The sequence below is a fragment of the Cydia strobilella genome, chromosome 2 (assembly GCF_947568885.1).
Source record: "Cydia strobilella chromosome 2, ilCydStro3.1, whole genome shotgun sequence".
Classification (NCBI taxonomy): domain Eukaryota; kingdom Metazoa; phylum Arthropoda; class Insecta; order Lepidoptera; family Tortricidae; genus Cydia; species Cydia strobilella.
The window spans coordinates 13,055,684-13,178,515 of record NC_086042.1 but is presented as its reverse complement, the minus strand read 5'-3'; the positions used below and the strand labels follow the sequence as shown (position 1 = coordinate 13,178,515).

At 36.3% G+C, this 122,832-nt stretch overlaps 5 protein-coding genes across 5 annotated transcripts; 2 read left to right on the top strand and 3 right to left on the bottom strand.

Moving 5' to 3' along the window:
- Positions 1-7,311: 7,311 nt before the first annotated feature.
- Positions 7,312-8,470, bottom strand: LOC134755445 (uncharacterized). The gene is made up of 3 exons (XM_063692000.1): positions 8,286-8,470; positions 8,013-8,183; positions 7,312-7,606 (listed from the first exon to the last, which is right to left on the bottom strand). The coding sequence occupies exons 1-3, from the start codon at positions 8,385-8,387 to the stop codon at positions 7,373-7,375; spliced, it is 507 nt and encodes a 168-aa protein (XP_063548070.1). The 5' UTR covers positions 8,388-8,470; the 3' UTR covers positions 7,312-7,372.
- A 2,719-nt stretch (positions 8,471-11,189) lies between these two features.
- Positions 11,190-12,370, top strand: LOC134755444 (uncharacterized). The gene is made up of 4 exons (XM_063691999.1): positions 11,190-11,219; positions 11,485-11,642; positions 11,792-11,876; positions 12,055-12,370. The coding sequence occupies exons 2-4, from the start codon at positions 11,485-11,487 to the stop codon at positions 12,301-12,303; spliced, it is 492 nt and encodes a 163-aa protein (XP_063548069.1). The 5' UTR covers positions 11,190-11,219; the 3' UTR covers positions 12,304-12,370.
- A 775-nt stretch (positions 12,371-13,145) lies between these two features.
- LOC134752597 (uncharacterized) lies at positions 13,146-19,324 on the bottom strand. Its single transcript, XM_063688269.1, has 5 exons — positions 19,169-19,324; positions 14,741-15,040; positions 14,010-14,122; positions 13,623-13,713; positions 13,146-13,515 (listed from the first exon to the last, which is right to left on the bottom strand). Exons 2-5 carry the CDS (start codon positions 15,038-15,040, stop codon positions 13,228-13,230), a joined length of 792 nt encoding a protein of 263 aa, XP_063544339.1. The 5' UTR covers positions 19,169-19,324; the 3' UTR covers positions 13,146-13,227.
- A 6,855-nt stretch (positions 19,325-26,179) lies between these two features.
- LOC134752488 (saccharopine dehydrogenase-like oxidoreductase) lies at positions 26,180-45,967 on the top strand. Its single transcript, XM_063688183.1, has 9 exons — positions 26,180-26,410; positions 27,595-27,763; positions 31,514-31,701; positions 39,520-39,649; positions 40,501-40,615; positions 41,646-41,732; positions 42,344-42,731; positions 43,711-43,805; positions 45,389-45,967. Exons 2-9 carry the CDS (start codon positions 27,595-27,597, stop codon positions 45,483-45,485), a joined length of 1,269 nt encoding a protein of 422 aa, XP_063544253.1. The 5' UTR covers positions 26,180-26,410; the 3' UTR covers positions 45,486-45,967.
- Positions 45,968-48,684: 2,717 nt separating this feature from the next.
- LOC134752538 (homeobox protein Hox-B4-like) lies at positions 48,685-107,012 on the bottom strand. Its single transcript, XM_063688230.1, has 2 exons — positions 105,670-107,012; positions 48,685-53,026 (listed from the first exon to the last, which is right to left on the bottom strand). Exons 1-2 carry the CDS (start codon positions 106,262-106,264, stop codon positions 52,638-52,640), a joined length of 984 nt encoding a protein of 327 aa, XP_063544300.1. The 5' UTR covers positions 106,265-107,012; the 3' UTR covers positions 48,685-52,637.
- Between the last annotated feature and the right edge of the window lie 15,820 nt (positions 107,013-122,832).

The window sequence follows — 122,832 nt, the reverse complement described above, 5'->3', positions numbered from 1 at the left end:
ATACATAAATACTTAAATAGTATTCAGCCGGAATAATCTCTGTGTCCCCGTTCCATGACTATCACATCATCCTCATTGGCCGCAGCATTTTTGTAAATGATATAGTCTTTTTCAAACGCGAAGAGTAGGGTGATTTGATTTTTAGGGTTCCGTACCCAAAGGGTAAAAACGGGACCCTATTACTAAGACTCCGCTGTCCATCTGTCCGTCTGTCTGTCTGTCCGTCTGTCTGTCACCAACTCACCAGGCTGTATCTCATGAACTGTGATCTGTGATAGCTAGATAGTTAAAATTTTCACATACGATGTATTTCTGTTACCGCTATAACAAATACTAAAAATAGAATAAAATAAATATTTAAGTGGGGGCATACAACAAACGTGATTTTTTGCCGTTCTTTGCGTAATGGTACGGAACCCTTCGTGCCATTCGTGCGCGAGTCCGACTCGCACTTGGCCGGTTTTTATTTTTTCATTCCATGCCATTGACAGACCAATCCTTTTTTAACAAAAATATAGTTTGTCAAAGGACTGTCTCATTTCAAAAACAGACAGAGATAATCATACTATCTTTGTCTGACACTAGTACTAGCACCCAAAAGAAAAGGATGAGTATAGTTTTTTTGGTTCTTATTTACTAACAATTTGGTTTATCTTAAATCCCTACAGGACTTAAACACAATATATCTCCTTAGCTTACCTTAGAGTATCTCATTATAATAGACACAAATCACCAAAATATATTTTACTAGCTGTTGCCCGCGACTTCGTACGCGTGGATTTGTATGTTGGTGGGTATATTTTTTACATGAGCATAGAACATTATGCAGCAAAAGATATTAGTAGGGACGTTAATCATTTGTTAATAATTATACAACGCATGAAATTTGTCTTTCACAAACTACGAAGTTTCGAGCCTCTAACTGAAAAAAATTGTTCTCGATATAATCTCTCTAAACACTGATTTTCAAGTCCACTATTTAAAAATTATCGCTCCCGATGCTAACTTTATTAATAAAAACTTTTCAAACACGGTGCAATCAGTTTTCGTCAATTTTAATATAATGCCCTTTTACCAAGTTTCATGTCTCTAGCTTAAACGAAAACTTGTAATACATATAAACTTATATCCCCTTTTTAACCCCCTTAGGGGTTGAATTATTAAGAACGTTGAAATAACTTTTTTTTGTAATATTATACAATGCCTTTCTAAGAAGTTTCAAAGTCCAATTTTTAACCCTTTTAGGGGATGAATTTTTAAAAAACGCTGAAATTACTTTTCCTGTATTCTAATAATATGCCCATATACAAAGTTTTAGGTCCCGCATTTGATACAATTTTTGATCTCCATACAAACTTTCAACCCCTTTTTCACCACCTTAGGGGATGAATTTTTAAAAACGCTGAAATTAGTTTACTTGTTTTTTAATAATATATCTTTTACCCAGGGTTCGAATTCATAGCTTAAAATAAAACTTGAACCCCATACAAACTTTAGACCCTCATTTCATCCCCTTAGGGGATGAATTTTGAAAAACCCCTTGTTAGTGGATACTAACGTTATAAAAACTACCTATTGTGAAAAATTCAGCTCTCTAGGTCCAACGGTTTGGGCTGGGCGTTGATTTAAGTGAGTCAGTCAGTCAGTCAGTCAGTCAGAACTTTTACGTTTATATTATAGAAGATGTTACAAAAATAAAAAGATTTTTTTATATCGTTGAGTTTCATTATGTGAAACGGAACTCAACGTCCAATAAAGTTGTGTAGGTATGTTAACTTACCTAAGCCTTAGCTTGCGAAGGTATGTTTAATTGTGAACGTGTGTTGTTATTGGTGATGTGGTATCATCACCAATAGAATCGATCATATTGCATTTTCAGATTTAATCGAGAATCGTAAAACATCGTTTCTAATTTGCATTGTCACCACTCTATAATTCACTTTTGCTCTTTGACATGTGCCTTTGACATGACAAATGACACCCTTCAAGTTTTGGGCAAAAATTTCATTTTTGGTACAAGCTTTTATCGCTGACTGTACTTTTCTTTCCACAGGCAACTAATGCTAATCGAGACAATTCTAAAAACCCCAAATACAATTAGGTTGCGTTGTTTTATCACAGAGTTCCTATTACCACCTCCTGTCCTGTCTTCATCATCAGATCATCTCGATGGTACTATAATATTGCATTGTCACCAGACTTACATATATATGCAAATTTTCAGCTGTATCGGAAACCGGGAAGTGGGTCAAACTTAACTTGCAAGATTTGACCCTTACAAACATGTTACATACAGTACCGGCCAATAATATATCACCTCCATGTTTTCACGGTATAACTATTTTTTATATTTGTGAGTGACTTCTCACTGCTTTAGGTTGTCTAAGGAAACAAAACCAATATGAGCAACTATAGACCCATAGCGTTATTACCTAGCTTTTCTAAAATTTTTGAAAAGGTGATACACAGTAGATTAACAAAGTTTCTTAACCAAAATAAAATTGTAAACTCATGCCAATTTGGCTTTCAAAAGGGGAAATCCACTACAACAGCCATATTCGAAACGTTAAAGCTTGTATGGGAGAGCGTAAATAGAAAAAACCTTTGTGCCTCCCTCTTGATCGATATGTCAAAGGCTTTTGACTGCGTAAGCTTTGACATTCTTCTAAAATAGCTCGAAAATATAGGAGTAAGAGGAAATGCTCTTCAACTATTTTACACTTATTTGTACAATAGGGAGCAAGTTGTAGAAATTGTTAGTTATAATGCTCAGACAAAAACAGTTGCACAGGTACAGTCATCATTTGAAAAGGTTCAATTTGGAGTTCCCCAAGGTAGTATTCTCGGGCCACTTCTATTTTTAATCTACCTAAATGAACTTCCAAATATAGTTGATGTACCGTGTATTTTATATGCAGATGATGTTACTCTTTTGTTCTCAAATGAAAGTACATATCAAAGCATGCAAGACCATATAAACAGTGTCCTAACAACAGTTTTAAAATGGCTAAACAGCCTTAACCTTCATGTCAACTTAGAAAAAACTAAACTTATACAATTTAGAAATTATAAAACTGTGTCTGAATCTGTTGTAGTGTCAAATGCGAATACCTCAATAGTTCCCATGTTAGTTTTCTCGGCGTTGAAATAGATACGCATTTAAATTGGAAGGCACAAATAAACGAGATAAATAAAAAGATTTCTAGTAGGTGTTATGCTTTATCGATATTGTCAGAAACTTGTTCCGAAAAAATAGTTATCAGTGCATATTATGGAACAGTCTACCCACTACTTACGTACGGAGTAATTTTTTGGGGCAATTCTGTTGATGTTGATAAAACATTCATATTACAGAAAAGATGTTTAAGAACTGTTTTTAGAATGTACACAGATGAATCGCTACGTGACGTGTTTAGGGAAAAGCGCTTTTTGACACTTACCGGCATTTATATATTAGAATTAAGTCTATTTGTAAAAAATCAACCTGAACATTTCACAAAACGCTCATGCAAACATAATATTAGATCGCAATATAAATATAATATGGTACTTCCGAGAGCTTGCACTTTAATATATAAAAAAAGCACATTCATATCCGCTATTAATGTCTTTAATCATCTGCCTAATGAAATAAAAAGCCTCGAAGGAAATACCTTTAAAAGATGATTAAAAAACTTTTTAATAGACAGAGTCTTCTATAACCTAAAAGAATTTTATAACTCTGTAAACCTAAATGTATATTAAAATTTAGTTTAAGATTACTTAGTTTAAGATAAAATAAATTGTATGCCCGAAAAGGGTAAAACTGTTGATACCCATAAAAAAATGTACCTAGCTATACTTCTTGTACCTACACAGTTTGAACAATAAATGTTTCTGATTTCTGATTTCTAGTAGTATTCCTTTGTACGGGCGATGAGAAAAATTGGTCTCATGTAATGGTTTTTTCATAGAGGTTTTTTTTTATGTATTGTTATCTTTATTTTTTTACTAAAGGTTTTTTAGTAATATGCTGAGTATCCTATTGTAATCCACAGTATTTTATTGCAATATTCATCATATATTTGTATAAAATGACTAGTAAAATATGCTGCAATCTACAAACTAACCTATATTGTTTACTCTATACAAGCTCATACAAAAACACTCAAAGGTGATATATTATTGGCCGGTAATGTACATATTACATACATACTTACATAGGTACGAGTATATACATTGCAAGTTAAATAAAGGCTTGTAATAAAATATTATGGTCTATAGAAGGCAGAGGTAAGAAGAAAACTCTCTTATGGGAGAACATTTGCAAAGGTGTCCACCGCGAACACCGAAGTTCGCATATTGCGGACATCTTTCTCTTTTACTCCAATTAAGGTGTAATTAGAGTGATAGAGAAAGATGCCCGCAATTTGCGAACTTCAGTGGTCGCGGTAGGCCCTCTGCTGTCAGCTATAAATAACAGTTCCAAATCTCTCCGCTAGAGTAGCTAAGAACGTAGCCGTTATTGACGTAGTGAAGTGCGCTGTCTGTGCAAGAATGCACAACTTTTTTATATAAATTTACCTTTTTTTACATATTTTTGTTTATGGTTTTTTTATTACTATTTGTGACATTACATTTTGTTTTCTCCTAAAAAACCAGTGCCTATTATTCAGACGTATATAAAACTGTCAATGATTTGAATTTTTTTATCAAATATTCTAGGTATGGATGGTATAGAAAGGATCGCAATCTCGTATGGCAGAATTGTTGTAAAAGTGACCGCGTTAAGCTTTAAATAATAGTTCCTAATCTCTCCGGTGGCGCTAGTTAGGCTCTGGGACATGAGTATAACATGAACCATATAAGGCAACAAATAACCTGACCAAATTACGTAGGTTGTTTTTGGTAGTATTTCGGTGTATGGTGGCGCCGCCTAATTACTGTTTTTTGATGGACACTTTTCATACATAGAGATTTGGCTCCTTTATACAGTCTCCATGATTCTAGGTATTGTGGCGCCAGCTATTTAAGGTTTTTTGACGGACACTATTTTGACATGGATTGTTCTCGTTACCTCTACCCTCCATACTATTATAGTCATACTGCGTAATGACAATTCACCTCATCTTGAGTGGACATGGCGAGGATAACTAACTTGTTCCTGGGGAAGAACGGTAAAACACGCGCAGTTGAGGTACGGTTGTCAAACAGACGTATTCACAAATAATATGTGTCCTGCCTGTAGATATATAAACGCCTTATTTTTAGTTTGTGTCTCAAGTACCTGTTATAACGGTGTACTCGTACATAATTATGTATTTTTTTACACCACAGTGTAGAGCTTTTGTTTACATCTGTAAGATTTGTGTTGAATTTATATGCGCTCGGTCTTAGTGCAATTTTATTTAATTTTGTTCAATGTTAGTAATTAAAAATTAATAATTTAATTAATGTCACACACGAAATTTTAATGCCAATAATTACGTAATTTTATTAATGTCACGCATGAAAAACGGCGGGTCGTGAACAAAAGATTTCCTTTGCCAGAAATTAGTATCTTTGTATTCCTATAATAATGTTAATATTGCATTAAAATAATAACTAATTCTTTGTTTAAAATCTGTGATATTACTGATTCTATTTTTCTAGTAAATATTTTACATCTTTTAACTCTTCAGTCCACTGCTCTCCACCTGACCCATGGCTCCGCTGCCAATGGAATGGAGTCAATATTATATTATTAATTTATTGTGTGCTTAGGGTTATTTTTGCCAATATGAAGTAGGTAGGTAGGTAGGTAGTTAGAGAGGTTCGTCTTCGTGGTATCGTCAGTGCTAAATTATGGGCTATTACTGTGGGGAAATTCGGTAGATGTCGAAAGAGCATTTCTATTGCAGAAAAAATGTGTCCGTGCAATGATGAGAGCCTGGGTAACAGATAGCTGCCGACCACTATTTCAGAAATTAAAAAGATTACCGCTGCCATGCATGTATATTAAAAAAGCATGTTTACTTGTAAAAAACCGTCCAGATTTGTTTAAAATGAGATCTGAATTCTTCTCAAGCCAGAGAACTCAATACCAAAATCTACTTTATCAACCCCGGTGCAACTTGGATGTATATATAAGAGGAATGCGTACAATATGTGCATAGTTCTATACAACAATTTGCCCAACAGTATAAAACAACTAAACGCTATGGAATACAAGAAAAAACTAACTAGTTTTCTGTTAGAGCACTGTTTCTATAGCGTTAAGGAATATTTGGAATGTAATTTGCAGTAGTACCTAAGAATTAATGGTTGAAAAATGTATTTATTTAAGTTAAGTGTTCTTATTATTAATTAATCAATCAATTACTTATTATGAATTTTAATATTGGAATTTTAATCTATTAATTATACTATTAGATAAGATTTTTTTTTTTGAAAATTTGCATGTCGTTATGCGACTGAATACTGTACACCATATTTTAACAAAACAACATCTGTATTTTAGAATTAAGTATTCTTGCAAATAAAGAATCTTTATCTTTATCTTTACAATGCAATTGTTTCAGAATTATTTATCCCCCCCCCCCCCCCCCCCTTTCTTGTAAAATGAGCGATCAATAATCGCTCAATCAACCAGTAAGCGATATTTCGGACACGCTGCCTGATGTCCGCGACAGACCAACGCCGTAATGCCGGTCGTAAGGTCGTAACGTGCGGTTCCTGAACACATCATAGAGAGCTTATTTATAATATGTGTGTAGTTAAAATTCTAGTGAGATCCTTTTACGAAACTTACTTCGTTCATTACATAAACCCAAACTCGTATTTTAAAGCATTATGTTGCAGTCTCTCTTTGTAGGTTGTCTGTGAACACATCCATAAGTTGAAAAAATAAATAAAGAAAGTGTTAAACTGACTGAAAGATGCTGGTGAATCCAAAATTATTTAAGTGATCTCGAATACTTTCATATTTATTTGTATAAAATTAAGTAATGATTGATTTGTTTTTTCCTATATTAAAGTAATGTTGGTGGTGTTGAAATATTTATTAGTTTACATATACGTTTTAGACTGTTACTGCAGCTGTCCATTAAACATCATCCTTTTATAAATTGTTTTACATTACTTTTGGAGTCAGAATATTGATTTCCTAAAGTAAAGGGTTGTTTATTTCTGGAATATTTATATAAATATTATGATCATTAATTATACAACATAGTAGACAACATAATGATAAATGTTCTGGATAGATCAAGACAGTATTGTCGATAGTTTTTATTATTATTTGGCGTTTCACAACCGCCGTTCAGGAGGACATGGCAACGAAACAAAAAAATGATATTAATAATTTAATAATGTTAAAAATAACAATAAATTAGCCTTATTTATTACATTTTGTTTACTGCATAGCATTATATTTTCGGAACGCGTCTTCCACGATTTCGGTTGCTCTCGCGATCCTCTGAGGAGTGGCCAGTGAACGGATTTCTCTTTGGAACTCGAGAAGCGTTTGTCCCTTGTCGCAGAGTGGAGTGAGCTTGCAGATGCCGAGGGCTACGGCGGATCCCAAGACAAGACCAGACCAGTTTTTAATGGTGAAGAATATGGCTTTCTTTACGCAGGCCACGGCAAACTGGAAATAAAGAGTTTTGAATAGATACAGATCTTTTAACATAACATTCTTGCTTGAATTCTCTTATTGGTTTTAAGGTAGAACTGGTAGCTCAGTGTTACAGATTAAGAAAACAGCTACAGGTTCTTCTACTGAAGGAAATGGTACATTATGCTGCAAAAGGGCATACCCACTTTATGGGTGGAATTCATAAAGTACCTACCTAGGTATGCGCTTTTGCATACAAGTAATGAGTAAATAATATTTATATTAATGTGTGCATTGGTGTTACAATTTTCATAAGAACTCTTATCGTCTTTAGTTTATATTTTAATACTAAGAATGATACCAACTTGTAGGTATGTACAACCGGTAGAACTAGGTAACCATAAACCGGTAGAACTAGGTAGAATAATTTTAAACTCACGGAAACAACTGTAGCCACAAGCCCCAATTTAGTGGCGACGATTGCAGATTTTGGCTCCTCGGGTTCAATCACTGCGGCATACGCTGGGCTCGGCTCGAGGTTCGCTACTCTATTGCCTACACCCCTCGTCATATACCCCTCGTGATACGGAAATGGCACTGCCGAAATCATCTGCAAATATATATGTAATTAAAGAAATAATGAGTCAAACATAAAAATTAAACATTAGCATTAAACATGGAAATGTTAATTTGAAAGACTGAATCAACTTACGTTCGGTGAAACGTCATATTCAATTCCATTGTCCAAATAATCAAGATGTACTGCTGCTGAAACTGCCAAAACTCCAAATACTACTGATAGCAGCTTAAACATTTTGCTTTTCTTGAATTTACTAAATGTGATTTAAATAAGACAGTGTTGTTGAACACTTAATGGTGAAGTGGTTGCGTCTTATTCCCAATCCTGTTTAAATACATATCGTACTTGGGTTAGAGTAATTAACAAATTGAAATCTTCACTAAACTTCATTAATGATGGGTATATTTAGTGAGTCACGTCATGGATTATGATTAATATTGCAGTTCGTTTTACTAACTAAAGGTTTTATTTTAAAAACATTATAAAAATTACAAAACAATGACACTTTATTTACAAGTAGGTACATAGGTATCTACTTGCCATTATTTGTCATTAATCTTTAAAGAAGAAATGTATGAATAATTTCTTTAGTTACATTATTGTCCATAATGGCGTGGACAAAACTGCTACAAAATAGTTTTAAGAGAGATTCAAGAGACGCACCTAGCAACGAGAGACAAGAAAAAGTTTCGCTCATTAGTTTATTTTAACGTTGAACTAGTCGTAATTATTTTCTTGCATACCTACTTAATATTTACAATTACAACAGAATTTTAAGGACAGTAGACCTTATTTACCTTAAATACAGTAGGGCTTCTGTCAAATTCTAATAAAATCAGTTAAAATACATAAGGATATGTACAGTCAAGGGCATAATTATATATACACACAGTTTCAAAAATATTTGTACGCTCTTACACCTTCCTTAGACAATAAAGTCGTGTTCACATACTTTTGAGCCAATCGTGTGGATCGATAATTTTGCCTTCGACTGTACGTTAGTAAAATTGAAGTTTAACTCTAGTAGTTAGAGTTCATAGTCTTTTGTCATTATTCTTTATGTTAATCTAGAATATTAAAGAACATTCGCTACTTAGATTCTACTGTGAATAGTAAATATTGTAAATAATGTGTAGTATTGTTTGATGTCACACAAAAGTAAATGTCGTAAACAGAGATATTATTAAGCTCTCTATTAATTTTAAAATGTAACCAAATAAAATGGAGCAAGCATTAAACACGAGAATGATTCAAATATGGAAATTAGCATCCCAATATTAAAACACCTGGAGGCTTAAAATGTTTGTAGTGCTTAAGGCAATTTTAATTTTGTTCACGACAACCATGTCATGTCCGATGACATTCTACAACAAGTAACTGTCAAATATATTTTTTGTGACACTTTTATTGCTGACTAGTGACTGTACTTCTTCTCATTTGCATGTCTATCGAGTACTTCTTGAGACCTCTCTAATGAGCCTAAACTTGATGTGTTTGTGTTTTTCCATCGAGGAGTTCCTTTGGCTACCTAGAGGCTGCATCATCAGAACACCTCCATGTTAGCATATTATTGCATTGTTATCGGAATAACGACAGTATTCCAAATTTCAACTCAATCAGATACCGGGAAGTGGTTCAAATTTTAGTCACAAGATTTGAAGCACTATACATATATACAAAGGTATATATGCAGTGAAGCTAAATAAATAATAAAAGTGTGTAATTATAAAATAAAAAAAAAATGTGCGACTTGATTCCGCTAAAGACACGTGGGACGAACTAGAGCGCATCTATGGAGGTACCTGCTTATACAAGAGATAAGACCTATACCTGAAATTCTTCAGCTACAAGATGGACTCTAATCATGACATTTACTCATGAGTTAATTTTAAAGAATTTCTGGAGCAAACTGTGTACGGAGCTACCGGGCGTAGCGTGGCGATATTACCCGAAATTCTCCTAATGTGATAGGTACCAGACATAATTATTGCAAAGAAAATGGATACAGTCAGAAGCTGCAAGCGGTCGATTCAACCTACTTGGTACTTACACCTGCTCTTATTATCGTTGTATACCAAATTGAAAGCAATATAAATACTTACTTTACTATTATGTTTTTGTTATTTTCATTCTACTCCTTAAAACCTTTTCCACATAATATTTAGTAAAATATAAAAAAAAACGGTTAAATGCTTACAATCCGAAAAAAAGTTGCACTAGCATCGTGGTTTCCTAAAACCACACAATTTTTTTTTGTGTGACTTTGTTCATTTATTTATGAATCTATCTTTTTATCTATACACATAAATTAAATATAATAATATGAACAAAAATATTAGGTATAAAGTATAATTTTATTATTTTAAGTAAAATGGGTATTAGAGTTTTGAATGATTCACGGTTAGTTTCACTAGACTTATATTGACCGGGATGTAGACCGTGATTACCTTTTGTATTATTAAATATCGGGACCTCATAAATAATACAAAAGGTAATCACGGTCTATATCCCGGTCAATATAAGTCTAGTGAAAATGGATATTCACCATTTGATAAATATTTGCTGTTTATTTGGTTTGTCCTGATTTTCTGTAACTAATAATAATCGCCGACTACAAATGTGGCCGGATAGTCGGCTTTCCCGGCTAGTCGGCGACTAGACGGTGCATCCCTAATGATCAGTAAAAGCTTTCGGGTTCCTCATGAGAGTCGTGAGCACCGGTACGTACCTTCTCACAATTAAATGGATTTACAGTGTAGGTACATTGTTTTTTATTAACATGAGAAAAATAAACAAAATTGAAATTAAAATATTAATCAACTACATATAACTTTCTTTTAGATAATTACGAATATGATCTATAATCACTTTAATTAGGTAAATGAAACGTGCAAGGTAAATTTATACTTTCTTTTTAATCACCTAATTAAGGAATACATTTTCCTAATTGTTATTGCACAAATTGAGTATATAATCCACTAAAAATGAAGATAGGGTATCACTTCCACGACGAACTTACAGCTATTCATCAGCAACCTTCACAATCTTAATAAATATCTATTCAAGGTGAGTTAAAAATATTTATATGTTTTACAAAGGGGCAAAGTTGTTGTTTAACCTCTCGTGCTAATATTGATACCCGAGCAAGCGAAATATAACAAAATCCAACCAACACAACTATAATATTAATTTCAATACGCTGTAAACTCAACTATAAAAGAATTTGACCAAACACGTTCCGCCGCGCTCCCATAGAAAAGACATAAACGCGCGACTATTTTTGTTGTATAAAATACTTAGGTACCTATAATATACGTGTTTGTGATTTTAGATGGCGCATTCATTACTTTTGGTTGTGTTGGCATGCTTTGGTAGTTTGGCTGCCGCCCAAACCTACCAGGCATATCCTACCCATCTGTACCCTGTGGAACACCGAGCCTACAGGGGAATCAGACCTATAGCAGAACTACCCTCATCGAGCGCTTATGAGTAAGTTAATTTCTTAGCTTTATTCGACCACAGCGACTGCATTTTTTTACCTTCAGATAAAAACATCGCTAGTTAAGCCCATTAACAAATTCTTGAATAACATGAACAAGTATAAACCAGCTGCCGTAATAAAATCTTTTGTATTGCAGATTCCAAGTTGTACCTGCCAGTGCCGTAGCAGAATACGATATCAGCAGGGATTTGTCCATCTGGGATTACATCCCAAACCCAATAGTGAGTACCTATTGTAATCCATTCATAAAGATATTACCTGTTATTGCATTCATTCATTCACAAATCTTTATCTGTACCTAGCAGCATCTGTTACAAATTTTACTCGCCGTAATTACTAGAGAGAATATTAGCCTACATTCCTTGATGTTAAATAACAGTATGTTTGTTTGTTTTCCAGTCTGCCCTGTCATGCGTAGCTTCAAATGCCCTGTCCGTGGCCAAATGGACCTTAGCTAAGGCTCCGTTGATTATTCTGGGAATGGCGCTTGTCATCGGATTCTGTGCGTTCACCCCCTTCTGCACCCTCGTCGTCGACAAGCCTTTCACCAGAGAAATAAGGGCCCTCAACATCCCCTTCCTTGATGAAGTTGAATACTACCTAAAGGAGGCCTACCACAAGTACCAAGCGATGCAGGACGATCATTAGTTTAGGTGTTAGCTTTAATAATTTATTGTACTTATTTATTTTAAATAAACACTGAGCAATATAACAATAGCTTTATCTACCAGTCCCTACAGATTGATTCACGATTCAATATTTCATTAATCACAAGATGATACTAATTGCGATTAATAATTTTATTACGTATAAATAGAATCGAATAAACGATCTAGCAAGTAGAGCATGATCCAACTCCGAGTTTTGCAACGTTGTACTAAAAAAAACTTATAGGATAAACACGTAATGATCTAAGAATTTCAGCCGGAGTTTTAGTATTGAACCACTAAACCGTTTTTTAAGAGAAAATGAAGACATTTCGCCTTATCTTATATATTTAAATATCATCATCATAAGACAGTCTTACACAAATCGACCTAGTCCCACAGTAAACTCAATGAGGCTTATGTTAAGGGTACTAGACGACGATATATATGTACATATAATATGCGATACCTATATTGGCGCGATCGGGCGAATAATAGATAACAAAATGATATCACTTTGACATCGAAAAGTAGGTTTGAATTGGCCTCCATTTTAATTTTCTGTCACTAAATTATCTACATAATATATATGTTGATATAAGGTTAGATAAGTTAAAAAAAGTATTAAATGAGAAAGAAACTTCAATGATTTATTTTATTAGGAACCTACAATAGCTTGGAATATTATCTAGGACCTACATATGAAACCTGAAACACTTCAGCAGATACTTTAGTACTCAATACTAAGTCTGAGTTAGATTCAGGTGATATCTCAAAGGGAATGGGTGTGGTGTGATGGGTGGAACACACATAATCATGTAAACATGAAACAAAAAAATACAAATGATAGGAACTTTTATTATCTTTAAAATAAAATCTTTTAGGTACAATACAAATCCAATAAATCTATAAGAAAAACATTTGTTCAGTTATGAACATTAGCGCGTCTTCGCCTCACGGCGTCGACATTCTGTATCTTCTGGTACTTATCGATGGCGGACTTGACTAAAGTGGCGGCGGTACTAATGTTCTCCAGGCGCTCGGGCGTGATGAGCGAGCGCATCTCCTCGTGGATGGGCCCTACTCCGTGGAACGCGATCGTGCACAAGTTCGTGTACGTGCAGACGCCGATGGTCATTAAAGAGCCGATGAGTAGTACGAAGATACTGCTGAAGAGCCAGGAGATTGCTCTGCCTGCGTAGTTGACGATCGTCTGCAAAACATAGGTAGTTATAATATTAGGGCTTGATATCTTTAATTTTAATTATAAGATTTCATCAGGTCAGTTCTCATCACAGCATCGTATAAATTAATCCTTACCCTCGAGTCCGGAACTTGGCTCCATAACAAACTGAACGAAGATGTGTCGGGTTCGTAATAATTTCCGACGCTGTTACCATACACGTCGTATCTGGATACAAAATAATATTTTATGAATACCAAAGATATTATGATAAACAAAAATACTATTAAAAACACTACTGATCTCATATTATTAACGATTAATATAACTTGAAGGACGACATAGCGAGTCTAGAGGTACAGCGAGACAGAGTACTTGAAATTGTATTTAAAAGATTTTAGACACAGAAAGGTAGTTCCGGCAAAAAAGGTTTAGAGCTTGTGTTACCACTATTCAATTATGGACACTCATCAAATGTAACAAGTAAACCAATGTTTTGACTAATGCTAGTAATGCTTACTTACCCATTGGACTGAGGGTAGCCATCGTAGCCGTATCCTGGGGCATATGGAATGTCCGGATACGCCACCTCAGGTTGAGTTGGCACGAAGGCGTAGTTGGGTATTTGTTGAATGTCCTGAAAAAAAAAATGTAATCAATATGTATACAGAAATCTTAAAAAACCGGCCAAGTGCGTGTCCGACTCGCGCACCGAGGGTTCCGTACTTTTTAGTATTTGTTGTTATAGCGGCAACAGAAATACATCATCTATGACAATTTCAACTGTCTAGCTATCACGGTTCATGAGATACAGCCTGGTGACAGACAGACAGACGGACAGCGGAGTCTTAGTAATAGGGTCCCGTTTTTACCCTTTGGGTACGGAACCCTAAAAACAAACGAATTATGCCAGAGCTTTATTAAGCCCTGACATAATTATGTATGCCAATACCTACTTTTCAGAGTACCTAATATAATATTGCCGTTTAGTAACGATATTATATAACTCACGATTGCTTGTTTAGGTAAAATCCAATAAATTAACTGAGTAGCACACAATTTTTAAAAGTGCGGCATACGTCAAATAATACAATTTCGAAATTTCCAATCATTATCATCATCATCATCTCAACCGAATGACGTCCACTGCTGGACAAAGGTCGCCCCCAAGGATCTTCACAACGAACGGTCATTCGCTGCCCTCAACCAACAGTTGCACATAACTAAATCGATAATATGATTATTAGGTGCTTACAACTCTGTTCACTTCAGAAGCTGCTCCGTTCGGCTGGTCCGCCAACATCTGATCGTACTTCACGACTGGACCCGTGGGCTTGACGGGCTGCACCCTCGCCCGCCCAGTCTCTTTGTCTTCAGCTCTATAAATCGGGCGAGGGTCCAACTCGGGCTCCGACGCCTTCTTAGACACAGGATGCGTGGACACTGGCTCAGCATTAGGATCGGGGTTAAAGGCAGTCTCCTGCAAGTTGTGTCGTGGTAACTCTGCTGAGAGTACAGCGCTCACTATGTAGAGGATTGATAGTAACTTGAACATCTGAAATACATACAATACATGTGATTACATGAATAAACACAAGGGGTTTTAATAGGCTACCAACTATAGGTAGTAACCTAAATGGTTTTACAGCAATTATGACATTAAACTACTTGATATCATTTGAAAATACCTGCCCATAAAATTAACTTAGAGCCAGAAGTGCTTACACTAAAACTTATTAAGTATAATTTCTTATGCAAAAAATAGGTTGAAGAAGATCAGAACAACAACTGATACAATATAAAATTAAAATAAACTTAAAAAGTTTGAGTCACTTACCTTAGCAATATCGTAGCACGTAGTGATCACGACAGAATCTCACCAATAACTATTTGCTTAAAGTTCATCCCTCGCCCTATTTATAGGGAGTCTCCCGAAGAGTTACCGTGGAAGCTTTTAGTTATCGCTAGAGCATTGTTCTAAGTAAAACAAAGCCGATAAGGATTCGTCAAAAAAATGAAATGTGCAAAAACATTTGGTGCATTTTTCGTTGCTCTTTTTTGTTGTAATGACTGTTATGTTGTTTGAATATAACGTGAACCCTATACTGGGGGGCTGTCTTATGGCCTTTAGGGGCTTTAGGTACTTACCTATCATGTTACAACGGAAGTATCTCTCCCAAAAATAAGATTGTTAAAAATAGTAAATGGTTAACCATACGAAGAAAGGCACCCATTACTGACGAGATATTTTCAATAGTTTGAGTCAGAAATGGATGCTTTCACCCGAGGTTAAACACTGTTCTTTTCATTTCAAATACGATATTTATTTATTTCTCATTTCTCATGCTCTGAAAGTGGGTAGTCGTTGTTCTAAGAAGTGTGCAGAAAATGATGCGTTTCTGCACTAGATCATTTTACTTTCCAAGTACGTTTTTTTCTTATTTTTTACAATAAACAATTAAAATTTGGTTTTTATTGGATTTGTGTGTGTGGAATTTCCATTCTGATTATTAACTCCCCATTCCATAAATACTGCCTAAATTGTTAATTGAAAGTCAAGAAATACTATTGAAGTTTATACTTAGTCGTGGTTTTAGGGTTCCGTACCCAAAGGGTAAAAACGGGACCCTATTACTAAGACGTGGAGTCCGTCCGTCTGTCTGTCCGTCTGTCAGCTATAACTCATGAACCGTGATAGTTAGACAGTTGAAATTTTTGCAGATGATGTATTTCTGTTGCCGAATACTAAAAAAGTACGGAACCACTTGTCTGGTTTTTTTAAATGCACATGTAATTCAATTTCCCTGTATTCGAAATGAAAAGTAGTGTTTAATTCGGGTAAAAGCATCCATTTCAGTCTCGGAATATTGGGTAAACTAACTCGACAGAAATGGGTGCCTTTCATTATCCTTTCGTTAACAATCTACTATTATAAAACATGACGAAGTATACCTAAACTTATTGTATTTCGAACCGGGCTAGCACACGATTGGCGCGAGAATATCTCGCCGCGACATAGACTACCCGTCCCCCTTTAATTCATACAGTTAGTAAACGACGGTTAGTCTATCTCGCGGCGAGATACTGTCGCGATAATCATGTGCTCGGACTACTGATGTAAGAGGATCGTTATATTTATGAAACGGAGACTTTCGCTCCGCTCGATCAATAAGGTACAAAATGTTCTATATTCAATTACGGATTTAGGTTTAATTCTTAGCCGACGATATGTATAATGTAGTCCGTCTTATTCTTATCATATTGAAAGGAATCTGAGAATTATTATTTTTAACATCTGGCGTTCAGGCCGTGCCGATTACTTATTCTGTGGCCGTGCCTAACAGGCAAGGCGTCCATTCTTTTAGGATAATGGTTTTTAATCCATTTAGATACCTGCGTTATTGCTGCATTGACACGTGTATTTAAATGACGGTCTGTGCAAACAATAAATAATATACAAATTTTACAACTACCAGTATAGTGTACCTACCTGTAATGGAAGTTGTAAAAGTTGTGTATTATTAGTATTGCTTTATGGTTTCTTTAAAACCATTTGTAAAAGGTTATGAGAAATAAAAAGAAATATAACAGTAAGTATAGTGCGACATAAAATACTAGAAATTAAATAAAATTAAACTAGAAAAAACCGGCCAAGTTCGAGTCGGACTCGCGCACCGAGGGTTCCGTACTTTTTAGTATTTGTTGTTATAGCGGCAACAGAATAAATACATCATCTGTGAAAATTTCAACTGTCTAGCTATCACGATTCATGAGATACAGCCTGGTGACAGACAGACGGACAGCGAAGTCTTAGTAATATGGTCCCGTTTTTAACCTTTGGGTACGGAACCCTTTAAAAACACTAAATTGTTGCCATGTTTAAGCATTTTACGTCAAAAATGTGACAGTTACTAAGGAAGTGGCGCCCTCAATAATTTTCTACAATTTCTCGTCGGACTATAAGGCCCGCGCAACGACCTACATATTTCTGAATCAGTAATTCCCGATCGATGGAAGTGAATAAATTAGAGACCCACTTACTAAGCTCTTACCCTACGTCGCGTCGATCGATAAACCATTAGGAACCTCTTTATAAGGTGCAATAGTAAAAATTGTAGTACAAAACCGGCCAAGTGCGAGTCGGACTTGCGCACTAAGGGTTTCGTACCATTACGCAAAAAACGGTAAAAAATCACGTTTGTTGTATGGGAGCCCCACTTCAATATTTATTTTATTCTGTTTTTAGTATTTGTCGTTATAGCGGTAACAGAAATACAACTGTCTAGCTATCAAGGTTCATAAGATACAGCTACAGCCTGGTGACAGACAGACAGACAGCGGAGTCTTAATAATAGGGTCCCGTTTTTACTCTTTGGGTACGGAACCCTAAAAAATAAGATGGTATGATGGGGACAATCTTAACCCTTTATAAGGCAGTCTTTATAAGGGTGTCAGAAATTATGTAAAATTTAACCCTATCACTTTAAAATAAGGCTTAATTTTATTCATTACAAGGATTTGGTGATGTGCTATGGTCTAGAATTCTGGGGCACCGCAGCGGAATGGCAGCTTGTATTCATTTTACAAAAACGTGCAGTACGCATTATATCATATTATTATGCCCCACACGGAACCCCCGCTAGACAACTCTTCATAGATAGTAACATAATGACACTCACATCACAATACCTATTTTACATAATTAAATATATTATAATGAACATACACCTATTTCCAATAAAGACATTTAAAAGTTCACGTATCACACAAAAACACAAAAATAAGTTGGACTCGACATGTTGCCGACTTGCCGATTATTTTTATATTGCTTTATTTTACTTTAATTTAATTAATGATTATTTGAATGAATTTAATATATTATGTAAATCCAATTATGACGTGTAATATGAAATATTTAAAAATAAATGAGTATGAGTATGATTAATTATACTCTATATGAAAATGACTCAGCTAAATATCCCAATGTTCCTGATGGGCAACACTGATTTGGAAAATGGTGAGCAAAAGACAAGCTATTTATGTATAATTATAAATATCAACAAAAAGGTTTCTTTATTATTGAAAATAAAATACAAAAGCTGAACATTGAAATTAATTTGGTATCGTATTTTAAGTTTCAAGAACTAACCTAATTAAGTAATTACTGACTTGCAATATAGTTTTAATTTGTTGATTATGCTAAAGCCAACTGCAGTAGGTATATTTCATTAAACACGTCGGAAACATAAAAGACGATTAGGAAATTCAAGTTTTAACGCGTAAAGTGGTAGAAATTTTCAGGAATCAGCGAGATATCAAAAATACTCCAATTGTGTCGCTTAACTTCAAACTGGGATAAATCCATTCGACCCTCTTAGGAAATATCTACCCTATTACCTTTACTTAATACCAAAATCGCAAAATCTGACAGTTAGATTTACCCGTTTTAAGTTAAGCGACTCAATTTTCATTTCAATGTTTTTGATTGTTTACCCTTTTTCTAATGCCGAAAAAAAAACACGAAGTTTATAGTGTTTAGAAACTGATACGTGCCGTATTTTATTCACGCGACACGTGCCGTAGTTTGGTTTCCCGCCTAAATGGAGAATGCGGGTCGTCCACAAACAAATTTCTGGTTTGACATAATATACATAGATAGGTATATACCTATATTTATACTTACCGTTTGACGTATTCCCAAAATAACTCGACTTCTTCCAGATATTCTCCCATATTCTATGCACTGACCCGTTTAGCATAAAATGACGCGATCATTCTATAAATTATTAAAACAAACAGAAAAACACACAAAAACATCCAGTGCCACTTTTGTCACTATATTTTTATAGTTTGTCTGTTAAAGAACACACACGATCAAACTTACGAAGTTTCGTGTAGTTACTGTTACTACCCTAGTAGACGCGGCACTTCAGCCCTGGCGATACATTTTTAAATAGGCACGGTTCAGGGTTATAGTAATCGATTGCCATTCCATTCATCGGCCAGTCTAGCCACGATCTACATTCAACAAACCGCTTAATAGAAAAAAAAACTGATTCATTAATGTCAATGTGTTAATGTAAAAAGAGACTGTATTCAGTGACTCTAAATGTAATTCTAATTCAATCTGATTTCTGCTGTTTGTTGTTTTGTTCATACCTATTAAAGAATGTACACGATCCATATGGCCATGCATGATCTGGTAGGTAAGTATATATGTTCTGAAAGAGGGTCATTGTTGTTCTAAAAGGTGTGCAAAAAATTATACGTGTCTGCACTAGAGCATTTTACGTTCGAAGTACGATTTTTTTAATTTTTTTACGATAAGCAATTGAAATTTTGAGTTTAAATGGATTTGTTATACAATTTCCATTCTGATATTTGACTCTCCATTCCATAAATAACGATACTTTTGTCTGAATTGTTAATTGAAAGTACCCTCAAGAAATGCTATAGAAATGTATACTTAGTCATGTTTAAAAAAAAAAACATGTATTCGAAATGAAAAGTAGAGTTTTTAACTCGGGTGAAAGGCATCATTTCTACCTCGGACTATTGGCGCTCTCACTGCGTTCGAGCGTCATAATACCTCGGCAGAAATGAGTTCATTTCATCCCTTGGTTAACCAATCTACTATTACCATGCGGTAATTGTTGGACATATTCAAGCAGTTATTTTATTTTAATAATCCGTATATATATATATTTAGTACTATATAATAAAATACAATCATATTACAATGTATGGGCGTGTGTGTGTTTTCGCCCAATATATATTCCATCATATCTTACTTTTTTTTGTCTAGGTTTTTTTGATAATCTTCACTCACTTTCTGCTACAAAGCCACAATTGTGTTTATATTTTTTCCCCTCACTAGCTCGGAAAGCCGTCTTTTATCCTTTAAAACAAGCGGGGAAAAACGCATTTTATCCACTAGTGGGGAAAGTAATTTGACCTTGGATGGAGCGTGTTTAAGTAGCTTGACAGATAACAAAACGTAAAACGCTCATAATAAAGGTTCGTTCGATATTAATTATCATTAGATAAATGATTTGAAAATCTAATAAAAAATACCAGATTTAGCTTTATTTAATGATCTTAAGTCATAAACCTTAAAATTCCATAATAAACGTTTGTTTTTTAATAATTATGTTAAATATAATTCTGAACGCACAAGTTAAGTCGATGCAATTTAAAAACGCATCGTTGACATTTCATACGTCAGAAATGTCAACATAGACAACAAAAACTTTGCTTTAAAACTTCTCACGTAAAAGTACAGAATTTCGAGAGTTTTTTGTTATAATATCGTAAAAAAATGAGTGATTCCAGTTGATGAAGATGATCTAACGCCTGTGGATGTTGCACTTTCCTCGCTAAAGTGAGGGGAAAAGTTTTGTGTTACACACGGGTGCAAATGTATTTTCCCCTCACTAGCTCGGAAAGCCGTCTTTTATCCTTTAAAACAAGCGGGGAAAAACGCATTTTATCCACTAGCGGGGAAAGTAATTTGACCTTGAATGGAGCATGTTTAAGTAGCTTGACAGATAACAAAACTTAATACGCTCATAATAATGGTTCGTTCGATATTAATTATCATTAATTAAATGGTTTGAGAATTTAATAAAAAATACCAATTTTAGCTTTATTTAATGATTTTAAGTCATAAACCACAATATTTCCATAAGAAACATTAGTTTTTTTAAATGATGTTGAATGTAATTCTGAACGCACAAGTTGAGTCGATGCAATTTCAAAATTCATCATTAGAAATGTCAATGTCAACAATGTCAACAAAAAATTTCTCACCGACTCCGACACGTAAAAATACACAACTTCCAGAGTTTTCTGTTATAATATCGTATTATCGTAAAAAAAAATGAGTGATGCCAGTGATGAAGATGATCTAACGCCGGTGAATGTTGCACTTTCCTCGCTATAGTGAGGGGAAAAGTTTAGTGTTACACACGGGTGCAAATGTATTTTACTTCTAGTGTGTTAAAACACTCGCTACGCTCAGGATTCTATTTTAGAACCACTCGCTTTGCTCGTGGTTCAACTATAGAATCCTTTCGCTTGCTCGTGTTTCAATTCCACACTCGCGGGTAAAATACAACTTTGCACCCTTGTATAACAAATAACTATTTACTTCTCGTGTGTTAAAACACTCGCGGGTAAAATACAACTTTGCACCCTTGTATAACAAATAACTATTACAAGTTGTTTTATGCACATTAGGATGTCATCTTACCAAAAAAGTACTTCTTGAAACTGAAACTCTTTTCCACTTGAGGTAGTCAGGAAGCCTTGCTACTCCAAGCACTGAAAGTCGTTTTTGTATGGGAGGCAGTTTTTTGTCAAAAAGTCGAATTCACTCTAAATACAATAAGAAAAATGCTAGCTATTGTGAAAAGACAATTTAATGAGGTGTAATTTGGCTTATGTAATTAAAAATAATAAAATGTTTTAATACGGGAATTTGGTAAACCGTGGACAAAAAAAAACCGGGCAAGTGCGAGTCGGACTCGCGCACCGAGGGTTCCGTACGTTACATAATTTTAACAATGTATTTTTTATGTGAAACGTGAGTGAAAGGTAAATTGCGGTTTACGATTTATGACGTATTATAAAAAACTTATTTACTAGATCTCGTTCAAACCAATTTTCGGTGGAAGTTTGCATGGTAATGTATATCATATACTTTTTTCAGTTTTATCATTCTCTTATTTTAGAAGTTACAGGGGGGGACGCACATTTTACCACTTTGGAAGTGTCTCTCGCGCAAACTTATTCAGTTTACAAAAAAATGATATTAGAAACCTCAATATCATTTTTGCCGACCTATCCATAGATACCCCACAAGTATGGGTTTGATGAAAAAAAAATTAGAGTTTCAGTTCCAAGTATGGGGAACCCCCAAAATTTATAGTTTTTTTTTATTTTTGTGTGAAAATCTTAATGCGATTCACAGAATACATCTACTTACCAAGTTTCAACAGTATATAGTTCTTATAGTTTCAGAGAAAAGTGGCTGTGACATACGGACGGACAGACAGACAGACAGACATGACGAATCTACAAGGGTTCCGTTTTTTGCCATTTGGCTACGGAACCCTAATTAGGTACTGTGGAATGTGGAATATATAATGCTCAATGTCACAGACAATGTTACATTGTTTGTAATTATAAAAAAAGAGCTGCTTAAAAATGCAGATGCAGATCCATTTAATAATGATTTAATATCATTCAAATCGTTCTGTCCTGTTACAGAACAGGACAGAATGATTTGAAGAGGTTGCTACACTCACGGCTTTTATTTTATTTTCTTTGTTTTGCGTATATGACCATGAAGTTATACCCTAAACTGGAGCGAGCTGTCACTTTTTTTGCCATACTAAATTGAACCTTATCACCGAGCCAGAAAGGAGGTGTTCGTACCAGACTAGAGAAAACGGTCCATATGAGATAGCAAAAGGGGGTCGCGGTGTCCCATTCGCACATGTTGCCAATGTTAAAAAGATACCATTTTGGTAGTATTTATATCAATAACTACTAAAATTAAATACCTTCTTATATTATTTAAGTGCTATATTCAGAGTACGGTTCTGATATCTTTTACGTAATTTGTAAATAATTATGATGTCAATATTATTAACTGATTTAACCAAGCATGTGCACAACAAAAAATACATTAATTTTAATATGGTAGACATTGTAGTAACTTTGAATATTAATTGGTATCCCCAACTTGATGAAGAAATTTTCAAAATACGTGAATGGCGGCGCTCAGGATTAATTTGCGAAATATAGTATAAAATGGGTAAAAGATGTTGTGTGAAAGTTGTGCTGATTGTGGTATATCTTTTCACAGGTAAGCCTCAACTATTCAAGTTTACGATCATGGAGACTATATAAAGGAGCCAAATCTCTATGTATGCAAAGTGTCCATCAAAAAACAGTAATTAGGCGGCGCCACCATACACCGAAATACTACCAAAAACAACCTACGTAATTTGGTCGGGTTATTTGTTGCCTTATATGGTTCATGTTATACTCATGTCCCAGAGCCTAACTAGCGCTACCGGAGAGATTAGAAACTATTATTTAAAGCTGAAAGCGGTCACTTTTGCAACAATTCTGCCATAAGAGATTGGCATCCTTTCTATACCATCCATATTTACGATAAAAATACATGACAACAGTGTCAAACTCATTAGGGTGACTATGATGTCGGCACGATGTGAATCGGTCTTACAGAATTCTTATTACCTACGTACTTACTTAATGTAAAAATAAGTTTACCTAAATAAGTATATCTTTATTTCGGCATGTTAAATTATTTGGTTGACGTAATGAGAGCTATATCATTGCCAAAATGTAAATCCAAAGCCCTTAAATATTACAGACACATTAAATTTATACATAATATTTAATTACTGAAATGTTGTTTCAAACTATTTATATATATATAATCGATTCTTTATACGTATACACATTTCCGTCAGTACACAAAGGCGGCATATTTGAAAAAAATAATAATGTTGCAATCAACTACGATGACGCTTAAAGAATAGCTGAAGTGTGCGAAAGAGAAGCCATCACGTATATGAACATACTATGAGTGCGAAAGAGGCAGACTACAAATGAAAAAACGTGACCATTTTTGAGTTCGACATTTATTTAACGGCTGACATTTATTTATAATATAGTTGGTCAAGCAAATCTTGTCAGTAGAAAAAGGCGCGAAATTCAAATTTTCTATTGGACGATCTACATTTCGCGTCTACATTTTTAGGGTTCCGTACCCAAAGGGTGAAAATGAGACGCTTTTCCTTAATCATCCGCCATTGCTACCAAAAACAAATGAATACATATGAGAGTATATATGTATATAAGTGATAAGCAGATTTTTTACGATGCCTGTTTTTGAGAGATAGCATCTCGAACATATACGCAATACAATAGAAACGACATCAGCATTTGGCTTGCTTAGCGTCTAAAGGTAAATTTTTGCATCATAATTACACGATCACGTGATCTTGTGGCGGGGGGGGGGGGGGGGCATAATACAATCTTATATTTAACTTCTCACACCTACTTTATTATGACATTTCGTGATTTTTATTAACAAAAAAAAACTGTAATTTTAATTAATATAACTCCCTAGTGAGTTATAGCTTTTTAAGTAGATACTTGGTTCGTATAAATTAGCTCCTAGCAGGGAAGAAAAAGGCCCTTTCTGAATAGGTGAATTCCTTTCTGAATACATTCCAACTTATCCTAATATCCCACATACATATGACTTATGGTCACCCTAATTAGAAAGAGATGCAACCGCTCACTTTGACTTCTCATGTGGACACACTTTTTGGCCCGTGTACTCCATCCGGTTTATTAAATCTACATCCGTGGTATGTATATTCAAACAAGTATACACAGAGAGAGAGAGATAAGAGACACCGTGCTGGTCGAGCGAAAGTTAACTTTAGTATAAAATTAAATGATCTATGGTAGCGTTAAACGTTTAACGCAACTGTCAGTTGGAAGTCCCATAAGAAGTTTCACTTCAAAAACATTAAATGCGACAAAATTAAAAAAACGTTTTTACATTCCTGACAACCATGAATCTAGTAGGATACTAGTAGGTATAACTTGATCGGGCATCAGGGGTGGGGGGAAATGACCGAACGGGATAGTCTTATGTACTTATGTAGTATCTTTCAGTAGAAGTAGCAGAGAAAACGCTGTTATTGTTTGTCCTTGTCACAGTCTCACATTTTTTTTCCCCACCGTAAATTTAGTATGGTTTATAGTGGGCTACAAATCTACTCGACCAATCATATTGTCGCATTGCGTATGTTCTGTCCCTCACGGGCGCACGCGTATAGCTCATCTATGTAATGCTAGGTCTATGCTGACAACCTACGGAATTTGGTTGGGTTATTTGTTCCATCAGTATACACGGTGTTTCCTGTAACAGGAGCAATAAATTAAACTGGAGGCTGTACGCCGCAAACTGACCAACATTTGTTCAGCAACTTTTTAAAATTATGAAATTTTTAGATTATACCTTTTCCATACTAATTAAATATTATTTTCAATGTACGCTGCCATCTGTGTGTTTGACGTTGCTTGTCACCCTTTAAACATAACAAATTTTGCAATACATTGCGTCTTAGAATAAACTTTAAAGTGTAATAAAAATCAAAACAAAAGTAATTTTTAAGTTGCTAAACTAATGTTGGTCAGTATGAGGAGTACAGCCTACAGCTTAATTTAGTGCTCCTGTTACAGGAAATACCTGGTATATATGTTAATAACACGGAAGAAGGACTAAAGCGCCTGAACGTTCTTCTCTTAGTGATTATTAAGCTCGCTCCAGACTACGCGGCGCGAAGAGTCGATTTCGCTGATTAGCGATCTAGATAAGACTCCACACTCGCGTTCGCGGCTTCGCGTCGCGATTCGCGGAGTGAGGAGGGACCTTTATATTCTTTGCTACAGAGCAAACTGTATAAGGTACTTGGAATAAGATTAATCTAAACTTATTTACAAGAATAGTTTAATAAAATTAGTTTTTGAATACCCCGCGTATTGTTGAATACTGTTTAGTTTTACATCTGTAGAGCCCTTAAAAAAAACTACCTGTCAAGAGCTCAAGAGTGTCAACTGACTGTCAAGTAATCACAATCAGCCTTCAGCCGGCCGGCGCGGCGCAGTTTGGTAATTAGTGTCATACTTCACAGTCATATCTTTCAAGATTTTAATTCTTGTATCGAAGCGCTGCTTAGTTCTTCCTTTTGAGTCCTGTCCCAGTCCGAGATAATTTATTATCATTATCCTTCTTTAACTGGCAAAGAGTTAAAACTTACTACGCCTGCACCGAGTAATTCTTGTGGTTATTTTGATTCCATTAATTTTTAAGGTAAGAGATCACCATCTGTTTAATTTGATTAATTAGGTGAGCTAGTGCTTTCTAGTCTCTAAAATATTTTATTTACCCCGAAAAAAGTGTAATTGAAGGAAAATACTTTAAAGAATGTATTGTTTATAATTTTATCTTTTGTCTTCCCCAAAGATACCTACCTTCATTTTTAGGGTTCCGTACCCAAAGGGTAAAAACCGGACCCTATTACTAAGACTCCTCTGTCTGTCTGTCACCAGGCTGTATCTCATGAACCGTGATAGCTAGACAGTTGAAATTTTTACAGATGATGTATTGTTGTGTATAACAATACTAAAAAGTACGGAACCCTCGCTGGGCGAGTCCGACTCGCACTTGTCCGGTTATTTTATTTTATTTTATTTTATTTATTTGCTAAAATAACGCATTTAAAGGTAAAATTATGATAGGATAATAAGGAAGTCATGAAGTCCACTAATCTCAGCATTACCATAAAAAGAAAAGTATTTAACACATGTATCTTACCCTGCATTACATACGGATGTGAGACATGGGCACTCAACAAAGAGCACCGAGACAGGCTTAAGTATTGCCAGAGGTCAATGGAAAGAAGTATGACGGGAACATGCAGACTAGACAAAGTGAGAAATGAAGACCTGAGACAAAAAACAAAAGTGACCGACATACTCACTAAAATAGATCAGCAGAAGTGGAGATGGACTGGCCACATGTTGAGAGACAGGCGGGAAAAATGGAGCAAAATAGTAACAGATTGGTATCCAAGAGGTTGTACACGGGGCCAGAGGAGACCTCGAACAAGATGGGAGGATGAACTCAAACTCACAGCGGGCCCGAACTGGAGAAGAGTGGCCCACGACAGACCTCAATGGAAAGAGCTAGAGGAGGCCTTTGCCAAGCGGCACACTGAGCTTCGGGACATACTCTAGCTCAGAATAAAAGGGCTAGATAGATAGATAGAATATAGGATGTATCACTATAGCCATTTATAAAGTTATTCATTTAAGATATTCGACTTCATTATGAATTTTAATGATTTTTTTCAGAAAATATCACAGTTGTTTGGCTCCCTTGTAAAGTTAGCTACGTGTTGTTTATCCAATTTCTCCTTTCCAGCGTCGATATGTATTTACCAGGGAACAGCAGTTGTTTACCACATAAATAATAGGTAATTATGTTTTCAACAGATGTCACGTCTCGATATAGTGGTGTTTGGGGCCACAGGCTTCACCGGCAAGAAAGCGGTTGAAGAGTTAGTCCGTGTTGCCAAGAAGTACACAGGGCTGACATGGGGAGTGGCTGGCCGCTCACAGTCCAAGTTGGAGACCCTTATGGCTGATATTGGAAAATTGACTGGTAAGGGAGAATTTAAACACCAAATGGATGAATTAAAAAAACATATTGTGCTCAATTTAACTGATTTAAAGATCATATTCATATAAATGATTGAGCATTTTTTGTTACCCTAATAAAACAAATGCAAAAACCTTTGAAATCAACCCATATGTATTAATTTTATTTCAGCACAATAAGTACAAATAATAGCTCAGTCTAGCTATAGTACCATTACATCTTGTCCATATGACACTTTATGACTACCTTTGATGTACCTATTTAAAAAAAAAATTATATACCTGGGCCGTGTTGCATAATAAACTACAACTAAATTAATTTTTAACAAGCAGAAACGTCTGCGATCGATGCTATTAAGCTTAGAATAAATTTAAAAGTGGAAAAATTACTGCCTTGGGTGAGACTTGAACTCCAGAGGCCGTGAGTTCAAGTCTCACCCAAGGCAGTAATTTTTCCACTTTTAAATTTATTCTAAGCTTAAACTACAACTACTATTACAAGCAGAACACCTTTTCTAATAAGTGGAATTAGAAAAGGAATTTCGCTTGTAATATTAGTTGATTAATTATGCAACACGGGCCTGTTAAATATATTTGTTGGTAACATTTTCTTCACCACCTATAAATATTCACTGGTTAGTAGTACACAATCATGAATCAAGATTATACAGTGTGGAAAAAATTAATGGGCCCTGGAGGGAAAGTCCCTTAAAACCTTAAGTTAGCTAATTTTGCTTAAATGGAACATTCATTTATTTTTAATAAGAAACAAGACTGCAAGAACCAACTTAAAATTCAAATAATACGAAATATTCGATTTTATGGATATTTTTTACGATAGGCCAGTGTAAGACCGAATGTTTCTTTGAAATTTTAACATTAACATGAACTGTATTGACAAATGGAATAAAATAGCATTTCCTTTTTTTATTTTTAGTCGGTCCAATTCCCGGGTGTGACTAAGCGAATAAAAAAATTAACTTTCAATGCAGTTATGATTCTTTTTAAAAATAAAAGAATGTTTCCTTTTAGTAAAATGAGCTAACCATGAGCTAACTTAAGGTTTTAAGGCACTTTCCCTCCAGGGCCCATTAATTTTTTCCACACTGTATATACCTACGTCTATTACATTTTCATGGGCGGACGTTACAGATAAAAACAGGACAAGTGCGAGTTGGACTCGCCTACCGAGGGTTCCGTTTCGGTTCCGTACTTTTTAGTATTTGTTCTGATAGCGGCAACAGAAATACATCATCTGTGAAAATTTCAACTGTCTGGCTATCACGGTTCATGAGATACAGCCTGGTGACAGACAGACGGACAGTGGAGTCTTAGTAATAGGGTCCCGTTTTCACCCTTTGGGTACGGAACCCTAAAAACCATTACAAAAGAACTGAAACTTAACACTCCTTGGCATTGGTCATCTACTTTATAAAGCAGTAAGGTAACAAATATCATCTAGTATGAGGCAAATTGTGATGAGTATTTAAAAAACTCATTATTATGTATTAAAGTAGTATTGACAGCAGCTCAAACCTTTTTTCGCAGTAGGTACAACCAACTTATAAGGCATATTTATGCTAGCAATATAACCCAACATAACAAGGTGTAATATTCATCAACCATACTTTTTTTAGCTTGAAGTGTGATGCGTAAACAATACAGTGATTGACAATCTAAAATTATGTAAGGATTGTCATCACCAAGTCATCACTATGTATCCATACCACCACCATACATTACCATACATTATTATTCATTTAAATTACTAGGATTTGAAGGACTTTGACATTATTGAGTGTACATGTTTATTACGTGTGACAACCTTTAGGTATACCTATTACCTATCTACGGCATACTGACTGTGATAACCTTTGGTCGCAAGATTCGCATTATCGCAACGCACCCTATAACTATGTGGGCAACCTATAATTTAACTGATAAACACAAGTTTTATCGTCGTTTTTCCGATAATGATTAGAATGCATGATGAAGGCAAGGTACCTGTTAAAAGTATGTACTTAATCGGGTGCTCTTTGGCACATATATGAATGTATACTATACTGTACATTCAATTAACACAAGATTATATATACCTACTTGTATAGGTAATAATAAAGTTTAAATGAACAAACATTTATCTAATAAACTTTAATAACTTTGACATGATGGCTAAAGGCTCCAACCGTGTCAATGGCTAAATCATGGCCAGTTAAAGGAAATTAATAACGAGATCAAGGCTGCTCTACACCTTGTTTTTAAAATGATGTATAACGAAACTGTTTTTTAAACCTGTATAGATATAATGACTATGGAGATAACGATTATTTAGCATCTTGACGTTTGAGATGGCATAACACTCTAAAGTTGACTTTGACGAGTCCATTAGTTATGCTGTTGTTATTGCTACATATCAGAGGATTAAATACAGGGAAGTTTTCCATTGCGCGGGAGTTTATTTTTAAACCGAACTGGAAAAGCAATACGCTTAAAATAAATCTTTAACTACCGACAATGACTAGTTTATCGGCCTTGTGTTTACATGTAGTATGATTACGACTTTAGCAGATACTGACCTCTACAAGGGCAAAATAATACTTTTTAGGGTTCCGTACCCAACGGGTAAAAACGGGACCCTATTACTAAGACTCCGTTGTCTGTCTGTCTGTCTGTCTGTCCGTCTGTCACCAGGCTGTATCTCATGAACCGTGATAGCTAGACAGTTGAAAATTTCACCGATTATGTATTTCTGTTGCTGCTATACAACAAATACGAGTACTAAAAACAGAATAAAATAAATATTTAAGTGGGGCTCCCATACAACAAACTTGATTTTTTTGCCGTTTTCTGCGTAATGGTACGGAACTCTTCGTGCGCGAGTCCGACTCGCACTTGGCCGGTTTTTTACGGTACACAATTATGGTGCTACTTTACCGCACTAGTGCGATAATTAGCGCATTACGTCACTATGTCTAACATTTAAAGAGCCATATGTACTGTAAAACGTACGATACATGTGCGAATAGCTAAGCCGCAACTCGTGGCGATAAATTAAAACACGACCGAAGGGAGTGTTTTAAATCGACTTGATCAAATCGTTGTATCGTAATGTACTATTACTAACTGTTTTAACAATTAAAATTTGATTAATATAGTATGAAATACCGTCCTTCCCCGGGACTCAAACTATCTCTATAGTATACCAAATTTCAACTAAATCGGTTCAGCGGTTTAAGCGTGTAGAGGTAACAGACAGACAGACAGACACACTTTTGTATTTATAATAATACTAGCTTTTGCCCGCGATTTCGTCTGCGTAGAATTAGTATTTTAGGTAGCTTCTTTTTTTATCCAATCTGCTTTTTATTGATTCCCTATACCAACTTCCTTATATCCTTATTTGAGAGACAATTCTAACTTTTAACACCTTGATAAAATGTAAAGGCAATGATTCAATTTGAGCATAATAGTTACATAATTATCAGGCGATGCATCAATTATCTCACTTTCGGGGTGGAAGTGAGATAATTTTCACCCTCTTAAGGGATGATTTCCGGGAAAAAAATATCCTATGTCCTTCCCCAGGACTCAAATTATCTATGTCAAATTTCAACTGAATCGGTTCTGTGGTTTAAGCGTGAAGAGGTAACACACAGACAGACAGACAGGCTTCCGCATTTATAATATTAGTATAAATTTTGATTTCGGATAGATGCAGATGAAACGAAATAAAACCCTTGTAAATTATTCACAGGTGTAAACCTCTCCAGCACCAAGATCATAGTAGCCGACGTGTCCGACGAAGAGTCCATCAAGCACATGTGCGAGCAGGCGCGAGTGGTCGCCAACTGCTGCGGCCCGTACAAGTTGTATGGCGAGCCAGTGGTCAAAGCAGCGGTCGCTACTAAGACGCATGTGGTCGACGTCAGTGGGGAGCCGTTTGTAAGTACTTACCTACCACTCTTTATAACTGTACAATAATTGTTAACTGCTGCGGCCCATACAAGCTGTAAAGCGCACGCGTTACTAAGACGCATGTGATGGGGAGCCGTTACGCAGCGTACTACGTACGTAAGTACGCGAACAACACCTGAACGCGAAGCGAAGCGATGCGGCGCGGGGTGAATCAATCATTTGATACCTATAGAAGTGTCCTACGTGGGCGATCTCGTTGCGAACGCGAACGCCGTGGGCCCGCCGCGCCGCTTCGCGTTCGCGAGTTGTTCGCTTACGTAAGACGCAGCGTTAGTATGCTTTACATACACTACAGTGATTGTCTGCTTTGCTACATGCTGTCGAAGGTTGATTGAAATGAAATAGGCTTTGTCTAATAAAATGAACAATTGAACATGCAACTATTCGCTTAATTTATTCTGTTTTTGGTCCCTTCGTTTATTACAAATGATAAAATGAATTGCAAACACACATTAGACATAAACGCCTTAATAAATAACATTTATTTAAAATCCTCACCAAAAGAATATTGAGTGTTTGAATTTTGCAAAATAAATATTACAAATAAATTTATCATCAAGCTTGACCTCTCAACATAATGTCCCGGTCTAGACATCCTTTAAATTATTATTGTCGTTATAGGTACAGTGTACAGTCTACATTTCTACAAATTCTACATTCACATTTTTTACTTAGTCCATTGAGATAATGTTGAAAAAAGATGCTTATAATTGTGTCGTAGACCGTACAGTGACCTTCACAATATTTACCACTTATTACTGTGGAACAATAGGTGACCTAAATGACCTGTCTCGCGGTAGAAAGACTAGCAAGTTGGTTTAAGAGGCCGTAGTCGATTTTGGAGCAAAAATTTTAAATTGATAGATTTAGTCGTTGAAATTATACACGTTTTGTTACGTAATATCTAAATAACAAGTATTGGTTTCTATTAGCACGTCTTCTCATCTTGCCTTTTAATAATGAGGTCGCAAGCGTGCGTCTCCGGTAATATATGAAAAGAAGGGGCAGTTTTTAAAAATTCATCAAAAATTTATGGTGGTAAATTATACAAATTGATGTATAAGAATAGTTTCAACAAATGTTGTAGATTGTTTAAGTATCAAAATTACGTTGAAATTAAGTCGATTTTCAGAGAAATTGTCACTTGTTTTGAAGTAATTTCTGGAGAAAATTGATTTCTTCTAACTTTCATTTAAACTACTTCAAAGTCATAATAATAAAAATGTAGTCTGATAAACGTCAAGAACAGGATATGTGTAATACAAAATAACCATGTTTAGCCGTCCAAACTTTACGAAATTTACAAATAAGAGCGACAAAATCAGTGCTTTACGCGCGTTTACCTAAACGTCCATCAGAAAAGCAAACATTACTAATTTAGTGAGTCTGTTTTCAACAAATTGATCTGATAAAAGGTAAGATAAGAAGATGCGCTAATAGAAACCAGTACTTGTTATTTCAATTAGGTAACAAAAGGTATACAATTTCACCGACTAAATCTATCAATTTTACATTTTTGCGACTAAAATCGACACCGGCCTCTTAAGGGAACGTTTAACTATAAATTATAGGTAGTTTGCAGCTGAAAAGTTAGTTCAGTACCGTCAACACTCACCAACAATAATATATTGTACGAATGAGCGCTCAAAATTATATTGACGCTCTCTTATGGCTCTACAAATATAATATCATATATTATCATAGATGTGTTTACCCGTTTAGCTGCGTGATCGTACTTATTAAGAGCGTTCTTACAAGAAAAGTCGAAATAATGTAAAATTGATGATATTCCCGACAAGATTTAAGATTTTACGCTCATTATTAGAAATAAAGAGTACTTGTTCCAGTAAGAGCGTCTTCTTATCTTTAGGAATATCGTTGTACATTTTAGAAAAAGGACTAATTAAATTAGTAATGATTTTTTTTCTGATGGTCGTTTACGAAAAACCGCGTAAAGCACTGAATTGTGAGCTCTTATTTGTAAATTTTGAGAAGTTTACTCTGCTAAAGTTGGATATTTTGTATTACTAATATCCTGTACTTTAGGAATATCGAACGATATTCTTCCTACATGCTTTTAAGAAAGAGAAAATCAATGTTAAACGAATTGAATTTTCTCTTCGAAACAAGTGTAAATTCCTACGAAAATCTACTTAGTATCGAAGTCATTTTTATACACGAGCAATCTACAACGTATGCTTATACTGTTGGTATACATTTCTGTTTATCAAATTCTACTTTAATTTTTTGGCAATTTTTTGAAAACTACTCTATATTGCCGATGACGCGCGCTGGCGATTTCATTACCGCGGCAGAGCTTGAAGAGGTCGGACCTGTGTCGGTCGGCTCCGCACGTTTTCGACGGCGACAACGAGGTTTTTTATCGTTGTGTGCGGCAGGCGCCGTGTAAAACGCTATACTGTGTGCGTGTAAACTGCGACTGAGAAACTTTGATCCGAGTACTGTATTTGTTGTTATAGTATTATAATATAGTATAGTAACATAACAAACTTCCGAACAACAATAAAAATATTTGAAATTACCTGACATTTTATAGGTAGTAAATAAAATAAAAAACAGCCAAGTGCGAGTCGGACTCGCGCACAAAGGGTTCCGTACTACGCACAAAACGGTAAATAAATCACGTTCGTTGTATGGGAGCACCACTTAAATATCTATTTTATTATGTTTTTAGGGTTCCGTACCCAAAGGGTAAAAACGGGACCCTATTACTAGGACTCCGCTGTCTGTCTGTCTGTCTGTCCGTCTGTCACCAGGCTGTATCTCATGAACCGTGATAGCTAGACAGTTGAAAGTTTCACAGATGTATTTCTGTTGCCGCTATAACAACAAATACTAAAAACAGAATAAAATGTGGTATTTCCTACAAAAGGGGACCTTATTGTCGATGGCGTTTACGCCATTATAAACGATGCTCCGATATAACTAAGACTGAACTTGTATAAGTTTTGAGTATGTATTACTCATCCTCCTTATGAACCCTGGCAGTACCTACTGGAACTTAGGTTTGGTGCAACATAGGCGCACACTGTTTTGATCATTCGACTCGTCTTGATGAGCAACTTGGGAGAGCAGTACTCATGATAGAGCTGATGCTGAACCGTGGCAGTACCTAGTGGAACTTAGGATTGGTGCAACATAGGCACACGCTGTTTTAGTCATCCGACTCGTCTTGATGAGCACTTAGGAGAGCAGTACCCATGATAGAGCTGATGCTGAACCCTGGCAGTACCTAGTGGAACTAAGGTTTGGTTGACATATCAGTCAAATTTGACAGATTGACAGTTTTTGTCATTTTCACGGAAAATTGTCTTTTTGGGATAGAATTTAGCACCAAGTAACATTGTTAAGTGTAGATTTATACTATCTGTCAAAATTGACATTTTTGAGAGTTTTGGATCCCAGATCGAAACGGCTTGTCCAATTTTGATAGGACCTTCAACATTAGTCATGGGATGGAATATGTAGTTTGACACATCTGTCAAAACTGTCAAAATTGACAGTTTGGCAGTTTTTGTAATTTTTTGTGAAAATTAACGTTTTGTTAGTTTGGTACTAAGTGACATAGTTTAGTGTTGTTTGACATATCAGTCAAGTTTGACAGATTGACAGTTTTTGTCATTTTCAGTGAAAATTATCTTTTTGGGATATAATTTAGCAAACAAACCATGTTCATTTTCACTAAAAAAGACAAAAACTGTCAATCTGTCAAATTTGACTGATATGTCAAACAACACTAAACAAAACTTTAACTTCAATGGCCATTAGCGTCTCAAAAATTTAATTCGAATTAACTTTAATGCAATTGGTTAATGGCGTAACTAATGGTTAATGCAAGTGATCAATGGTTAATTAAAATTAACAATTACGGCCAACACTGCTACATATAGCTAAAATAGTTTCGCTACCCATGCGGTACGGTTACCCTATACCTGTACCAAATGTAATGACGAAACATGTAAACAAGCGAGTATAATTTCTTTCTAGTATAAAATAATTCTTTTATAATACAAAAGTAAGTACATTTGCATTGGATTTAGTATTTTCGTACCAAATAACAATAATTAGGATTTTAAAATTCAAGTACAGTTAGTGTCGTTATAATTGTTTTCAGTATGCTTCACGAAGGATCAAGATTATTTAATCCATCATTGTAGTGCGAGCGAGAGGGAAAACGTGGTAGAAGGGATCGGCATACTGAGCTCGCACAGCCCGCCGCAGCGCGTAAAATACCTAAACTCGCTCAACGCCGAAATGTAATAGCGCTCTTAAGGATGGAACGTTCACACTCCGGCAGATATCACATCTCTAACAGTTCACAGGCGGTCGGTTTCTTTATAGGTAGTGTAGTGATGGTAATTACCTATGCCAATTGGGAATCTAGAACATTCTATAATATGGTGTTCTGATAGGGCTGAATTGTTGCTATTTATAATGCAACTGATATGGGAAACTGCAGTGGTACCATTGTGGTGGTGGTGCATTGTACCTACAACTCACAAACATTTACCAACTATATAATCGACGATAATTATTTCAATTCCGACTATGATTACCAGTGGAATGACAATTAACATGTGTTCAAGGAATAATGATGCTGCTTTTAGAATAATTGCAACTGGGATTATTCCGAGTGGTTCATGGCCATTTTTTCATTATCTTACATCGGATCTTCTGACATATTAGTTTTTGGGGAAACATGAGAATATCATAAAATTGGGTTACGCGCAAATCTCCAACGTCGCTTAGTCTCAGGTGCAATATTTTTTTTATTAGGTGTCTTACCTAGAAGAAGACTATTTCGTATCAACGACAGAAAATATGAAATAAAATCGGAATCCTGCACCTGTGTATAAAAGCCTAGCGACAAGTCATGCAAAAAGCTAGCTTCAAAATATTTCATACTTCGTCAACAATTTACCTACGTCAAGACAAAGACAAAGACAAAGCATTTATTGCCAACATATTACACCGTACATTATTACATAATATGGACCCTGAAAGGGCGCAGCAATCTTACAACTAAATAACAAAATAAAACTAGGTATACTGCAATGGTTTACATTAAATTATTTCTAAATTAAACTGTCTGTCTTCAAAAAACTCCTGTAGCGTGTAAAAGGACTTATCTATTATAGGTAGAAATACACTAGGTTCGTGGAAACCAGGTGTCAGGTATTTGATCACGCCTTTATTGTTCAGGTACTTACATGTTTTCAATATTCTTCTGTACAGTAAATGGTGATTGGACATAATTAATTAATAACATGCCTAAACTGTCTGCCAATCTACAACCCACTGTGCGTAAGTACTAAAATTACAGTTAGATTAGGTTGTAAATTAGTGAATCGAATCTATCTGGGATATAAAAAGCTTAGGCTTAGGCTTAGTTTAGTCAGCTTGCGTCCATAGCCAAGAATGGCATACAACAATTCGGAGTAGCATATATCCATAGCCACTGGGTCCGCTTACCATTAGGTAGCCTGTAAGCTTGTTTGCCACTACTGTAGGGTACAAAAATGTTGGTGCAACTAGTACATTGAAATAGCAAGTTTCATAGTACAGCCGTGTTCATAAATATGTATACATTTTTTCACCTTATTGCAATGGATTAAGGTGAAGAAATGTATACATATTTATGAACTCGACTGTACTTATACGATGTATTATTATTCTATAGGTACCTACCGTCCTATATCGGTGTGATTCGGTCATTCAGTCTGGTAGTGATCGAAGGTCAACTTCGATGTTTATGCGTCATGTAGTGGCTATGATTGGAATGATAATTTTGTTTACATTTGCTACATTTATTTAATATATTATTAGATGAATACTCAGGTAATGAAATAAAAACAACGCCATAATCAGATGATTGTGATAATCATCAAACTCATCGTATTGACCACGGGGGTGTCACTTGGCAGTTTAGGTACATTTGGCCGGCGCGCCTCCCGGGCAGGCGTATAGCAATGGGCTGCTGCCGCTCGACTCGCGCAAAATTGAAAATACATAATGCCTTCGAAACCTAAATCTATAGATATTGTTCTGTTTACGGATGTCTGAATAAACGGAAGAACAAGGAAGCAGAAATATCTTTTTTTTAAATTCCGTACTATATTGACCGACATATTTTCAAAGGAATAAGTACTTCTGTGGCATACCTACTTCCGTGAGAATCAGACATACTATCTCCGAATAAAAAAAATATGTTTATTTGTAAACAATCAACGTTTGTAATTCCTACATATTTATCTTAAAAATTATAAATCCGTAGGTAGGTATAGGTATAAAAACTTGTAAAGTGACAACTCCGGGCCGTGCCGACACTCGCAACTCGGTCATAAAACTGCGGCGCGCAAAGAAGATTCACGGTTCGTGCACAGTTATGTTTCAGTTTTGCTTGCAGGCGGCGAGTATAGGTATAATTTTACACCTAAATCTGACTTTTGTGAAGGAGTGAATTTTCTGTACGGTGGTACTATTCTCAAAACTGCAATAAATTAAATGGCACACCAAACTAAATTAAGATTTTTTTAAATCTCATTTTTCTAATTAAGTATGTACTTAGATAATTAAATGCCTTTACCCGAAGGCAACAAAAATCGAAACAGACGCTGTAGTGTAGGTTGTAGTAAAATTAATGCGAGCTATAAGATTAGTAAACTTACGTGATCAGTAGGTAACCTTGTTAGTATGACGCAATACACATCATATGAGGAGTGTCTTTTTGAAAGGTCTTATTTCTCTATGAAATCCATCCAAAAATAAACCCTTTAAGTAGGATAAAAGGGTTTATTTTTGTATGGATTTAATAGAGAAATAAGACCTTTTGAAAAGACTCCTCATATGTTACTCATATTTTGGGTATATTGCGTCGTGATTGCGTCATGTTATTTTGTTTTTACATAGACTGTATTTTTTTTATGTTTCATCAAAAATAAAAATAAACTATTATTATAATGCCGTTATCCGTAAATATTAGTTAATCTGTATATTGAGGAGAAATAACTGGTTGAATGCGTGATAATGATAACTCTTGATTAAATAGGCATATTTCTGTCTTTAATGGGCTTACTGATTTGATCATTGGGTCATGTTATTTTGTTAATAGATTGTATTTTTTATGTTTCCTCAAAAATAAAAATAAACTATTATTATATTGCCGTTATCTGTAAATATTAGTTAATCGGTATATTGAGGAGAAATAACTGGTTGAATGCGTGATAATGATAACCCTTGATTAAATAGGCATATTTCTGTCTTTAATGGGCTTACTGATTTGATCATTGGGTCATGTTATTTTGTTAATAGATTGTATTTTTTATGTTTCCTCAAAAATAAAAATAAACTATTATTATATTGCCGTTATCTGTAAATATTAGTTAATCGGTATATTGAGGAGAAATAACTGGTTGAATGCGTGATAATGATAACCCTTGATTAAATAGGCATATTTCTGTCTTTAATGGGCTTACTGATTTGATCAGTGATAAGTGGAGATTGATTGTGGAGTGTAGATTTTTTTCGAAAATGGCAAAGCCATAAGGGGTGGAGGGGGGTCAAAAAAGTCAAAAGGTATACATAGCCATAGGTAGTCATAGCCACATGTGAGCAGTAGATATAGGTACCTTTTGACTTTTTTGACCCCCCTCCACCCCTTATGGCTGCCATTTTCGAAAAAAATCTACATTTTTTATATAATTTTATTGATTCACTTCGCTCGGTCAAAATGAAAACTACAAAGACTCCGTATTATGTTTCCAGTTCATCGAATCAATGCAACTAAAATACGACCAGGCCGCCCGAGAGGCAGGCGTGTACATCGTGAGCGCGTGCGGCTTTGATAGCATCCCCAACGACATGGGACTCGTCTACATGCAGCAGAACTTCGAAGGTAAGCTTAAGAGGATAGTGGTCCGCTTCTCCATACAAACGTAGTCCTCATTTTGGATTGACATTATAATAATAAGAAAGACGAAAACAACCAAGCGAAGAGGCATAGCTGTGGTTAATAACGTTAAATAACGTACATTTGGATTTGATTTGTAATCTTTTACAGTAAGTATTTTACTAGCGTTGGTGTGGTGGTTAAAATTGTGTTTCACTTTGTAGCAAAGTTCAAATGTAAAGATCATAATTTGTATTTATTCTTTTTATTTAATTAATTATTTATTAGGTAGAAACCTGCTAGAGTACATTCTGTTTTTTTAAGTCAATACCTACTCTTTGGCTAATGTCAAACATTCCCGCACCGAAAACCCCGATATATGGCTCAGTAGTCAACAGGCGCCTATATCACCAATTTGACAATTGACTACTGAGCCATGAGTGGTATGGGTTTCCCTGTTTGCTGCAATATTTAGATTTTGAATGTTATGCTCTCATTATCAAATTACATTTCTTTAACTATCGGGAGAGCTTGACTGCCCGGCTTGCGGGCTGCTTTAACCCTAGACTTGCATCCAGTCCAGAATAAGAAGTAATTACTCAGTGTCAAATAAAACCTTCACCATCACAATGCGATATTTGGTTGGTAATCTAAGACTATTTAATATCATTCATCTCGGTAAAGACATTACAAGTCTGAATTAGCTATGAAGCGTTTGTCTTTATCTGTCATTCTGACATACGTGTTTGTAAGAAAGGGATAAAACATAATTTAACCAATTCAGGCTCGTAAAGTTTTATGAATAAGGGGGTAATTAGTTTACTGTTGTTCTGATATTGTTCTCATCTGTTTTTCAGGGACTCTGAATTCCGTGGAATCTTACCTAAACACGCAAGTGGCGCCGGAGTACAAAAGTGAGGCAGCCAAGAACGGCGCCATACACTACGGCACTTGGGAATCTCTTGTGAACGGGTAAGGCGAGAAAGCAAATTATTTTTCATCTCTCCTATTCGGAAAGTTCACCTTTCATAGGCTGATAGCTGGGTGGAAAATTGCATTTCCCACCTTAGGATGGAAAGTATTTTTATTATTTGTACTTCGAGCAACGGCTAACAGCCATATATGCTATATTATTCAGTTTAAAGCTCTCATATTAGCTTCCGCATTTTCAGACCAAGTATTATCGAAATCGAAAATTTTAGAACTAATATTATATTGCGGACCATTGAGGTTACATCAACTCAGCCGACCGATCAAATAACAATGTAATGAAACTATATAGCATGCGAGTTCTCGCACCTTCCAAATGAGCCGTTAATGTCAATTGCATTGCATTATTAAAAAAAATATACTTCTTGTATTTAATATGTAAAAAAAATTATGAAATAGACAAATATTCGTCAATAAATCAACATAAATGACGATGAATGTTAAACATATTATTATTACATTACATTCATTCAGTTACACTTTTTTTAAAGCGCGTATACATTAAGGCTGTTTCAGACACATCCCAATTTATGATCGCATTGTCTATGGTTTTAGAATATTTTTCCGATCAAAATGTAAATGACGTCAATTCCAGTCCCTAATTCTCTTAACCGTCAAAATATTGCCTTGTGTGACTTTCCTCATAGTCGAAATGTAAAGTAGAGTGTTTTAACTCGGGTAAAAGTAACCATCTGACCCTCGAACTATTGGCGTAAAGATTAGGTATGATTAATTATGATTCGGGAAAGTTTTGAAGGCTACACAAGCACAAAGATCTAAAATGTAACTTCTTTCTTTAGTCGTAAATACCAACTCTATATAGGTGGAATAACCCCAAAATATATTTCCATATTATATGATAAAGATAGTTCATTATTCAAGTAGGCATATATAGAAATTCCATAAGTATGCGTAATATGCAGTGCGTGCTTAGTTTCGTATTTTTATATTTCAAGATTTTAATATGTCATGGAAATGTGTAATATTTTATAGTGTATTTCTCTGGTTCCAGAATTTGCAGCCGCAATAAGCTACCTGCACTACGGAAACAGCTGTACCCGGACCGTTTGCCGAGCTTCAAGCCGAAGTTACATCCCCGGTAACTGCGTTAACATTCAGTGCCTAATTTGCTGTAAATAACAATGCGAATGTATGAGAATTGTAAGGGGGAAATTCAAAGGGCTAGTGGGGGTAACGGCACCACTTTTCAGCCCGGCAACATCGGGTTTCTAGGAGCGTATGAACCCCACTACAAGGATCAGAAGTCGATCTGCGGTGCGCTATTTTTGCAAACGGAACTTCACTGAGAGCCCGGTCTAGTATGACTTCTAACGTACAGTTTAGCTTTCACGTGTATTTTAGACGGAAGTTTTCGGTAATACAGAAGCTAATACACTGAAAATTGTTTACCTTAATTACTTTAAACTGAAATAGCTGTAAAAATATACTGCAAAATAAAAAGTGACCACGCCCTTCTAGTGGCCGAGGCCGGCATCGAACCGGCGGCTTCGGCTTAAATACGTGGCTAATGCCCTGACCACAACGCCCTGACTAGGCCACCTACCCATCCCAAATTCTTGAGTACATATATGCAATCTGCAGTAGGGCTCGCACCTCCTATACGAATCCCTTACGGGATTACGGTATATATAATTTAAAAAAAAATGTTTTGTTTCCTAGTTGTACCTTAATTACTGTTGTCCTTTCCAGGGGCATCGTCCACAAGCACGACGGCGCGTACTGCCTCCCGTTCCCCGGCTCGGACGCGTCCGTCGTGTACCGCACGCAGCGCCACGGGTACGAGGTGGACCACAAACGCCCGGTCCAGTTCAAGCCCTACGTCAAACTGCCCTCGCTCTTCGCCACCATCCTCACCTCCCTCGTGGCCACAGTCCTACTCGTCATGGCCAAGTTCTCGCTGACCAGGATGCTGCTCCTGAAGTACCCGCGGTTGTTCTCCGCGGGCACGGTGAGCCGCGAGGGCCCCACGGACAGCGTGATGAACAACACGTCCTTCATGTTCGAGTTGTACGGCGAGGGGTGGGAGAAGGGCGCCGACGTGGACGCGACCAAGCCCACTAAGAAAGCTGTAGTCAGGGTAATTTTTTTTTATTAGTAATAACGAAGTAGAATAAATAGTTATTTGTTTTGCAAGGGGGCAAAGTTGTTATTTAACCGCTCGTGCTAATATTGAAACCAGAGCAAGCGAAAGATTTCAAAGTTGAACCACGAGCGTATCGAGTGGTTCGAAAAGTGGAATGTTGAGCGTTGCGAGGGTTTCAAAGCACGAGTGTTAACACATTCATTGCCCCCAACGCACATGTGCGTTCACCGTCATACAAGTTTGTTCCTAGGCCACGCCCCCTGGCAGTGAATGCGTTATCAAATTTTGCACCCGAGTGAAATACAAAATTTTTCACCACACTGACCCGAAGAAAATATAAACTAAGATATCGAACAATATCCAACAAAATCAAATTCAAATGAACGTCATTAAAGTAGTCGTCGTTATGTAATATTTATCATTCAAAATCATCAATTAAAAATCCATTCTACCTGCTAACATAAGGAAACAACTCAAAATGTGCATCTGATTACTTTGCCCCACTTGTGGATAAAATGCAACATTCTCATCAGTTTTTGAATAATCAAGAGAGCCTTTACCAGCTGGTGTGCTGAAAACTATATTACGACACTAGCGTTAGAAATATAGTGTGATTCTCAAGCAACTCTTGCCAAACTATATATTCTGATATAAAGGCTTAACAGGAAAATACCCTATTGGTTATTTTCCTGACTAGTCAAATCAGTTTCTTTTTTCGAACATCCCTATTATGAAATTAGTTGCTGTTTTGTCACCAAGTCTTTTTATTTTATTTCTCGGGTTCCATTTAGTGGTATAGCGTAGTAGGCATACGGGTACCTATCGCTTCGTCAAAAGAGGCTACGCATGTAAAACTCGATGTTTCAGGCAAGAGATGTCATTTGTATTTAGAATAAGGTCCTTTCAGTATGTAATAATAACACTTCATTTATTGCAATTTTACTTATATTTACATTTGAGTGTTTCACGTCAGGTGAAAGGCGTGAACCCTGGCTACGGAGCAACAGTCACCGCACTGATCTTTTCGGCCATCACCTGCCTTAAAGAACATGCCAAGATGCCTGGCAAGTAAGTACACGGTAAACTGCATTTCAGAGGAATACTAAGACGCGACGCGACGTTGTACGTTCTGCGGTTGGATTCACAACCTAGGTATAGATTTCGGAAGGAGAGTTGAGGTGAATGATTACACACACAGCTACACAGAGTACTAAGTAACTGGGCGGACACGCTATACATCAAAAATCACTTGCGTTTCTATGTGTGAACGGCACGTCTGTACACGCGTCTTGCGTCATAGTTGAGGGAAGTTGCTTAAAAATAGTACTGAGCGGCCGGCAAATGGCCGTCAGTCTGCTGTCGCGGGCGTCGTAATTCGAGTCGGGGCGGGGCGGTGCGTGGCCGTTCTGTATGATAAATACTATTACTTGTTCTGTGGCTAAATGTAATCGTAAAACAGTATCGAATGCTGTATTATAAATTTATTTACATACAAGATATATACAGTGGTACTACGTAAACAAAATTAATAACTAGCTTAAATCTAAAATAGGCCCTTGAGGCATTGTACCAAGGATGCTGGCGGCATTTCCCCGCTGTATCGCAATGCTGATACGTTGTGCGAGAAAGCCGCCAGCTCTTCGGTCACCAGTTACGTCAACCAGACGCTTCGCGATTTCTGCAAACAACTTATGCGCGCTGGGACCCCATGGACCTAGAATTAAATAAATAAATAAATTTTATAGGACATTCTTACACAGATTGACTAAGTCCCATGGTAAGCCCAAGGAAGCTTGTGTTATGGGTACGAATAAGAACGAACGAACGAATTAACGAATAAGTGAATGTGACTTAGGATGGTATAACACCTGTCCAATGTGCATGCAAAATGTAAGTTTCAAATACACATTGCACCAAGATATTGGACTGATGCGGCTAAAAACCGGCCTAGTGCGAGTCGGACTGGCGCACGAAATTTTGTTTTCTGTGATTTTCACTTTCAAACTTTTGACTATCAACACTTGCAACGCACCTTTCGATAAACCCGAAGTAGACCAATAATCTTACGCATTGTACAGTCAAGGGCATAAATATATATACATTCCCAAAGTTTCAAAAATATGTGTACGCTCTAACACCTTAGACAATAAAGTCGTGTTCACATATTTTTGAGCCATTTGTTTGGATCGATATTTTTGCCTTCGACTGTACTACGTAGGCGAAAACACGCGAACGCAAAGCGAAGCGATGCGGCGCGGTGTGAATCAGTCCTTGGATACCTATAGAAGTGTCCTACTTGGGCGATCTCGTTGCGAATGCGAACGCCATCGCCGCTTCGCTTCGCGTTTGCGAGTTGTTCGCTTACGTAAGACGCAGCGTTAGCTATTGCATGACTTTCGCGCGCGTCGTGTGACAATGCGGCAGGTTGCTATCATCAATCTTCGTAAATCGATCGTGGTAGAGCCTTCATCTAGAGGAATTTTCTTTTGAAAACGCGCCTTATTACATATTTAATTTGTAGCTACCATGAAGATCTAATATGAATGTTACGGTAACACCATCGCTATTTCCTTCATCGAAATCACTTCAATATTACGTAAGCGTTAATCACACAACTAGACACTTAAATATTGTTTCTTCTTTATTTTTAGTGGCGGAGTATTGACTACGGGAATTGCATTCGCCAAAACCGATCTCATCAAGAACCTCAACGAAAATAACCTCACGTTTGAGTATGTTCAAAATTAATGTTACCGTTAATCTTTAAGTTACCTTTTAAATACCAGATTTATCACAGTAGTGGTCAATGATCAATATGATCATATTAGCCAGTGCGATTGTAATGGAACACTGCGTTTAAAAATTATAGTTATATATGCCTTTATTTTTGCTTGTATTTGCAGATTTTATAATGATGTTAACTTCATGTATTACGATAGAAAGTCAAACTATTGCAACTTTAACTAGTATAACTTTATTATACGATGAGTTTATTACTATTTTACTCGATAGTAGGTACAAACAAGCATTTACCAAGTTAATAGTTTATAGAGCTTATTCAGCTTATGTTACCGATAGTACAACCAAACATTTACCAAAATAAAGTTATCGTTTTTAATAGATATACAAGATAAATTATTTTATGCTTAAGTAACCATTGTTTGTGTCATAATTGTAACTAATCAAATGTGATATATCTACATGCATAAGATATGTAAAGGGCAACGAGGGCATTTAATAAACATTAAAAAATATAAGATATTTTTTTTATATATAATATAAGCTATAGACATTTGTGTATATCCAGCGGCGGTAGCATGGGAGCGTTTGGTTGGACTAAAGCAAAGGGGGCGCAGGACTTAAAATTTTTTTGATGGGGTTGGTGTTATTATGACACCTATTTTTTATGATGCTATTGTATAGAAGACGCTAAAATAAGCAAGTTTTGTAGAAAAAACTTTTTCTCTAAAATCAAAAATGGCCGAGATATTGGACCTGAAAGTTGAGCCGATTTTTAGGACATAGAAAAAGTTCGATGGGTGTTGTTGTCATTATGACCCCTATTTTTTATGATGCTATCGTATAGAAGACGCTAAAATAAGCATGTTTGGAACAGTAAATTTAAGTAACAGAGACAAGATAGGTGCGACGACGAGCGAAGCGAGGAGGAGTGTGTTAGGTTGACCGCGATGATCGCGATCAAACAGAGCGCCAGAACAGATGTTATTGTACCTACTAAAAAAATTCTAAGTCTTTTTTTGCACCCCCTTTGCTTTGCCAATTTTGAAGTCTATTATCTCGGTCATTTTTGATTTTAGAGAAAAAGTTTTTTCTATAAAACATGCTTATTTTAGCGTCTTCTATACGATAGCATCATAAAAAATAGGGGTCATAATGACAACAACACCCATCGAACTTTTTCTGTCCTAAAAATCGGCTCAACTTTCAGGTCCAATATCTCGGCCATTTTTGATTTTAGAGAAAAAGTTTTTTCTACAAAACATGCTTATTTTAGCGTTTCGAATGAAATTTTTCTAAGTGTTTTATGATTCCTGTATAATTTTCACTTTTGGTCAAAAAATTTCTAAGTCCTTATATTGCGCCCCCTTTGCTTTAGGCGGACCTGACAGGTGTTAAAAACGCGACCATCGCCGCAGGAGTTCAACAAACGGGTTGTCAACACTTTATTACAGTAGTTGTTAACACACTCAGTGCCAGCGCGAGCTACGTGCTACGAGCGTAGCCGATAAAACGGGAAAATACTGTATGTAGCGAAAAGCGCCTACGAACAGACAACCCGCCTAGCGGGTCGCTGGCAGTTAATGTGTTAACCGGCAATTTATAAACAGAACAACCCTTTGAAGACTTCACTCTTCATAAGTATCTTATCGTAGTATCTTCTTAGTGTGTATTCCCTGGCAAAATAACTGGAATCACCTCAGCACTGAAATGTCAAGAACCATTATAAGGGCTTGGTTCTGTTGAAGCCGTATGCTGCGTACAGCGTCCATAGCGTTTTGAAAGTGTTGCTGACTTGCTGTACATCAATCGTGACTCGTGGCCAGATCTTACAATTGATCATTACATGATGAGGCAATCTCAATGATCGGTTGGCCACATCATGAAAAAGTCAAACCTAACCACATAATGAAGTGATCAATTCTAAAACGGCATTTCATGGAATGATCAAAATCTATGATCTGACCATCCGCATACAATGAGCAGATGTTAATGGTAACAAAACAGGGCGCCTTAGCGCCATCTATCTCAGCTGTCGAACTCGGAGACAAGATTGTTTCTTAGACCTCAGCGCTTTTCATACATCAATGACTGTTATGGTGTACAGTTAGCATCTAATACACGTCTCGTTGTAAAACACGTCTTCATTATTACTTACCTATAGCCCAAGAGCCCATGATTGAAAGACTTACGTATTAAATCTGAAGTTTTTCTATAAATGGCCCCTTAATAGGTAAGAAAGATACCCGATTATGAAACCTGGGTCGTGATTGCTTTGGCAGCTATCAGGTAATAAATGTCTAAAATCAGTCACGTTAAAGTATAAAGCTGAATTTTATATAATACACCCTTAAACTATGATATAATTATGGCTCAGTCACGTCATAGTATAAAAGCTGAATTTTATATGTTATTGTGGGAACTATAAAATGTCCTACTATACTTGAGAGCTTACGAAACACGACTGCCGCATCTTATTCAGAAGGCGATAATGTGTAAGTAATTTTATAATACATAAAAGAATAATTATTATGTAAGTTTTACCGCCTGTTGCATTTTAATAGCAATCTCACTTTTTTTTTAAACCACGTCGGTGGCAATCAAGCATACGGCCCGCCTGATGGTAAGCAGTTACCGTAGCCTATGGACGCCTGCAACACCGGAGATATTACACGCGCGTTGCCAACCCTTTAAAAACCTGTACACTCCTTTTTTGAAGAACCCGAACTTTCATCAAATTTTCATCTATGCAGTCGCCAGCTATCAACCAATCAGGCGCTATAATTCCTATATTATTTAAAATATTGTGCACATTTGGCGCATTTTGCGTAGGTATACAACAACCTCGATCGTTCGTTTATTCATATACACTCCACTTAATACTCTCGTCGTATAAATAAGCAACACCTTGCATAGCATAGCGTCTTGGGAGTGTATAGACAGCCCGTTATACGAATTCATGATCATTTTGTGTTTTAACAAAATTAAGTTGTAAATAATTTAGTGATAAAATGAGTAATAATATGATATATTTTATACACATTACCTCACTATACATGAATTCTTAGTAGGGTTTGGAGAAGACCGACGTGTGAGAAGCGGCCCCTACCGGTACGGCCCTATCTACCTACTAAAAAATAAGATGCTTGGGATGCCTTTACTTCCGAGGGCGGTTTTTTAAAACCTTAAAAACATTAAAACTTCAATATGAAAATAGTTACAATTAATTTATTGATAAAGTATTAGGTACTATTAGCTTAACAAATGTACACACAAACCGACCTAACACGCAATTATTATATTAGTATACCAAGTTGACTGTACACTTTAATTACATAAGTAGAAGTTGTAAGTAATAAATTAATTATAACAAAGAATGAGCTTTGGTCTTAGGTATGTAGTTTAATAAAAAATAGATAAAAAAATATGACACATTTGATTTTTGATAAATAAATGATATTGTTCGTTTAACCACATAATTATATAATATATAGCACAATCGGAATAGGACAAACTGCGAAATCTCTTGGACAGTGACAAAATTTGGTATATATGTTAATTAAAGATCCCTTTTTCATGCCCACACCATTTGACATTTGGGGACCTCGAGGAACCGCAGCCATCTGGGAAAAGCCACATTTCTAGAAGACTTCGTTTTCGGGACATGGTGTTAATAAGCTTTCGTTTCGCCATCGCAATTAAAATTGGATTAATATGAAAGTTTCTTTTTTTTCCTCGCAAGTGTGTTGAAAAACGTCGTATGAAACGCGTGTGCATTGGTCATTGCACACATCGGCTTTATTATCACGCGCTCGCTTACAGCTCGCGCGCACAATATCGCCTCGTGTGTGATGACCAACGTAACACAGTTGTATCACAATCTACTATTTCCATAGAATACGTAAATTCAGAGTAAAATGCGAATTTTTCCAGAAAGGCACACATTTTCCAAGATTGCTGCAGTTCCTCGAGGTCCCCAAATTTAATGTCAAACGGTGTGGACATAAAAAAGGGACCTTTAATTAACACATATGCCAAATTTCATCACTGTCCAACAGATTTCGCAGTTTGTCTTATTCCTTCCGATTGTGCTAATATTGTAGACAGACACTCCATTATAATTCGTATTCTACAATCAACTAGACGGCACCGTACGCCACCATAAAACCATATCAAAATGACATTATAAATTAAATTGTAACGAACACTCGCTAGTTATTATCAATATGCCAATATCAATCAAGGGCAGATCCAGCTTTATAAAGTCAGGGGGCGGGGGGTCACGTAGTCAAATTCTTGTTAATTTTTGTCGCATGGTCAAAAAGTCCGGACCCCCTGAGCGGGCCCTGGGCGGGGCCCCCTGGATCAGCCCTTGCTATCAATATGCCATGGTTCCATTCAACGTTGGCCCAAGGTTTTATTCTGTCGAGGGTAGGTACAGGTACCTTACCTACACACTTGTTTATCGTATCTTCTCGGAAGTCTAAAAAATGTTCACCATCGCAAATGTACTAGTCACCAACAAATGTATTGTAGGGACTACCATACATGTAGTTGGAAATATCGAATACCTCTATTTCCTTATAATAGAGTACAGTGTAGTAAGTATTCCACACTTTGTTCCTTCAGGATTGCGTTTTATAACAGCTTGTAACATTTAATCACTCTTTGCCTGTCTTTCCAACTAAAATCTTTGCTACAAAGAGAAACAAATAGCAACTATGCATGTATATAGTTACCAGTAATTTGCAGAGCAACCTGTTAGATACAAACCCTTGATAAAACGCAACTCTGGTAGATATCAGCAGTACTCTAACCGAGGCGACCGTCCGTAATATGGACCATATATTAATCTACAGCTAGAGTATCCTTAGATCATCTTTGAGCAAATTTGCTCACTTATGTTTGATTACTTATGTTTGAGCGAATTTGCTGTTTAGAATAAAGACGCGGTTATCGCGTACGTATTTAAAGCGTAGATACATATCTTTTTATCGAGCGGAGATTAAATGGAAGTATTATATTTTCGCCGCGTTAATCATACCTACGTCCATACACTCCATACTCCATAAATTCAAATCAATCGCTGCGAGTCGTATGAAAGGTTATATAATTTTCGATTTTTACCTATAGGTATATTTTTTTAATGATCCGACATTCTGATAACGAATAAACTAAGCTCAAAAAGTTCACGTTTCGGTTATAATGGTTTAAATAAGACAACTGAGGCTTACTCGACAGTAACAAAACTAACATCACACAAAATCTTAAAAAATAATGTCTACATACCTACTCGTACAATATAGTATATAAAAAGTAAAACGAAAACGGGACTTCTGCGCAACAAATTAATTCATATTAGGTTACCTAGGTACATTATAGGTAGGTAATCTATTTCTAAGTGAGGGGTCACATTAAGAATGTTTCATTTACTAAGCGTTGCAGCTGTCTGTGACATCTCTAGCTGCGAAGGGTACGTAGCTAGCTGATATATAGTAAAGTACTTAAATCAAGTTTTCAGCTAAACAAGGCCCAATATGTAACTACATAATGTTGAAAGTGTACATTTTTAGAATTGTACTTAGGTATGATACAGTATTTTTGACAACAGAAACGTGATATATTTTTACATGATACTATAAATTTTATTTAGGCCAATTTTGTTTTGTCTCGAATACTGGCTGTTAGTAGTTACATAACATAAATGTGGTATTTTATATAAAAAGGGACCTTATTGTCGATGGCGCTTACGCCATTATAAACGATGCTCCGATATAAATACAATGCCGCGCGACGCTGTGCGGCGTAAGCGTCATCGACAATAAGGTCCCTTATCATAGAAAATGCCCCAAATAATCCTTTAATTCATTAGCGGCACTGTAGTCGACTTAGTCGTGGAATTTGGTCGCATTATCTTTTCTAAAATGTATATTATGGTTATAATAATTATTAAACTACCAACCTTTGTTTTGTACGCTGACAGTTAAGCATTGGTTTTACATTCATTATCGATATGAACTAACTTTAGCTGGCACAGGGTAAGGAAGGATATGATTATAGATTGATTGGTCTACCAATTATAAAACTTCAAATGGTCCATGCTGTTGTCGTCACTTGAGAAGTGTACGATCTTATTGGCCGTGCTGTTTTAGAGGTAATTTATAGTAGACTCAAACCAATCTGACGACAGGGGTCATATCTCTATCGTCTCTATCTCTCTTTACCCTACCTTCGACCACGCGAGCGTGAATGAGAAGTTTTACGACCCCCGGCGTCCGTTTGGATATATTAAATATAGCCAACATGGCAGGGCTAAAACCGCAAAAATCGAAGTTCGTAAATTTTGATCAACTATCTCTGTCATTCTATTTACGCCTTAATTAGACTAAAAGAGGAAGTTGCCCGAAATATGCGAACTTCGGTGTTCGCAGTAGGCCCTCAGATTTCAATAAAATACGTCCGAAATACAGTAAGTAGTAGGTATCATATATCAGATTTTATTGCTCTTGAGAAGCATTCCATGAAATTGTCTACCGTTGTCCCGTACAAACGCGAATTTTCTGAAGATTTGATTTGTTGAAGAGTTTGTGTTTCTGTGAAAAATGTTCAGATAAAATATGCACATAAAAATAACCGTGGGCTTTAAACGCCGATTAAAAAGTTGTAATACATTAAATAAAATGCGTTTGTACGGGACAGCCCATGGAATGCTCCTTGAGTGTATAAAGTAGGATATAATAAATTTAGCGAAACGATTGTAAGGCAGGAAATTCGCATGCAAACTGCTTTCGCATTTAACCCCTCAACTCCAAGCACCTAGAAAAGTCAAATACCTACCTCAAATTCTCATGAAGACATTTTTGATATAATATATATAAATTGTATGAAATCACGTATTAAGTATAGTGCGATATTGTGACGGCGAGAGGTAGAGGTAATTTTCTGTCGATATCTCGACGTTGGGAGTTGAAGGGTTAAAAATGACGCTGAATTATGGTTTAAAATATTTGTTTTTAAAATATTGATGAGCGTGGTAAAGAACATTTGTATTTTACACAACCTACAATTAAATACAAGGAAGCTCTGTACAAAGTCTTAAATAGATAAAATTTCTTCACTTCAACACTAACAAAACTAGTAATGGTCTCTCAAGTTCACGTTTTAACTTGACTCTCGACTGTTCTCACTGGAGCCAACAACATCAGACGAAACTGCTGCCTGGACCTCGGGGGCCACGATTAGCCCTTCCTTGATTCTCTTCTTCTGTTTCATGCGTCTATTCTGGAACCATATTTTGACTTGTGTCTCATTCAGTTGCAAAGCGGAGGCTATCTCTATCCTCCTCGCTCTTGTGAGGTACTTATTGAAGTGGAATTCTTTTTCTAGTTCTGTGAGTTGTTTGTTGGTGAAGTTGGTGCGGCCGGTGTTATTGAGGTTGAGCAGGGAGTTGGGTAGCATCTGACTGCCGGTGGGGGTGCGCATGCCTTCTTGCGGACTGCCCATGACGCCCTGGGCGACAAACTCCGCCGGAGGAATCATCAGCTTTGGCGCTGGAAATAAATAAATAAAGGTTAGAAAAATGCAAAAACTCTTTATTTACATACAAGATATATACAGTGGTACTACGTAAACGAAATTAATAACTAGCTTAAATCTAAAATACCTGTACCAAGGATGCTGGCGGCATTTCCTCGCTGTATCGCAATGCTGATACGTTGTGCGAGGAAGCCGCCAGCTCTTCGGTCACCAGAAAATTGGATATTAACCTGATTAGCATGATAGGTAATCGAATCGTGAATATCACAAATCAGCTTGGTTGGTTGCTATTTCGAGCAGTGTTCGATTAATCGAATGGGTGACTAGCGCTATAACACTAGGTATACGAGTAAGTTACCTACCCTAATTCAGATTCACCCGTTACGTTTATTTTTATTAGTATGTACTTAAAAATAATAGATTTTTATAATATTCGTACCTAATGCTCTAATGGACATTGTTAGTAACTACAGTTCTATCGTCTCTAAACTATGAGCTAGTAAAAATAATTCTTATTTTTTGTAATGGAATGAATGCAAATAGTAGTTTAAGTAAACCACAGGTAAGCCATTTCCGCTTAAACAGATCTGTTTACAAATCCTTGGTGATCCTCCTAAAGAGTACACTCGGGCGCATATTTGACAGGTGTCATCTTTTCAAATTTAAAAAGAGAAATTTCAATATCGGCACCCCGCGGTGCGGGAGTCGTGAGACTGACTTTTATTGTTGCCAGGATAATGGTATACTTAGGATTAATAAACATTACATGTTTTGGTCTGTTTAGTTCATTTGTTATGGTGCGCATAAGTATTTAAAGGTAAAAAAAGTTGCATAAAAACCTGACAAGTGCGAGACGGGCTCGCGCACGAAGAGTTCCGCACCATTACGCAAAAAAACGGCACTTAAATATTTATTTTATTCTGTTTCTAGTATTTGTTGTTATAGCGGCAACAGAAATACATCATCTGAAAATTTCAACTGTCTAGCTATTATCACGGTTCATGAGATACAGCCTGGTGACAGAAAGAAGGACAGACAGACACACAGACGGACAGTGAAGTCTTAGTAACAGGGTCCCTTTTTTACCCTTTGGGTACGGAACCCTAAAAACGACCGTATTTTTGCTATTGTTTAGAGCAGGTATCATACAAACATATGGTTTTGTGGGCTTTTGGATTTTATTAGTCATGATTATGAAATGGTTTCCAATAATATTTTGAATCTCTTGTCATATTTGAAAAAAAAAATTGCAAAATTATGGGGTTGTCTAGCTTAGCCTCGAAATGCCAAAATCGAATACAGACATAATAGCTGCCTACGCCTACTTTACTTATTACGATGTTGCTATTGTTACATGTTCTTTAATTAGGTTTGCAATGCTGACAGATACATCCCCTTAAACGGCATCAATTCAATTAATCGAAACACGTCCAATAAGTTACAACTGTTGTCCGTAGATGGACAGGGCCCGCGTCGATAAGTTATTAGAAGGGTAAACTTTTACGGAGTGACGATTGAAGCGGAGAAGAATTGGTAGGTATAACTATATCTCTATGCAGAATGTTAATTGCAAAAAACATTCAATTATTTCAACTTTATATTATAATTGTAATCGTGTTAGTATTTTGTAATTTCGTTAGTTTGATTTGGAACTTCACGATTGGTTATTATTATTAGGTAAGTACGCTCGCCTGATAAAAAATGGTATAAAAATGCATACTACAATTCGGCAACAGTTTTTTGATTGCTCACACTGCCTTACACAAGGTTCACTCGGTTTAATTAAACATAACTAGGTATTTAGTATTTAGGTACGTAAGTTAGTACTGTTAGTAGTATAAAATACGAAATGAGCTGTAGTCAAAATTTTACGAATTTAAAGCAGCTAAATTTTTCTAACTACTAAGTATAAGAATAAAATTAGGGCGGATTCTTTCACATTTTCTATCAAACTATCAATTTAACATGTACTTATCATTTTCTTACAGTGCTACCCCCTAGCTCTATCTAATTTGAAACACAATTTTACCTAACGATTAAAAAACTACACATGTTATAGATTGGGTACCAAAACAATCTCCGATTCTCTACAAGTATCTTTTCGTTTTATGCAGGAAGCGACCGTTGTCCAGCAGTAAAGATAATCTTATAATCCCTGACTGACCCTTTCCAATAATTTGCCATGACGGTGCTATACTTCAGTCATCTATTGGTTGAGGGCAGGAAGCTAATTCAACTCAATGGCAGTTCACGACTTTGAGACAGGGACCGGCCCGCTATCCCTTATCGGGGTTTTATAAGGGTATTGCATAAGGCTTAACTCACCATACCCTTTGCCAGACGAAACCCTTTGTTTTGGTTTTAAAAACCCTTATGTAAAGCTACCACATTTGAGTAATCGGTAGCCCAAATACCCTTACAAAACCCTTATCATCCGCTCACCAACACCTTGCATATTGCTTATAAGGGTTAGCCTTATAAAGGGCTTCCCTTTTAGCATATAAGCGTGCTAATTTAAGTCGTCTACCTTGTTCATAAAGCACACATTACTTCGAATCCGAGCGATCGTCGGCGGCGACGGCGGCGTTCTTTGACTAGGCACATATTTTCTTTCCTTTTCATACACTACCGTAGATATATACTAATCCTGTCTCTTCCACGCAAAGGGAAACCTTTATAAAAAGCGCTTAAAGATAAGGGTAACCCTTATTAAGAGCTAGCCTTATTTTTGGTTAGCTTTTCGGTAAGGGTTAGTCAAAGGTAAGGGTATGAATAGGCTTGCAGTTCAAAAGGGAAAGTCTTTCAATGTGTTAGCCGTGTTTAAGTGTCACCCATTGAAAGGGTTTTATCGCGGAAAGGGTTGTCCGGTCCCTGCTTTGAGAACATGATTGTGGCTTTTACTCAAAAGTGACGGTGTCACAGGCAAACTGTCGAACTGTCGGTTCTTTAAGTGAAAGAAAGTTGAAGTGGGTTAAACTGCGATGCGTCAGACAAGTCACAAGTTCACTGATATAGTTAGTTATAAAGTGACTTATTAATTTCTGTTTTCTATCTGAAATTTTTTAAAGTTCTATCCGTTATTAATATTGGTTCGTATAGTAAATATGTAGTACCTGATCTATTTCACATTAGTAATTTTATTTTATTAGGTTAATTCATAACAAAGATAGATATAACTCCGTAATAGATGGATACAGTCTAAGGTACACGACAGGTACAGGTACAGGTAATGGACACGGTCGCTCGACTGGTGATCTTCTAGTGTATCTCACACACCGCTGGGCTTCGGCCATTGAGAGTAAAGGTGAGGCATTGGCAGTTAGCCTAGATATAGCGAAGGCGTTCGATCGGGTCTGGCATCGGGGTCTCCTGTCGAAGTTACCATCTTATGGATTGCCGGAGGGACTATGCAAATGGATCGCTAGCTGTTTGTCCGGCAGACGCATACGAGCCGTAGTAGACGGAAGCTGCTCCGATAGCATGGACATTAACGCTGGCGTTCCGCAAGGTTCTGTGCTATCCCCAACGCTGTTTTTGCTGCACATCAATGACATGCTGTCTATCGACGACATTCATTGCTATGCAGACGACAGTACTGGGGATGCCTATTACACAGGCCGTGCCAACATCCCTCGTTCTGTGGTGCTAGAGAGTCGTGAAAAGCTTGTGTCGGATATTGAGAGCACTCTATCCAGAGTTTCGGTGTGGGGCCGAGACAATTTAGTGCGATTCAACCCCACCAAGACACAAGTTTGCGCGTTTACCGCTAAGAAAACCCCATTTACTGTGGTCCCTCAGTTCGAAGGCACAGCCCTTACCATGTCGGGGAGTATTGGGATCCTCGGTGTCGACATCTCCAGTGACGTCCAATTCCGTAGCCACCTGGAAGGGAAGGCTGCACTGGCATCCAAAAAAACTCAGTGTGCTCAATAAAGCGAGGCGATACTTTACTCCGGGGCAAAGACTGCTGCTATATTAATCGCAAGTCAGACCCCATATGGAGTACTGCTGTCACCTTTGGGCAGGAGCACCTGGATGCCAGCTTGGACCCTTCGACTCGGTCCAAAGGCGCGCTGTACGAATTGTCGACGATCCCAAACTCACAAGCGGTATTAAACCTTTAAGTCTAAGGAGAGACTTTGCCTCCTTGTGTGTGTTCTACCGCCTGTACAATGGGCTGTGCTCTGAAGAATTGTTTGACATGATGCCAACGGCCGCTTTCTATCACCGCACCGCTCGCCATCGGCAGGGCGTTCATCCTCATACCCTAGCACCTAAATGGTCGCGTACCTGTGCGGTTTAAGAGGAATTTCCTCCCGCGTACGCTTCGGCTGTGGAATGAGCTCCCTGCCGAGGTTTTCCCGAGGGGCTACAGTATGGGGTTGTTCAAAAAAGGAATGTACAGGTTTTTAAAGGGGCTACGGTGACTGCTTACCATCAGGCGGGCCGTATGCTTGTTTGCCACCGTCGTGGTATAAAAAAAAAGGAAAGGAAAAAAACGTGCCTCGAAAATCACGAAAATTTGACTTTCGATCAGATGGCGCCAGTACCTTTGGCCTACTCTCGTATAGAGGGCGTTGACGGTTTCGTTTGCTATTTAACAATTTTAACGCATATCAGTGAAAGAACATGGGTACAGTACCGCTCTATAATATTCTATCCTCTTTGATTCATAAGAACAGGCCCGAGATTTCTCCCGAGAACTGACAAAATTCTTTATATAAAATAAATAATATAAAATAGAAATTATTTATTTCAGACTTTTTTTTAATCCATATCTTGTTAGTATCGCTTAAAGTCGGAATCCTATAGACTAAATGTTATTAAAGCTTTAACAAAATTAATACTATAAATTATAACATATAACGTAAATTATCAAATAGTGTAAGCTTAACTTCCCTCGTAGCATGTTGCCTCTGACTGCTAGGGCCCTTCTCTCTTTTTCAATGTCAGGGTTATCCTCTAAATCTAAATCCTCCGTGACTATGTGCCCTAAGTACTTAAATTGTTTTACAATTTTAAGAGCTACACCTCCCAACATGAACGAAGGTACAATTTGCGGATTGTATATATATATATATATATATGTATATTTACATTTTAATTTTTAATTTATTTATTTATTTGGGAAACATACACAACTTTTGTGAATCAAATATATCGTCGGGTGACAACCAAAATTGTGCACCTTACTTCAAGTAGATATTTATCACGGCCATTCACGGCTACCGGTAGCGATATCTAGATACGATATCGTGGTTATTGTGCACTGGGATTAGCGGATCAGCGCCGTATTGCGACTGTGTTTGCTTTGCTTTCTAATTTCCTGCCGTTACCGAATTTTAATAAAAGTTATCTTTCATTATTTTTGTAAGCATTCATATAATGAAGCTTAAAGCAAAGCTAGTACGGGGAATACATACGGATAAATTATGTTACGCCTAAGATATTAAACTCAGTTTTCAAAATCTGGTATCCATTTTGTAATCGACTATATGTTAGGTATTGTAAGCTTGAATTTCATATTTGTATTGATGACAAAAATTGACAAACTGGCTGCTTAATATTATAAATCCGTAGTCAAAATTGGAACGCCATCTCCAAAAAACCGGACAAGTGCTAGTCGGACTCGCCCACCGAGGGTTTACGTAAGTACTTTTAGTATTTGTTGTTATAGCGGCAACAGAAATACATCATCTATACGGTTCATGAGATACAGCTTGGTGACAGACAGACGGACAGACAGACAAACGGACAGTGGAGTCTTAGGAATAGTGTCCCGTTTTTACCCTTTGGGTACGGAACCCTAAAAACGGTCGCCACATTGAACTTCTTTACTTTTGGAGTGATCATGTCGAAAATTCAAATCTTTAAGAATTCTATATTTAAGAATCTAAAAGGCCTCTTTTTACGAATCAGCCGGCCTAGGCAAGGTGACAATCGCTATCGCTTCGCCATCGAATCGCTTTGTGTCTCTCTATCACTCCTCCATATTAGTGTGACAGTGACAGTTGCGTTTCGTTCGCTACGTAGCGTTAGCGATTGTCATGTTGTCTACGCCTACGGGACCAGTAGTCAAAATTAAAGAACGGCCGCCATCTTGAATTTCTTCATTTCCGTACTAATGATAAAAATTGATATTTGAGGATCCGAAATGTCCCTTGATATGATGAACCCGTAGTCAAAATTCTAAAAAACCGGCCAAGCGCGAGTTCGACTCGCGCACGAAGGGTACCGTTCGTAGGGTATTTTTACGCAAAAACGACAAAAAAATATATTAAAATTACGTTTGTTGTATGGGAGCCCCACTTAAATATTTATTTTATTCTGTTTTTAGTATTTGTTGTTATAGCGGCAACAGAAATACAAGATCTGTGAAAATTTCAACTGTCTAGCTATCACGGTTCATGAGATACATCAGCCTGGTGACAGACGGACAGACAGACAGCGGAGTCTTAGTAATAGGTTTTTACCCTTTTTGTACGGAACCCTAAAAAGACGGCCACCATCTTGAATTTGTAATTCTTTCATTCAATCGTGTCGAAAATATAGATGTCATGAATCAACTTTAACTCTGTATGTATAGTTTTTGGCAAACGGCGAGTTCTCAGTTCGGGGCGAAGTACTAGTTTATAAGTATAATGCACCAGCAGCTGCTGCGACAATTGTAAATAAACATATATATTAGTTACCAGGGTACATTGTAAATTGTAACTCATAATTGAATTAATTATGAAAACTTATAATTTGTAATTCCAAAGCGTACGTACGTAAGTAAGGTTAAATGGGCAACCGATTCATCATTTTTGTCCACGCGATCGTATCTTGACATCGTACTATTCAGATATTTACATTTCTATGAACGTTTTAATCGCATGCATCTCCTGTCAGCCCGTGTAAATTATAATGTCAGCTGCAACTTTTATTTTAAGTATGTATCTAAAAGTTTCTGTAAAGAATTTAAGCAAATATTACGGCGTTACATAAAAAATGTTGGGCGCATCTGCTACATTGTCCAATTTTCAACCAATCGCACTCGTTCCCGCTCCCCTAGCTGTCAGTTGAGTGTCAAGTCTGAATTGTTCGAATTTGATATGTTTTTTTTTCCGACAGCGTAGGGCGTTGACGCGGCTGTACATGGCCGCTCGTGTTCTACAATTGAATTGATTGAATTATGGTTAATTTAGAACGTTATGGATGGCCACCCGTATTGTCGGATGGTAAATAAGGGTACCTACCAACCTTGCCTAATTCATTGAAGTTACTTAGTTTTGCGGAATATTTTGTATGAAATAAGTATTTAGTTATTAAAGCGCATTAAATAATAGTCTAGCCTATTCAAAGCACTAAAATTCTAAATTTCTATGGCTTATCAGCATGATCAACATTTATTCCTATATTCCCATTTTAATTTGCCGCATTTTTAGTGACAAAACTGACCAGGATAAAAAATAACATCCCAACCCTTTATACCTATGTCGTTTTAATATATGGGCTAAAATTAACTTAAATAACATACAAATTTACCAATAACATTTACTTTTTATGTACAAAAATAATATTTATTTGCAGATTTTCACGTCACAATAAATAAAACAGTAAATAGAAAGTCCATGCATAGATCGTGATCGGCAACGCAGGCTTCGTCAAGTGGACACAATAGCAAATCAGCAACAGGCTTCGTCATCTACTTACAAATGATGTAATCCGCAACAGGCTTTGTCAATCTTAACCACTAAATTAAACTATTTAGGCTATGGTGCCACCCCGGACCGTAGCCGGCCCAAACGTCCCCATGACACTGGCAGCGTTGCCCCGTTGAATTGCCAAGGAGATCTGTTGGACCAGGTACGATCCGGAGCGAGGATCGCAATCCCTATCTCTCAGTCGCCATACACAGATACAAATAAACTGATTTATTTAAATAATTCAGATTTCTGAATAAATCAAAATTAGCACTATAATAAAAGTAAACTTCCCTATAAATAATTATATAATTTATATATTTTGGATAGGTAGATAGTTTTAAAATGGCGGGTCGTGGGCTTGGAGGATGTCGTGAGGTCTACACTACAGCTCACAGAGCCACTTGTTTTACTTGTTTATGCCACTTTCATTTCCTTAAAATCGTCTAAGAGCATGTCGGGCCATGCTCAGTGACGAAACCCTTTTCGTAGTTACCATTTTGTCAAAATTACGTCTTTTTACTAAGAGAAGAAGATTTTTTGCATAAACTCAAAAACGACTGGACCGATCATGTTCGCTATAGTTTTCATTGAAAGTATTTATTAAGCTTTTGTTTCGCTAATTTTTTCATATTTTTTGGACCCATTGGTGGTAACTACTGGGTTTTTTTTTCACATTAGTACTACGACTAGTAGTAGGGGTAGTACTGTTTTTATTACTATTGAACTCTAACAAAATTTTAGTGGTAACTACTGGGAAAAGGTGGGAAAAAAATCCCAGTAGTTACCACTGGTAACGACTTGGTTGTAACTAGTGGTAATAACCCAAAAAAACGGAGTTTGCTTAAATAAACTATTATGTTGTTCCAAAAAACGGAGTTTGCTTAAATAAACTATTATATATGTTGTTCATATTTTTTGTGTGGTACCTAGTTATTGAATTATTACAAGTAAACACTGAATGTATTCTTTTACCAAATCTAAACAGAGGTCACGCTTTTCTTTTATTCTCGACAGTAAATATTTTGGTTTACTTTATGTCGAACTAAAATGCTGTTCTTAGTGTTCATGCCTTAAAAAATAAAGTAAAATCCCATTCACAGACAATGGTATCGTACCCACACAAAGCAATCCGGACGCATAGACAATCCCAAAGTTTTTAAAAGCCGCGTCGTTGCGCAAACATTTGCCGCCTTAATGGATTAGCGATGTAGTCGGGTAGCGTTACAGGCCGTTTGACTAGTTCGGCTTTGCTTGTTTGCCTGTTTGTTCTGGATGAACTTGCGAAAGTCTTGGATATACAATGCAACTGCTTGTTTGAGTTCAAATATTGCACAAGAGTTATTGTAACTAGGTACTTATAAAAACACCAAATTCATTTAAATGATTGGTATAAAATAAATATCCTGAAATATTTTAAATCTAAAAGTGACTTAAAAACGCTGTCCGGATTTACTTCCCTTTACTCACGTCGGCTCGGCTGCCAACTATGGTTTTGTTGTTAAAATTATTGTGTGACAATAGTAAAACTTAACATTTGCAGAACCTAATAGTACCTAATCAAACTGACTTAAAGAATATATGAGATTACTTTAAGTTACTAAGTTCCTCTAGCTACATTTATAGGACTCTACACTTGTGTTAAGGACGTTCAAATGGTGATTATAGGCACTTATAAAAAAAATGGTTAGGTAAGTAATAAAAAAATGCCATCAAGTCATCTGTCCGCTGGCCCAATATTTCCATAACCGTGACGGTTGCCGTTGTTCAAACGACTCGGTCTCGGTGCATCAGCGAAGCACAAACAAACACGCTTGCGCAGTTGATCGCTGCGTCGCGTCGGTCAATATTGGGGCTGCGTCCGCGCAGGTCCAAGGAACGGGTTTGCCTCTATTTAATGACATCGAGCCGTATAGTACGAAAAAATACTGTCAAAGAACGATCGTTATTTCTGGAACGATGTTCAGGTAATCAATAAGTGACAGTTGTATTTTTTTTTCCACGACATTTTCATTATTCATGTACCACAAAACACACGACACGATTAAACGTTGAAGTTATTTTACTATAAACTCATCAAACCCCGTAAATAATCTCTGAACATTTTAAACATGTATATTTAGGTACATTTCCCTGCCTTTTCCCTTGACTTAGTTCTTGTAGAACTTGCATATAGGTAATCTCCGCGACTCAGGAGTCGAATTTCGGGATGGAAATCTAATCTTAGCGGTCTAATTTAATTTTGGATTTAGTTATACTTATTATGCACAAACGTTCCAACCCACAATAAAATGTCATTATTTTAAGACATACTTATTACCTGTAACGTTTGTGCATAACTGCGTCCTTAAATCATTCTTTTTTTTGGTGAACCGCGTCGTATTGAAGAACGGAATGGATTTAGTTTGCCCACTAAATGTGGGTGAGCGGGTTTGCGCAAACACACCATCAAACAGACGGACAGCCGGCGCTATTTGATCTGCCAACAACGGGTTAGAGGCTGCAAGAATAAACAAAACGTTTTTGGTTTCGATTTACTTTTGTCTAGCTGCGGTCCATGGCTGGGCAGAAAGATGGATTATTTCGATCAAATTGTCGTTTTCGTGTATACAAGTAAACAAAAAGAAGTGCTTTTGGTAGGTCACTCAATCGTTTTGGTACGGTGATCAAAACGAACCTGAGCATTAAAAAAAAAAAGATCACCTTCGTTCTCAATTATCAGATCAGCTTGGTGGTAAATGGTACAATATCATTGCGATAATGCACGCAAGTTACGTAGACATACAAAATTTCAGCTCAATCGGAAACTCTTGTTGGTCTAACTTAAGTTACCTACTTACAAGATTTGATTACAAAGTGGCATCACCGGTACGGGTAAAAGTAAATAAAAACTTGTAATAAAAACAGGATGGTCTGGTCTATCGGTCTCGTCGGTCAAAATCTTCCTGCAGATGTCATTTTTACACAACGGCGTGAGATAGTATTTTATACAATCGTGATATAATGGAGAGCTTTTCAGCCACGAAGCTTGCTGAGTGGCCTTATTGGGTACGAGATTGAAAAGCTTGATTATATCACTATTGTATACAATACTTTTTCTACGAGTCAAAAAAAATAATACTTTAAACTAGTAGAATCATATAGGTAAACAAACGAAAAGTATACAGGTAAGATACGCGAGCAGGCACGACACTTTCATACTCGTACGCGCCCCGGCCGCCGGGGCCCGGCGGGTTGGTCAACGACACCTTCTCGTAACTCAGGAGGCACTTGCTCCTTGCTAAATTCAATTTTTAGACAGTTTTTTCTCAATTTTTCCCACCGTAGCCTATGAAGACTAACAAGCAACGCTAAGCGGTTTTTGTAGTCTATGGATGTTGCTATATTAAAGGTGTCACATGCGCGTTACTGACTTATGAAGCAATTGTTTCTACTATACAACCTACAATAAATAATTAATTTGAGCTATCGTTTTATTTCGTTTTCTTGACCGCGGCGAGCTGTGATTGGTCAATTTCATTATAGTTGACCAAACCGCTTCGAAATGAATATTATAGTTGAGTTGGGAACCTATCCATGACAAGTACCCAATTAAAGTCTGGTAAATACAGTCGACGAGTAGAAAAAACATTTTACGATTCGAATTAGACGAAAAAACTTTATATAATTTCTTTTTGATAAAATATAAGTAAAAGGTCAGATGTTTGAAAGTACAAGTGATCGTGTCTAGTTGTTCCAATGAATCCTCTGATAGGTGGGAAATGTAGATTAGACGTATATACATCATGCTAACGGCGTGAAACTGTAGCAGTACCTACGAATGGCACTTATTATTTCTTATTTCTAAGATGGAAAGTGAGCGTCATTATTCGTCCCACACACTGTTTATGTGTATTTTTGCCGGAGGGTAGCCGGTGATCCGTCATGCGGCGCGTCGGGGTAATGCGTGGGACTTGTATGAAATTATTAACAACGGGAGGGACGGGCTGCCTAAAATATTAGCCATTTTTTTCACCGATCGACGGCTGAACCGTTGCATCCCCATGATTTTTATTAAGCATATTGAAAAGTGCGAAAGCGCGAATTCCACGAGAGTTCTGACATCAGTTTTTATTTTAATCAGGCATTCAGCTGCTTTATGTCATGACTTCATTATCATGGTATGACAAATAAAGCGCACTTAGTGCAACTTTGTACGTAATTTAATGTATTTAACTCACTGTGTCGCATTATCACGCTAGCAAGCCAACAAAATTGAGCATTTTTCAATTGCAACTAGCAGGCCAATTCGAATGTACATACATTTGACATCAATATGATATCTGAATCTGAAAAAGGTCAGTTATTGAGTAATAGATACAACAAATTATATTTAAGCATAGGTACCTACTAACTTTCATTTTATTTAATATATATAGTGTTATAATTATAACGCATCTTAGTATTTATCACATATCACTAAACGTAGACCAATATTGTGTCTCATCTCATCCCTCAGCGATTGAGCAGTATTAGCAGTATTATGCTATCAACTTTCAAATCTTTTAAGCCCGCACTCTATACGCGCACCCCCGGGAGGTTATTTGCTCGGCAAATTTGCGTAGCGCCGCAATTTCAGACATCAACGCGCAGCGCGGGGTACCTTCCGCCTTGTTTGGCTTTTTTTATGAGCCATTTGACTTTTTTACTAAGTAAATGTTCACGCAATGTTAAATAAATCGACGATATTTTTAGCAACATTAACCGCAATTATTAGTAATAACTTTGCTTTTAGCACGTTTTTTCTAATTTACACAATATGATTATATCGCGATGTAATCCGTTTACATACTTTTATTTTATAGTATTATCAAAGACAGATATAACTCCGAAATAGACGGATAGTCTAAGGAAAAAACGTGCCTCGAAAATCAAGTGAATTTGATTTTCGATCAGATGGCGCCACTACATTTGGCCTACTCTCGGATAGATGGCGTTGACGGTTTCGTTTGTTATTTAACAATTTTAACGCATATCAGTGAAAGAACATGGGTCAAAATCATATAAAAATAATTAATGCAAATAAAAAAAATCATTTATCCATATATAAATACATTTTATCGTACTTTTATACATCTTAATTTTTAGTTTTAATCGTGTGTCGATAGATGGCAGTGAATTTAATGTGGCTACAAAATTTACTATGACTGTACCGCTCTATCCTTTTATATCCTCTTTGATATTATGTATAATGTTTACGTACGAACAAGATAAGCCAATAAGGAGTAGAGAAAGTGGTTAAAATTAGATTGGTAGACCCATAAATACTTGTACCGATGATTACAGTCATTTTCGTAGAGTAATTTGTGTAGGTCTACATATCCGAATTAATTTAAGTTTACTAATTTGAACTTCTACGAGGTACTTAAGTGAAATAAATACACGAAGATTTCCGGGTCTAAAAAAATAAGCATCCACACAATTCAATCGAGCTTATCGCCTCATCCTCTCAGCTAGGGGAATGAAGAAGGAAATAAAAATGCGGCACCCGGGGAGGCGATCCATCGTCCCTGGACAGAGGAAATAGCGGAATGTCGTTGTGTTAACAATGTACCAGCACACGTATACCTACCAACATATCATTCTGTTGATACCTATAACTTTAGCTGTATATATCATGGTTATCATTATGAAGATTTCATGGCATTTTCGATATAAATACTAGCATTAAATCATTTTACGGTTTAGACTCACTTGTTTACGCAATACACGGTCGTCGTGAACGCTGCTCGCACTATTAGTGCTTGAGAAAGGAGACCTAGGCTCTCCGAAACATGTCGCGCGAGTGACTAAAACAAGTGAGTCTAAACCGTAAAATGATTTAATGTTAGTATGTCTCACAACAGTTTAAATTCGAATACTAGCATTGTTTTATGGAAATAGAGAGCACTGTTCAAGATTATTAAAAAAAAATCTAATAAGGGATTCTAAACTATGGTCATAATTAGAGAAAAATCAACCTCTAAATGGTTTAAATAACCAGCCAAGTGCGAGTCGGACTCGCGCACCGAGGGTTCCGCTTTTTAGTATTTGTTGTTATAGCGGCAACAGAAATACATCATCTGTGAAAATTTCAACTCTCTAGCTATCACGGTTAATGAGATACAGCCTGGTGACAGACAGACAGAAGGACAGCGGAGTCTTAGTAATAGGGTCCCGTTTTTACCCTTTGGGTACGGAACCCTAAAAAGGAATGAAAGTTTGTATACGCTACAAGTTTTATTCAAAAAGGTTCAAAGTTTGTATCGGGAATGTTTTTTTATTTAATTAGTTAAGGGAGTTAAATTGGAGCTGAAAATTTTGCTGTAAATGAGAGACATACGTAAATAGGCAGCATATTGAAAATTCTTCCTCTAAGGGGGTAAGAGTGATTTGCAAAAAAAGTGTACTTTTCACAATGATGAATTGTCTTCAACATTAAAATATAAAATGAATTCTTTGAAGAAAATTCGCTGACTTTAATAATAGTTATTTGTGCAACAAGAGAGGAAAGTTGGTTTTTCTTGCGAGTGCTTATTTTGAGTCCCGAGAAAGCGAAAGATTCTAAGGTAGAATCTTGAGCGTAGCGAGGAACTCAAAAACACGAGATGTAAAATAACTTTGCTCTCTTGTTGCACACATAATTGTTCACCTCAGTAGTGAGAACATATTAAAGGTTAAAGTGTATTTCGAATTACACAGAATAAAAAGAAAAAAAAAGTAATATAATATGTACCATACCAAGGCAGTAATTTTTCCACTTTTAAATTTATTCTAAGCTTAATAGCATCGATCGCAGACGTTTCTGCTTGTTAAATAGTAGATTGTTAACCAAGGGATGAAAGGCACTCATTTCTGCCGAGGTATTTTGGCGCTCGAACGCAGTGAGAGCGCCAATAGTCCGAGGCTGAAATGATGCCTTTCACCCGAGTTAAACACTCTACTTTTCATTTCGAATATGAGAAAAGTAAAATGAATGTGTTTTTTAAACATGACTAAGTATACATTTTTATAGTATTTCTTGAGGGTACTTTCAATTAACAATTTAGGCAAAAGTATCGTTATTTATGGAACGGAGAGTCAAATATCATAATGGAAATTGTATAAAAAATCCATTTAAATTCAAATTTCAATTGCTTATCGTAAAAAAAGTAAAAAAATCGTACTTCGAACGTAAAATGCTCTAGTGCAGACACGTATCATTTTCTGCACACCTTTTAGAACAACAATGACCCTCTTTCAGAGCGTGAGAAATGAAAAATTAATTTATGTACCATACCATACGATACGATACGATACGACACGATACCATACCATACCATACCATAAAAAAAATGAAATAAAAGTATGAAGTGGCAGTTCATGGCCTTCACTAAATTAAAAAGCTACTTTGTTTCACTCCCTGGAGTGAGGAAAGTCGCACTTTCCTCACTCCAGGGAGTGACGAAAGTAGGCTTGTTCGAGCTGCTGAGTTAAAAAAATATTTGAAGACGATGTATTTTCAAAATGGCATAACTTCGTCAAATGAAGGAGTTTAAGAATAAGTTATCATTTGAAAGAGCATATTTACTATTTACTAAAAGCAAACTAAATTTGGCGATATCGTAAGTTTTTTTTTAAAGAAAAGTTATCTTAGAAATGAAAAATACGTTAAATTAAAAAAAAAATGCATCTTTTGTGACAGATTGCACAAAAACTATAAGTGATAGCACTATAGTGTGTATAAGAGATTGATAGCAAATTTATTAGGGATCATTTCGTTTCTACACACTTTTTCTGTATCTTGAACGGTTTCCTTAAAAATTGAGAAAAACCGCGTTTCGGGCCCTTTGCGGTGTGGTTGGTGACACCGAAGGGGGAGGGGTGGGGAGGGTTGATGAAAAATAACTTTGGTCTATAGCGTACACATCTCAATATTTCCAATAAAAAAAAGTCTTCCATTAATAATGCGGTAATTTTAGCTAATTTCCCTGAATTATGTCTTTGGTATTTGTGTGTCTACCTGTGACCTCGTAGCGCCGAAACAGATGAACCGATTTTAATGTGTTTTTTTTGTTTGATAGCTGGCTTCACTGCGGTGAATTTTAGGTATATTTCATTGAAATCCGTCTAGTCGTTTTGAAAATATAATGCACAGTTATACAAGTACAAGTACTTATAGCTTGAATACCGTCCAACTTGTACAAAAACACAAAGCCTTTTTTGTTCCAAATTTAATGAGGATTAATTCTGTCCTTGACACTTACGGGGACACATTTCAAGGTGGGGGGCGGGGGGGTCTAGCGTCAGGTGGAGGGAGGGGGAGAGTGAATGGTGAATTTTAAAGAGTACACCTAGATGTATCATGCCACACAGGTTTGAAAACTTTATTAATTTGTTTCATTTTCCCATACATTGCTTACATAAATTTCCTCAATTATTTACTATCAATTAATAACAAAACTGACTCAATGGGTGGAAAACTAAGTTTAACGATTACGGATTTTCTAAGCATTGGCTTAACAAGTACTTAATATTATTTACTTCCTACCTATGTGTACCTTGACTTGCTTGCTCAACCAATGAAGGGACAAATGAGACAAATCTGATCTGACTTACACGAATTTATAAATGTGTTCCAAATATACGTAACTTAGTTGTGGCACAAATACCAAGATCAAGTTAGTCATGTTAAACGTAACTTTATCATTTAATCTGGCCCTTTACTGCCACGGTTCACAACATTCGCCTAAAATAAATCGATTTGAGTTCGATACGAGATACATATCGCGTATTTAATTCAGTGCTTTCAACACTACAGATAAGGACAAGGTCTTAGATATGAATCTTAATACAAGTACCTATTTACCTTCAATGCATGTTTATATCACGAAAATGTAAGGGAAATCTAGAAAAAATAATCTTTTGTTTCGATAAATCTATATCTTTTGTGACGTACAGTACTTTAGATTGTCAGATAAGGCACCTAAAATTCTCAGTTCTGATAGCACTGTTCAAATTATTTCGTCACGGTACAAATATTATAAAAATCACTAGTTATGACAATGTTGCGGCAGTTAAGCCGACTTTGTTAAATATGCAACTTTTGCTAATACTTACTTAAATGAAACCGATTTAATGACGAGCCGTTTACATTCATCTAATTACAAGCTTTTATTAACTTGCAATGTCAAATCTTACAAGTTAAATTAGACCCACTTCCCGACTTCCAATGAAGCTGAAAATTTGCATACATGTGTAAATCGGGTGACAATGTAATATTACGGTATGTACCATCAAGCTGATCTGATGATGGAGGCAGGAGGTGGCCATAGGAACTCTGTGATAAAACAATGAAACCTAATTGTGTTCGGGGTTTTAGAGTTGTCTCGATGAGTATTAGTTACCTGTGGAAAGAAAAGTACAGTCAGCGATAAAAGCTTGTACCAAAAATGAAATTTTTGCCAAAAACTTATTGTAAATTTCCTACATTTTATATAGGTACTGAAGGTGCGGCCGTACACATTTAAACCGTAGTTAAGTACATAGGTAATTGTGGACTCTGCCAACGCGTAGTACATATAAAACAAATAATAATATACTACTACTACGTTTTTTAAGTTGATAAATTTTCGCAAGGCTATTCGTAGTTTCTTACACAGGTTCCCCTATGTGAAATTTAAATTTACCCATGTAAATTTATGGGTGTTTGGTGCATTTTTAAATAGGTAGTTTACAACATCATTAGGTAGTCCATGTTGTCTACATAAGTTACCGTCATCCCAGTAGGTATTTAGATAACATCCCTTTTTACGGAACAAAATATATGTCGAGTAACGTCGATCTATAAGTTTAACCTACCCATGCCAAACTAGTAACATTTTAGATGAATTTCAAGAAATTTCAACTCTTGTATTACTTATTGAGATTTTGAGTTTCCAGGCGGGGCTATATAGAATAGGTTTGTAGGTATTGATTTACCACAAAAATGGTTGAAAATTTACTTATTTTAATGTGTTAACATTAAAATAAGCCGCAGATCCTAGCAAACCGAAAGATACTACCACCGCATCTATTCATCTTAGAAATATGTACATTGAACAACTGATTCAGAGGACATGATTGTTACGTTGTGTTATCACATCATCGCACGCTGATGGTCTGTTAAACTGCGTATAATTTGAGTACATGGACACCATCAATCACTTTATCTCCAGTAATTTTGTTGCTGATAACTTATCTACCTGATATCGTTGATGCGTGTTACACAAATAGGTGTTTTTTACGAATACAGCTTTTGTGCATTATCAGTGAGATGCAATCTGGATGTAACATTAAAATTTGAGATTTTTTTCATGATAATATATTGTCAGGTGACAACCAAAACTCACTATAATTACTTAAAAAAAACTAAACAAAAATAGATCTTATCACGGTACTAATACGATTCATTAAGGCTGTGAACTTGTGGTGATAATTAGTGAGTTTTGGTTGTCACCTGACGATATTTGTATATAGAAAATCATAATAAGTGCCTCCTTACAATTTAAATACCTAACTTAAGTGAAGAACCCGCATTCATAATACTATGAGATCTAAATAGTTATTTGTTTTACAAGGGAGCCAATTTGTTGATTAAGAGCCCGTTATCGATTTTAGTCGCAAAAATGTAAAATTGATAGATTTAGTCGCTGAAATTGTACACCTTTTGATACTTTATAGTACAGGTAAAATAAGACTAAATATGGCCATTTGGCGGCAAAATATGTACATCCATCAATATTTTGCGAGATATGTATGGTTTTTGTTGAAAAAAATGAAAAATCAAATATTTCAAGTCAAAGTAGGTTTTAATCAGCAAAACAATTGGAAAACTTTTATTTATTTATTTTATCTTTATTACACGAAAGAAAATACAATCGTACAAAAGATAGACTTAATGCTATAAGGCATCCTCTACCAGTCAACCTTTCGACAAAGCAGATAATTTATAGACGGTGCAACATCATGTTGTAATATAAAAACAAAGAACATACTTTAATTAATACGTTGTCATTATTGAGGTACGAATACTAACATAGTTTTTAGGTTTAGTTTGTAGATTACTAACAAAAATGGATCTTGTTATCTAAATAAATAAACGTTTTATTATATTATTATTACAACACTCATTTATTTGTGGCATGAGCACGAATATTTGTGCCCGAGTCACGGGTGTTTTCTATGTATTTACGTATTTATATATTATATACATCCTTGTCTAAGTACCCACAACGCAAGCCTTATTAAGCTCACTATAGGACTTAGTTAATTTGTTACTCGTAATGTCGTATAATATTGATTTATACAACTAAACATGTATACAAGTAATATAAATAATACATAGGCATATTACATACATATAGTATATTATAAAAATACATATACATACACATACATAAGAAATCAGATGACTCAAATTAGAAACTAAGAATTTACCATTCTGTCAGAAAAGTAGGAGTTTTTAAATGCAAATCTGTTTGGACACTGTCTAATTTTAATAGGGAGACTATTCCAATGGTGTCTACCTGAATGAAGAATGAATTGGACATGTAACCTGTTCAGTGAGATGGTATAGACCGGGAAAGGTAGCCAGCAGAGTGAAATTGACGAACGCGAGAAACTCCATGGAAGTTGAAGAAATATAGATAAGAAGAACAAATATTCGGGGAATTGAAGATCGTTAATGACAGAAAAGAGGGTGTAAAGCATGCAAATGTTGCGACAACTCGTAGGTATAGGGAACCAGCGGAAAGAGGAGACATGAGCGTACTTACAGAGACAGAAAATAAACCGAATGCAATTATTTAGTAAATGATCTAACTTGTTCAAAAGCACTACACTAGGTACAATATGTACCTAATATCAACTATGAACATGTTTAGTTATTAATATTATATTTATTCTTCATTTTCTCCGAAATCACTCAGTTCATCGTCATCGTTCTGTTCAGGGGCCATGCCTTTGTCCAAGTCCGAGTTGGAGCAAGAAAGCCCCTCGCATATTTTGCTTAAGAATGCAGCACACTCCGTTAGGGCAGGATTTTTCTCGAGGATTTTGATGAGTTGTTTTTTACCTTTGCCGTAAACAGCGCTGGTTTATTATTTATATTACTTGATAAATAAATAAATATTATAATACATTACGAGTACTACACAAATTGACTAAGTCCTACAGTGAGCTTAATAAGGCTTGCGTTTTGGGTACTTAGACAAGGATATATGATACCTATATAGATACTTAAATACATAGAAAACACATATGACTCGGGAAGAAATATTCGTGCTCATGAAAATGATACCTCACATTCCCAGTTTGTAAACTGTGCATTTTTTTTTAAATGAACCCCCTGACCATACCCCCGAAAAGGGGGTCAGAACCCTAAATGTTGATAGGACTCATCAGATCCTCATTTCTAGTTCCAAGAAAAAGATAAAAAACAAAGTTTCATGGATGGAAGTTATGCCGCCAAAATATGCTATTTTTCCTATGCTAGAAATAACAAGTAAGTACTGGTTTCTATTAGCACGTCTTCTCATCTTGCTGCTTTACAGATATTTTTTTTGAAAACAGACACTAAATTAGTAATGATTTTTTTTTCTGATGGATGTTTAGGTAAACGCGCGTAAAGCACTGATTTTGTCACTCTTATTTGTAAATTTCGTAAAGTTTGGGCGGCTAAAAATAGTAATTTTGTATTACACATATCCTGTACTCTACCTTTTATAGACTACAATTTTATTATTATGACTTTGAAGTAGTGTAAATGAAAGTTAGACGAAATCAATCCAGAAATTACTTCAAAACAAGTGACAATTTCTCTGAGAATCGACTTAATTTCAACGTAATTTTGATACTTAAACAATCTGCAACATGTGCTGAAACTGTTCTTAATATAATGACAATGAATGATATGTTTCTTAATATGATGTATAAGAACCACCATAATTTTTTGATGTTTTTTTTTTTAAAACTGCCCCTTCTCTTCATATATTACCGGTGACGCACGCTCGCGACCTCATTATTAAAAGGCAAGATGAGAAGACGTGCTAATAGAAACCAATTATTGTTATTTATATAGGTATATTATGTAACAAAACGTGTATAATTTCAATGACTAAATCTATCAATTTTACATTTTTACTCTAAAATTGTTAACGGGCTTTTAACTCTTCGTGCTAATATTGATACACGAAAAGGGGAAATAATATACATAATCCAAAATTGAACGACGAGCGAAAAGTAGAATCTTGAGCGTTGCGAGGGTTTCAAGGCACAATGGTGAAACAAACTTTGCTACCGATTCAAACACAATGTTTTTCACCACATCGACGCGAGAAAAATATTAACTGTAGGTATAACTTTACAAATCAAATCCAATTGAATGCTTTTTAAATATTTACATATCATTCAAAATCATCACTTAAAAGTCATTCATTTGCATCAAATTACTTTGCCAGTCTTGCGGATTATATGCAACTTTCTCATCAGTTTTTGAAGAATAAATAGAGCCTTGGGTTGGCGTGGTGAAAAATATTAAGTAATCATAAGCCATCGAATTTGTAGTATGGTTGATGGTTTATAATAATGTGGTACAAATTATTATATGTGGATTTCTTATTATAAAACAAAACTGACCTGGAAGAACTTTAAATCTAGGCTTAAACGATGGCTTATCGAGCACACTTTCTACAGTTTTGCAGATTTTATGAACTGAACAATTGCCAAATGTTATTGTAGGTATTTTCGTTATTTGACATTTTATTTATTGTTTTAACTATTTAAATTTATTTTATACTAATTTGAATATAATTATGAAAAGTGACGTAATATGAATTATTATTAATAAACAAATATGAAACATAAACAGAGACGAGAATATAGTAACCGGCTGGCTGAAATTTCCTTACTTAACCTTTATTGCACACAATAAAATTTACAGTACAGAAGGCGGACTTAACGCCATAAAGCATTTTCTACAGAAAGTTGATTAAAAAAACAAGTTCGGCAATTAGTAGGTTAACCTAACCCTATTCTCGAGAAACTGTGCAATCACTTCTAACTACTCAACTTCCACAAATAAGATGTACGCTTTAATTGATTTATTGAGTGTTGACGGCATCCGGAAGCCAAATCATAATAAATTATATGACCATAGATTACAGAATACCAACACGTGATAGCGCAGGATGATCGATTGTGGTCACTTAATCGATCGGCCCAAAATGGCCGAGAAATGTCAGCTGACGACTTCATTGTTAGTGCATTGTTAGGGAAGACCGTTACGGACACATTTGCCTTATCTCGATGAAGTTTTGAATTTATAATGAGGACGTCTTATTTCATACTACCTATAACTACAACTTCATAGATAAAATAAAAATAAAAATATGTCGGCTGGTCATTGAGCACGAGTTACAAAAAAAATACAAGGTATTTTGGTACATATTAGTTATTTTATCCTTATGATGAAATCTTATTCCAGTGCATTATTTAACGATTATACCTATAACTAACTTTAGTATCAGACGCTACATATTAGGGATATACTTAGTTAGTTAGTTAGTTTTGCTGGGCATTTTCCGCAAATCGACAACCATTGTGCCTATTTTCCTAGAAATAGGATTATAATGATTCTTAGTAGACTTCTTTGCTTTCAATCATTTTTGTGTAGGCCTCCTTGAAATTACGCTATTTACTTCTGTCTTGTGTCACGTCATCCTTGCATTTCATTCGTGGTCGCCCTCTCCTCTAGGCCTTTTTAGGGTTTCGTACCCAAAGGGTAAAAACGGGACCCTATTACTAAGACTCCACGGTCCGTCTGTCTGTCACCAGGCTGTATCTCATGAACCGTGAACACACACACACACACACAGGTGAAATTTTTACAGATGATGTATTTCTGTTGCCGCTATAACAACAAATACTAAAAAGTACGGAACCCTCGGTGGGCGAGCCCGACTCGCACTTGTCCGGTTTTTTATTCTCCCCAAGGCCTCTACTTCAAGACCGATTTGCCCCATGAGCCATATTTCCGGCTGTGTCCTGCCCACTACCGCTTCAGACTTGCCGCCCTCGTTTAACGGCATCTGCCACTTTGCTTTGGTCTCTGAGCCAGGTATTTTTTACGCTCCCTCAGTATGACCCTTACGAGCCATCTTTTCAGTTTCCTCTGGGCGACTTGTATCTTGTTGACACTTTCCTTTGTCAAAACCAAAGTTCCGCTGCATATGTTATCACCGGTAGGATACACTGATCGAATAACCTTGCTTTCTGTCTTGGCGTTTTGAAGGTAATTTCCAGATTTGAGTAAACAGCCCACATGTGACGCATGTGTCTATCTCATTGACCTGATTTTCTTACCCCATCTTTATCTTCTGATTCAATTGACGTGTAGTCTGACAAGAAATTGTAAAACAATATTGAGGGCGCCACTTCCTAGTTCCTACGTTACTGTCGTATTTTTGTACAAGTGGCGTACTGGAAGAGAGGCCTATGCTCAGCAGTGGGCGATAAAGGGCTGATATGACGATGATGATGTCGCATTTTTGATGTAAAATGCTTAAACATGGCAACAATTTGGTATAGAATTTTTTAGTTCCATTTTATTTACGTTCTACTATTTTATGCCGCACTATATTTCACTGCCATTCCCATTGTGATTCACTACCATATCATTTCAATCGTGGCTAGTAAACTACTCACCTACCTAATATTTTACTTAAAACTTTTGTAAGACTCCCATTTTTAAAAATTAAATATCGGAAACTCCCATTTTTCGGACATAAGTGTACGTACTTATATCACAAGACGATACCTAAAAGTAAGTGTTCCACTTAGTTGTTCGGTATTACATTACTTTACGATATTTCATTTAAGGCATGCCTCAGTGATAGCGATAAAAGCATTGCGCGTCTGGAGGTAAACGTACATTGAATTGTACGATCTATGATCTATTATTATAACCAGCTTCCAAAAAAGGCATATATTTTTAATTTTTAACCGCCTACACTGGATTTTGGTGAATCTTCCATTTATGGTAGCAGTGAAACTAGTTTTAAATAAATAAATAAAAAACACCCCCAGACGATCATCGTCGTCACTTAATTATTAAACCGAATATCGATTATTATTGAAGACTTTCATACACGAGGAAAGGAGATTTTGAAATGTCATACCGAACAGAGTTGTGTGAACAGAGTGGTGTTCACCACTCACCAGTCAGCTGCAGAGAAAAGGTACCCCACGTCCATACTAATTTACAGAACTTTGTATGCAGGGGGGGGGGGGTGCCTTTTCTCTGCAGCTTACCTATGATTTTTTTTTTCAGTACACCGGCTTCTTCAAAAATTGATGAGAAAGTTGCATTTTATCCACAAGAGTGGCAACATACCTATAAGTTCATGGAAACTGTGAGTTGTTTCCTCATGTTGGATGATAGAATTGACTTTTAAATGATTCATTTTGATTTAATTTGTAATGTTTTACTGTGAGTTGTAGGTACCTTATCTTGCGTTCGTGTTGTTAAAATCATGTTTCACTGGATAACCAAGTTTGCGTCACATTCTTTTCGACTTTCCAGCTAAACGGTCTAAATTGTATCAGTGCTTAATCTTTAGAAAAATATATATCTTCATATTCCATCAGTCATAGTTTCCTTTTACGCCAAGATCTTTCAGGTTATGGGCTCAACAAGCTTTCCCTTCAGAAATAAATGCAAGAAGACTATCAAAGCTATGTGCCTCATGTGCCTCGTTGCCAATTTATGGGCTTGAGCGGTGTAAAGTCGATGCTCATCTAGTGTTAATAATTATAGATATAGCTTCCAATACAATATACATTGTGTATGTAACACAAACACCTTTTATTTCACATTGCATATATAAAAAAAATGAAAATGATAATAATATTGAAATAACAGCATTGATTGATATACATTCAACAAGTAACTTTTTACGAAAATGTGCTGATAAACAGCGATTACAAATTTACCTAGCAATGATACGACGTATCGAGAATCCTGCATGAACGACTTTATCTATATATCATAAATCAATCGCACGGAGGAAGCTAATATTTAACAATCGTGTTGTTTGTTGACGGATACGTTCGACCATATTAATCAGTGTAAACGCGGAAACGGAAAATATAAATAAGAGTACTCAGTATTTATTTGGCACGTATTTAACCGGTCAACTAATTAATCGGATTTCGGTAGCTTAAAAAAATAGAATTAGGTACTAAAATTAATACTTTGGCAACTAAAGCGGAGCATCAAATTATTCGAATATGAGAAGTATTTTAATGTCATTACAGCTTTTGTTTATTTAATTGCAAGTACCAAATATTTATTTGGCAATTGAATTAGTATATTGGAGACTATTTGTGAAGCACATTTTAACAAGAAAACGACTATCTATTAATTTAAAAATGAAGTTCTTTTAAAATATTTAGATAACTAATTAAGGTAAATGCACACTTAAAATTTGTATTTCGACCATCATTACTTGAGCTGTCATTTTAATTTAAAAAAGTATCCTAAATAATTAATTGTGGTCGTATAAACATTGAACCTATGGGTAGAAAACTTAACGCGTTTGATTATGTCGTGGTTAAGATAATGTTTATGGAATAATAACGGAATGTTAAAGTGTGTACAAACATCACTTTTATAATTAAAGTAGGTTACTACTACTAGTGCGCCAAGACAGTTCCAAGCGCGTGAGATACGTAGACTATTATATTAGGTAGACGCGAGTTCTTAAATATGTAGGTACCTATACTTTTTTTACAAAAATGACAATTGATTCCGCCTTTTTCTTACTGTATCAATTAAAGTGTGAAGGATAGTGTAAGTCATGCGCGAGATACTGTCTATTGTAGTTTTCTTTTTCTTTTTGTAGGTGTAGGGATTTTTAAAAATCGCCACCAATTTTTTATTATTTCTACAAAAAGACAACAATATTTTTCAACTGTCATAAATGTAAACAGCTAGGTACGTAAAGTAGCACTTTTTGAGTAAGTAATTGTATTAAAAATCGATTTACCTACTTAATGAAATACCTATGCTCGAAATATCAAATTGAAAAAAATCTTATGAATCTTATAATCATTCAAACTATATAAAACCCAATAAACGAATTACCTACCTTCCTAATATAAATTCTTAGGTCTTAGGTAATCTTAATAAAATGTAAGTACCTAATCTTAAAAAACTATGGTCTAAATACCCAATTTTGAAAAGTGTAATGCCTGAAATTTACCTAATGAACGAATTACCTGAATTTAATATGTCATTTTGTATTTGTACGCTCGCTTCGCTCTCTCGGTACTTACTTGAGTATTTAAGTCCCAGTTAATTCTTACATGCTCCTCCTGGCCTCACTCACAATCACACCTAACGATCACGATAAGTACGATAACCTAACCTAACCCAGGACTTCAGTTTTAAAATTTCATATTACTCAGAAATATGAATATTTTTAATTTAGAGTACATTGAAAGATTTATGTGCGACGACGAGTGTGCCGAGGAGAAACGTGTTTAGATTTAACTTAAACTCGAATTAGTACTTATGAGTCTTATGACCCGAACCAAGTGCCAAAATAAAGTATGCTGGTCTTCTCCACTATGACCTTAATGGCAGTCCACACTGGCTGTTAATACAAAGGCGTTATAATTATAGTATCGTGTGAAACAAACGATGTATTTATTACAAAATATAAACCAATATTCATTAAATTTAGCTGCTTCCGCAATTTAAATACTACCTGAAACGATGTGCTCAATATGATTACTTAGGTGTAAACAACTAAATGACAACAAATGTTAAAAATCATACCCTTTACAATTATAGATGCCAATTTATTATTTAGTCGCCAAACTATCATTTTAAGATCTCGATTATTATTTTTTGTGGCTTTAATTTAATGGCAGTTTTTTTAATAATATGATGCTTATATTTGGAGCAAAAATAAATGTTTAGGCTCTAAAATATTAATGCACGGCCAGATTATAATATTATATGCCCAATGAACGTTCCTGTTTAATATTTTAGTTGCCCGGTTAATAATAAGCCTATTTATTTTACCTATGAATTAATCTAGAGAGCCTTTTGAATGTGTAAAAAATAAATAAATATAGGTAGATATATAATACGATATTACGTTTAATATGCTGACACACAGCACATAGAAATACGGGTTCCTAATAAATCCTGGAGCTCATTTCAATAATTATTTTTTCATCACACTTGCTCGAAAAAGATCTTATTTCATGCAGGTGTACTGAAGGACAAAGGCCTATATTGTTCCCGAGGGAGTTATGGATTCTGAAAAAAAAGCTTTAACTCACGAGTGTTATAGCTTCTTTTTTAAATTATGTCACTAATTCATACGAACCAAGCAGTTACAAATGAGGTTTACTTTGAAAATACTGACGTTTATTAATTATTTCAATAAAAATATTTAATTTGTTTAATTTAATAGCCGTTTAAAATATTTTTACACAATTTTCAATTGTGGCTGAATGCCGATGGGTGGATGGATGGGAGGCACAGGCCTTCGATGCCTAAACTGCCAAAAAATTTAAAAATGGCGGACGAATGTTTGAAGTCACTGAATTTAAGAATGATTTCGCTTAAAATTTAGTTTTTTCTTCGCAAGTGTGATGAAAAACATTGTATGTAGCTCCGGGGGTAAGAATATTGTTACTTGAGTCTTTAGTTCACTCCATCCTGCGACTGTCGTGAATATATAGACTGTCGTATAGTATTTCACTTACCCCCCCACGTCATTGCACAATGTACCAATATGTTCGGAAATGTTCACCTTATTGTAGCAAAAATAATACGGCAAGTTCTTCTTTATGGTCAAACTCAAATAAAATAAAAAACAAATCAATATTATCCCTATTTATAAATAAAATTGTATATGCAGATGTCAATTGATCACAATGAAAAAAATCAACGATGATCAACTCTGGCCAATGTCGCATCGATTGTAATGTGGTACGTTCCACAATAAAAAAGGAAAAATTCAATTATGTTTGTTAAAAACGTATTTTTTTTAATTTGCCGCCTTTTCCACTGACAAGATTTGCTTGACCAACTATATATAACATATATTTTTTTAATGATGTCAGGCGTGCACATACAGCTTATATTGCACAATTAAACTTAATGAACGAATATTGAATGGTACTGAATGGCAGTATGAGTTGTGCCTTTAACTTATAAATACTTTTATATGATTTTTTACCGTGCATGGATGGCCGGTTTCCCCCAGTCTACCAATATCGATCTGCTGCTGTTATAATTTATCTGCTTAATAAACAGTCGAGCTGCGAAAAAATTACTTGGTCAGCAAGATTTAAGAATTGGTTGGTAGAAAAAACATGTCTTTAAGCAGTTTAATTGAGAGGTATAAAAAATATTAAAGGAATGGTAATCTGATATAATAAGATGAGTTAAGTTTGATTTGAACAATCGGCAGTGTGGCAGACGGAGTGAAATCAGTCCACGTGACACGAGCAGCCATTCATGTGAGTGTCTTTCATTCGATGATTAAAAAGTGGGTTAGGTTAGGTTAGAACTGCGACCTTCACAGAAACCGACTGCTACTAGAAAATTGGGTTAGGTTAGGTTTGAACTGCGACCTTTACAGAAACCAACTGCTACTAGACAAGTGGGTTACGTTAGGTTAGAACTGCGACCTTCACAGAAACCAACTGCTACTAGAAAAGTAAGTTAGGTTAGAACTGCGACTACTAGAAAACAAGTGGGCAGTAAGTTTTTTGAAGGACAAAATTAAAGGGAAGTAATCAAATGATGGCCAATATTTTTTTGTTTGTTTAAAAAGCTGATTGGTTAGACATTTGCTGATCAACTGATTTTTCAGCTAACCAATTTTTGCGGATCAGTTAAATTATAATCCAAAATTAAACAATTCGCTAACCCACTGATTGCTTAACAAAATTTGATTATTGGTGGTGCCGCTCAAATAATTAATTTGCCAACCAAATCAATTTAGAGCAGATCAGTATGACATTTATTGCGAACTGGTTCACAAATGTAATTACTAACCTTAAGTTGCTAACCAAATATATTTTTGTTCATCAGAATAGGAATATTTTGCAGATCGATTAAATGACATCCATAAATAATCTGTCGATATCGATAATGCGTAGCAAGCAGCGCTCAAGTCAAACTGTTTCGAAAAACCAAAACGTCATATCGCCACAGTCATGTGTATCTTAAGTATATAGGTACAAATTTTTGACTTAAAAACGTTAGATCGGACCTCCTCGTATCTAGATCTACATTATTTACTAGATAATTGCGAAATTTTATTGTGTTCAGTGTTTTTAATTTCTGTTTGAAGTATCCATGAATTTACTGTCAGAATATATATTCCATATTTGGAGCCAGTGTTTTTTGAATATCATTTTTATTTAGCTCGCTAGATCTAATGAAGAGATTGAAATACATATAGATGAAACGCACTGAGTGCGTTTGCTTGATCCCGTGACCTCACGACGGACTGTCATAACCGCATTCTTTTTTAAGCTCCGTAATTGATCCGAAATCCTCTTTGTTTTTGTCTTCAAACCAGTGGGTTTAATCCGATAAAACTAATTGACCGAGAATGATTAGAAAAATAATGATTTATTCATTAAAACCCACGCTAAGTTGTCCGTCCGTGCGGCTCCTCGTGAACTGAGACAATGGACTGTTATCAAAGAATTCAAGATATAAGAGTATGTGGGCTTGTTTATTAGTTTTAATAGAAAGTTAAAATCAAAATGTGGTACAAAATGTTAACAAGGAGGTTAAAATATAGGTATGTCACGTAGGTAGGTAGGACCTAACTGGCGTCACTAATAATAAGATTTTACTAGAAACCAACTAATAATAAGATTTTCAGTCAGTTACTTACCCTAACGCACCCTGGAATTTGGAATGGGTTTTTGATGAAATGTTCAGTGGTGCATTGGAACCACCGTAAAAACAACATTACGTTACAAACCAATAAGTTGATTTACAATGTTGTACAGTTAGAAATATCCTCGCGTTGGTGTGGTGAAATATATTGTGTTCCACTCGGTAAAAAAGTTTGTTTAACCCACGTGCCTTTCAAAATTAGTACGAAAAGTTAAACAATAACTCTGGCCCCTTCTAAAACAATTAACTATTTACTGACGATGTTTCGCCATGGGCTATCAAGTCTTACTCCGCAAAAGGAAATTGGTTCGAGTAAGTATATTTTACATATATTCAAAATCTGAAATTCTAATATTTCTGAAATCTTACCAATCACTGGAAACAGAACTGCTTTATTTAAGTGATATCAGTGTTGAGCTTTGCGCACTTTTGAGCTAAGCCGTATATAATTTTTAATATCTATAATCAATATTATCATAGTAGTAGGTATACTCATACTTAGATCTAAATTGAACTATATTAAGTAGGTGCCTAATGCATATCATGTTGTGTAGTCAATTTGTTATTTATGGAAATGACCCATGTAATAAATGGTTGTAACCATTACCCATTGTGTGTTCATGTTCATTAATCTTACATATGCAATCGGATACATTATGTCAATGCGACAGTCGGCACGGGCTACAGTCCGGCGGCAACCTTGTGTTTGTTAATTAGTAGCTCCTGTGAAAAATGATTTTATTTAATTACTACCTATTTATTTTAGTGTAGTATATAATAAATCATGTCCCGCTTACTTAAGGAAAACAAAATCCAAGGACATTAATAGAATAAAGACGGAAATACAAAATAGTCTATACAAAGCTCATAGCAGTACCTACCTTGAGATTGTTGTCTATAGGTCTTTGAACACCAAACCATCAGCCGACCAAGTGCTAATGCATAGAGCTAAGGTCCGTATATGTACCTGTTTTGTGAACATCATAATCCAAAGAAAATAACTCAAATTAAGGACGGAGGATTAAACCTGGTCATTCTTTCGGTCATTGAGTAACTATTTGGTTTGGAACTGGACAAAGGCGACGAGTCTATCAGACAGCCAAAATACAAACGTCTTATAACTGACATATTATATATGAGACTTCTGAGAGGCGTACCCGGTCGCTTTCGTCTATTTGCACGTGGAAGGCGGTGTAGTGGTGGATCATTAGCTACTGTGCGCACGCGTACGCATTGAACTCTCATAATTCATAATGTAAGTATTAAAAGCATGCGGCTACGATTTATTAAGGTGCAGTTGTTTATACGATATAAGATTTATTAGAATAGAGATACGCAACCTGTCATAGGTTCCGGGTGGGAGTAGCTGGTAAATGGAGCACTTTTAACGACTCAATTTGCTTAACTAACTTTATTTCTCACCATTTTTGAGAAAAACTATATATGTAAGACATATTGGACTCGGTTGAAATATAAATTGCTCTCTTGTTTCTAAACCAAAACTAATACCTACTTAACCATTAATTCTCAACTTTCCTGCCTCTACAACTGTAATAATGCATTTATTACGAATTATACAGGCAGCGTAAGTATAAATATAAATTTAACTAATTAAAAATTGTATTTACCTGCGTCACCTTAATGTCTAACTTGTCGTGGGTGGCAGTGAGAGGCTGTGACAGGAATGCGCACTTATCTCAAGACGGCTAATGCGGTCTGCACCACACTTTGATACACTTACTAATCAGCTGTCAACCGACCAAGACCACTAACTATACGGTCCTTGTGTACATTAAGTCATATTCCGATGAAGTGGACTTACAATGAGATGTCACAAAATGAAAGTGGAGGAGCACGGGCGGCACGACCAAATATTTAATACAACATTTCCTAGAATATAATGCTACATTTCACGTTGCATGAAATAAGGGTCGGCTGATTTTTTTATATATTAATAGTGACAAAATGTTCTAGACAAATCCAAGTTTGTGACGCTGAAACTTCGGGCAGCTGTATCTAATTCGGAAAATTAGATGACGTTTTCAAATCTAAAATCCTGTATGCACTGAAAACTAGGATCTGTAGTCTTTGGGTTTCATGAATAAACCTGGGCAATTATCTACCAGTGGCACTATTCATAAATTTCAATTCCCATCGGATTGCATCATTGTTAGAGGTTGAGAAATTCTCCTTGAGTTCATTTAAAAATGACCTTAGCTCCGGCTTGCCTCAGAATCCTTTTGACGAGCCGCCCCTGGCGCTACCCTGTGGTTGAACGATTTACTGAAATTCACACGCAAATCCAAAGTTGAATATACACATATCCGATATCAATCCAATCCATAGTGTACCTACAAATTAATATACATATGTGGGATTATGTTTGGCCTCTTAATAAAAAACCAAAATAACACTGACTTGTTTTATTTAAATAAGATAAACTAATTTTAAGGAATATTTTAACACTTTAGGCACGTTCGCTCGCTCACCATTCAAATCGTTCTCCCCGTCCCTTTCGCACCTCTTGTCATCCTTCTCTCTCCCTTACGTTCCGTTTCACGCTATCCTCTTACGTTCCATTCCTACACATATGTAACATTTAATCAGTAATATAAAACCATCTCAGTGCTTTGTCTACTGGTTTCGAACAATTTATTTAATTACGCTGTGAATAGGAACCAAAAACAAGTATCTAGTAATAGGGTCAATGAAGCGTTGCTTGTCGCAGCTCCGGTTGCCCTTGCGAGAAAACAGATCTAAAGTGGATAAGTAGTTAAAAGGTACGAGTAATACAAGTCAAGCAGGAGTAGGGTAACTTCGTAAGTCACGCACAAAATAATGTACTGTTGAAACGCGCTTGGAATATATTTAGTAAATTGTTCAATAATTAATAGTTATTTGTTATTTAAAAAAAGAGCGAAGTAAATTGACGTACATAAAGCGCCTTTGAAACCATACAGATATGTACATATTAAATAGTCAACTCGTAAAACTAAAAAGACAGTTGTATAAAAAATATTTAGTCCGATGGAAAATCTGACAGCCGTGATCTTCATATATCACAAAATTTTCTTTTACAATTCTTTATTCGATTGTTACCAAGGTGACCGAGGTGACCGAATATCGACTATGGTTAATTGTATAAACTTTTCTTGACATAAAATTAAATCATAACAATATCGATATCGGCCTTCGCCTAAAACAAGTGTCATTACATTTGCTTAATTAATACGGTATATGTAAATAATTATTAGGCACAAGAAATGTAATACGAATTGCATAGAAATTATGCAAAATAAAATTAATATTATTTTTATGAATTAAGCACTGTTATGTGCGCTATGAGACGGGTCAATTGGCGGTCATTAGAGCCCGAAGTGCTAAGCTATTAGGCAGTGGTTGCAAGTCACTTGCATTAGCTGAGAGTAGTGAGGGTAGTGCAATTTATAAAACGTTGGCGGAAAACGCGAATAGGTACCATTGCTACAAACGTGAAACTCGTGAAAGCAACGACATTGTAATTTTTTATTGCTTTTGAAACGTAGGTGTAAACGTGCCCTGCTTGCCTGTTTGCTGAATAAATGGTCGAGTTCAAATATTCAGACTGGTACGAACATAGACCTAGCATTACATAGACCAGCTATACGCGTGCGCCCGTAAGGGATAGACATAGATGACGTCATAAACGTGGGGATACCATATTGGTAAAAATTACCCCAATATTTGATATCACGTTGGGGCGATTACCCTGGAGGCAAAGTTAGCTTGTTTGACGGTATTAAAAAATTGTTAAATAAAATGTCAATGGGCCGTTCTTTTTAGGCTTATAAACAATGAAATACCTCCTATAATTCGCGCAGGTGGTACAAAACTAAACATGTTTAGTAAATAAAACGTAAAATAAAATGTATTATGGGTTTTAATTTAAAGAAATCACTTATCGCAATCACACCAATTAATGTACACCACATTTAATCTTCACAACATTTGTTTATTTATTTTTTGGAATTAGAAGTACGAAAAAACTCGAGGTCAAAATTACCCATAAAATTATGATATTTTCATCTGGTATCCCTAACATGATTCTTATGCAGCTAAATTAAGAAGAAGTTTAAAAATGGCTGACCTCAGACTCCTACCTACCTACGTAATTTGGGCGGAAAATTTTACAAATAATGTTTTGTTAATTTGCGTAAATAATTGTGATATTTTTATTGAAATCGTTTGATTCTACATTGCTTTGAGTGTAACGTAATTTTACGATGTTATTCTCACATATTGCGTTAAGAGGAAGGTGTAAATTACCGTACTTACGTGTGAAAGGTTATGATCTCATATTTTTGCTCAGAGCGGCTATTACAGCCGATTACAGAACAATTCACCAGTATTTTATCAAAGTTCAAGCATTCAAAACGCTAACCATCACTATATTTCATAAGAGAAAGCACAATTTCATACAAAACAACGATAATTAAACAAGCAACGAACAAACATGACATGTCACGTACTTATTTGTTTGCCACAACCTCGGTTGTGGCATCGGTGGAAAAGTGAAACTATGACAAGGACAAACAATAACAGCGCTTTCTCTGCTACTCCTACTGAAAGATATATAAGACTATCCCGTTCGGTCATTTTCCCCCACTCTTCATGACCGATCCAGTTATACTAGATTCATGGGTACGAAAAAGGTCCTATAGAACACTTTGCCGCGCCGCGCGAGTTATTCTCTGGTTTATCCTGACATTCCTGACTATTAAGGATCTTTTTAATGAACCCAAACTCGATGTGATTGTCCTTGCAGAGGTCTTTTGTCCTTGTTTATTGTTACCTATACCAACATGTACATACGACGTCTGTCTGACAATTCTTGGGGACTCGAGAAGGCGTATTCCATACTCATAGGAATTAAAAGACACCATAACCTTTGCGTCCGTTCATTTCTATGTCTTGAGGCACACGTCAAAGCCAGTAGGCCCTAAACCGATTACAACAGTCCACCAGGGGTCAGCTATCGCGCCATCTCACACGCAACCCTCACTCCGTCACGTGACTACTTTCCGATATTCGGCGAACACCGTCCTGTTTAGGAAACACTCATTATATCTCACTCCGATCCCATTGTTAAGAGCAGGATGGAAAACTGTTATGGCTAGTGGTAATGACCTTTTTTTAAATATCAATAAAGTGTTTTAAATGAGCAGTTGACAGAACTAAAGGTCTCGTTAGGGAAAGTTAGGTTTTGATGAGGTTCATATATTTTGATTTATGGAAACATTCTTACTTTAAACGAAATAAATCTAAAAAAGTTACGAACTTTTTCCAAAATGAGCATATTTTCTAGAAGCATGTTGAAATGTAGCTTTGCAAGTTCCATTATTGATATACATATGCAAATCGTTTTTTAAATAAAAGACATTTTGTTTTGACATGCAGATTATTTACAATGTTAGCATAATATCACCAAAAAGTTGCTTTTACATTCTTTTAGATTTAGATAGGAAAACGCAGTACCGAAAAATAATTTCTATTTAACTTGCATATTCATGCTGTATTTGATATGGTTATAAAATATAGGTACATTATTAGGAGTTATTTTAGTTATTAGTTCCATAAGCTTAAGGGGATCCCATGCCCCAATGACCTTCGATTTGAATCCCTTAGTTTTCTAATGTTTTATGTAGCTTATCATATTAACAGCAACGGATTTTAGTAATATAGTATCCCATATTTACTTCAAAGTTCATTGTTTTCGAAATATTTGGCATCAAAGTTGAACAATTTTAGGCCAAAAAACTGGTTTTCTGGCCATAACTTTTGTGTTAATTAGTTTAAAATTAAAACAGTCAAATTTTTAGAGACGTCTAAGACGAACCCAAATATGTAGATTTCGTATAAGTAAGATCTTTCACAGCAATTGAGATACGAAAAAAGTGTTTTTTTTAGACAATGTTTAAAACAATCATAAATAAATAAGTATTCATTTTTTTCACAATCCGGTAGACAAAAATGGAGATAAAAGATTGAAGAACCGATAGCCGCTTGTCTTATAATTCTATATGTAGTGCAAAAGTAGGAGATACGATTCAAAACTTGTCAAAAATCGATGAAAACCTCAGGTAGCCCCTGAAGCGGTTGTTGGTTTATAAATGTTCTTGGCCGCATTTTTGCTGCTAGTAGTTATCACAACTACTGATTCCAACCTTCTTAAGAGTTTCGATTTAAATACTGCCAATATTGGATGGTCTTGCCAATATTATAAAACCTTACAAGACGATTGACACAATACATAAAATTCCAAACGTCATCCAACATCCAACAAGAAAATCAGATCCTTTTCGTCCCCGCGCCCGAAAATGCTTAAAAACAACCGTACAGTTAACACATAAAGTTTACTTTTGAATATCTCTTATTTTGCCGAATCCAGTCCCGAGAGACTTGTCCTGGCTCCGGGTACATTGTGGTGCATAGAATTGATAGCATCGGGATTTTTGTCCTGTGACAGCTCCTCACGTGTGGTCTTTGATTTTTTGTGCATTATGTGGTTAACGTTAGCAAAAAATACGAGCGATTTGCGACTGATAAACCTAAGCATTTTAAACTAATTTAATTAAATAAGGTCATTGTTGTTTTATCTTTATCTAAGAAACAATTTGAGTTGATACTTAAATTATTGGTGAGGGTATATCCTTTCCTTACCAATTTGACATCATGCCGTGATCGATTTGCCGCTATCACTGTCACATTTCGCAAGAAAGAACGGGAAAGACCATGCGCGCCAATTCTGATCGAATTTTGTCGATTTTTATTATTTATTTTAAAAACATTGCCTTATAATATCGAAATTCGAAAGCTGTCAAATTACTATTCAAGTAAAGATTGTTTTTTCTTCTTTTTTAGGGTTCCGTACCTCAAAAGGAAAAAACGGAACCCTTATAGGATCACTCGTGCGTCTGTCTGTCTGTCCGTCTGTCACAGCCTATTTTCTCCGAAACTACTGGACTAATTAAGTTGAAATTTGGTATACATATGTAAGTTTGTGACCCAAAGACGAACATGTAACGTAAATAAAATAATTATAAACATGGGGGCCACTTTTAAATGTAAATGAGAAAATTAAAAAATAAAGTTTTTCAAACTATATCGTGTTACATATCAAATGAAAAAGCTCATTGTGAGAATCTCAAATATATTTTTTTTATAATTTTAGGATAAACAGTTTAGAAGTTATTCAAGAAAAAAGGGAAAAAATGACCATTCCCCCCCCCCCCCCTTTATCTCCGAAACTACTGGGTCTAAAATTTTGAAAAAAATACACAAAATAGATCTTTACCTATAGATTACAGGAAAACCTATTAGAAAAGTGCAGTCAAGCGTAAATCGGGCTTAATTACTTAGTTTTTGATCCGACCCCTAGGGGTTTTTTAAAGACATTTCATTCACGTTTGATATAAAAAATACATTGTTTAAATTGTGTAATGTACGGAACCCTTGGAACGCGAGTCCGACTCGCACTTGGCCGGTTTTTTGTTTATAGTGTCACGTAATAAATAACCGAGTAAAGTTTGATTAAAAGTCCGAGTTAGAGGTTAGTTTGGGAATTCATTGTATCGAGCGAAGTGTCGTAACTAGGGATGTACCGACTAGTCGGGAAAGCCGACTATCCGGCCACATTTGTAGTCGGCAAAAAAGGCCGATTAGTCGGCACCTTATAAGTGACAGAAAAAAAGGATAAAAAGAGAAAACATCTTTATTTCGAAGAACAGACTTCATAGTTGTTAGTAACAAATTAAAACAAAACAAATAAACTTAAAGCTAAAGGTAATTAATGCAAAAAAGTAAAACTAAATTATAACAAATACAATATTACCCCCCACTCTGATTATCCCCCGGACCAAATGTGCCAAAAATACTGGCGGCATTACCTCGCTGAATGGCCAGGGATATCTTTTGGACGAGGAAAGAACCAGAGCGAGGGTCGCCGCCCCTTTCTCTTAAGCGTCGCCCTATATCCTTAATAAAGGCTTTGGCCTCGGCACACCAAGGTCCAGCCGTCTCGACAGCAACCGGGACAAAATCATACACCTGTTCAAGGTTCGCGTACTTGCTATGCTTGAACCTAGCAGCACTTTCAGCCGCTGCACCTGCCTTGTTCACCGTGCGCGCGAGATGAGTGGGAGCAAAAGTACTCACACACGTGGCATCCCAAAGTAAGCTGCGGCCCTTCGCCCAAGGAACAAGCGTAAGGCCGTCCGGTCTCTTACCGTCCAAACGACTTAGACCCTGGGGCTCCATAATGCATGGGACGTTCGCCGACACCAAAGCTCGCCTTATTAAATCGTTAATGGCACAGTGCCTGGGTATCCTACCCACACACCGCAAGCAGCTGAGCCCGTGGTGTCCATCCGCCTCCACCATTACCCCACACTTACACTGATGTGGCTCACACACCTTGCCCCCAATTCTTAGTACAATCGCCATCCGTAATGTGTCATTATCAAGTAAGGTTCCCAAGTGTGGTGTCGGCAAGGCATGTAACCATGCCCCGGACTCAGGTTCCCTAACAGCCTTTAGCCTGGCAACGTCTTTCCCCACGGCACCCTCCAACAGGCCCTTATGCCACTCACGGCACAAAATATCATCCCATAGTCTTTGTGATGAGGGGTTCTCTGGTCGTTCAACTCCTGCAAAGCGGAACGACCACTCGGAAAGAGCCTCCTGAAGAAATGTAATACAGATATTGCCACCATCGAAGGAAAGGATTCTAGTGGCAAGACCTGATGCCGCATGAGATGATGCTAGGAAAGCTACCAAACCGACGTCACGCATGCAACGTACCCCCAAACCCCCATATCGAACAGGAAGTGATGCCTGGCGCCACTGTGGTTCATTAAAGCTGACATTCAAAACACCCTCTAAGCCTTGCCGAAGCACACGATCAAAAACCTGTACATCTTGATCAAACCTCCAAATCGGTGCAGTCCTCAAGAGATACGTCACACGAGGCATCGCAAAACAGTTTCGAAGTAAGATTAGTGAAACGTGCGCCGACAAGTGTTTAAAATGCACAAAAGCAGACTCAAGCGCCTGGGTTTTAGCCTGAACCGCCGAACACACCCCGTCAGGAAAAATGGGTGCTCCTAATAACGAAAATGAAGTTTTGTTCAGCAGCCGGAGACCTGGAAAAACCGATTGGAAGTTGGGCACGGAATCTAATGCTAAGGTACCACATGGATACAGCTCACATTTGGTGGAATTTACCTCCAACCCAATTGATTGCAAAGCCGGCAAGAGCCTACTCACATCATCCAGAACTACATTAGAGCTTCCACCAATAGTGCCATCATCCAAGTACCACACATTCAATGGTGACTGCAATGCCGTTATACAATTCTGCATCGCAAGGCAAAATACCAGAGGACCCAACGGATCTCCTTGTTGAGCACCTACCTGCGAAGAGATCGTGCTGTCACCAAAGAACAGGTTACTCGGAGAGGAATAGCACTGGAAAGCACTGGATACAAAGCTGGAACACGTGTTTTTACCTGTTCCAAGATTGTATCCCTTTCTACCGAATTAAAGGCGTTCTTGATGTCAAGCTTCAATAATCATAATCATAATCATAATCATCATTTATTAATAATATAAAATTACAAGTCAATAGGTACTACAATATGTAGGTATTATACAATATTATTCTTATTCTATGACATGGGTTTACTTATAAAAAGCTCTTTGTGGTCATAGAACGTCTGCTCGAGGAGCCATTGTCTGAGTTTAGTTTTAAACATTGACGCACTTTTTGCAGTAACAACTTCACGCGGAAGGCAATTATACACTTTTCGACCCATAACATGTGATAGCTTTTTAGTTTTCGCAAGTTTGTGCGATGCGAGTGGCAGCATTCCGGCGCGCGCGCTGCGCGTTGCGTACCTACGCGGGGCTTCGATGATTGGATTGGAGTCTACTTCATCACGTGTATTTATTGCCATTTGCATTATTAGAAGCGAGGGCAGCGTAAGTATTCCCAACGACTTGAACAATGGCCTCGCGGAGTGACATTGAGGGACACGGCCTATCGCCCGAACGGCGCGCTTCTGGAGCCGGAAGACCCTCTCCCAATCGGCAGCACCGGCCCACAGTTCGACTCCGTACTGCAGGAGTGCGTGGGCTGACGCAAAATAGCATGCTCGGACCATTTCTAATGGAAGTACTCGAGCCAGCCGCCTCAACGCAAAGCATGCCGTTGCGAGTTTCTTGCACATCTGATCTATATGGCCACTCCAGGTGAGGCAGCTGTCTAGCTCGAAACCAAGAAATTTGGAGTTCATGACTTGTCTGATTACAGTGCCATTTGCTATTACTGACAGCTGCCTAACCTGCCGTCCAGACAGATCAAAGCCGATGTAATGCGTTTTGCTCGTGTTTAAGATAAGTCCGTTAATGCCAAACCAATTCGAGAGTGATGCGGCGATCAAGTTAAGTTTGAGTTCGAGCTCGTCGTATGTAGGGGCGGACACAACAACAGCCACGTCGTCAGCATACATGAATGTCTCTCCACCGGTGATAGCCTCTGGCAGGTCGTTCAAAAGTATAGAGAATAGAATATTCGACACCGACGAGCCCTGTGCGACGCCCATACTTGTGGTCGCGGCGTCAGATCGAACTATACCGCCATCAGAGACCACAACTTGTGTTCTGTTCCGTAGAAGGTCTGATAACAAAGTCAGGGCGGTACCTTCAAAGCCATAGTGACGAAGTTTGCTGGTCAGAACTTCGTGATCAGCAACGTCGAATGCCTTTGATAAGTCGCAGCATAAGACTGCGACTTGGTTCCTGCACTCGCGGGCTTCAGTAACCTGCCGAATCACGGTCCGAGCCAAGGAGGTTGTTGAGCGGCCTTTTCGGTAGGCATATTGCCTCTCCGAAAGCGCATTTTTGGAAGATAGAAACTCCGTTAATCTGGAACTTAAGCCGCACTCAAATATCTTAGCTATGACTGGAATTATTGCTATAGGTCTGTAAGCGTCGATATCCTCTCTCTTTCCTTTCCCTTTGAATAACGGAGAGATTCGGCTTTCTTTAAGTGGGTTCGGAAAGATACCTTCGCGTAGACACCTGTTATAAACTATGGCGAGCACGGGTGCTAGTTCCGCGGCGACGGAGTAGACTAAGTTCACAGAGATGTCAAAAATATCCCTAGTTGGTTTTTTAGCTAATCGGGCCGTGATAATGTAAAATACTTCGTCAGGGGTGAAAGGTTTCAGCCTGATGCAGCAGTCGGCGGGCGGGCGCGCGGCCTGCAGCGCAGCGAGTGCGCGCGGCACGTCAGCAGGTGTCGCGCTACAGGCCGCCGCCGCTCCGGCAAACCGTTTGTTTATAGCATCGGCTGCCGCCTTTTTTGTTTTAAATTTGTTTCCATCTAAGTCGGTAATTACCTCTGTAAAATCGAGTTGATTGTTGCACGTTTTGCCCCTTTCCCTGTTTAATACTCCCCACATGGATTTCACGGTGTTCGGATTGTTTTTTATTTTTTTTGTGTAGAACTCGGCTTTTTTTGAGTTAAGTAGACTAATGTATTTGGTGTTCATACTGGAAATAATTAAATTTAGTTTCTCGTTATTGGAAAAACGTCTTCCTAAGTCTATTATTTCAAACAGTAGGTTTTTTAGGTTGTAAGTTTCGTTCGTCACCCACGATTCTCTTTTTTTATTAAACACGGTTTTAATTGGGAAGCAAATATTAAATTTATTTTTTAGTATATTTATAACAGATGACGTTAGATTTGTGACGGAATTCCTATTTCTGTGTATAACATCATGCCAGTCCACGCTTTGCAGTGCGGCTCGAAATTCGTTGTAGTTTCGTGTGGAGTAAATCCTAGCGCGGCGGGTGCGGGGCGCGGGCGGGGCGCGCGGGCGCAGCAACTCAGCACGCACGGCTAGGTGATCGCTGAGGTGAGTGGTGACAGGAGCGGCGCTCAGCACTGAGCGGTCTCCGTTCCAGTAAATGTGATCGAGGTTTGTGGACGTAGTACCCGTGACTCTAGTAGGGAAATCCACCACATTTCTGAAGTCGTGGGCTCGAAGTACGTCGTATAATTTTCTTAAGTCTGGCTTTACGTTACTCACTGTGTCGTCTATGTTCGTGTCCCCTAAAATAATGCACTCCCTATCAAAAATACTTAATTTATCGAGCAGACGTTCTAGGTACCCTAGAAAGTCATTACTACTAATTTGACAGTTCGATCTATAAACACAAACTATTGTTATATTAAAATCTATAAGGTCAATAGCCGATATTTCGCAATATCGTTCTTCAGATAATGCTGTCAGTTCTAGATTTTCGATGGCCCGTATGTTATTACGTACATAAATACACGATCCACCGTGTTCATAACTCGAGCGGCAAAAATTTGAAGCTAGATAATAATCTTCGAGATATATGCATTTTAATTTAGCGCTACTCAACCAATGTTCGGTCATAACGAGTACGTCACATTGCAATTCATTCTGCAGTAGTATTTCGAGGCGCTGTGTTTTGTTGTCAAGCGCGCGTATGTTTTGGTTACATATTATTAACTTGCGCGGCGCTTCGGACTCATTAATTTCGCTTGGTGCGGGTGGATTAGCTCTGCCGCGGCAGTGAATCGGAGGCGGTCGGTAGCGCTGCGCCGGAGTGACGTCGTCGAAAGCCCCGCGCGACGCGGGGGCGGCCTTGAAACCACTCTGTGAATCTTACGCGCGGAGGCCACACAGTAGGCGAATTGAATTTTTCGTATATGTTCTCTGGTATACCTATTAAGAAGGATGCATGCCTATTTGTTTTTATCTGTCTCTTTTCTACAACGTAGTCGTCGGAGCTTACTGTCTCTTTCAGAAAGTTTATAATATTTTCGGTGGTCGTCTCTGGTCTGAAGGACCAGGCTTGAATATATCTTAGTTGCTCAATGGCTTTGATATCGTTATGATTTGAGCCCGTGCCTACAATAATATTGTTTCGATTTTTATTCCTGTTTTTTCGAGAGCTTGCCACCTCCCATGTCTCGGCGTCTAGAGCTCCAGTGGTCGTCAATGGGCATTGTACGTCTGCCTGATCCGCAGTTTGAATGGCGAGTGATAGCGCGTTGTCGTTGCTGGTCGGCGCAGGCTCGGGGTTGTTCGGCTGCGGGTTAAGCGTTGTCGCAGATGCGGGTTTAGGCTTACTCACGGGTGCGACGGTGACGAGTGCAGTCGTTGGCGGCGGCGGCGTCGGGTGCGACAGAGACTTGCGTGTTGCGTGGGCTTGGGCGTTTATAGTCCTCGCGCTCGCACGCGCGCTGCGCGCTGATGTTGTCGTCGCTGGTGACGTACCTGTCGGTCAATATAACGGTATCGCTGTTCTCGCGAGACTCAGCAAAATGCCTAGTCGCATGAATTGCCGCCTCGCAACCTAAAGGAGTACCAAAACCTATTTGACGTGGCTGAAAATATGCTGCCATCTCATCCTTTACTGAACGGCAACCCAACTTAGCAACAAGTCGCCGCAAGGTTGTACCTATTGCAATGGGCCTTACACCTCCATCTTTTTTCTCTAATGCGCATAAACTCGCACCATACAAATAAGGACAGACTTGGGGGTTAAGCATACCACGCAAAAGGAAATTACACAATTTAGTAATTTAGGATAAAATGAAAATAACAATATCAATATTTATTATTTACATATGCTTTAAGTCTATGTTACTCAAATACTTATAAAGGGGGCATACGAAAACTTTTGTTCAAGCATATAATTGACCTGGAGTTTTCCTCTACAGGTCGCACTTCTCACAAGTCTCTCAACCGATTTTCGTGTAATTTTGTCGGCAAGTTTGATAGTTATTTTTTAAATTTAGTTTTTAAATTATTTTTAATGGCGGAGCCATGAAGATACGAGAGATTTACCATGTGGGTCTCTTACAAAAAGTCTATGTTGCTGCTGGGGATGGGTTCTTCATTGGCGACTACCTACTTAGGTAAACGAAACGTAGCCTTGAAAATGCTCCCAACAAGGTGTACTCATGGTGTGGTCAGGATCGCAAATAAAAAAAAAACGAAATTGAATTAGAATCCCGGTGATAGGCTTTTGAACCTTCAGAGAGCACCTTTTAGCAAAGCTATTATGATGAATAGCGCAACTAAAGGACCAAAACGATTGTTTGTCAAGTGTCAATTCTGAACTTAGATGAAAATAATGATCTGGCCGACTAGCCGACTAGTCGACCGACTAATCGGCCGTTCGAGCGCCGATTAGTCGGCTAGTCGGCCAAATCAATAGTCGGTACATCACTAGACTCGTAACATAATTCGTGTATCGGAAGTTGTGTTATTAAAGAAAATATTTAATCAAGAACTACATATGTTTTTTTCACGTCTACGAATACCAATGTCTCTTAGAAAAATATGATCATATAAGGAGATTTTTAGTTAGGTAGGTCGTGGAAATCATAGGTAATGTTTTTTTTACTAGCCAATTTGAGTGTCCCACTTATGGGCAAAGGCCTTTAATTTCATCCTCCGGCCACTTATTAAGGAAGGTGTCCAGGCGATCCGCCATCTTCGTATGCGTAGGTAGGATAGCTAATCTTAGTCTTACAAATGAATCTTAAGATACATCAACATTTCTGTAAGATTGGCGGAGACATTAAGAGCCCACACACAATTGTGTTCGAATTTTTCGCCCTAATCTTGATCCATGTTAGCAAAACGCGACGTCCGTCAAGGGAATTAATATCAATAAAGCAAGCAATAAAGCGAATCACAAGTCATGTAAGTCACAGTGTACAACTAGTGGGGATTCCGAGTCAGCGTGACTCGGCTGAACGTAAGCTCCAACCAGGAGGCGAGGAATTTGTTTGATTTGCACGATGTGTCATGTTGTGAGGAAAGGTTTAGTTTGGCTTCTATAGAGAGACGGTACCCCAGACTGTATTAATTCAGGTCTAAAACGTCACAATAAATGTAGTATTGTGACGTTTTAGACCTGAATGAAAGATGTTACGACACCTTTTAAACAATAGTTGTAATAACATGCAATCAGTATTTAGTACTTATATTATGGTTGTTACACACATTGTCGTTGAAATTTATGTTGTAAAATTAGGGTAATTCCAGGATAGATGCCCCACTTTTTGAAATAGCTTTATAAAGGGGCCCACTGATTACCAGTCCGCCGGACGATATCGGCCTGTCAGTTGTTCGTAACTGTCAAATTTTTATTCTAACTGACAGGTGATATCGTCCGGCGGACTGATAATCAGTGGGCCCCTTATTAACTCAATAATTCATAATTTTATAGCAATGTGTCCTATACATATGATAACTGTGGTCCTTAACCTATTATTTTACTGTACTTGTTTTTATATAAGTCGCACAGATTTTGTATAAATCGTGTTTTTGTTGACCTCTTAAGAATGGGATAGATGTCTACCGTGAGGGATAGATGACTCGTCGCAAACATGGGTCAGAGGATAGATGCCCTTTGAAATCAAACAAGCTAAATTAAAAGTTATCAGTATTTTACATTCATTATTTTGAAAACGTCGTCGTCGTGTTCTAGACAGTATTCTAGATGTTCTGTTTATGTCGTTCTCTTTTTTCCCTTCTTCATTTTGTCATACGCTGCTTGCATGCTTTCTTCAGAATAGGCGATGCTACGCGGGACCACACCCTGTTTCCTCTTATATTTACGAGGTATTTCGCTCCTCTGCTACATAACAATTCCTTGAAACAGTTGAGGATACATGCCCCTAGGGGTGCTCTTGAGAGTCTTGAGACATCTATAGTGATCAAAAATAAAGCCAACTATGCTTTTTGCAGAGGATAGATGACTGTTTTATTTAATTAAAAATTAGGTATAAAATATGAATAAAATATATTTATTCATGCAACTTAAGCTTTAGTGCACCCAAACCAATTGATAAAAAACAGGAATCATAAGAGTCAAAATTTATTCGAAAACAAATACTTATGAATATTATTTTGATGCTCTTCGAAGCCTAGCCGCGGAATGTTTTGGCACTCACTGACGAAACGCGTGCGCTCGCGCTCATATTCACAGCGGCCCTGAGGCTTGCAGGGAGACCGCTTGCAATTATGTAGTGGTAGTTTTAGTCCCACAGTTCTGCTACTAGTAGAAATTGAAATCCAGGCATCTATCCCACTGATACATCTATACTGGAATTACCCTAAACATAAATAGGTACCCTACCACATAAGACGTTGTTACAGCACGTCGACGTAGGTATTACATTATAAGTAGGAAATGGGCTTATATAATTAAAACGATTACTAAGCGCGTAGCCTTAAATGAACCAGTGTAAGAGTAACCTCCGATTATGCATGTTTGTTATGAATTTCGAGACCAGCTGAATAGGGACAAGCTTACAATTCATAAAATGTTCTGTGAAAAAGGTAGCAGACGTTTATTAAAAGAACTCAGGCATGAAGATATGAATCCTTGATAACTGTACAAGTGTACATGCAAATTTAAATAACTAGTAGTTCGCCCCGAACAGAACTCGCGGTTCGCCAAAAAGTTAGATCAATTGAATGCACCTATCTAGTCGGCAAAGGATCTAAAACCGCGTGCGATTTATTGCAAGGTCTGTGCCACATACTCTGTGGAACCCTTAACTGACAAATTTAAGTCCTCATAGAGATTAAAATAAACTGTATCTGTGGTAACCCGTAATCTTTCTTGTCAAATGTCAAATATGTATATATTTCGTATTCTTACATTGATACAGTGAATATGATTCAGTAAATATGATTTAAACAAGGTTAAGTAAACTTATTCTAGTTAAACACTGCTAGATGTTGTTGCAAGATATAGAAATTGCCCGTGACACCTGCACTAGGCTATGCCTGTCTGCAAATACATACATAGTTTGTTTATTTTATTTTGTTTCTATAAATCTTGCCAATTATTTTAATATCGTAATTAAAAAAAAACAATATTATAAATGTGTAAACCGAGCACTTTCATTTGATACCAAACTCGACCATACTTTCTTGCAAATAAGAGGACCAGAATAGCAAGAGCCCTCACCCTTAGCTTTAGAGCTTTTTGGCCTTCTGCGCTCTTCTAGCTCCCTTTGATCGAGCCTGCTCATAATTTAATGACTACAATATAATGCCTTCATCTACACGTTTACCCAATTTCATTTTAATTAGAACAAATTTACTTAAGTTATTATTGTTCATCAAACTATCCTCTGGTAGTTCAGCTTAAAAACATCGAAATGCCGGGACGTGCCCCTAGCCGGCCGTGTGTTCAAAGTTGAATGTAAGAACTTCACTTCGCTTTGCTCGCTCGTTCGTCTATTAATAAGCCAACCCAAGTAAAATTAAGATCAATAGGCCAAGCAATAAGAAGGTATAGAGGGAAATGCTACGAACACAATTTTTAACTTCGTAGCTTTGTTTGGACTAGTTAGGAGATGAACATATCAAAAGTCCCCGGCCGTAACCCTGGTGCTGGGTTTGAAGGTTCCATTTTTCGGTTTTTCGATTATATCTCGGAAACTATGCATCTGAGCGACTTGGCTACTTATACAAAATGAAAAGAAATTTAATTTCTTACAAGTTTTATTCAGTCAAGTTTTTCGATATCTTGTATAGTTTTTGAGATATCCGCGCTTGAAGGTTTATTTAGGGCTCTCATTTTTATCTTGATTATCTACATCAGTAAAGCTGCTAGGCTGGGTTTGGTAACGTTTTCGTATAAATCGAAGCCTTTCCGAAGTAAAAACATATAAACTTTAAACAAATAACTTTTTTTTAAACTCTTCTTCACGCTTAAACCGCTGAACCGATTTAGTTGAAATTTGGTAAATAGGTGTTTTAAGTCCCGAGACAGGATATAATATAGTTTTATATCTCAAAAATCATATTTTGAAGGTGTGAAATTTGGTGTGAGGGGAATTCAGCTTCTTCGCCAAAGTTGAATTTCTGAGGTTAATACTTTTTAAATTTAGGTTTGAAGTCATGTTTGGTATCATTATCAACTAAATCAAACATGTAGACCATCCCAAATATTATTTAAATAGGTTCAGCGGTTATTGATTCCCTATACAAATTTCCACCCCTTTTCACACCCTTAAAAGATAATTTTGGTTATAAAAACTATCCTATGTACTGTCCCGGAACTCAAACCATCTCTATACCAAATTTCAACGAAATCGGTTGGGCCGATTTATACGAAAACGATCTCAAACCCGGCCTAGCAGCTTCACTGATGTAGATAATCAAGATAAAAATGAGAGCCCTAAATAAACCTTCAAGAGCGGATATCTCAAAAACTATACAAGGTATCGAAAAACTTGACTGAATAAAACTTGTAAAAAATTAAATCTCTTTTCATTTTGTATAAGTGGCCAAGTCGCTCAGACGTATAGTTTCCGAGATATAATCGAAAAACCAAAAAATGGAACCTTCAAACCCCCCTCTCCCCCCCAGCACCAGGGTTATGGCCGGGGACTTTTGATATATTCACCTCCTAACTAGTCCAAACAAAGCTACGTAGACAAAAATTGTGTTCTAAGCATTTCCCTCTGTACCTTTTTTTGGGCATTTATTTCCTGGCCTACAAGTCAAAATCTAAATTTGTTACCTACTTATGCTACATACTGTTAAAAATAGGAGATAATTTATTGAGGTTTCAGATGTTTATACCATGGAACTATACGATTGTAGAATCTCCAAAATTATATTAATTACTTTAATTATGTAATTTTCGATTTTGTTATTGGTTTCCTACACTCTTTCTGACAACGGTCCGGTTTTCCTTAGGCACTTTTTTTTCGTAGGTGCTATATCTATGGAGATTTTGTGATATTGTAATGTGATGATATGTCACATCAAAAAATAAATGCGTTTTTATTGCACGATTTCTAAGTGACCCATTGCAAGAACCCTCCGTGCTACTTTCGTATCTAGTGTGTTGACCTTTTATTGTGAGCCTTTTAGAGCTACCAAGAAATATTAAGTGGTCTTCGAAATAACTGCGTATTTCATATAAGAAAATATACAACTTGGGGCTCACGCGACAGTTTCCATAATCCCCGTGTTTGGCTATCTGTGTTTGTTTTCGTAATTGCACGCAACTCCTGAGCTGTGTCGGCGAAATGGAAATTCGGTCATTACATTCATTTTGTTTTATTTTCAAGTCAGCTTTGCAGTGAAAATGTGTAGGGGCAGCAAATACGATAAGTTTTGTATTAAAATGTTGTATTTGCACATTCTTATTGATTGTTGTCTGGAGAAAGGTAGAATGTAATCATCGATTCCTTATGTTCAAGAGAAATAAAATATGTAATAAGTACCTACCATGACATTTTTAAAGAAAAAGACTACATTCTTTTTTATTATAGAAGTGTTTGTGAGAAATCATTTCAGAAAGCAGCTAGTTGATGTTTTTTTGTTTATTTAGCGAATAATCTACCATTTTTAACTTACGCAAAAATTACACTAGGTACGGTAGGTATAGTTAGACATCATACCTTTTGAATGTTCTCACAAAAGAAACTAAGTGTGGCAATTGTTAATATGAGTTTATGTGCAAAATCTGAAGCGGTTTTTTGTAAATCTAATTAAATTCTAAATAGAAATTTACCCATTATAATGACTGCGTGCATGTCACTGCTATCTATATTCACCATCTACTGTCTGTCTGTTCCTCTGTCGTGACTTTTTTTCTGATAGCCTAGTATTAGTACTGACTGATAAAGAAATTTAATGACGGTGTAGTCGTTTGAAACGCTGAACATTTTTGCATATACATAATTTGTCAAAACTTCAAAAGTAATAACTTTTAACTTTTTTCCATAACGTTTATTGATAACCAACCGCTGTCAGCGGGACCTCTAAATCCATAACAACAAATGCGTGACGTGAGTCGCCCTAAAGCGATCCACTATAAAACTAAATTTGGTCGTTTGGTTCCGGTAAATCGACGAAAATAAGGTGAGGTAAGGTTTATTGCTTGCTTGTCATTAATTTAACGTGTGTACTTTCAATGCGACGACCATTTAAATAGTTCCCTTTAATAACGGCACATTAAAACGGAGGGTCCAGATAATCAAATCATCCGTCAGACGAAGCCTCGACGCTACTATTTAAGCGCGTCTCTGACGGTCAAAACGTCAAATTATTTGCTCCTAGCGTCGACGTGACAGCGGGTCAAGGAACCTTTGACACCGTTTACGTCAAACGTCAAAACACTCCGATTTAAAGATGGACGTTTGCTGGCTGTCTATTAAAACGTTCCATAGAAACATTGTTTTTTTTAATCGTTGATGGAATTTAATGTTAAGCATATCTTATCTATTTGTCTTAGTGCATTTTAACTATTAATTTCTTATTCTTATTACATGTATTGTGATGCGTGGTCTTCGATGGAAATAAAGATTGATCGAGTTTTTATTCTATTATTTTGATAATAAAGGGGGATGAGAGGGAGAGAGACAGGCCCGAATTGCATACGAACGAATTTTTTTACCTCCTACTACTTATAACTGACGAAAAAAACACGGAATGGGTTAGTAGTAGTAGAAGGTAATTTTCGTATTAATTCTAATGAGATATACAGTCAGCTGCAGTGATAACTGACCCCCCCTGCTGCATAGAAATTGGTTTGCAGGGGGGGGTGGGGGTCAACTATCTCTGCAGCTGACTGTACATTGATTTCTTTATTATGCTGAAATGTGTACGTAAATAGGAACCTAATTCAAACATTTTTATTAAAACAACTTCAAAAGGTGTCTGTTTTAGTTAATGCTTAAGGTCCCACCCAACCCACTGGGTTCAGCCAGCATTTTTAGAAAGATTGTAGCGCTTTTTGAGATCATGCTACGGTTGCCAAAAAATATTAATATCAATCTTGAGGCCATTATCTCTAGTAACTTATTTACACCTGATTAAAATACTTTCGCTCGATAAAAAATCACGAACACGCATCATTAAAAATTTGTTAAAACTATTTTTGCCAAAAACTACTAACATGAAAGTTAGGTATCTTTTTTAAAAAGCGTAATTTTATTTTTGATCGACCATCGAATACATTTTTAGTGTTCAAACTAACTAAAAATAACAATGATATCCTAGATCCCGGATACGCACGGGCGTACTTTTTTGCTACAATAAGGTGAACATTTCCGAGCATATTGGAGAAAAGTATTTGTATTTCGAATTTTCGACACCAAAACGTGGGACAGGGTAAATTAAAGGAAAGTTTCCCTGTCGTGTGGTTAATCTCGGCGTCCACCACGCGAGCAGTTTTCTTCAAATAACATTCTAAGCCTAATTGAATTATATTTTAAGTTTGGTGTTTTGTAAGTAAAAATGTGTTTGTTGTTGCAATTTAGCTATGTTGCGTCAGAAAAGTGTAGAGTTTAGACCAAGAAAAGTCTGCAGCGATTTTGATAGCACACGCAGTGCAAGTGTTATTTATACGTCATAATTTCATAGACGTTTGACGTTTCAAAATCGCTGCCGACTTTTCTTGGTCTAACTCTAGATACCTCAAGGGCCTCTTTGATAGAGAAATATAGTCTTATTGCGATTCCTATAAGAGGAAAGAGAAAATAGTGCCATGCTATGTCCTTATCACCGGCCGGGTGGCATCATGGGCATCATAGGCATCATAGGTAGGAGGCGATGGCGAAATACCGAAATTTATAAGTTAAAAGAGAAAAAATCTTATGCTGCCCAAATTTTATATGAATATTCTTTCTCTTACCCGCGGTCGCTCGGTGGCGCGTCTATAACTACTTGTATATACTATGTCTATGAGATACCTACTTAACCATATCAACGACGTGTCAAACACATAAGCTGTCACTCGGACGCCACGTCACCGAAGTGTCAAAACTGAAATTGAACTTTATGCATATGCACGTGTGTCTATGTTGCTCTGTGGTCAGTGACGGATTAAGAGGCCGTAGTCGATTTTGGAGCAAAAATTTAAAATTGATAGATTTAGTCGTTGAAATTATACACGTTTTGTTACGTAATATCTAAATAACAAGTATTGATTTCTATTAGCACGTCTTCTCATCTGGCCTTTTAATAATGAGGTCGCGAGCGTGCGTCACCGGTAATGCATGAAGAGAAGGGGCAGTTTTTAAAAATTCATCAAAAAATCATGGTGGTAAATTATACAAATTGATGTATAAGAATAGTTTCAGCAAATATTGTAGATTGTTTAAGTATCAAAATTACGTTGAAATTAATTCGATTTTCAGAGAAATTGTCACTTGTTTTGAAGTAATTTCTGGAGAAAATCGATTTCGTCTAACTTTCATTTACACTACTTCAAAGTCATAATAATAAAAATGTAGTCTGATAAACGTCAAGTACAGGATATGTGTAATACAAAATTACCATGTTTAGCAGTCCAAACTTTACGAAATTTACAAATAAGAGCGACAAAATCAGTGCTTTACGCGCGTTTACCTAAACGTCAGAAAAGCAAACATTACTAATTTAGTAAGTATGTTTTCAAAAAACTGATCTGATAAAAGGTAAGATAAGAAGACGTGCTAATAGAAACCAGTACTTGTTATTTCAATTAGGTAACAAAAGGTGTAAAATTTCACGGACTAAATCTATCAATTTTACATTTTTGCGACTAAAATCGACACCGGCCTCTTAATCCGTCTTTGGCATTGAATCTGCGGTTCGGATATATCCGTCGTTGGCGTCGAAAAGGTTAATGGTGGCGGGCGTAAACGTACATTTAGTTAAGCTAATGAGGCAAAACGCGCAGAGGTCTGCAATCGTTTAAAAAATAATTAGATATACTAAATCTAAAGAAACATAAACCATACTTAGAAAATTCCAATCTTTATTCCTAAATCCTACCTAAATGCAGGTCCATAACTTTAAAAAATTTTTTTGAAGATAAGTTCAGCCGTAATATCAGATTTTTGAAAGAAAGCTCAGCGGTTAAAAGTACGGGCAAAAAATATTGTTACCTGAAGGTTTAGGAACGTTTCTCTTGACTTGCATCCATTTGTAGGTGGGCACGGCGGAGTGCGCCGGCGGATGCTGCAGCCCCGTGGGTGGAAGGTGTGGGCCCCCGCAATCTTCCCGGAACTCCCGCAACCCGCCGAACTCGTCCTTTGGCTGGTAATCGAATTCCCCGCAAGCCATTGGAGAAGCTGGATTGAACGCCATCGATCCTTCGTCAACGAAGTGCATGTTATACTTTGTCTCTAAGTAATGGTTGTCTATTTTATGCTCGTGAAGGTGCATGTCCTCGTGGCGAACTTCCTCTCTATGTTTGAATGGCTCCGGGTGATGCTGAATTGGATGCAACTGATAATTCTGCTGCAGTTCGCCATAGTCTAGGTTTGTGTAGCATAGACCTGTATCGGTACTGATGACGGGAGGTGGGGGCTCATGTCCCTGCTGCGAGTGCAGTAACGGCTCGTAGTAGTGAGTCGGAGGCTCATAGTACCCCTCATGGTATCCCTCGTACGGCGGCTGATACGCTGCCCCCTGCTGGTAAAACTCGGCGCTGCCATAATTCTGCTGGTTGTTGTACATCCCGATGTCCATAGTCATCATGTTTGTCACGATCACCGCTATCGATGTCGATATTTACACACACATCACTACGTCGACGGGTGAGACTGTATTCGCGCCGGCGATTGGCGTCCCGATATTCGGTGCGTTCGAATTTTAAAACGGGCTAGTGCACCGCCGTGCGCTATCGACCGTGCGCCCGCACGCCAGGTGTACCGACGAACACTGAACGTGAACACATATTTTTTCTTAACCACACTAAAACTGACTTGCCCCGTCCTTGTCTAACACCGTCAAAATTGTTCAGACTAAGCGAGATGGACTAATCAATATCAATATTGGCGTAACGAAATCTACGATAAGAGTTTAACACGTTTTTTGTGCCATGAAATAGTATTTGAAGCTCGTTCTACCTGCTTTTCATTGAGTGGTTTTTGTTTTGGACTAGGGATGTGACTGGACATGTGCACTCACAGGAAGGTTGGTCGTTATTCTGGAAAGTTTTTTGTTTGTGGTAGGCGGAGCTTTGTGGAAGAGGAGGCAGGCTTGATGCGAGCGGACCAATAGGGGAGCACCACTGTATTCTCCATTTTGGATTGGTTCTCGCGAGATAATAGTGCGAATGTTGGAAGCTGGATGTAACGGATGTTTTTCTATTTACTTTGTGTTGTGTTGAATGTTCCCTTCGAAACGCTTTCATTAATGTTTGTGACGTAAATCGATTTCAAGGTGTGAACAGGGTTTTTGTCACTTTACTTAAAATGGCAGCTGCTATTTGCTTATTTATTTTCGGAACCACAATAACAAATTACATTTAGGTAATGTTTCTATGTGTCATTTACGTTTTTAAATTTTAGTGGCATTTTATTAATTTATTATTATTAAAAAATAAAATTTGTTACGTACCTACCTAACATCTGACCTCGTCACGGCTCAAGTACTGAACCGATATTGATACATAAGTAAGCACAAAGCTCAATTAGGTATAATATAAAAAATATTAGCCAATGCAAACGGAAAGTCACAGTGATCAGGGGGCCTAGCCAAAATGACAAACGTTGATAGAAAACTCCAATGGAAACTTTACTTAAGTAATAACTTAAGTATTACCTACCTCTGCCTATGGAAATAGTCACGTGACTTTTGGTAGCATCTGTCATCCTGATACATTTTATTCTTTTCGTTTTGCGTTTGTCGATGTAAGTACTATTGTCATTTTGGTTTAGGATGATAATACTATTACTTATTCTGTGGTTTAGGTTCTGAAATGTTTCCCTTTTAGGGGCCCACTGACTATCAGTCCGCCGGACGATATCGGCCTGTCAGTTTCGAGTGCTTAGTGCACACGAGATGTAAATAACTTTGATCTCGTGTAGTATTTTTTTCTAAACTGAATAGTTTGCGCGAGAGACACTTCCAAAGTGGTAAAATGTGTTCCCCCCCCCCCTGTAACTTCTAAATGAGGAGAATGATAAAACTAAAAAAAATATATATGGTGTACATTACCATGCAACCTTCCACCGAAAATTGGTTTTAACGAGATCTAGTAAGTAGTTTTTTTAAAGGTTACAACGAACTACAAGATTTTATATTATGTTACTTGCTGCTACGGAACCCTTCATGGGCGAGTCCGACTCGCACTTGGCCGCTTTTTTAGTTTTCGAATAAGTAACCCGTAGTATAAGAGTATTCTTATCTCTAGATAAAATTAATTCTCTTTCGTAGTTTCCAGAAAAAACTAAGACATAAAATTACAGAACAACGTTCAAATGTATTTTGTCCCATATATGTATAAATCATTGCTTGTAGATATGATGTGACAAAATAGAAATAAAAAAGTAGGTTATAATTTATACTTACTACCTACTTATAATTTATAGTTTGCTATAGTTACAGCAAGTACTAAATTAAATGCATATCTATTATTAAAAAGTTAATAACGTTATTCCGTGTAACGAACAAAGTTTTTCATTAGACTAACGAAGACGGTTTTTTTTTGTTTTATACGCGTTACAATTACATATAGGTAATTATGGTACGCCATTTTGTTTATTGTTTGACGTAAAGGCATATAAAGCCCATTCGGCTACGGCGGCGGGATATATATCCACGATTTGTGTAAAAATATTCCAGTACTTCCAGTATCTATTAACTTTCATATGACTAACAGACAGAATTAAAGAAAATCCATTACTCCCTAAGTATTACTTAAACATAGGTACATGAAATGTTATGCCACCCTGTATGGACAAGAAGTGTGCTTAGACTTTTTAAATGTACCCATGGAATGGTTGAGATTTATCCGCGCCTTCAATTCATGGATTATAAGAAGATACCGAATTAAATATAAAACTAATAACGAAATGGTTTAGGTGTGAAGGTAGGAAGGAAGGAATAAAAGCGAAATTAGAACTAACTTTGAGAACCAATTTAAACTATTCTATCTAGGCAAATTCCTATAGTTTTTAGTAGAGATAGACCATAGATTTATAGAATATACCTTCAAATAACATAAAAAGAACCAACGATCTCAGTAGGTACCTACTGACATATGTAAATTTATTAATTTCCGCTATCAAAGGTTGTCTGGAAGAGCTCGCTTTTTAGCAATAAGACCGCCTGTTTTGTTTCTGTTTTCTTTTGTATTGTTTTCTTTTATTGAAGTGTGCCATAAAGAGTATTTGTATTATGTTGTATAATGTAGTTTTCTTGAAATGAAGTTGATATTTCAAACCCCTTACTTTACCTTACTTTGAACTTTGAACAAACTTCACCTTAAGGTATTTTAGAAAAGACGGGTCAATATATGTAATATACATAAAAACGTATGAACATTAATTTTCATCAGTGCTGATATTTAAGTATGTATACGATTTAGCTTATATGCTTACAAAACTTGGATCAGGTTAGAGTCAGACCAAGCTAAGTTGACAGCGATTTTGATAGCACACGTAGCACACAATGCGCAAGCAAAGATAGATATAACTCCGTAATAGATGGATACAGTCTAAGGAAAAAACGTGCCTCGAAAATCAAGAAAATTTGATTCTCGTTCAGAGGGCGCTACTAGTTTTGGCCTACAGTCGTATAGATGGCGTTGACGGTTTCGTTTGTTATTTAACAATTTTAACGCATATCAGTGAAAGAACATGGGTCAAAATCATAAAAATAATTAATTGAAATAAAACAAATCATTGATCTATATTTAAATACATTCTATCGTATTTTTATAAATCTTCATTTTTAGTTTTAAAGTGTGTCGACAGATGGCAGTGAATTTACTGGGGTTACAAAATTTACTATGACAGTACCGCTCTAGTATAAGTTACTCTATGGCGCAAGTCATTGACATATACAACTAGTTGCGACAAATCGCGCGCGTGATGCGAACTCATCAACCAATCGCGTTGTGGCGTTAGACTGAACGATTGGCTCGAATTCATGTGCGGCACACCGCTGTACTGGCCCTATTCTTATTGCCCGTAAGGCCCGTCCTTAGATATAATTATGTCAATGGCACAACTGTTATTTATTTAAAATAAGACCCCACTTGCACAGTCTGTGCTATCAAAATCGCTGCCAATTTAGCATGGTCTAACTCTAATACATTATTTACAAAAAAAAACAAAAGAAGATTGGTAAACAATATTTTTATCTAAGTAGGTATTCAGTAGACAGTTTCTACGTAGGATGTGACGATTTCTACATACTTGGATCTTGGATAAGTAGTGAACAGAAAAATGAGTAACAAAGAAACAGCAAAGGTGGTGTAAAAAGGCGAATATACACGTCTCTATTATCTCAGAAAAGCCCAAACAACAAAACTGCATGTTCCAGTGATGCATCAAGTACTCACGTCGCGTCGCGAGTGACACTCTGAAGAATTGTCCACTGATTGTAGGCTGTCTCGAGATGACAGCGGGGGATGGATGGGCCAATTATACGCTTACTGTTACACACAGTTTGAGGATCTTATTCAAAACTATAGTTTTTCTGGTTTAGGTAACGCTTTAAGTTATTTTCATATATTATATTATAAGTTTAGTTTTCGTTAGAAAGCAGTTTGCCTCAGTCAAAATTACAAGGACCATGCCCATCCATGGTTTGCTAGGCTTTACTGTGCTTATTTTCTATTTATCAACATATTTATTTATTTATAAAATTAGGGGTTGGCAATATACAAATAAACATTTATGTTTCTTGAAAGTCATTTAATTTAATGTTCGTATTTATATAAATAAAACAATACATGATACAAAAAAGATAACTATTAACAAAATATCCCTATATTTATTTTTTTAAATTAAAACTACATAAGTACAATACCTATCCACTGGCTGTGGTGAAACTTGCTCCCTTTTTTTTTCTCACTTCTTGACAATGCTCTGCAATGAGTCAGGTCCATTGTTTCATGGATCATGAATATTTGCACGCGATTAGGTATTTATTTGTATAATCACCTACCGACTAGGTGAACTTAAGTTGGTGTCAAATTTAATTTAATGTCACGATTACTCTTGTGGTAGGTACGTTTTCTTATTTCTTTTTGTAATTTTACCTCTACATACAATATTTGCTACTTACCTACAGATATATGTACACCTACACTTATGTTACGGTACAGCGTTTTATGTAAACCCTAGGCTCATCAGGACATCGAGAAGTGTCCTAGTTTTACTTGTAATATATTCAGAACTCCACCCCCTTTTTTAGAGGTGGGAGGGTGAAAGTTACAGATTTATTAGTTTTACTGTTCTATGTAGGTATCTAAAACCTGGACTACATGGGAAAGTTCAGCTTTCTAGGACAGATATAATAAAGTATTGAATAAAATGTGTAAGTATTGTATTTATTGGCTGTGCATTGGCTGCCGCGAAAAATGGCTATTTGAATAGCTTGCAATTTTATAATAATAATACGTTTTTATATAAAAATTATAGCTGATTAGCTAGACTGATTATTGTTCTTTAAGATTTATTAATAAAAAAATATATCATGCAAATAATATTTTGTGATCCCTTGTCCCAAAGGATTTACAATGGTTTTTTTGTTAAAAGTAGGAAAAATGTTATATGTTAAGTTCAAGTTATATGTTATTGATTAATTTTGTATCGGTATTTGTTAATAAATGCCTTCAACCAATAGATAGGTAAATATTATTTAATTGTCCCTCTAACATAATTCTTATAAATATTTTAGACCCATTTCAAATAGTGGTCTACCAGACCTTTCGTAGGTATAGAAATCGGACGTAGGTAGTTAAGGGCTAGCTGTGCTCACGAGTCCGCCCTGTAGCTTTTTTTCTCTATAAGGGGTAGATTTCCAAGAATAAAATACCGGCACCAAGGGCCTAATTTTACGCACCATAAATTTTATTTAAATCATTTTAGTAGTTTAACAGTAAAATTGTAGCACACAGAGTAGGTATTATTTTATATTGTCAAAAATACAGAATTAAACAATGAAACAAAAAAAAACAATAATCACAGATACCTACCTAAAAAACTCACATTAAATAATATAATCCGTCTATTATCATTAATTCGAATGCAATCAATACTTAACTATAATCTACCAAATTATCAATTAACAATTTTATATTCACATGTATATTTTGGTATTACCTTGCTATGTATATTTTAATAAGGTATACGTGTTAATGCACCAGATGAAACAGATAATTCCTGTAACGGATGGTACTGATAGGACCAGTGTTGGGCTTGATTTACTAGGTATCGATATAACAGGAGAAAATGCATAGATAAACCTAAGATGGCTAAAGTTACCGCAAATACGCACATATGCAAAAAATAAATAAGTATAATAACATGTTAGCACAACGGTTATTATTTTTTTCCTTATTAAATTGGTAAGCACCTACCCTACCTAAATATTTTAAGTATTTTTCTATAGCTTTCCCCTCTTGTGGGTTTTGGCAGGAGGCATTTTGCCAATGACGACGTTTTATGACGTAGAACGCACGAAGAGAATGTTCGGTGAATAATTTATTTGATAAAAGGAATTATGCTGGGAACCTAGAACAAAAACATTTATTGTTATGGACATCACAGACAACACAGGACATTATGTACAGTTTATTAGAAAAAGAGCGGAAAAGGGGACAGTTTTGACAGTTAGGAAGCATGCCAACATAAGGAGAGAAATATGAAATGAATAATATATATAAGATCACAAGTAGGTACCAGAAATTGTAGAGCCGTTAAAGTTTTATATTATTTTCTTGGATGTGTTTAAGAAGAATTCCAGTGATGGGAGGATCCATGATGAATACAGAAATTATAAATAAAATAAAACTAAACATCGAAAAAAAGGATTATTTAAGACTAACTTGTTTTTATTGGGAATAGAGTAAGTACGTATCATCCGGACTGCAAGTCGAGTTATGAAAATGTCGTAAAATTTTAATAAGCGAGACGAAATGAATAATAATTTACGATCCAATACAAAATATTTTCACTCGTAACTTTACGCACCGCTGAAACGTGTTTATTGGTATAAAATTAGTGGAATGTAGAAATAAACACGCAAAATACTATCGTCATCCAACATCGACTTGCCACCTTCCTTAAGATATTCAATTAAGTTGTCGGGCGCTAGTCGATGTCTCGCTTGCACCCACCACCGCGTTATAGTTCTATCCCACTCGAGGAGCCGTAACGGAAGCCGTCCACTGATCTAATGATTAATGATGGGGAGCTAGTCGGTACTAGGGGGTTTGTAATGGCTAGTAGACATTATTTATTTATTATAACCAAACGTGATACAATTATATGACTAACAACTACTTATCCGTTAGCCAATAAGCTAATTAGCCAAAGCATGAATTTTGAAAAATATGTTCATAAATATTGAAATGTAACCTTAACTAAGGTATTTACACGATACTATACCTTACTTTTCTATCTGAAATTTTGCACTTATAATTTAGCCAGTAGTTAGGTTTATTGGTATCCAATAAATATGAATTGATCAAAACTACTTTTCCCCTCATGAAATAAAACTATGTAAACGGATTATATCGCGTATATTGAACCGAACCGAAGACAATAATATTAATTTTCACCTACTCATCAAGACACTTTAAGAAAACAGGCTTTTACTGAACAAATGAAGTTGAAACTAATTTTTACCAAGGAATACCTACAGGGAAAGTAGCGTCCTTTAACTCTCAGAATGACATTCGTTTTTCGGGTAAAATCGGACGTAATCGCGTAATAGAAAATGAGTCTCTTACTGATTTAGTTGCAATCCAACACAAAAGAGTGCAGTCGTCTTTTCAGCCTTAAACTATATAAGAGTAGTTAATACCACCATAACAATAATATCTCAATTTTCCAATTGTATAATTTTACCATATGAATTGAAATATGTGACTGGTATTATCAACTCTATATAATTTCAAATTTGTTTTCGAATTTCAAATTATGATTCTATTTTATTTAGATTATGACAAAAAGTCAAATCGCAATATAGTCATCAACCGAATATTAAGCATGTTATTAAATTAGGGCTTATTTTACATTGAGACAATAGGTATCCTTAACTTTTTGCGGTAAGTTTAAAACTTTTTGTGAGTTAATAAGAAAGCAGAACAGCAGTATCACCTTCGCGTGTTACCGCCGATATCCGATGTATCTTTCTAAAATCCGAACGTCATTACGGACTATAAGCTAGTGAAAATGAATTTTGGGAAACGCGTTTAATGTAACTTAAAGCGATATGCATAATTTTTTTAACGTTTGGTATGATTACGAAAGGTTAAGTAAGTGATTTACTTATAGTTTTTTCATGTTCATGAAATTAAATGACACCATTCGATATCTTACATCAAAGAGGATATAATAGGATAGAGCGGTACTATCATAGTTAATTTTGTAGCACAGTAAATTCACTGCCATCTATCGACACACGATTAAAACTAAAAATAAAAATATCAAAAAATGTATTTATATATAGATAAATGATTTTTTTTATTTGCAATATTTGCATTGATTATTTTTATATTATTTTGACCCATGTACTTTCACTGATTGCGTAAAATTTATTAAATAACGAAACCTTCAACGCCATCTATACATAAGTAGGCCAAAAGTAGTGGCGCCATCTGATCGAGAATCAAATTTTCCTGATTTTCGAGGTACGTTTTTTCCTTAGACTGTATCCATCTATTACGGAGTTATATCTATGTTTGCTTACATTTTATACCTACGAGTATCTAAAATTATAAAGAGTACCTAAAGTAACAGTTGCAAGCGTGTATTTTATGAGATTACCGCGTTATCGCACTTATAAACTTATACTTTTTAGGGTTCCGTACCCAAAGGGTAAAAACGGGACCCCATTACTAATACTTCGCTGTTCGTCCGTCCGTCTGTCAGCAGGCTGTATCTCATGAACCGTGATAGCCAGACGACAGTTGAAATTTTCACATATGATGTATTTCTGTTGCCGCTATAACAACAAATACTAAAAACAGAATAAAATAAATATTTAAGTGGGGCTCCCATACAACAAACGTGATTTTTTTGCCGTTTTTTCGGAGTCCGACTCGCAATGGCCAATTGGTTTTTATGACATGAAGTACCTTAAGTTTACTTAATCAAACATTTGTTTTTTCAAATTCCCGGGCAATCTCTTCCTAATTCTAGATAAATATTAACCATTATCCACTATGACCACTATAAATAAAATAAAAATGTAAAACAACTACATATTATTCTGAAATTAATTCATTTAGTATATTATGGGAGGTTTTAAGTTCGCTGAATCATGAATGATTTTGAATTTAATTTTTGGCTTTTATTTTGCTTTGACGCAGTTGGTTTCATATACGCATTTTATTATGTATACTAAAAAATAAAAATGATAGATTGACATCATAAAACATTTAGTCAATGTGCAATGTGTACCTATGCTATGTACCTACAGTCATTAGTCAGCAAATAAATCATTCGACCGCTTTTCAAATGACAAATGATTTATTCGTAATTTTATTCAAATAAATCCACGTAAAATATTTAAGTGTTTTAGCTTATTCCATTCAAATAAACAACACGAATAATAAGACGTTTAATATGACTCGTTTTTACCGTATATTTGTTCTGACACAAAGATTAAAGGATAAGCCCAGGAAGTATAATAAATAAAGGATTAGCGTGAAAAATGAATTACCCACACAAAGTTAGTAACTTTCTAGCCTGACCTAGAAAGAGATAGCTATATATAGCGAAAGAGTGAGAAAACCAAATTTTCTTATCAGTTGTATGCTTCAGAGCGAATCTGACAAGTAGTATTTATTTGCAGTGCATTGCACATCACAGTTGCCAAATCTTTTTAAACCGAGATAAGTTAATATGGTATTCCAATAAACAATTATTCGTGGCAATTCACTAAATGAATACATTATTCCATGAATAATTTATTCAAATAAGAATAATTATCCGAAAATTTTATTCGTCATTCGCGAATAATTTTGTTATTCTTATTCGTTATTCGAATAAATTTTACCCATCTCTGCTTCCGAGGAAGGTTGTGACACCCCTTTATTTTGACTATTTGATGAATAAAAAATACAATTTTACAATTTTTTTACAAATTAATATTTATATATTTATCCAAAAAAGTACTACTTACAATCATTTTATACTAGATTTCTATCATTTGTACGAACAAAACAATATGTTGACCAGCCGTAATAATAGGTAATAGTCTGAAATCTAATCCTAATAAAAAAATATTATTAAAGACCAATTCAAGCATGTCTTCGGTGCAAGTTTCGTGAGACTAGCCTTGGAGTTCATGAAATTGAACTCACTTCGCTTCCATTTAAGGAAACATAAGCAAAAACGGATATTTTCTGCTTTGTTAACGTCTCTATCTACTTTCCTTTGCTTAAAACTAACATTACGAATTTCTTGACTGTCTATACTATTGGCTTATAGGGCCGAAATTTTATCCTTGATAGGTCTTTCTGTGATCATCGCATCAAATTCAACATGTTTGCTAGTCGTTTGGTTATTTTGTCTCTTTTGTATATTTATTTATTTAAAAAATTAAATAAGGCAACAAATTAGTCTGTAAGGTATTTGTAATATGGGCCCATATTACAAATACCTTACAGACTAACATATATATGCATTTTATAAACTTAAAATCGTCTGGTCTTGTGTCGGATTCGCCAGTTTGCCTCGGAACATCCGAAACACGACAGCTTTCGGCCAGAAGTCGGCGCACTCGATGGTCGCCTGCAGCGGTCGCGGCACGCGCACCATAAAAGAGTAGAAATGCACGTAGTGGCGCGCTGGTTCCATTCCAGCTCGCTAACAATCATAGTTTTCGGGAAATCTTCATTGTCACTATTCCCCTCTGTCACAACCCTCCTTAGTCTCCCCTATAATTGTTTTACATGTACAGACATATCTCTTTTTGGTATATTAGAGAATGCTACTTGGAAGCTGACTGTTCCTAAAGCCCTCGTTAAACTTTTCATTAAGTACCTACACTTTGCTTCACTCAATAGGAAAATACTGCGTAGTGCTTCAATTCCAAGTGAATCAAGTGACAGAAAGGAGATCACCTATCTTATGATGTTTTAAATGCCAATAGCTTTTCCAGACTATTCAGCCCGTCTTTCGACCGCGTAAGATAAGAATCCCCTAACGCCTATAATAATAATATAGAAGGAAACTAGTTGATTAAAGTAAAAGTACCTATGAATTCTCCTGAGAAATTTTCTCTTTACTTAATCGTAGCAGATTATTTTTGAAAAATCCAAAATAAGGTCTGTACCACCACACTATTAAAAATAAACAAAGCTCCATTAAAATTAAAAAATAATCTCCCCATACCTACATGTTCCGTTCTCATAAAAACTGAGTGGACAAGCTTTACCCATTATTAATCACTCCAGCCGTCACAACACTATGATACTGTCATTCAATAACCCTTTCATATCTACCAGAAAATTCACTTTAAGCTAAAATACACCTTAAAATGAGCAGATAAAATTTAGCATTCTAAAGCACCAGCGCCCTTAAGCTGTTTTACATATTTATTCGTTTTTTTGCCAAGCAGTAATGGACTCTACAGGAATCTAAAATAAGGGTGAATTATATTTAGTCAAGATTGGAATTTTAACGTGTAACTTGATAACCTATTGTTTTTGTGGTGAATGAAGACATCGACTGTGAGACGCTTTTCATTGTTTTATGATGATACCTACGTAAACTTTAAAGTGTTTAATTAAACTCAACCGCTTTCGTAACATATTATTGGTAATCTCTCTACTTATTTTGAACCACTGTCTCGGGTTTAATTTCTAATAGGTTAAGTACTACCTTGTTCACGTTGACCACCCCACTAAATTGAATAATCGTTATTTGTTTTACAAGGGGGAAAAGTTGTCGTTTCACTCCTCGTGCCTCGTGCTAAGTATTGATACCCAAGCAAGCGAAACATGCCAAATGGGTTACACAAACATTCCTACCGAGTGAAACACAAAAAAAATTACCACACCAACGCGAGGAAAACACTATCTATTATAATTACAAATCAAATCCAAATGAACGCTGTTAAATATTTATCATTCGAAATCACCACTTAAAAGTAGATTCCACCAGCCAACGAGAAAACAACTCCAAATTTGCATCAATATACTTTGGCTTTATTATGGATAAAATAAAACTCTCATCAGTTTATACTTAGTAATTTCTGGATAGGTACAAAAAGAGTGGTAGTACCTATAACTTTCCGTATGCTTACATTTGTAGGTCGGTTTCCTGGACAACATATCGTATAGACATAGTTACTTTTCTTTGTAACTAAATACAATCATAATTTTAATCAGGAGTCCAGGATGATGACTAATAATACTACGATTATTAAGACTTATGGATAAAATAAAACTCTCTCATCAGTTTATACCTAGTAATTTCTTGATAGGTACAAAAAGAGTGGTAGTACCTATAACTTGTCGTATTCTTACATTTGTAGGTCGGTTTCCTGGACAACATATCGTATAGATATATCGTATAGACATAGTTACTTTTCTTTGTAACTAAATACAATCATAATTTTAATCAGGAATTCAGGATAATGACTAATAATACTAGATTATTAAGACATCGTTAACTATCACAATGATGGCTAATTGCATATAGCCTCAAATTAATGCTTACTTAAATAAAAATATAAATTAATAGACATATTGTGATTGATTAATAACATTATTGATTATATCGATGACAAATTATCCAACTCCAATTGAAATACAGCCCCCAAGCTACAACAATTAATACAACAAACTCACGATTAAATCAACGCAACTAAATCGAGGTGTTAAATACACTTTCAAATCAATTAACTAACTACGCCAATTAATCAGCGCCCCACTCCATCATGTCGCCGTCAGCTGTCAGTTTGACAGGTGTCGCTCTGACAGATGTCAGGTTTTGACAAGCCAAGGCCGCGCTAGTTCAAGGTGGTTAAAAAGCGGATTTTGTTTACTTCCGTACCTAATTATCAATTAGGTACTCAATTATCAAATCGTCACGAAAAATCAATAAGAAAAAAATTGAATTGTTTGCAAATAGTAAACTTACGTTGCGTGTATTTGTACATATACGTAATGGATTATCGTTTCAATATAATAGCATCTAATTATTGTAAATATATTAGTAAATGTCATACTTTTTAGGGTTCGGTATCAATAGAGAAAAGTAGAGTATTCTCCTTTAGGATAAAGCTGTTTTTGTCTTGGGCGAGCTTGAATCCCTCGCTGCACTCAGGACTCCGTTTTAATTCCCTCGCTTCGCTCAGGAATTAACTCGTAACACCCTCGCTTGTTGGAGGTTTACTCAGGATTCAACATCGCGCCCGTGACATAAAACAGTGCTTTATCCCCTCGGTGTATAATCTACTATTTTGTTATATCTATAATCACTCAATATAAAGTTTAAAAAAACTGCGTGAATCACAACTACCTAGTACTTACTTAGGTGCTTGCATGATAAAAATTTCGAGTTAAAACCGGTCCTGGGTTTAACTTCCGATCAAAGTGTTTTGGCACTGATTGTGCTTACATACTTACACAGTTTTGTTAAGTAGGTACAAGGTTTAGGGCACCAGTTATGGCAGTGATATGCACATACCTATTAGGCGACTTGATTAGATATGTAAGTAAAGTAAGGTAAGTATTAGTAAAGAAAAACTCATTTTTTAAGAACTGTAGGTTCTTTTATGGCATGAGCTTGGCAAAAGAGCAAACTAGCTAACTGGGATTTTCAGATTCATTTCTGGCATCTTCGCTGTGAGAAATCAATTGCCAGTTAATGATCTTGTGAAACTAATTTGACCAACTAAGTATTTCACACTAGTTCATACGTACTTATAATCATGTAGCTGATGTAGCGTGTAGCGGGTAAAGCGGTGGGATCTGGAATCACACGAGTACGGATGTAGTAGTTAGTGAAAATATATGATACTAATTGCTTTCTTAGCGCATATATATAGTATATATATGTCTAGTATGTCCAATTGTCCATATCCTTAACCTATATGTAGTACCGCGGTCATCCTGAACACTACTCGCACTGTTAGTGCTTGAAAAAGGAGACCTAGGCTTTCCGAAACATGTCGCGCGAGTGACTAAAAATACGAGAGTTAAACCGTATAAATTACCTTAATGTTACTATGACTCACGATAGTTTAAATTCGATTATAGGTGCTTATTTATTTTTATTACGCAGATTTTAAAAGACAAGGGCAATAATTTGGTTCCTTATAATTTATCTTGTTCTTTATCATTTTTAATAACTAACAATACTTTATACGATACCTCGTACATAGCAACACTTACGTTACGCGATAGAAATATCTTAAACGATTCAAGTTCACACGGTATAAATCTAGTTTTATAACAACAGAGGAAGCCGCGACCACCGCTGCGCTGCGCCTGCTGATAGCCGTGATAAGAGAGACAATATTGGCCCTTATGAGACAAAACCGAGTAAACAGAGGCGCTATGTTCTAAGTCTTACGTACGCTGTACGTCAGAAGCCTGAGAAAAATGTGTAGATAAAGCCGGATTCACATTTGTCTGTCATGTTGTGTTGTGTTGTGTTGTGCGTGACGCATCGGAACGGCAATCGGTAGCCGGTTTAACTATACTTCGCACAGTTTCATTGCCTCAAAACTATTTGATGTTATTTTTTCACCTCAGCAGCTCGAACAAGCCTACTTTCGTCACTCCCTGGAGTGAGGAAAGTCGCACTTAAACAAACAACAACAACAACAAACAAACAAACAAACAAAGCAGCTTTTTAATTTAGTGAATCCCATGAACTGCCACTTCATACTTTTATTACATTTTTTTATGGTATGGTATGGTATGGTATGGTATGGTATGGTATGGTATGGTATGGTATGGTATGGTATGGTATGGTATGGTATGGTATGGTATGGTATGGTATGGTGTGGTGTGGTGTGGTGTGGTGTGGTGAGGTGTGGTGTGGTATGGTATGGTATGGTATAGTATGTATCGTCACTACTGAGGTGAAAAATTATGTGTGCAACACGAGAGCAAAGTTATTTTACATCTCGTGTTTTTGAGTCCCTCGCTACGCTCAAGATTCTACCTTAGAATCTTTCGCTTTCTCGGGACTCAAAATAAACACTCGCAAAAAAAACCAACTTTCCTCTCATGTTGCACAAATAACTATTGCCAACAGCTGTAATTGAAGATACATAACAATTTATTTTGGCTAGGAGTACTTGAATCATTCGATATTATAAAACTGAAAAAAGAAACCCGATGGTCGGACGTTGTGGAAAACAATACGAGAATGGACGGACGAAAATAAGTTTTTATTTCTATGAAATAAAACTATGAAAACGGATTATATCGCGTATATTGAATTTATAATTATTATTTTTATTTCTATTTTATACTATTTTCAATAACTTAACGTTATCCACGTCAGGAACTTTTACGTCATCATATTTGTGAGCTAGGCGCTTGTCAGTGGAGCAATATGCAATATGCGACACGTCGTTAATTTAATCCTTTATCATTATCCTTTGGCCCTTGGTAAATAGGTGCTGAATGTTATTAAACCCTCTAAATGTTATCTGTTTTTTTAACAACACAACCAGTTGTTCAATGCTGCAGACAGACTACTAATGTACATATTTATGAAATTTATTTTGTTATCAATTATGCAACCGTTGTAATATTACCGTCTAGTTACGTGTACATATCTTCACGCCGAGCTCCAAAATCCAGGGAAGATATAACTGGGCAAGTTTAGCACAAGATGGATGGGCCTGTCGTCCCCTGGGCCCGCGGGGAGGTTGGTACAAGGAGGACTTTAATGATTTAACATGTCTTTGTTGTCCCGTACTTTTATAGCGAGCTATAAAATGAGTACCTAAAATGACCAGCGTAAGTATTAGAAGAAAAGATTTAGGTACAGTTGAATAGGTATTACAACAAACAGGCAATATATTTTTTTTTTTTTTTTTTTTTTTTTTTTTTTATTATAAACTGATCGGCGATTGGCCCTAGTCACACCTGATGGAAAGTGAAGACAGGGCCTAAGATGGAGCTCACCGGTTCAGTAACAGCCTATTCACTCACTTTTGGAGTGAGTCCTACTGAAAGTAGTTTACATATGCCGATGTGAGTGATGTTGCATGTGTTATTTCAAAAAAAGTCCTATAATTATCAATTTTGTTTATATAATTAGGACCGATTGCTGTTAGTTTTTGTGATTGTTAAAACGATATCGATATTAAATTTACCTACCTAGTCGAAGACCGCTTCTCCCCATTTCTCTCCTCATTTTCCTCCCTAGCTATGGACATTATAGAATAGTACATTTCGATGCTAGTGCGGAAAGACGTGTATCGAACGAAGTTTTTAATACAGTTGCGAAAAAATAATAAAAACAACAAGTAAGGAATAAAAACATTGGAAACTTAAAACATACTTGCAGTAAGAAAAAAACGCCTCTTCTTTGACAGGCGTATCGGCAGCTATTCCTACCCTTCCATAGCTATTATGTTCCATTCAGACAACTTATTAAGAACGGTTTTTCAATATTCAATATTCAAAAATAAACATGTTATAATGATGAAGAGGTAAGTAATAAAATAAGAAATTTGTATATTTGTCATATTCTTACATTAATAGTAGGTTTTTATGTTGATTACGACGTTTAAAGGAAACTAACATTAACACTCGTCAATAAGTTGAATTGAATTGAAACGAGTATAAATTTAAAAAAAATTGAAAATTGAAAAGCACTAGTTAGCTAAAACCAACTTTCCACACGCTAAACAGCTACGTTTTACGATACAAGTGCGGAAAAGAGGAAATTCGAAACGAGTGGCGATAAATTAAAATACGACCGCAGGGAGTGTTTTAAATTGACACGAGTTGCGAATTACCTATTCGCACGTGTATCGTACAACGTTTTACAGTACATATGGCCCTTTAAACTTTCGACATATGCACGAAAAGTGCTCTTTACGCACTAGTGCGAGAAAGTACCACCATATGTACTGTAATAGAAGATTGTTAACCAAGGGAT

Bases quoted from the DNA above. Each gene is read 5' to 3' on its own strand.
- LOC134755445 (XM_063692000.1), bottom strand. From the start codon at position 8,387: ATGTTTAAGCTGCTATCAGTAGTATTTGGAGTTTTGGCAGTTTCAGCA. The intron at 8,184-8,285 runs GTAAGTTGATTC...ATATATTTGCAG, and splicing joins AATATGACGTTTCACCGAAC to ATGATTTCGGCAGTGCCATT. The intron at 7,607-8,012 runs GTGAGTTTAAAA...CTTTATTTCCAG, and splicing joins TTGTGGCTACAGTTGTTTCC to TTTGCCGTGGCCTGCGTAAA.
- LOC134755444 (XM_063691999.1), top strand. From the start codon at position 11,485: ATGGCGCATTCATTACTTTTGGTTGTGTTGGCATGCTTTGGTAGTTTG. The intron at 11,643-11,791 runs GTAAGTTAATTT...TTTGTATTGCAG, and splicing joins CCCTCATCGAGCGCTTATGA to ATTCCAAGTTGTACCTGCCA. The intron at 11,877-12,054 runs GTGAGTACCTAT...TTTGTTTTCCAG, and splicing joins ATTACATCCCAAACCCAATA to TCTGCCCTGTCATGCGTAGC.
- LOC134752597 (XM_063688269.1), bottom strand. From the start codon at position 15,040: ATGTTCAAGTTACTATCAATCCTCTACATAGTGAGCGCTGTACTCTCA. The intron at 14,123-14,740 runs GTAAGCACCTAA...TTTTTTTTTCAG, and splicing joins CTTCTGAAGTGAACAGAGTT to GACATTCAACAAATACCCAA. The intron at 13,714-14,009 runs GTAAGTAAGCAT...TTTTGTATCCAG, and splicing joins GGCTACCCTCAGTCCAATGG to ATACGACGTGTATGGTAACA.
- LOC134752488 (XM_063688183.1), top strand. From the start codon at position 27,595: ATGTCACGTCTCGATATAGTGGTGTTTGGGGCCACAGGCTTCACCGGC. The intron at 39,650-40,500 runs GTAAGCTTAAGA...TCTGTTTTTCAG, and splicing joins CATGCAGCAGAACTTCGAAG to GGACTCTGAATTCCGTGGAA. The intron at 42,732-43,710 runs GTAATTTTTTTT...GTTTCACGTCAG, and splicing joins CTAAGAAAGCTGTAGTCAGG to GTGAAAGGCGTGAACCCTGG.
- LOC134752538 (XM_063688230.1), bottom strand. From the start codon at position 106,264: ATGATGACTATGGACATCGGGATGTACAACAACCAGCAGAATTATGGC. The intron at 53,027-105,669 runs GTAACAATATTT...ATTTATTTCCAG, and splicing joins AAACGTTCCTAAACCTTCAG to CGCCAAAGCTGATGATTCCT.